Source organism: Dreissena polymorpha, chromosome 7 (assembly GCF_020536995.1).
Source record: "Dreissena polymorpha isolate Duluth1 chromosome 7, UMN_Dpol_1.0, whole genome shotgun sequence".
NCBI classification, from domain to species: Eukaryota; Metazoa; Mollusca; class Bivalvia; order Myida; family Dreissenidae; genus Dreissena; species Dreissena polymorpha.
Window position 1 is genome coordinate 84745850 of NC_068361.1, and position 108528 is coordinate 84854377.

Below are 108528 nucleotides of genomic sequence, written 5' to 3' on the forward strand. Positions count from 1 at the left end.
CTGTTATTATATATATTATTACGTTCATTTATATGTCCCTTTATATATTATAATGTACAATTATAATGTACATTACGTTACATCATTCTAACTTTATTTAGACACCAAAAAAAAATGCGCATCAGCATTCATGATCAGTAAGTTTGCCTTCACATTTTACTTTTTGTTCTCGATTTAGTTTATTAATAGGGACATGAAAGAACCGAACAAATTTCTTCAATAGGATTTTGTTTATAAAGTGATTCATTATAGTTTGCTTTTTCTAATATTATGTTTTTATCTTTTAATACTGTGTTACCAACAATTTACTTATGTTTTTTGTTCGGCTCTCCATTGTTCTAGGTTGGCAAAGTATGCTGATTTTTTTTTCATTTCCTTCGACCTGAATAGCTTTTGATCTTAAAATGTATCCATTGGCCTTTTTATCATATATTTGTTCTAGTTCTTATTGTTAAGCTTTTATTGTGTTTGATATATTTTCCAATGACTTTGCAGAATTACAATTTTTTAAATTTTGTTGTAGTGGTTTTATTTCTGAAATTAAGACTTATTCTTCCTTTTTACAGTTTTTTTTATTCTTTATTGAACAGTATCTTAATAATTCAAACCTTCTAACACCATTAATTTACAAGCACAGTTTAAATACAAACTAACAAAAATTAACAGTAATAATTCGCGTATTTTCCTAATGGTTGACAACAACAAAAAAATACAACTACAAGAATAAACGCTGGTCATTTACCATCACAATACAATAACGTACAAAGCATCTTATAAAAGAGATGAACAACTCAGACACAAGTTAATTTACCTGATGTGATCTGTGAGAGCTAAGTCCGATTTTACCATAAGAAAATTATTTCTAAATTTGAACATATAATAGCAGGTTTTAATATATAATCAGATAGGAATTTTGGTGAGGAAATATACATTTGAAAATCTAAACAATTTAAATGTATAGGTATTTCTGGCAAATATTTTGACCATTTTTATACAAACATTTTTCTTATAATACAAAGAACATTGGCATAATAACATAATATTATATATGTACAAAACAATTATATAATACATTCGATTACACTGCGCACCTAAGTTTAGTGTTAAGTGTATAGAACACTACAGTTTTTCTTTAATACATTTAATTCTTTTGTGCGAAGTTTAAAGTCTTTGTCCACTGAAAATAATTCAACACATGCTAAAATAATAATAAACATGCGTAAGTAAGTATGAAAGAAAACGACTTTATTTCAATAAAACTTGTAAGGTTTTTGAGAAATATATTACATTTTAATTATGTTTACGATCAAATATGCTTGGTGCAAATGCAGTACATGTGTATATGCTTTATGTACGCTAAGTCAATTGAATACATAGGAATTAAAAGCTACATAAACACGATTTCAAATCGCATTTCTTTTATTTTCGACCGATTGAAATGTTTACTCTTTATGGTCAGAATAATTTTTAGAATAATTATCCGCAAGGTTTCTGCCTTTTTTACGTTTGTTAACTAAGGCTTTAAATAAGACTTGTCCTGTCAGTAATAGTGGAAATGACTTTAAAGGTAAATCTTGTTACGATAATACATACATTCAAATACAACCAGAAAGTATTTTATTATTTATAGAAATACTATGGGAAGCAGTTCATCAATCGCAGACAAGACACAAACAGAACTCATGCTTTATTAAACTGTATTAAACAAATATATGTCAAACTGGCATTTTATGAACATATACTACCTTTGTTATCGTGATCTAAACGTAAATCGATCTCTCAATTTAATTTTATAATACCTCATTGCATCGTATATTGCATGTTGGACAATTATATGTTAATAACAGACATCACCTTTTTAATGTAATAAAAAGTAATAATACAATAAAATGTAAGGATTTAGTGAACACACATGGTCTCAATCATATCCCATTACTACGCTACGGTTTAACGTTCACAAGGACAGCCTTAGTCCAATTGCATCAATAGTTTTTCTTATCATCACTCCAATTTGCTTTATTTAAGGAAATAAAAAAACTTGACACACACAAACACTAACAAATAAAACTGGGGTCACTTCATGAGAACGATGAATGCTAAGCATAGCACTGGGGATTTGAGGTTTAGGGGCGCCCAAACGTGAACATTTTTCGCATGCAAATTTATTCGAAATCGTTCAAAATAATTTTTTTTCTCAAAACATCGCACATTCAAATATAATTGTAACTTAATATTATACGTTCTAAGATCAGATCTTAATAATCGGATATTGACCAAAGTCACATAACTGCATAACTATTAGGCACAGAATGATTCTCTTAACAAAATAAACAATTTCTCAAGAAAATAATACACACTTGTGTTGGTCAAAACAACATGTTGTAGCATTTAAGAAGTCAAAATTATGCGCAATGTCTCACCTTTTGGCGAAAACCGTCATTTTATTTAAACAGGTTATGAACGCTTGAAAAAATGCCAGGCCATGCTCACAAGTGCAGCTACAAGAAGCCAACCTGCAATATCTTCACCAAAGGTACTCTCGGCTTTTTTAGGAGCACGACGGGGCATCATCTGCCTCACAAACTTCAGAGCGATGTTCTCGATGAATGGGTTGTCTGCATTGTGACCATCCACGTAGCTCACCCAGCGGATGCTGTTGTGCTCGAAGATCCCGAAATGCTCTGCCACCTTGCGTTCGTGTTCCTCAAACTGTTCCATGGTTATTTGTCCCTGTAGGTCTAAGGTAGAAAATATTCCTTGTTCCGCCACTAAATCGTATTTGGTGATGGCAACAAAGACGTTGATATTGACTGAAATGTAAATACTGTTGCATTAGACAAAATGCATACGACATGATGTTTTACGTCATTTATATATAACATTCATTAAACCATTTATTACGAATTAAGACTTGAGTTATATTACTATTTTAGCTGACATTTGAATAGAAATGTGTGCGCACATGGATATTAACCTTTAATGTAACAGGCGATTATGAATGCCATTAAACAATATGAATAAAATTTATAAAATTTAATAAGCACATACATGTTTATTTAATATTTAACGTTTCTATACTCAAACCAAATAAATGACTACAGTTTGTTCCGAGATTTTTTTTAGATATTGAAGTGTTTCAATTAATTTGTTGTTTGTCGTAAAATAGTATTTTTGCAAAGATATTAAATTGATGCCACATACATGTTTTATAACTTTAGTTTTCTGTACATTTACTGTTAATTTGTATTGTTTGTAATATAGTTTCAAAATCGGCTAATTTTGTGTGAAAAGTGTATGGTGAATAAGAATAGTGTGATCGGCAAACAGTAGGTCAAAAACGACAAGCAGTTGCATTGTTTCTCCATCCTTGTATTGAATTTGAATCCTTTTGTTGTGACTTTTTATGTATTGCAGTAAGTCATGAAGGTAGTAGGAGAATAAAAAAGAAGTACTTTATTAGTTTGAATACATGGTTTGATGTTACGTACATATTTTAGACAATGCGTATGAATTTTAACTGGGCATTGTTGTTAAGTAGTATAGAATATCTCTGTTTTGGTGATAAGATCAACGTATTTATGGATGTCTACATAGACCACGAATTGTTATCACCACGCTTTTAAAAGCGTGGGGATATTGTATTGATATCCGCTGTCTGTCCGTCTGTCCTGGCCACTATCTCCTCCTACACTATTAGCACTAGAACCTTGAAACTTACACACATGGTAGCTATGAGCATATGTGCGACTGTGAGCGTTTTGGAATTTTGATCTGACCTTGGGTCAAAAGTTATGGGAAAATAAATGGGTAAAATGGGTAAAAACAACAACTCATTTTACTAACGACATGCGACGCACATGATAATAACTTTTGACCCAGGTGGTAGATCAAAATCCCAAATACATGTAGTGCACCGTCGCACATATGCTCATAGCTACCATGTGTGTAAGTTTCAAGGTTCAATTGCTAATAGTGTAGGGGGATTTAGTGGAGAATGGGGATTGGGGTGGGGCCCAAAATTTTGTTTTAACAAAACTTCTTTATTTATTCACCAATTGACTTCAAATTAATACTGAACATCTCTTACGAAAACGCGGTCTATCTCGACCATCCATGTCCACAGTAACCACCCCAAGGCCATTGATAAAGGTATGTTGGTTCCCGTCCTCTTTCAAATCTATCGACAGGTCCACGGGTATTATTTCCCCGTACTCCCAACTTTCTTTCGTTACGAAAATTTGTCGTACCCAATTTATTTTCTTTCCTAATTTTATTTCCTACCCTGGTTTTTTTCCGTACCCAACTTTTTTTTCGTATCCTTATATCCCCGTACCACCAATTTTTTTCGTACCCAAAATTTTTCATAACCAATTTTTGTTCGTACACAAATGTTTGTTCGTACCCAATTTTTTTTGTACCCAATTTTGTTTCGTATCCAACCTTTTTTTCGTGCCTAACTTTTTTTCGTACCCATCTTTTTTTTCGTACCCACTTTTTTTTCGTACCCATTTTTTTTTAACCCAAATTTGTTTGTACCCAACCTTTTTTTCGTACCCAATTTTTTTGCCAATTTTTTTTTACCCAAAATATACGTACCCAAATTGTTTTCGTACCCAAAATGTTCGTACCCACAAACACAATTGTGGTTATGTAGATAAACTTGTATTGATGCTTTTATATCCATCCTCTTCAAAAGTATCGTCACACCAGTACTGTCAGTACTTTGATTCTTATTTGTCATTGATTATCCCCACGCTCCAAATTGGAGCGGGGGATTATGTGGTTATCTCCGCCGTCTGTCCGTCCGTCAGTCCTAGCCACTATCTCCTCCTACACTAGAACCTTTAACCTTAAATACATGGTAACTATGAGCATATGTGCGACAGTGCCCTATTTGGAATTTTGATCTGACCCCTGGGTCAAAAGTTAAGGGGGTTGGGATTGGGCCAGTGATTTTCACTCATAATTTTAAGGTTGTTTTACATTAACTTCTTCATTTCTACACCGATTCACTTCTTATTGATACTGAACTTATTTTATGACAATACAGTCAATCTCAACTATGCATGGCCCAATTACCAACCCTTTGGCGCCCCCCCCCCCACACACATAGACCACGCCCACCCAAAATTTTGTTTAAACATATCTTCTTCATTTATTCACCGATTGAATTCAAAGTAATACTCAACATCTCTTATTACAACACGGTCTATCTCGACCATCCATGTCCACATTACCCACCCCGGGGCCCCACCAACATAGGCCTTGCCCACCCAAAATTGCCTTTTAATATAACATTTATGCGGCGTGGGGATACGCGTCAGCCTCTGCCGCGCCATTTTTCTAGTTTACTCTTCAAATTGTTAATGCTGTTTATGAGAACAGTTTGACCGAATTTATTATCTATTAATGATAGGTGTTAATGAAAGCCAGCTTGATTTTGTTCATTATGGAATTTTTATAGTAAGACATGATAGATTTTTCATTTAAGACGGGTGTGAACAGTTTACATAGAAAGGAAAATATCATAAAAAGTCGTAATTATTTTCGGGGCAAGCGCGAGCACCCTTGCCTTTGTATATTGGAAAGATGTAAACTTTGGACCAAGAGTCTATTATTACAAGGCGTAACAAAATATTTCCGGGGAGTTATAATTTGGGAGTTGACATTGTACGTGATCGCAATCTGTTCCGGGCAGGATGAAAGCAGACGATACTTTACTTACTATTTGGTGACATTTTCGACCCTGGCATATTTAAAATCAGGCATGTTTAATATTGGTCTCGTTTGCTAAATAGGACAACCATGTTTGTATTGGCAATTTTCTGAGCTGGACAGGCTGCGCATGCTAATCTAAGGTTTGCACATGTTACTTTATATTACTTATCATGCAATTGACTTACACGCCAGAAAGTTTACAGGTTAGAAAGCTTTGGTAGAAATCAGTCACCATTCACGTTAAATATGCATATTTGTACTACGTGTGAAAAGAAAATCATGCATAAATTAGAGTGGTAAACCCAATGCGAATGGTCATAAGAATATTATAGAAAAATATCTAGGCGAACCTTAAAATTACGTACATTTTGCCAACCCTGTTCTCCTATTATATGCTCCGAGAGCGTCTTTGAGACATTGTATCAGCTGAGTTGGAAGAGGCTGCGTGCAGCTTACGACGAACACGATCTTTGTTACCTTCCATTCCTCGTCACATGTCTTGTATGTTCTGCTCAGAAAACCAGGTGATCTTTTTTTCTGTTTATCCCGAAGATATTCAAGGGATGTGCCTTTAGGGATTAACCCTGGAAAAAAATATATGACGATGTACTCAATATTGTAATATACACTGTGCCAACAGGTTAATGCACTAAAAAGGACCTATACTAAAATATTTGATACCGCAAAAAATAGATGCGTAGATATTAGTGGATTTTGTTATGCTTTATAAAAGATGAGTCGAATTAAAAAGCGATTTCTAAATGCAGATTTGTTGAGTACGTTTCGAGATTACCGAAACGTCTTTAATGAATTCAGAGAACAAAGCAGAAGAAAAACTTTGATGATTTAATGAAATTTCAAAATTTGGTGAAAATAGTTTTTATGCAAGTGAAAGATTTATGCTTTGTTACACAACGCGTCATACTTAACATGGTATTATATTTCTCATTCAATTCACAACCTCCAATCACCAACTCCATTATTTCTCGCAATGCCAATGTATTTTCGTCAATGTTTCCAGCAGAATCTATGATGTTTGGTAACATATGTAGGCACGTTGAAAAACGCTTTCTTTTGTTTACCCTGTAGTTCAGTCTTCTGAATGCCACAGTTTTTAAACCTCAATACAGAAGAAAAAAACAACACATAAGTAGAGTCTTAACTACTAATTGAGAATAAATTGGTTAAAATATGAGTTTCATTGAATCTTCTGATCAAAGTATCTTCCAAAGTTAAAGCGTTGACAATTTACAGGTTAAGTATTATAATTGTGCATATTGTTCACTGTTCTTGTCTAAGACATCAGAAACAAATCATTGGATTTACAGTAATTTAACATTTTGAATCGAAGAGAACCAATGTTACCATTCGAATGTTGTTGTATTCGGTTTAGCTTTCTCGTCGTATGTCCCACATAGAGCTCTGATGATAGTGTTCACCAAGGCACTTTTTCCTACTCCTGGACATCCAATAAGAAATAGCACTTCCGGTTTATTTCTGTCCGTTTAAAAAAAGTGCAATAAGTTAAATAATTAACATATAAAATAGTGAAGCACCAGTAACGCCAAAAGGAAAAATTTGTATTGATAAGTATGTGATCGTTAAAGTGATAAAAGCATAATCAAAATTTAACAGAAAACAAATTCTAGCCTTTAAGAAACGAATAAAAACAGTTAATGACGTAGATAGATTGATACTTGATTGAATTGTTTACGCGTCAGGTTACAAATAAATATGGTAAACCCTAACTTTAACATTAACACTACAATCTGGCCTTAAATTATTTTACCCTTAAACGCTCTACCTTTTACATAGTTTCTGGAATTCACGAAGTAAATCGACGTTTTCTTCCTGAATGGTGGTCCAATCTGAATTAGTAAGCTCATTACTTAGTAAATATCTAGATACAGAACGAAAAATAAATGACCAGAGTTGCCAACAAAACAAAATACAAACCTGAGGTATATTATCCTTAATGATTATTGTCCGTATCGTTCTAATTGTATAATTGCGTTTTCCACAAGCATCTGTGAATATATATTTTCAACATTCATCCATATCTGTCTTTTTACTTTTTATCATCTGTTATTATTTTAAAAATTATAAATTCATTATGCAAATTTACATACGAACACAAATACAAAACAAATAATGATGTAATTTGACATCTGATGTTTGATTTATTTCGTTAAATTTTCACCAAACATATGTCCTTGAATATTCAAGAGGTACATTTAATTGCGAAATCTTGGGTATGACTGATTCGGGAGCAATGCTCCTAATGTACATAATTCACTACAAATTAATTAAATGGGATTTTATAACTATTAAATGAATGCTGCTGGTGATGGAACAATGCACGTTATCCTTAGTACAAACATTTATTTAAAATTCAATAAAAATAGATATGCACAAGTTATATATTCTAATTTCAACGTTTTCTAAAATGGCATTTATACTTTCCATATAAGTTATGATGCCGACGGATCCATTCAAATGTTTTTTTTTATTGCTCCTGTAACTACATTATGAAACGTAATTTTTAACGTTTGTCTCTTTAATTGCACGTAACATAACCTGTGTTATCGTTTTTTACGAAACTTGTTTGCAAACAATGCTATACAAGGATACATGTATACTTTCAAACTTAACTTCTAAAATAACAACAGTTAAATATGATTATACTTAACATAATTTATAGGCCGACATACGAACAACACATACTAGAAGGGCACTTTTAGTGTTCAATTATTGTATTAAGCATTCATCATCTCATACAACAAATACCTCTAACACGACGACACATTTAGTTATAGACAGGGTATGCAGGGGTAACTTGATACCACAGAGGTGTAAATGCTCTTATACAAATTCAATACTTGTGACGAAATACTGCAAAATGATTTAAGTCTAATTATTCTACACACAGCAAGCAGTGAAGCCAGAGCTCAAGATAAGGATTTGGTCTAAAGGGTATTTCACCCCCTGATTTTATTGTTAAAGCGTATTTTACTCCCTTGTTTCAGCCATAAAGAGTATTTAGGAATATTTAGGGGTATTTTCCATAGAAAACTGACTAAGTAAACGGCGTGTTTAATCTAGAAATATTATTATTTGTTATTTATATTATTAAATGCAAACAGAATGATTTTAAATGACGATATGAACAGACTTTCTTTTAAAATATTCCCGCAGGAGCCGCTGGTCGCTTAAAACGTCCCTTTTTTGATCCACAAACATAATGGGCGGCCATATTTATTACAAGATTATTTTGATTGACTTACTCACTCTCTTACACTGTGGTTTATTGCATGTATCGGCGAGGAACGAACGACAACTCAGCTAGGAGAATGTGACTTACTTTTGATTCAACGGTTAACTTACACTAAAAAGTCAACTTGATTATTGGTTAAACCGGTTACGCACTTTAATTAATTGAAAATACGTACCATGATTTGTATTGCGTTTTGTTTTACGTTCGTGCGTAATGTGCAAACGACGTTGTATAATACCTGAGGTATGATATTTCAGATAAGCATTAAAACAAAATATTTTGTGAAAGAGTTAATTTAATAACGTCGCTGGTTATTTGACGTCATCCACTTTCGATTTCAAAGTTAAAAAACTAAAAACCTAACCACTTATGAAAAATACTGAGGAAACGAAATTTATTGGTAGCACTCATTAAAAACAATCAAAATTGTATACAGTTCCGCGGCTTTTTAAATCTCAACATAAATAAAAGGTTGTGGTGACACAATTTAACTTTTATTAATTCAGGAACATACAAGCAAACACTCGGAAAACCACTTTTCTTTACTTTTACCAAAAGAGTTCAATGCACACAACACAATACTACAACCTTATATTGTAGTATGTATAGGTCGTATATGTTTAACTGCAATTACCTAAGTTCGTAGTGTTCTCCATCCAAACAAAATCCACAACAACGTTTGCTCAATACTATACTGTTTCAAAATACCTTCGACGAATCTATTTTTAGATATACGTCTGTACAGGTATAATCACACTATAAGTTTATTAGCTCATTTCATGTTTTAAATATTCGAACCGACGATCAAATTATGCCGTTGTGGATCTCACTACTTTAATAACATATTTTTTCAAACCTCAATACTGGGTATGACACAAAAATAGTTTGAATGTTAAGTAGTGAAAACCTGACACGTCTCATAGGCTGAATTATATGAGCATTATAAAGACTAATAGTTAGTATTTCTATGCATATGCATATTCTTTGTGAGATGCATAACGACGATCTATATATTTTTTACCACATGATGCGAAGTTTTGAAATCTTATCAACAAAAGGGAATAAATACATATATTTACTTTAATTCATCGCGCCGCAGAAAGTTGTAATAATGTTGCATATTTTAGTTTAAAATCAGTCATTCTTAAATGCGATTTAATCGAATTAATATTATTCGCTATTGCTTCTTAATTAGAAATACGATGCTATAACTCGAATGTTTGCATTACGATGATCTGGGGTAAATTAATACGATATGATGCTTAGTTCTAAAAATTTTTAAAAAATTAGGAATTAAGTTGACAGTTGATTAAGGGGTGTTGCTGCAGTTTTGCAGATTTTTTTCCACCAAATAGATTTTGTTCAAAATTTATATTCAAGTACTATATTCAATTACTATATGAAAAATGAAATAAAAATATAGGGTCACCGGCCGTGTTTTGATTTTATTCACCATTTTATAACATTTACTTTTTCATTTAAACTGGAAAATCTCTAATTGCTTCAAACCAATTAATAACCTATGAAATAGACAACATATATATATATATATATATATATATATATATATATATATATATATATATATATATATATATATATATATATATTATATAAGCTGAGAGATACATAAAATACAATTTAATTAAACAACACAATGCCAAAAAAAATGGAGAACATAAGTTACATTAAACAAAAATATTTTTTTAAATTTTTATGTTCCCCCCAAAACTTCAATGTTTTACTTTTTTTAACACAAAAATGTAATTAAAAAAATATGTCAAATAGAATTCTGCAAAACTGCTCAAATATGTTTCATCTACGTGTTGTCATCATAAAACACAAATAAAAAAGGGGGTAACCATACTTTTAACCGAATTTTTTTGTTTGAACTATTCCTACTGTCTACGTCAAATTTTATAAAAATACATCAATTAGGCAAAACCCAAGTACCGTACATAGATTGTAAGAAATATGCATAAACATTAGAAATTGTTTACAATCTTAACTGGGATAACAACAGCTTACCAAAAGACTTTATAAAAAACAATATTTAATCAAAAACTTAATACCATATAGTATCAAACTCGACCTTTATCTTTAATAACTTACATGTACTTGTTCACAGATTAAGGCTTGTTTTGAAGTTTGTGATTAAATGCTTTGAATTGATAAATTTAAACAACATGACTAAAAAGCTCAAGTACAAAACAAGAATGAAATTAAAGAAATAAAAAAAATAAATAAAAAAGTTAACCCCACCTTGGATCGAACCACTGACAATTGAATTATGAACCAACTCGGTCATTTCTGATGATACTGATAACAAAAATATTGAGTTGTGATAATAGCACCATCGGTGTTGCTATACATATATTCCCTGTTAAATAAACTGCCGCAACACCCCTGAAGTTATTTTCATCGTGAATCATAAAGTTGTCATTCTGATTCTGTGGTTCGACCATTTATCAATACCATTGCCTCTTGTATTGCATTTTTTTAAATAACGATGCTATGTGATTAATTATCTTTTTACGTGTGTGATGTTCGGAACGTCATTCAACCATTTAAAATCCCCGGATGCTTTGAATTAAAAGTTACAAGGCGGCTTACCCAGCTTTAATAATTTTGCGTTTCATTTCGCGGTGAATGAAGTGTCAGGAATTTCGTAGGTAATTAGTCACTTACCTTAAATAAAAGACTTACGGATTTTTATAAGAATATATCTTTTGCAAATGTCTGAAGAAGTTTTATAATTCCTAAATATTATACACACTTTGTGTTTGGGATGAATGTTGGGCTAAGTGTGAGATTGGGCATGCCTTTCAATCGGTTTAAAATGCTTTGCTTTGGTGACATTCTCAATACAGGCTATGTAGAAAATACATTATGCAATTTTTTTTTCTTCCTTGCAAATAAATGGTCCGGACGTTGTAAAAGAACGTCATCGTTTGCAGATAAAAACATAATGTGTTGTTTGTTAAACAGACGTACGTTCAAATGACTATATTGATGAATAAAGATTCACCCATTTTAAGTGGTGTGCATACAACTTCAATGCTTTAAGCAATCTTATACAGTCAAGTTACCAATAGCGGATCACTAGCGAAAATAAGTTGCGCTGAAGAAAAGCAATAATTTTTTTGCGACCTCTTTTATATCAGTTTAATAAAATATTACCTTTTCTTACTGTTTCAGCAAATTTTATGTTTTAAATGCCGACAATAAGTATTTGTGGCACGTTTTTGTTGACGAATTGATGCATTAACGGATCACTTGTAGCCATAACGGATCACGTGGTCAAAACAACTCGGGGGGGGGGGGCTATCTCAAACGTAAATTGAACAGTCAAAACATGAAATACGTTGTTTACAATCACAAATTTACATTGCCAGTTAGTTTTTATGCCCCCGGATCGAAAGATTGGGGGTATATTGTTTTTGGCCTGTCTGTCTGTCTGTCATTCATTCATTGTGTGTGTCCCAAAAACTTTAACCTTGGTTAAAGTTTGATAACTTTTGCTTTATTGAAGATAGCAACTTCATATTTGGCATGCATGTGTATCTCACGGAGCTGCACATTTTGATTAGTGAAAAGTCAAGGTCAAAGTCATCCTTCAAGGTCATAGTTCAAATATAATTGTATTTTTCTTTCCTAAAACTTAAACCTTCTTTAAAATTTGGTCTGAACTTTTTGAATATTGAAGATAGCAACTTGATATTTGGCATTCATGTGTATCTCATGGAGCTGCACGTTTTGAGTGGTAAAAGGTCAAGGTCATCCTTCAAGGTCAAATTTATGGCTTCAAAGCGGCGCAATAGGGGACATTGTGTTTCTGACAAAACACATCTCTTGTTTAATGTTTTTAATGCCTTTAATGATGTTTAAATTATATTCATTTGTGTTACATTTTTACGTGATCTTGAATCTTTACCTTGTGCATTGTGTTTTTATTTATTGTGTCAATATAAGAGTGTGTCATATTGAAATGCTAATAAAAATTGAGTATGCCGTATTTTATCTTGTATTTTACAATTTGCAAGATTTTGAAAATAGGCATATTCCACTAATCCCTCAAAACAAACAACTGGCACATTGTATCCACCAATTGTAGTTTCATTCCATCAATTATAATTGCAATGTTATGTGATTTTAAAAGGATTATCAATAGGTCGGCATTGATTTAACAGCAAATAAGTGGGTCTCCACAGGCTAGCTCATTTGAAGATACATATATTGTTTCAGTGTGAATTATATGTTGAAAATCTTAAATAGATCCACCAGAAATGAATAACTTACAAAACATTTATATTGCTTGAAACATTTTTTATCAATGTTGAACATGAAATACAAATAAAACATGAAGATAACACATGATTGATATCATTTATTGGAAGACTCAAAATAATTTGCATACATTTTAATATAATATATAGTAAAATCAATCGGATCACAGATAATTAAATATAAATCATCGTGTAAAACAGTAAACAATCAGTGTAGTTATAAACTATCAAAAACAGTATCAAACAAAACAAAACTAAAACAACTTAACTTAAATAACATCACATGATAAAACAAGAGATGTGTTCGTCAGAAACACAATGCCCCCTATTGCGCCTCTTTGAAAAAAAAATGTTGTTGTTGTTTTTACCTTTGACCTTGAAGGATGACCTTGACCTTGAACTTCCACCACTCAAAATGTGAAGCTTCATGAGAACGCCGCTTTGATTTTTTTTGACCTTTGACCTTGAAGGAAGACCTTGACCTTGAACTTCAACCACTCAAAATGTGCAACTTCATGAGATACACATGCATGTCAAATATCAAGTTGCTATCTTCAATATTGAAAAAGTTATGGCCAATGTTAAAGTTTTCGGACGGACAGATAAAACATTTAAATAATAATCAAATTTTAGTTGTCCTTGTTACAAATCGAATCAATAACATGAATCAACCATCATATTAAAGAGTGTTCAATCATTTAAACTATTACAAACACATATTTAATTACAAGCATAGTTCAAATGTAATAATTCAAAGAATATTCATATTAAGCCACATACAAAAGTACGGCAACATATCGAATATTCATACAAACTCGAAACATTTCATTACAAATTAAATTAAAGGCATTAATTGTTACATTTTAACTGATAATTCACAAACAAAACAATAAATACATACATACATAAATAAATTTACATTTAACACAAGTTTACCTTTGTATATTTAAAAAAGTACACCAAAACCTTAATGTCTCATGAGCAATGACTGAATTAAACATTCTTAAGTAAAGTCCACTCACAATGATAAACGAATGTGCCTATAACTGAATAATCAATTACAATTTATAATACAACATGACTTAATTATATATTCAATACATATACATTCTGTACAACTAGCTTCTCTTAAATGATTCAAAGATCAAATGATGATAAATTATCAGTTACATAAAAAAGGGTGAGAGGGATAAGAGAAATAAAATTATTTTCAAGTTAATTTCAAACAACGCTGTGTGTTCGTCTATTACAAAAACCAGTATGAAACATATTTCACAGATCTCGTGCACACGAGATACAACATTAACCAATCAGATACCTGGTGAGTTCATATCACCATTCTAAAATTAGAATCTCGCACAGCATAAACTTTTGTCATGAAAATTAAACATTTTAATCTCATTAAAATTAGCCCATTTTAAACATTGGAGGACAATTACATAATAACTTATTTCATGTATATATTTACATAGCCCTGCCACTTTAAATCATGATACAAAGCATGAAGCTATCACAAAATTGATAAACGCATGGAACTTCCCTCAACCATATCGGAAAGAACTTCACTAAGAGTTGCAAAAATGCTGCCAACATCATGAACAACTAAAACATATCTACAAGGTATAACAACACCACCTCCCTTCTCATGTGGGACAGGCCATGTATACAATACTGTTAATAATCAAGAATTATAACTTTGTAAAATATAATTTAAACCTCAGTACTTGTCAGCCATGTTCTAGGACAAATAACTCAGGAATGTTTGGTGATGAAAAGTGCCCTGCACGTCTAGAATTCATGGTGGCTGTAAATTTGAAATTCAATTTAATCTTTTAACATATGTGCACATGAGCCATTGATCAAATTTCAAGTTCAAAAGCTGATAATAAAGTTCTCTGTGTTGCCATCTAAACTATTCACAATGCATAACACTAATACACAGGTAAGTAGAAAAGCTTGAACTGTATAGAGAATAGCTATAACATTGTTTACAAGGATTAAGATTTGATGTTTAACAATAACAGTGAAAATAGCATGTATTTTAAATAACAAATTAATATAATAATTCTTATTATTTGCTTGTTTTTATTTACATTTCTTTACACACAATCCGGACAAATGAATGGTTCATCTATGTCTACAGGACCAGAGATACAGTCTGAATGAAGCCACCCATCACATTGGTCACACTGCACCCACATTTGTTCTGCACCTGACTGCATGTCTTCCTCCTCGGTTACTAAGCAGCCTCGACAATACTCGTTTGATTGGCTACTGTTTGCTTTTCCAATACTAGAATGTCCTGTTATGTTCTTTTTCTTTGGCTGTTTTCCCTTCGAGCTTATCTGTTCACGTTCCATTGACTGATTAGTTTTCTGGTTTTTTTGTGTGTAGAATTTAGCTTTTGCTTTCTTCTCTTTTTCAGCAAACACTTTTATTTTCTCCAGTTCTTTGAGTGCCAATGTTCGAATACTTTCTGGAGAAGTAAAATTGTCTGGCAGATAATTTATCAATGTTCTTCTTACAGATTTTATTGAAGGACGAGCTTTTGGAAAGACTAATGCTTCACTTAACAGGGGAGAAATCAGACCTGATGTGGAAGGAAGATTCACTGAACAGTTCTCAGCAGTTGACCCAGTTGTCCTCAGAAGTGCAGTGTCAGCAAGCAACACCAAACCAGAAATCTGTCTTGTATTGTCCACTTTTGTGCTAGATGGATATGCTTTGGCATTTATTTTGGCGTAAACATCATAGCATGGTGATTAACTCTGTATGTCATACCATTCCTCAAGTCGTCTTTTGTATTTGATACGCACTGGGGTAGACAGTGAGTCTTCAAACACTTGTAGAGCATTTCTAGCTTTTGATGTATCTGAAGTGTTTGCCTGTTGCACAGCATTTGTACTTTGATTTTCCTGTTGCACAACAACTGTACTTTGATGTGACTCATCAATTGTATTACTGAGGAATGTTTTTCCAGGCTTCAACAGATCACTCGTGATTTTGTTGCTATCCACAGGATAAATACCTGCTGACTTGAAGGCATTTATAACGGTGAGAGGTTTATTAAACATTAAAAAAGCTTCATTGAGCTTTTCCACAAAGTTCTCCTTCCCAATCGTCCTTCCAGGGACTTCTCTCGAAAACTGTCTAGTCACAAGGTTCCATTTTCCTTTAAGCGGACCAAAAACCCCTTTGTCTAAGGGCTGCATAAGATGAGTGGCATTCGGCACTATCCTATACAATTCTATTCCTTTGGATTTCGCATTTGTAAACACTGCTTGATCTACATGACTGCTTGCACTGTCAATCAGTAACGCCACCGGTCGCTCTGGCCCAGCAAACTTAGTGAAATGTTCAATAAAACAGGAGAATGTTTTAGCGTCCATCCAACCTTTTTTCGTGAAGGCAATATCACTACCCTCTGCTGACCCATTTAAAGGATTGAAGGAGCGAGGTTTGGGCTCTGGGAAGACAAAAATGGTGGAATCATTTTTCCACTGGCACTGCCACAGTACATGACTGTAAGTCGCTGCTTTCCAGCAGTGATATGTGGGACATGACAATTTCTTTCAGAAGGGCCAATCACTTTTGTAACGTTGCTCCCCATGTTGAAGCCAGTTCCATCCGCATTCCAAATGCAACCGGGCTTGTCAAGGCAATTCATACTTTTTAGGAAGTCTAAAAAGTTACTATACCATAGATCAGTCACATCTTTTGTTAATTTGGCCCGCTTTAACTCAAGTGATGTCTCCGTGCGGGTGTCTATTATGTGGGCATTCCTGTTATTGAATGCAGTGTACCATTGGCTAATTTTAATCTCGAATTAAAATGTTTAATGTATGACGCAAGTTTACTTATAGTTGTTACGTGACCTTTCTAAAAATAGATTTCTGAGCAAAGTTAACCTTTTTTATGGTTGGTTGATTTGCAAACTCGAGCGCACGGGTTTTTTAAGATAGTTTCATACTTGTTTTATGTAAGCGTTGAACACACAGCGTTACAAAATTCGAATTTTCCGAAATTGTTGACGATCGGAAGTTGTGTTAAATTGGAGGAACATTTCGAGACAGAAATCTTTTGTCAAGTAGAGATATCTGATATCCTCATTTACCTAATTGTACAGTATAAAATGGACTTAAAAATCGTTAAATCATTTAACTATCAAATAGATCGTGAAGTACGCATTGTGACTTTATTCATTGTGTAAATAATCGATTATGTTTTATAAATGTGTGTGTTTTTAAATAATGAACAATTGAGAAATGTATACGATGCGAATAAACATCGAACCACGAACATTTCATGGTGCGGATACGACGTCCGGTTAAACTACTTTGTGGTGTGATGGGAAAATAAACCCGAAACAAAAGACGTTAAAAAGCTCGTATTGGGAATAAAGATGAGTAATCGTTCAAAGAGGGACACAAAAACAATCATTTATAAGAAATTTAACACTTCTGGGATGGCGCACACGGGCGAACAAAGGTTAAAAATAGAAAAGTCGACCGAAGTAACCCAATTAGAGGCTACAGCAGCAGAAGTAAACAAACATGGCGTCCTCCAGTTGCTAGAGGACGATGACATAGATGAAGATGAGCTTTCTTCCATGAAGGAAGAATTAAAAACCTCAAGAAACGAGAAGAAAAACTACGCAATCAATAGGATTTCCATGAAACCAAAAAGCAATTGGAAAAACAGAAGGCGAAGATCGAATCCCTAAAGGGTAAAGTAGAAGTACTTTCTAACGATAAAACTTACATTAAAACTAAAAGTAGTACAAAGAGTGATCATGGACATACAATTATAATTGATGACTTGAGAAAAGATAAATTGCTCAGAAATAAAGTTAAAAAGCAAATATCAAAGCTGGGTTAAATAGATGAATCTGAATCAGATGGTGACATTGAGGAATCTATAAATAACTATTCAGAACAAGAGTCTGAGTATTCTGATGAAGATTCTAGCTCTTATTAAGACATATCTCATATTAGTTCAAAACGGTCAGTCAAGAAAGTTAAAAGTAAAAAGTCAGGCATTGCAATTACATGTAACGATAAAGTTAAACATTCTCAAAGATACCCACACACATATCTAAGATATGAATTTGTGAGCAAAAACATGACATTTGAAAGTTTAGATTTAAATTTATTTATAGCAGGAGAATTAGAAATTATATCTGACTCTAGTACCAAATCAACAGAACGAAATTGTAGATTGGAATTGCTCAAACGCATAATGTACCTAAGTATGACATATGGGTTTGAAGGGCTGAAATGCTATTATGCAGCAGTACTAAGAGAGATTGAACTTGGGAAGAAAACATGGAATGATGAATTTCAATATTTAGAAATTGCCATTTTAAACAAATTCCAAATGAAACAGTCAGGCAATATCAAAGCATCAATTTCACAAACATTCAAAAGCAAGAAATCAGATTCTCTTACTGCGAGTAAAGAAGAGTCAAATGTGTGGTTTTGTTCACTTTACAAGAGAAATAAATGTCAACACAAGAATGATCATACAACAGCGGTTAAAGGAAAGATGCGGTACGCCCTACACATTTGTACCATCATGTTGGAAAAAAGATGACAAGAAACTTCAACATCCAGAATGTTCACAAGAATGCCCCAGTCGACAGATGTGACTGAACATCATTTCAAACAAATTTGAAAAAGAAGATGTGCTTATAGACAAATTTCTTCCTGTATACTGTTTTAAATCAGAATCAGATCATTTAAACTCTAATTTAAGTAAACATATGTGTTCACATTCAAAATCATGTAAGCTTTGTTCAGGTACAAATAATTCACATAATGATGTACAGGAGATGTTAAGAATTCATGAACAAGTTAAAGCTTCGGCACAACATAATTTTGTTGGTTGTAAAATCCCAGTAAATAATAGAATCAATACAGAATTTATGAAGACAAATCTTTATGATTATAATGATAAGGCAGTATGTGAATTGTTAAAGTATGGGTTTCCTATTGGAGTAGTAGAATATAAGGATACATTAGAAACCATGCTTCCAGTGTGGAAATATTATGATCATAGAGGAGCTAATGAATATCCAGAAGCAATATTAAATTATTTGTTGAAAAAAAGAGTTACAATGCAGTGTTAGGTCCTTTTTAATCTAATCCTTTAACTAGTAAGTTAAAAATCTCCCCGTTAAACTCTGTGTCAAAAAAGGATGTCACAGATAGGAGAATTATTTTGGACTTATTTTTTAAAGTAAAAAGATTGTAGTACAATGTGATAACATGGCTGTGTGTATTGCTTTAAATTCAGGAAAAGCAAAGTGTCACTTGCCTTAAATAAAGGACCAACTAATTGTTTTTAATAAAAATTCAATACTGCTCCAGCAGCTGGAGTTTCACTTCTTTATATTGAGTTTTCCAAAGGGTTCTGCCTTAAATGACTTTATTAACAAGTCAGAATATCTAGGGGAATCTATTAATTTAGTGTTCCCAAAAATAGATGACATGTGTGAATTGATAAAAGCAAAGGGGAATGGTTGTTTGCTGTTTAAAAAGGACCTTAAAAGGGCTTTTAGACAGATAAGCATTTGTCCCGGTGATTATAATTTAGTGTCATTCATATACACAAAGCACATATTTTGTGATACTGTTTTATCCATGGGACTAAGGTCAGCAGCTTACATTTGTCAAAGGGTAACAAATGCTATAGCATATATATTACTTAAACTTGGTGTAATTGTTCTAAATTATTTAGATGATTTTGCTGGGGCTGAAAAGTACAATATGCTGATTTTGCTTATTTATGTTTAGAAATTATTTTACAAAAATGTGGTTTGGAAGAATCTACAGATAAATCTGTAAAACAAACTACAAGAATGATTTTCTAAAGTGTTATGTTCGATACTATTAAAATGACTATGTAAATATCACCTGATAGATTGATTGAAATAATGCTATTAGTGGAGAATTGGCTAGGAAATGAAATTGCTTCTTTGAAGGGGATTCAGCAATTTCTAGGCAAGCTGAACCTTGTTGGAGCTTGTGTTAAAGCTAGTCGTATATTTATCAACAGACTTTTGAACTGGCTTAGGGAGGTATATGCATTGAACTGTGAACATGATTGTCATGCAATACCAGATGAAGTGAAGTTGGATTTATATTGGTGGAAAACAGTTTTGCCATTATACAATGGTATTTCAGTAATTTCCGTTGAAGAATGGTCTTTTCCAGATGAAACCTTCTCATGTGATTCTTGTTTAAGTGGTTGTGGTGGGTTTTTACAATGACATTATTTTCATGCAACTTTCCCCACATTCATACAATAATTAGAATTACATATAAGTGCATTAGAGATGTTGACCATTGAAGTGTGTTTACATCTATGGCATATGGCATTTTAAAGTAAAAAGATTGTAGTACAATGTGATAACATGGCTGTGTGTATTGCTTTAAATTCAGGAAAAGCAAAGTGTAAATTTATGCAAAAATGTTTGAGAGAAATTATTTTTTGGCAGCTTTAAATGAATTTGAAATCAAGGCGGTACACATATATGGTGTTGATAACAGGATAGCGGATCATTTGTCTAGGTGGCATTTAAATGAAAGTCATAGAAAGACATTCGTAGACATTACAGAAGAAGTGACTTTGTATAATAGTTTTGTACAAGAAAAGGATTTTACATTTATTAATCATTGGTAGTATATCATGTTGTTTCAGATAGACAGATGTCTCAACTTGGTGAGGACTTGAGAGCATCAAATAGACGCGCCTATGCTGAGGGATCCAGGAAAAATTTGAGGATCCAGTGGGAATCATTTCTTTTGTTTTGCTGTCATTTTGGGTTAGTTTTTCTTACTCGCATCAACTCTTACTTTAAAATTATATGTACAGTTTCTTAGAAGATCCTTTAAATCAGTTGATTCTATTCGTAATTATGTAAGTGGAGTTCGTACCATGTATCAAATCCTTGGGTTTTCTTTAGATAAAGTAAATTAATTCATATTGAATCTAACCTTTAAAGGGATCTTTTCACGCTTTGGTAAATTGACAAAATTGAAAAAAGTTGTTTCAGATTCGCAAATTTTCGTTTTAGTTATGATATTTGTGAGGAAACAGTAATACTGAACATTTACCATGGTCTAATATAGCCATTATATGCATCTTTTGACGATTTTAAAACCTAAAAATTATAAAGCGTTGCAACGCGAAACGATTGAATAATTTGGAGAGTTCTGTTTTTGTCGTTAAATTTTGTGAAACTACGAAGGTTGCTTATATAAAGTATAAAATACGTTCAATGTGTGTACTCGGCGGAATAGCTCAGTAGGCTAGAGCGTTTTTACTTCAGGACTCTGGCAGGACTCCAGGGGTCACTGGTTCGAAACCTGCTCCGGGCAATGTTCTTTTCCTTTTTTTAATTTTATTCTTGATTTTTTACTGGAGCTTTTACGATCCAATGTTTACATTTATCAATATGAAGCATTTAATGAATAAGTTAAAAAATGCCAAAATCTGTGAAAAGGCCCCTTTAAAGGAGTTTCTAGAAAGCTATGTCATCAAGTTAAACAAGCTTTGCCCATATCTCCAGAACTTTTGATAAAAATGTATGCGGTACTAGATAATTCTGACATACATTCATCAGTTTTCTGGTGTTTATTTGTTTTTGCTTTTTTCTATTAGCTAGAAAATCTAATTTAGTTCCAACAACGCTACAAGACCTAAAAGATCCTAAATTCTTATTGAGGGTTGATGTTTTGATTGAACAGCATAAGCTACTGGTTAAAATGAAATGGACTAAAACTATACAATTTGGACAACGTATACTAAGCAGTCCATTAGTAAGAGTTAAAAGTTCACCATTAGGTCCAATGGCATCCTTTAAGGATATGATAAGTAAAATTCCTGCTGGACCTGGATCTCCTCTATTTGTAATGAAGTCAGGAAAACCAGTCACATATAACATGTACTTAAAAAGTTGCGTGAAATTCTATCAAAATGTGATGTAGATCCAAATTCTTATTCTACTCACTCTTTTAGAAGGGGCTTTGCTTCCTTTGCATTCAGATTAAATGTATCAACTGATAAAATTCAGCTTTTAGGTGACTGGTCTTCAGACGCTTATAAGAAATATTTGCATATGTCATATATTGAAGACAAAGTGGACATTGCTAATTTCATATCGTAACATATATAATAACGTGTTGATAGTGTATATATGTAAATAATTGTATTGTTTTTCACAGAAATCAGAATGGACTGATTCAATGTGCAGTGATGTAAAGGCAGTAGGTAAGAAATTGCAGGTTGTCATTGTTTGATTATTTATGATCATCTCTATATATTGTTTGTTATTGTTGCTTTAGTTAGCACACTTTTGCTTATTTCAGTATATTTCGCTATTAATTAATTGTGTTGCTTTTCTTGTATTGTTTGTTTTTGTGTGTTTGGCATTTTGTTGGCGTTTGCATGAATATTCTATGAATTATTGCATGTGATTTATAATTGTCTTAAATGAAATTGTATGTATGATCAATTTATCTATTTGATTAACATTACTTCTTGCTCGATTTGGTAATTCAATTATGATATTATTTGAATTAATTTCGCTGTGTTACAAGGCTAAATAAAATTTGTTTATCATTGGAATTGTTATTTATTGTATGTATTACTATATATATAATTTATCAACGATTAAAACTTAAGGAAAGAAATTGGCTAATTTTAATCTCGAATGAAAATGTTTAATGTATGACGCAAGTTTACTCTGTTTTATAGTTGTTACGTGACCTTTCTAAAAATAGATTTCTGAGCGAAGTTAACCTTTTTTATGATTGGTTGATTTGTAAACTCGAGCGCACGGGTTTTTTAAGATCGTTTCATACTTGTTTTATGTAAGCGTTGAACACACAGCGTTACAAAATTTGAATTTCCCAGTCCCACCCTCCCAATTAAAAGTAGTTTTGCGTAAATCATTATATAGAATAGGTCATTGTGAGATAGGAGAAATGATAATTTGTTATTGCTTACAAATTTGCTTTGTATATTTGTTTGTGTAGTGATTTGCATTTATGAAATTGTCTGTTTATTTACATATTTAATATTTGTTTTCAGCTTGAATTGCTATTAACATATTGTATAATGTTTAATGCAAGGAATGCTTGAATTATGCTTTGAATGCGTTTGCATGAATATTCTATGAATAATTATATGTGATTTATAATTGTCTTAAATGAAATTGTATGTATGATCAATTTATCTATTTAATTTACATTACTTCTTGTTCGATTTGGTAATTCAATTATGATATTATTTGAATTAATTTCGCTGTGTTACAAGGCCAAATAAAATTTGACTATCATTGGAATTGTTATTTATTGTATTTATTACTATATATATAATTTATGAACGATTAAAACTTAAGGAAAGAAATTGGTAACTGGGTCTTCCGTCATGGAATGGTGACTGCCTGTTTTCTTTCTTAACTACCCCTTGAAAAAAGTCAAGAAATTCACAAACGCGTAGCCCCATGCCTCTCTGTGCCATTTCACTAAGCCAAGATGCCATCCTTTCCTCTTCCATCTTTGTGAATATCGTTTGGGGACCTTTCACCTTATTAATGTCTACTTCTCCACTGTGACGCCTGTACAGAAAACCATATGACAAACCATATTATCTTGCTGCTTTTCTTAAAGACATTTTTACATACGCTTTCTAAAGGTACCCGCACATTGGCTGCCTTAACTGGTGTCATACACTTTCCTCTGTATTTTCGTGCGATTTTTCTGGCAGATGTTTGCGAAGGACTCTTGGGAAGGGCTGCCACTTCAAGAGTTTTTTGTTTTTTTGGACCCATTGTCTGCAAAATGATAAAAGTCATGTGAGGAAAAAATAAAATTCAGCAAAGAAAAAACATTTATCCTAATAATAATGTCAATTTAAAAGTGGATAGGGTTTAACTAAACTTTATAAATGTACAGTTTATACAATTTCATTTGCAGCATTACAAGAATGACAAATTGACTTTTACAAATTATTACATTGTGTGTTATGATTTTTTTATCTTAATGGTATGTTTATTCAAGTTATTGTTGAGTGCATTGAGATCTTGATGATCAGTACATCATAGATTGGGGTCATGTTGGTAAAGAAGTATGCAAAATATAAAAGCAATATGACAAGGTACATAGAAAATATTTGAGGTGGTACGCAAACTTTAACATTCCAACGCTCACGGGAACGACGACACAGGGGTGAGTAGGATAGCTCCACTATATATATTTCATATATAATAGTCGAGCTAAAAATTGATTTGTTTTAATTGTTATACAGTATACCTGTAGGTATCTAAACATGGCGGGCATTAATGCTTATCAAGAAATCAAATTCTTCGAAGGGGGGGGGGGGGGCATAAAAATGGTGATTTTGCATTTATTTTGTGGTCGGCTGTAATGTCCATTTAATTTTTATTTAAAACTGATTTATAATTAATGCCAATTATTATTTTAATTAATGTAAATTAAGAGATAGCTACAACATCTTATCTGATCTGACTACGTTTTGTTCAATATTATTTGTTTGTTTATATAAAATCATATAATGTTATAACTTTGCTTTATTTATTTTCAGAAATTATCCATCAGCAGTACCTGCAACTTCGCACTGGTGAATTGCAGAATGAGTGGTTTTGTACTGGCTGCCTGAAGCCACCTCTGAATTCCACAGCAGAGGGCGACCAACACCACCACTTGAAGACCCGGTCTCGCCGCTAAGAAGTCTACAACCTCCGACCAACACCCCTGGTAGACAAGTCTCTCTCTGACGATGACCTGAACGGCGAAATCCTACCCTTGGACCATCAGGCTTCATATAAAAAATATTTAATTAAATACTGAATAGAATTGCAAATTCATTAATATTTGTTTATTGTTTTGTTTTGTAATAAATCAGTACTACAATATTTTTTAAGACTTTGATTTAAAAAATAGCATTAAACTTAATTGAAGATCTTCTATTAAATAAGTTCAGTGATAGCTCATTCAAGCCCCTAAATTCTTTTATGTAGGCATAGCAATAATTAATCAATTCAAAATTAATCACCAGTTTGCATATATATGCCCCTGATGTTATTGTAAGCACGGAGTGTATCTAGAGTCTGTGCTGTTAGCAAATAATAATTGTCATAAACACCTCATTGTAGGTATACCTCTATAAATAGTTGCAATAATTCAACTCTCAGCTTAGGCTGAGAGTTGCAATGCGCTCTCTCTTGTCCATGGGTGCAAAATGCTATCAACAATGCAAGGGTTAAGGAACACTGAAACTGCAAGAACTTATTAAAGTTTACCTATCTAAACCACAAACTTATCTAAATGGTACAATTAAAGCAAGAAATTATTGATTTTATTGACTTAGGTTTTGTTTTGTACGCTGTATCCGCCATATTGGAAAATTGACCCAATATTGGTTAGGTCGCAGTACACCAATATTTTGCACTTCGGGTTATGTGATCCAGCCTATAAAGTCGATAACGATGTGGTATTCGATACAAAATACAATGTTTCAAATTTAAACATAAACATGTCAGCGAGAAAAGTGTGTTGAAACATGGTCGTGTTTTTATAGGGTGCATGCAAAGGATAACATCCGTAGATTGCCATTCAGGTAAATTTAACATGTTTATGAAGTTTATTCATTATTTTCCTCAATTTGTCTCGAAAGATGTCTGTTAAGTGAAGCGCACGGATTAGCTGCGCTGAACTGCACCCATGTTTATGAAGGGGTGCATATGGACTGCCAGAGCCGCCATAGCAAAAATTAGCAAAGGCTCTGGGAGTCTGTTTATATGGACTACCTCTATAAAGATCCGACTGTAGCTGGGATTTGGGATTATTGCAACTAATTTTCATCCTAATTATGCCTAAATGTATGACAACATATATATCACTGTTTAAATTGTATCTATAACATAACAGGTAGCATTCCCGTACAGCCTTTACACATAATATTAATGGCAGTGACACAATTTGATGACTATTCAAACGTTTGAGACATCCCCTTTTACTCATGTAAACACGACACGCTTGATCCGCTATTGCCCTAATTCGTCATTACCTTTACGGTGGTGCAAACTTTAGAAAACGAAACAAGACTAAAAAAGTCTTTTGCAGGCAGAAAGACTACTAAATGAACTTTAAATATATGCATGTACAATTAACTTACCAACAGATTTGTAAAAGAACGCTGCGCGAAATGTTCAACCTCGTTCTGGAAACGAGACGGAAGTAAACAAAGTCGAGGCTACATGTCAGCAAAACACGCCGACATTGTGGACGAAGGGGCGCTCCAACTCCGACTAAACTCCGGCGTTTTAAAGGAAATGCATTGAGTTTGCCTTTTGCAAAGTATAATTTAAAAATGTTAACAATTAATTGCGATACGCATTCTTGAACATGAAAGTGATCCGCTATTGGTAATGATCCGCTATTGGTAACTTGACTGTACTTTAACACATGGTAGTCATTACTTCACCAATCATTTCAAAATCAAGTGTAGCTCATTTAAATAGTTCCAGAAATTCATGACCAAGTAATCTTAGACTTGGCAGTTACTCACTGTTTGCTTAAATGCCACATACAAACATCGTTTCAAAGTTTGTATATAATGATTAAGTAATCATTGAAACAAGGCATCTGATGTAGACAAGCTTGTTAAAACGTTCTTATTGAACATCATTTGTTATACTAAAAAGCATGTTTATCGTTAAAAATATGTCAACCAGAGAGGCAACGATTATTCATTTTTAATAATGACCATATCGTAACAATCAGACATTATTGTGAAATAAATTCATTTTTTGATAGATAAAATGGTATAACAACATAAATTAATATGACATGAGCATACAAAGATAGTATATTAAATAATAAACCCACATTAAACATTTGCATAAATGCCATTTCTGTAAACTTATAAATGACGTGAAGTTTATACATTAGTTGAACGTGTTTAAGAACACAAATATAAGTCGAACAATTTTCAATTCATTATGCAAAATAGTTTTACATTTACTTCACAAACAAACGACAATATTTCGATTTGATAGCAATAAAAATCTAATAACAACATTAACTATTTTTTAGAAAGGAAACAAACAAATACTGAACAAACGAATAATGTCGGTTTTCTTATCATTAAAAATGCACGACCTATATATAAGATTATGAAAAACCTGCTATATTGCATATCAAATTCCCATTAGAAGTGCAAGGTTATTCCAACTTACAGTATGGTAATCCCGAGAATGTGATGTGATACGGTTAAACTTAAGTACTTCTGAAAAGTTTGCATCAGCTTGTTTTTCTAGGAGATGTCCATTTTGTTCACAGTAATAAAGTGTTTTCTTTGATTTTAAATATTATATTCAAGTTGTAATTGTAGTTTAGTTTCAATTGTTTCATTAACTATCCCAATAGGAAACGAGTGTCCAAGTACAAACACGTTGCTGACAAGTAAAACATCCAGTTGTGCGCATGAAAAACGAGGGCGTTTTTTATTCAATTATAAGGCTTTGTACCGGAGGGGGGAAAGATCGTAATGTTTTTTATTAGCGCTTGTTATCGTTATTTAAGAATTCACAAGGTGGAAAAAATAGTGAAGATTGCTCACACCCGACGTTAATCGTTACTTTAAGACGTTTTGTAATACTCTAAAATGTGTCAGTTTGTCAGGGTGTGATTAAATATCTCTGGTTTACTTCTATTTGAGTAACCCATAATAGACCTGAGTTAGGGCGTAGGTCTTATACCAACGGTGTCATGTTTATTGCAATAGACAAGCTGCCATAATGAGGTTGCTCACGCTTTGGCAGATGTGACAGCGGCGATTGTGCAAAATGTACAAAAATCTATATTATAAAATCTTAGCTAAATGCAATGAGTTCATTCCTTTAAATTATTTGAAACCAACAACATTGATCAAATAAACGTCCAAAAATCAGAAAAGCGCTTGAATAAGGTATTAAAAAACATATTATCCCGAAAGACCTCTGCTATATGACAATAGATGAACTAAGCTACTCCTACAACATCACGTCAGCAGTGCTTTTGAAGAAGTACGATGTTATCCATGGTGTTGACGTCGAAACGCTTATCAAGAAGAGACAGTCTCCTACTGACCAAAATGTTTACTATGTTACTAAGAAGATATGTTCGATGTCATCAAAAGGCTCACTTAGTTTCTGGTTATGAAACGGAAATGAAAAGTGAAACACACCATCATCACAAAAGATTCAGTTGAACTATTCAAGTCATACTGCCAAGTCTGCAAAAAGAAGAAAAACCGCCCACAAGCGAAAGGCATTTTGGTAAAACAAATCCTTACCAGAATATTCAAGTCCCGGTCAGGAAGATCTGAGAGGCATGCAGTCAACCTTACAGAAGGACAGTTCGAACGGATCATGGTTTCCAGTGCAACCTTACGAAATAAGTTGTTCTTAGACCACTTACTTTGAAATGAGCGGATTAATCGCTTAACAACAACAAGACATATTTTCTACTAGTTGGGGTCCATCAATTCTACAAAGCGTTAAATGATCCGAATTCACTGCCAAAGTAATACCAGAGCTAAACGATGTGTGGTCACAACTAATTATGGTGCGAGCCTTGTATGGGTTTTGCGTTCATCGCGGCATGATGAGAACAATTCATCTGCTGCTGGGTAAACTTGAGCCGACAGTCCAATGTCGAGTATTGTTGTCGCTCATCCCGCTTCAAGGACGGCTTGTATGTCACTTTTGGCTCTTTAAAAGACGAATGCCTTTATTATTCACTTATTTGCATCTTTATAAAAATGCGAGTTAGTCATTAGCATACGAGTACAGGTGGTCTGTAGACTACACACCGACAATTTCTAAAGCTGTAGAAAAGGATTTTTTTTACTGCTGCATAATAGTATAAATCACTCTTATTTTACCAATTTTATGTGCATATGTATGTTTTGTACAACGCCATAGACTTTATTCACGCCTCGGTATCGATTATCTCAAAACGAGGCTGATAACGCATGGTTGATTTACACGGTCCGTGCTCAGAAAAAAAATGGCGACGGCAAAACAAGGATTAAGTGATGTTGGTTGGACCCGAAATCTGAAACCAATTCCAAATATTTCTATGGGAGAAGTGCAGGAAATTATAAACAAACACTCAAAGGTTCCAAGCATCTAGATAGAGGATACAGGCATTTTTTCGGACACCATGTGCACGGTATCGAAGGTAAACACACATGTCAAAATCTCAACTAACCGTGACAGGTCATTGTGACATTGATAAATATAGATCGACCGACGATTTTCTGTTGGAGATTGTTTACACTATTTGAAAATCTGTAAGATTGTATTTTCTTGTTAACATTCTGTTTGACGTTTGATTAAAACAATTTAATGCATTTTTATTTCATGACTATAGTCCTTGGCCTCGGGCAAAAGATATTGACTTAGGTACTAACGACATGGACACTTGTTGAATATAATTTTTCACTGTTTTACTGTTTAAAGTGTTATGGACACACGAATGTGTGTTTATGTACGTTAAATATTTTATAATTTTATTTCAGTGAAAGTCCATCCTAGGGGATGCTTTGTTCGAGCCAAGTGCTGCAGATCTTTTGACAAGAAGGGTGCGGTTTGGAATGTACATGTAAGTTGTGATAAGAAAATTATTTAAATAATAAATAGATTTTTGTATTACCTTTGTGTGTGTGTTTTTTTTTTCAAATTGTTGATTTAGTGTAATGATAACATTATAACAATAAAGTCAGACGGATGACTGTGCTAGTGAACCCAGTATCGAGATCGGAAATCTCATTTTATACATAAAAATGTTTTATGTTTATACATAAATATGTTATATGTTTATTACAGTACACAACTGGAACTTAGTCCATTTCCTGTATATTCTTTAACACTATATGTGAAATATATCATGTAGATCTGCATAACAAATTTAAAAATATTAAAGAAAGAGAAAATAATTAAAAAAACAAAGGTCATTTGGTACAATTGCTGAACAGTTTTACATGTATACTGTCATTTCATTGGAGTCATTATTTTCTTTGTTCGCAGATATCCATGCTGAATTCCAAGGAGATCGAGTCACAGTCATGTGCATGCAGTGCTGGAAAGGGTTCGTGCGCCCATGTTGCAGCCTTAGTTTACCAGGTGGCCCACTACAAGACGCTTCACAAGACAACTGTGCCAGAACTGGTGTCGAAAACATCTTGCCCGCAGTCTTTTCACATTCCATCAAAAGTTGACGGCATCAAACCAAGACCTGTCAATGAGGTCTCATTTGTCAAGCCAAACCCTAAGAAGTCACTTCATGAACAATCAGAGTCCTGTATTTGCAGCACTCTGTATAATCCTGTGAACACCTCCTACCCTGACAATTCATTTGTGGATGGCATACAGACATTGTTACCACTATGTGATGACACTCTACAGATTTTTAAGATTTTGCCACAAACAAGTAATCCTCCACCAGTGAAAACAACTGCATATGGGACAGTGTATATTGGTAGTACATTGGCACATCAGTTACCGGAGCCAAAAGCAGATGGCAGCATATTTCGGATACCTGACGGGCCAGAGTTTCCAAAGCTTCCCGTGCATGATCGTTATGTACAACCAGTCTATGCCACAGTATTGACTGAGAATGAATCTCTGTTTATGGATAGCATGCAGGTATCAGAGAGTGAATCTGTTGAGATTGAGCGTGAGACACGATCACAAAGTCTCAATCCACTCTGGAACAGACTACGACAAAAGCGGTTGACTGCTTCAATCTTTAAGGATGTAGTGAGTCGACAGAAGGACTTCGAATCACTCGTGGAACGTCTAACAAGTGGTAGAAAAATACAGACAGCTGCCATGAAACATGGACTGGAACATGAATGTGAGGCAGCTCTTGAATACTCAACCCATAAACAAGTGAATGTAAGACCATGTGGATTCGTTATAAATCCAGCAGCTCCATTCATCGGTGCGTCTCCAGACAGAATTGTGTATGACCCTTCAGAGTCTGATCCTTTCGGCCTCCTAGAGATAAAGTGCCCGTTAAAGGAGTCATACAAGGAAGCACCATGTCTGAAAGGAAACTCTGATGGGACATTTAGTCTTCGGGAAAGTAACTCCTACTATATGCAGGTCATGGGACAAATGGCAGTTACTGGACTTCCATGGTGTGACTTGTGTGTCTGGACAGAAAACGACATGCATATCGAGAGAATTTATTTTAATGACAAATTGTGGTCCGATATGTTTTCCAAACTAAGTATATTTTACCATCAGCATCTGATAAAGAAATTTGTCTAGAGCAACATGAGCTCTATTCTCTCATAAATATGCTGAAAGAGGTTGCGTTGTTGTCATAGCTGTGCTATTTGCCTAGTAATCAAGTACTCATGCGTTTGATCACTAATCTCATAATGTTTTCATGATCTAATTCACTAAGTACTGGTTCTTCCCAGAAAAGTAGCTTTCTATGCAATAAAGTAATGGTTCTTCCCAGGAAAGGAGCTTTCAATGCAATAAAGTATTGGTTCTTCCCAGGAAAGGAGCTTTCAATGCATTTAAGTACTGGTTCTCCCCAGGAAAGGAGGTTTCAATGCAATAAAGTACTGGTTCTGCCCAGGAAAGGAGGTTTCAATGCAATAAAGTACTGGTTCTGCCCAGGAAATGAGCTTTAAATGCAATACAGTTAAAATGAATAAGTTTAAATTACCGGGTAGCTTATATACTGATATAATCATCTTTTGATAATGTTAATAAACATAGATATCCATATATGTTTGTTGAAGTATGATTGCAGTTGCATGACATGTATGAAGCAAATATTATTCTCTAGAGGTGAAAACCTTAAAGTTTGTTGCTTATTAATCAACTTATCAACAAACTTTTGTTGAATGACTTTCTAACAAAAAGGGAATTAAATAACAATTACTGTTTTCTGTCTTAAACTCTTTACTCATTCACAATAGTTCAGTTATTGTCAACAGAATAAAAGCATTATCAAAGTTATAGTTCAGTGCTGGTCAATGCATAAAAATACAAAACTAAATTGAAGGTATTTTTGTAACCATCACATTAACCCTTACAGCGCTGGAACTTAATTTAAAGGCCTTTGCAAACAGTTTGGATCCAGATGAGACGCCACAAAACGTGGCGTCTCATCAGGATCCAAACTGTTTGCTATTCTGATAGTATTCTTTGAAAAAAAATCGAAGAAAATGCTAATTTTAGAAATTCAGCAGGCGACATTTAAGCAGATGACAAATTTCCCAGCATGCAAAGGGTTAACAAAACAATTGTGGGTACAGTGAAGTGTTGAAATGGAAATACAAAACAAACGAAAACTTTGGGTCACTGTTTCATTAAAGATTGTTATACAAAGTTCAACTTTCTTATGATCTATTGTATTTTAAACTAAAGATTATTTTGAAAAGTGTGCTCCTTAATATCAACCATGAAAGATATACCATTCTCATGAAATAAATAATTAAAAATTAGTTATCATGTAAAAGTTTACACAAATGTCTGTCTACTATGTAAGAATGGTTGGCATCCATAAACTATTAAATGGATTAATTAAAAAAAAATGATGTACAACAATCTTAACATATGAGAATGAACAACAATCTCAACATAAGAGGCTGAAAGTCTTTCCACTACAGTTCTGAATCTCATTAGAATAATGGACCACGGAACAGTGTCAAGAGACAACACACAGTCCAGATTTGAAGAGCTGACCCAGCCAATGCAATTGGCAAAGGAGCATCAAAAATGTGATACTCTTTAATTCGTCGAATTGCTCTTTCGACATGAATCCTGACACGAGCTATTTCTTGGGTTTCCTCAACCTCCTCTTTGGTAAACTGATCACGCTTACTTAAAAATGGCGGTATGTTCAGTGTTGCACCCCGGGTGGAAACCAAATCACTAATCAGAAATCCTTTGTCCGCCATCACACTGTCTCCAGCTTCAAGCAGTGGTATAATTCCCGACTGTTTCGTAATTTCTTTGTCGGAAATTGAGCCAGCAAACAAAGACGATACAAAAGTCACACTTCCCATAGGGGAGATCCCTATCAGTCCTTTGAAGGTATTTGTCCCTTTATAAAAAGAGTAAAACTCTGAGTTCAGAGACATGGCTGATGGTGTTTGTATTTTTAGTTCAGTGCAGTCCAAGACAACTCTGGTTTTGGGATACATCGCTTTAAAACATTCCGGCATGTGCATGTCAATTTGGTCTCTTGATGGCCATATTGGTAAAGAACCAAGTTGAAAATACAAGAAATTGGCCCAAGTGATGATAATCCTGCTCACTGTTGACTGGGAAACACCAAAGCGAACACCAAGATCTTGTTGAAATAAACCTAACCGCAGTTTCACCAGGAACATAAAGAACTGGTCAATTAAAGGCATGGACTCCTTTCTTGATGTCATATCTGTGTTGATTGAGTTACTCTGTCCACTGCGTTGCCTTTGAATCTGCGTCCATCTTGTCATTTTTTCGGCTGAAGGCTGCAGTAGATGGAACACATGGATCAGAATGTTGTAAGACATGAAACCTGTGTAGAACTGTATCATTTTAGGGTCCGATGAAAACCGTTCCAAACCAAACCTCTCCATTGACAGCTGGCTTAACTTGTTCTCCAGGAACGCGATATGTTCCTCTGCCTTGGCCAACTTGCTTTCTTCCGACATTGGTTCAGGCTGGATGTAGTCATGGAACTCCATTGTGGGTGTCATAATTTCATCTGCTGATTGCAATGAGTGAAAATCATCTTGGTCAGTTTCTCTGAAAAAAATAAATAAATATAAACATTTTATTTTGACATTTTCATACCATTGTAAAGCTCTTAAACATTATTTATTCAAGAGTTATGATTAAGAATAAATTAAAATAATTGGCATTGTGTATTTATCACGAATAATTATATGCAACATGTACATCCAGAATATTATGTTATCAAAGGCTAAGATCATGTTTATCAGGAGATGAGAAAGTCTGTCAAAAGCTATACACAGCTCATGTTATTTACATATTATCTCATATGGACAAAGCACATGTTATTAACATGTTATCTCATACGGGCAATAAATAAATATTTATTTGATTTTTACAGTGCAAGGCTTAGCCTAAACTATTAATTATGCAGCTTTGATATTTATAATTAAAAATAAAAATGATAAATATATATCTTGTGTTCGTTACTATTATAATTGCTTACGGTGTGCCATCTTCTAACTTTCTTTTCTTCGAACGTGTCTGTTCAACAGTTCTGTTGTGGGGTGGCTTTCTAGACGGTGTATCTTTGGTCCAGTTGAACACTGAAGGTGTTGCTGTCTTCGTCAAGCACCTCATTCCTGTCAGGCTTCTAGTAAAATCAGCTGACAGGAAATGTGCTGAGCATACCTTTGTATGGGGTTTAACCTGAAAAAGAAATAATCATGAAACTAATTTCAAAATATATGGCCACCAAGTCTTCGATTATATTATTGTTTTACATATTTTACGTTTCAATACTCTGTTGTTGTTTTTAATTATTTAATCAGAGTTTCACCCTGTTTCTGCTTTTTATCATGACTATACATTTGACCGAATAACGAACACTTTTCTTTCATACAAAACGTGTAAAATAACGTTGCAAGCAAATTAAAAATTTATTCCAAACAATGCGTATCCGAAAAAAACCATCCGAAATTAGTGTAATGTAATTCAATTTTACCTTAAACAAAGGTCCTTCATCCCGTTTGATCTTTATCAACCATTCTTTTTTTCGATTTGGATTGTTTGGAATGCTATGAAATGACAATGATTTGTCATATCTTGAGTCATTGTTGCAGAATGGAACACAACAGTGATAAGCTGCCATTTTCCTTTGTTTGCGTTATGAGCCTCGTTTTGGAATCAAAATGGCCGACTCGTGATTATAGACTATTATATATAATTATATAAATAGGCGTTTCATCAAATAAGCAAGTTTCAAGTTTCAATTTCACAAAACAAAGCTTGACATATGTCGCAATGTTTTTTGCAGAAGAACTTAAATGAATTAAATTACCGAAATAATAATATATTATATAAATATACGTGTAAATGGGTACCTGTGAGGGAAATAAGCCAATGTGCCGTGGCTGCATACTGCGCCAAGATGTTAACGGACGACTTATGACCCAATGATTAGGGAAAAAGTGTAAAGCGCCTTTGAACGCACATCTCGAGTATGAAAAGGGCGCTATATAAATGGGGTATAGTCATGAGTTGTGTCCCTTGATAATGGCTGCACGTGTTTTTGTGCTCTGTTAAATTTTAGCAAATTTAGCGAAAATGCGGATAGATATCGGGCTGTACCGGATAAGAATAGGACTGTTCTCAATGCCGATTAACACTGGATTTAAACTGCGTGTTTTGTGTATTAAAAGGCAGTGCGTTAGTGTAGTTTTGCGGCTTGCAATTGCCCTCTCGTTATTAACACTACTGGGTGGGGATGTGGAGAAAAATCCAGGGCCGGCCACAAAGAACATCAGACAGCAAACGCTATCGTTTTCTCATGTACCAGCGTCTGAAACACCGCCGCCGCCGTCATCACAACGAACCGCAAGAACTAGATCAAACAAAACGGACAATGATTCTGAGGTAATGACTTTTTACGTGAAATGAAATTGGAATTGAAAAATGATCTCTCATCTATAAACAGTAAAATAAACGATATTAGTAACACTGTGAACATATTGAAAAACGAAAATGAGCAGTTACGACAAGAGAATATGAGTATGAAACAAGAGCTTTCAAATGTGTCATCCAAATTAGATCGTCTCGAGGGTCATTCACGCAGAAACAATTTACGTTTTCTCGGTGTAGAAGGGCGTGTGAGTGAGAGCTGGGAAGAAACTGAACAGAAGGTGCGACACTTTATTTCAAACACACTTGGGCTGACAGATATGCATGATGTTGAGATTGAAAGGGCTCATAGGGTTGGAAGTCAGCGATTAGACAACTGCCCAATAATTGCAAAATTTTCCAGATATAAGGATCGAGAGACGATTCTTAAAACGGCGCGTCAAACTCTAAATGCACAATCACAATTCTCAGTACGAGAGGACTTTACGGAAAGAGTCCAATTACACAGAAGACAATTATAGCATACACTAGTCACGGCCAGAAACGAGGGTAAATTTGCATCGCTACGCTTCGATAAACTTGTAATTGACGGAGACGTGTACAAGTTTAATGAAGTTACACAATCGGTCGAGCGTATAGACAAGTCACGGGCACATAGCGCGGATCGACACCAGCAAATCCCGCCACCGAATAATTCTCGCCGTATTCGTGGAGCGAGACAATATGGACAGTCACGCAATGCTGATCGCCAGCAATGTGGTCAACGTGAATCGGGACGTGTTGACAGCAATATATCACGTGACCATGGAACAGAGGGGAATAGCCAGCAAAGTGGTCAACATGAATCGGGACGTGTAGACAGCAATATATCACGTGACCATGGATCAGAGGGGGATAGCCAATCGGAGTAGGACTTTCTTTTGGAGGGCGATGCAACAGGTGTTGACTAGGAAGTGGGTCAAGGCCCAAAAATAAAAATAAATATTTGCACGTGGAATGTGTGCGGGTTAAAGAAGTTTGTAAATAATAGACTGATCCCGGAAAAACACGAGTTTAGAAAAACCCACTAATCACCCCGGTACAAACAACGCTGGTCCATTAAATCAACCAATGATAGCTTACTTTAAATAATAACGGTTGACACGGTGTGTGATTTTGAAAGGGTTATAAATGGGTCATGTTTATTTGTACCAGCAGATTAGTGGGTTTTTCCAAAAAGTTGCTTTTTTCCGGGATACATATATTGTTCTGTTTTAAATGTCTTATCAAATTTCGATATTCTAGGTTTACTAGAGACGTGGGGAGATATTAGCGGACAGTTAAATGATTTATTAGAAGAATATTGTTACTTTGATAATGTCAGAGTTAGGCAAAATAATGCTTTACGTAATAGTGGAGGTATTTCAGATTTTGTAAAAAGTCACTTAACAAAAGATGACTTAGTTACACGAATTTGTTCGGATTTTATTGATTGTGTTGTACTTCATTTGAAAGTGAGCTGTTTCAATTGTCCATCTGATATTATTTTGTATATTGCATATGTCTCGACAGAAGGGTCACCGATATACGAACACAGAGATGATGCAAACGGAATTACCTATATCGACGAAAAGCTCTTTTTGTTAAAAAATATATATCCCGATTGTATGTTATATCTTGCAGGTGATCTAAATGCTAGGACTAAAACTATGCTGGACTACATTCCTGAAGATAACATTGACTTTATTTTTAATTCAGAGGTAGACTACAATACAGATGATTTTGAGATGCCTAGAAATAATAAGGATAATATTTATAATTCATTCGGGCATACTTTACTAGAACTCTGCTGTGCTCATGGAATTCATATACTCAATGGGCGTGTTACTGGTGACCCTGATGGTGAGTTTACATGCATTACACATAATGGAGCTAGTTTAGTTGATTATCACATTATTTCAACTGATTTATTTCAATTTGTTACGAAGTTTAATATTCTATCCATTGATGAATCTGACCATTTCCCTATTTGCGCTACTATGATTTTTCATAGAAAAAATAGCAACAGGAATGTTATTTACCTTCTTCCCGTAGCATTCAAAGTAACACTACTGATGATAATATTACACTTGATAAATTTAAATGGAATGATACGCTTAGGGATAGATTTATTGAGACTTTTGTTAATATGTATAACACATGCAAAGACAACATTTTTCATCAAATTACGGTAGATATGAACCAGGCTCTTCAAACAATAGTATCACTTTATAAAACTGCTGCATAAATTTGAAAGTCCATAATAGAACCAAACAACTTAACGTTTATGAACGGCAAGATACACCATGGTGGGATAATGAATGTGATATTTTGAAATATTGTAAATATAAAGCTTTGAGAAAATTCCGTGTCACAAGCTCATGGGGGTATTTGCAAATTTACATAAACGAAAAAAGAAATTTTAAAGTAATGTGTAAAAACAAGAAGGACATTTTCCAACACAATATGAGAAATAGGCTATGCCAAGCATGTAGTAATCCAAATTTATTTTGGCAAACCATTAAAAGTGCAAATTATATAAAAGCTTCACATTGTAGTAATCAGCAACAAATCAAACAAAGTGATTAGTTAAATTATTTCGAGAAAATATGCTCTTGATTGGAACTTCTGAAGAAGCTGCATTACCTGAATATGATTTAGTTCTAAATAGTCCTATCACACAAGAAGAAATAATGAGAAGTATTAATAAATTAAAAATGGGAAGGGCGCAGGGGTTTGATGGTATAGGGGCAGAGTTTTATAAAAACACGGCTTATGTTATATGTCCAGTATTTTGCTCTCTTTTTAATCATATTCTTAATACAGGTGTATTTCCTGACATGTGGAGCGAAAGCATTATTGTTCCCTTACACAAATGCGGTTCTAAACTGGAACCGACAAATTATAGAGGTATTTCTTTAATAAATGTAATGTATAAATATTTGGAAATATTGTAAATTCACGATTGTGTACTTGGGCCGAAGAATTTGGCAAACTAGATGAGTCGCAATCAGGTTTTCGGAAAGGTTATTCTACAATTGATAACATATTCGTATTACAAAGCATGGTACAAAAATATAAAACTAAACCAGGAGGAAGGTTTTATGTATTATACGTTGATTTTCAAAGGGCGTATGATGGTATATTGCACCATAAACTATTTGACATAATGCAAAAAATAGGCTTAAAAGGAAAACTTTATAATGTCCTTGTCTCTATGTACTCTAATTAACGGAGTCGCGTGCGAGTCATAAATAACAATTTTACCACTGATTTTAAGTGTAACATTGGCACAAGGCAAGGGGACGTAACTAGCACGATCATTTTTAATTTATTCATAAATGAGTTATCCCTTTACCTGCGTGACCAGGGTCATCAAGGAATTTTCATTACGGAAAATATACCAAATATACAATGTATATTATTTTCCGATGATGTTGCGAGTTGCTCTGAAACGGCTATTGAACTACAGCGTCAATTAAGTAGTATTTCTGATTTTTGTCGAATAAGTGGCATGACTGTAAATGAAAAGAAAACCGAAATAATTGTATTTAGAAATGGTGGCCCATGGCGGTCATATGAAAATTGGTTCTATAATGGAAATCATGTAAATGTTACGTCAGTGTACAAGTACAAGGGTTTACTGTTTACTCCTAAATTAAGTTGGTCCAAGGCTAAAGCTATTTTGGCAATGCAGGCTAAAAAATCTATTAATGCCATAAAAAGTTAACAATGCTATTTTGGAAAATTTGACATTCAAGAGTATTTTTAACTTTTTGATTCAATGGTTAAGCCGATCCTTTTATACGGGGCTGAAATTTGGGGTCATACCCTTTCTGAAAATATAGAACAAGTTTGCAAAGATTTTATTGGTTTGAATAGGTCAACAAACAATTGCATGGCCCTAGGGGAGGTTGGTAGATTAGAATTATGTGTAGAATATCGTTTCAAGTGTGTTAAATACTGGTGTAAACTTATTCACATGCCATTGCATAGATATCCAAACAATTGTTATAATATGTTAAAAAGCCAGGATGAAATCGGAAGGACAAATTGGGCTACTTCTGTTAAAAATCTGTTATTTAATTATGGATTTGGTTATGTCTGGGTGTATCAGGATGTTGGCAATGTTGATGTCTTTTTACAACTGTTTAAAGATCGCCTGATTTGTTGTAACAAGCAAAAATGGTCAGGGAGTTTATTCGACTCGTCTAGATGTGAAACATATAGAATGTATAAATCATTGCTTGAACCAGAAAAATATCTTTCGCTTAAAATACCATTCTTCTATAGAAAAGCATTTGCAAAGTTCAGATGTTCCAACCACAAGTTTCTTATTGAAACTGTTCGACATCTTGGTATAGAGCATGGTCTTCGATATTGTATACATTGTCTAAATGTAGAAAACACACGTGTCATTGAAAACGAATTTCATGTATTTTTTTATTGTTCTAAATTTCACGAAGAACGTAACATTCAACTTTTTTTCTTGGTATACAGGAAACAGAGAAGAAATAGATTTTATTAATCTGATGAAAACAAATAATGATCTGACATTGAAGAAAATTGTTTTATTTATATATATGTTTATTCGAAAAGTTTAAACATAAAACTATTCACAACTCATGCATGTAAAATATGACGTGTCTGTATATTGTATTTTGGGCCGGTGGCCTTTATTTACAAAATAAATTGTCTTGTCTTGTCTTGTCTATAATAATAATAATAATAATAATAATAATAATACATTGTAAATGCGTGCTAGCTAGTATTATAAATTATTCATGAATGATCGAAAGTGAAAGACGTACATTCAATCAATAAAACAACAATGTCCAATTAAAAGCGAAAATGATTCAAAACGCGAATTACATTAGAGTGTTTTTAGCTAGGCTGTTTTCGGAGGTATTGTCATAGCCAGCTCGTCGTGTCCGTGTCCGTCGTCGTCCGCTCATTTTGTTAAGGTTTTAAACATTGCTTCTAAAATAAAAGTGATTCCACCTACAACATTGAAACTTCATATGTAGCTGCACCTTGATGAGTTCTACACACCACACCCATTTTTGGGTCACTAAGTCAAAGGTCAAGGTCACTGTGACCTCTAAAAAAATCTGACAAGCTTTCCAAGCCGAGCGTGGCACCCGTTATGCGATGCTCTTGTTTAATGTAATTCTCATTTTCTTTTACATTGAATGATTTTGTGTTACCTTGACTGACAATATTGATAAATATTAACATACAATAGAAAAACAAACCTGCGCATTATGCCAATTTAAAAGTATTTTCATGTTCATTGGAATAAAGAACCAGTTATTATAAGTGATGCTTAAATAGCATTTCATATCAAAATTTTTTATTGTTTTGTTTTTGTTTGTAAAAACGTCGGTCAACCGTAAGTGCTTGTTTTAGGATGTCGTTCGTACATTTCCGTAACATAGACTCTTTATACAACATGTACGTCATGTCGGAGTTTTACTTAACCGGTAGACGCTAAATGCGTTAACTGTTTTGAGGTCAATTTTATAATGATAAAATATTTTATTATATATTAACGGTCTAGTATCTTTACAGTGTATTGTTTCTGATATTCTGTTTTGGACAGAGTCTTTTATTGTTTACGATATTTTACAAATCTAATTGGAGCAAAAGTTCAGTATTTTGGTGTTAAATTTCTCAACCAAATGGATGCACAATTTTAGTACCAAGAGAAAACATCTTTATCATGTGTTTTTAATAACCAGAGTTGTGTCAGCCACTTTTGGTTTATGATACTTGGGTACGGATGATACTTTGTTGTTAGTTAGTCAAAGTATGGAACTATACTGTTTGTATAGGTCCTAAAAACAAGATAATAATAATAATAATAATAATAATAATAAAATCTTTATTTAAAGAAGATAGACTTGTTAAGAAATACATCAGATGAAATTACATAATATGCAATTTATATAATACATTTCTTATTTTCAACAAGGTCTTCTAACAAGAAACAATTTACAACAAATACTTCATATTTCATCTTGAGCAATAAGAACAAAACATAAAGAATCATATATGCATACACATATAATGATATATATTATAATTAAAAACAAAATGACAGACATAAAACTACAATAACCATTTATGCAAGAACAGTATTTAAACATTAAACTAATGTTATTTACTAAAACAACATGAAGCATGTTCAGTTTATTTCATAAAGTGTGGAAGAAAGATAAGCTTTTAATTTTTTCTTAAATGTAATTAAATTGTTTGTTTGACGTATAGATTGGGGTAACGAATTCCAAATTGTTTTGCTAGAAAATTCAAACGATTGTTTGAAATAGTTTGTTTTTGGTATTCGCACTAGCTTTAAATCCCCCTTTTCGCAAGATCGCAAGTTATAGTGAATATTTTGTGATGGTGTCAAAAGGTCACGTATGTATGTTGGGGTTTGATTGTGAAATGCTTTAAATACAATAACTGACGTGAAATAGTGATTACGCTGTTCGAAAGTCAACCGTTTTAGATCTTTAAATAGTGTTTTTGAATTTGTGCTGTACTTTTTATTTAAAATATGTGCACCACAACGCTTTTGTATTTTGACTATTCTATTAATTTCCGTTTTGGCCGCTGAACTCCAGGTAACGCATGCGTAGTCGGATATAGGTGAGATATAACCATTATAGAAGAGCTTACGCATTTCAAGGGTTAAATATGGTTTTATTTTTTGCAAAAGAAACATTCGTGATGACATTTTTGAACAAACGCTGTTAATGTGTAGTTTCCAAGATAGAGTATTGTCAATATAAAGGCCAAGAAGTTTTTGACAATTTACTGTTTTGATCACTGTATCTGAAATTTTAAGTTTTAGATCTGTCATGTTTTGAGCTTTCCGTTTTGACCCTAATACCATACAAGTAGTTTTTAGTGGATTAATAATCATGTTATTAGTTTGGCACCAATCATTTACAATTGAAAGATTTGTTTGTAGCTTATTTTGAAGTGTTTGAATATTTGTTCCCACAGTGTGCAATGTTGTATCATCAGCATACATTGCAGAATCACATGTAAGATCTAGCGAAAGATCATTAACGTAAATAAGAAATAGAAGAGGTCCTAAAATAGATCCTTGGGGAACACCAGCAATGATGCTTTTACAAGTAGAGGTAGTGTTTTCTGCTTTGATAAACTGAAATCGATTGCGGAGATATGAAGAAAATAGGTCGCATGAACTATCATTAAAATGATAAAGTTTTAATTTGTGTAAAAGAACCCTATGGTCCACAAGATCAAATGCTTTTTTAAAATCCAAGAAAATTGTACCTACCAGATTTCCATTATCAATTTGTTTAAGCCATGAATCAACTATATTAATCAATGCTGTTTGACAAGAATGATATTTGCGAAAACCCGACTGGGTTTTGTTTAATAGACCTGTAGATTCTAGATATATATGCAATTGTTTAGCTATATGCTTTTCAAATATTTTAGATATAGTAGGTAAAAGTGATATTGGTCTATAATTATTGGGATCTTCTACCGATCCACCCTTGTATAAAGGTATTACGTTTGCAATTTTAAGCATGTCGGGAAAGGTTCCATGTGATATACAGTTATTTATAAGAGCAGTGATTGGTTGTATAATGAAATCTTTGCAAAGTTTAATAATGCTGGGTCCTATACCATCAGCCCCAGCAGATTTGTTTGAATGAAGTTGATTAATTAAAGTACTAACTTCTGATGTGGTAATAAACTGAACAGAGAAATGCTTAGACTCTAGCTTAGCATCCAGATATGTTTTTAGTGAGTGGAAATCGTGTTCAGCAAATTTAGTCTTTTTAATAAGTTTCGAGATGTCAACAAAGTGATCATTAAGTGCATTAGCTACATTTGTTTTACCAGATATTATCCGATCATCCTTCCTTATTACATTTGGCAAAATAGAGGATTCTGTGTGTTCATTCGATGCTAATTTAATAGTTTTCCAGAGCGATTTCGCACTTGTTTTGTTTTGTACCGCATTCGAAAAATATTCTTTTTTAGCCATTTTGATTGCACTGTTACATTTATTACGCCACAACTTATATTGTGGCCAATTAGATTCACGTTTATATTTATCCCTTAAAGACCTTGCTTGTTTTACGTTTTCGTTGTACCAACCAGGTTGTTGTAATCTCTTCACTTTTTTATATTTGATAGGGGCATTCTTATTAATGACTGAGTTTAATATGTTATAAAATACTTCAAATGCCTCATTAGCATCCTCTATTGTTTCAACCATATCAAAATTAGCATTTGCTAAGTCATTTTGAAAATTGATTTCATTAAATTTGTTAAAACATCTGTACTTAATAATTTTATGATCATCTGTTTTAACAATTTTACCTTTGACGCTTAATGTAAAAACTACTGGGTAATGGTCACTTATGCCTATTTTTGGTATGATTATCTCAGAAATGTTGTCATATTTTGAATACAAATGGTCTAATATTGATGATGAACGTTCCGTAACCCTTGTTGGAAAAGACACGTGTTGTTTTAAATTAAAATCAGTGATAAGTTTTTCCCATTTCTTATTGTTAAATATGTTTTGGCTTAAACAATGAAAATTAAAATCCCCGGTTGAATACATATTACAATCTTCCATGTCTGCCTTATTTATCTGTAATTCAAATGAGTCAATCCAAGATTGAGGGCTATTTGGTGGGCGATAAACAAAGTTAATTAGATATGGTTTGTACTTTACAATGTTGATTTGTAGCCAAATAGATTCAATATCGTCACTTTCTAAATCATGTCTACGTACAAAAGAGATGCTATCTTTTATATAAACTATTATACCGCCTCCAGCAGAAATAGCCCTATCACGTCTTACAATGCTGTAACCGGAAATGGATATTGTATTAATCTCCGTTTTATCATTTAAAAATGTTTCACAAAAGCCTACTATATCTAAAGAACTATTTTCGTGTAAGTAAACACGAATTTCATCCAATTTAGGCAATAAATGTTGGATATTCAAATGCATAATATGCAAACCTTTATATGTAAATGGAATATAATAATCATTATTTATGTTACATTTTAAAGTAGTTTGTATGTGAGATTCCATAAGAACGTTACTATCCAGGGATGATATATCAGTGTCTAAATTATTTATTGTGCTACATTTAATATTATTCAATCTTAAGCAATGTGGTTTATGTTGATTTGTATCATCATTAGCAATAATTAAACTACACTTACATTTGTGCGAGTCACATTGGTTACATACCGACGAAAGAATGTCAAATTTATTTGTGCTATATAACGATGTAGTACGTCTGTCATCAGTAACCTATTGTCTTTTGGGTAGTCTGCAGTCACGTGTAACATGATTTTGACGTCCACAGTTCGTGCAGTGTCGACTGTTTTCATGATTGACGTGTCGACGAACGTACCGGAAGTCACGATTTTCATTATGACAATCCTGATATTCACTCCGGGTGTCCAGGTGTGCGTTCCTTAGATCATGCTGCCTGAAGAAGTTATGGTGCCCATTACGGAAGTCATGATGCCCTTTCCGGAAGTCATGATAACCGTTCCGGAAGTCACGATGCCCGTTCCTAAAGCCATGAAGCCCGTATTGGAAGTTTGGTTTAGCGCTCCGGTATTCACGATGCCCGTTTTTGAAGTCACCGTTAGAAGTTCGCCTCCGCTGATTTTGATCAAGTTGACGATGTTGTTGTTGTTGCTGCTGCATTCTTTTCTTAGTTATATGCACTACTTCATTGATTGCTGCCACAAGTGAACTTGATCCATAATTACTTGGGTGAATTCCATCAGGTCTGAATAGTCGATTCGCCAATTGTCCGTTTCCGTACACAAAACAATTATAACAATCGATCAGCTTTACCGGAAGTTCGCTTGATACATCTTCTAGCATTGAGTTGAAATCGCGTACATCAACATCACGTCGAGGACTTATTTTACAAATAAATATTTCACAATTTGTTTGATCTTGAATGCATTGCGAAGTCTGCAAGATTACATCTTTGATTATTAAAGGTAATCGCTTTGGTCTGAACATAGGTGCAATTTAACATCGGATTTCATATGCTCAAACGAGATAACATTGATGTAAACAATCACAAAAAATGAAATACTAACGCAAAATTATTCCACGTGTTACAGTGTTAGTTTTACTAGACAAATACCATTACAGTCAGTTATTATATGGTGTGTGCACGGTAACAATTTTTTTCATCCTTTTTTGTTTTAGGACATTAACTTTTATTTATTCAGAAAGTTGTTATACTTTTGATAAATTTTATTATAGAAAACGGTAAGCTTAGATGTGTGGTCCCGAAGATACAATTTCAACAGAATAATCGTTTAAAAATGTATTTTCTTTTTCACATGTGTATTATGCAGAAACCAACAAATGCCGGATCATGCTTTCACGAGGAACAGTTTACTTAAATTTGGTTTTGAATCCACAATAAATTATTTTGGTTTATAAAGATGCCAAGTCGTGCATAATAATGGTCGCTTTTCTGAATACGAAAAGGCGTTAAACAAGGCTGCCCACTGTCTTATTACAGAACAGAGCAGACCGTGCTCTGAAACAAGATCGCGTGACAGATAATACAAGAATGAAAACTAACGTTGATGAAAAATGAAAGCTACTTCATGCATTACAACAATCGTGGGATCCGAAGTTTTAGTTTGGAACCAACAATTCGACTGGTTCTGAGTATTGCTGAGATTTTAGTCTATAAAATACATTCTTAAACCACGTATAAAATAATGCAGACAAACACATCCATTCCTGGTATATGCTACAAGGTTTCTGTTGTGCATATTTTGAAATGCACGGTAGGTAAAATCCCAGCAAATCTATTACGCGTTTTATGATGTAAAGCCGATACGTTTTTGATGGTGCACATAGTGTATGTGTGTGGTGGGTGAACAAACAACAAATTTGAAACGATATTTCTGGTTTTCATAGTTTGATGTGTCTGGTGATTGAACAAACAACTTGTCCGATACGCTGTTTCTGGTGTTCTTAGTTTGATTTGACCACCCAACCACCACGGGTGAACAAACAACACATGCGATATGCTGTTTCCGGTTGTTATTGTTTGATGTATGTGATGTATAAACAAACAACACCCGATTCCCTCTTTCTGGTGATCTACAATACGATGATTATAGTTTACATATTTAGTTACTGGTATGTAGTCTGCGCTACGCGTAATTACGTGATCACTTATGTTATGGTATATGCGGGATGCAAGTGGTGAATAGCCATAAGTGTTTTTCCCATTTAAATAACGCAATATAGTCAGATGATAAAACATACGTGTAGACAGAACAAGCAACACTTTAACAAAAATATTTTACAACGATTAATACATGATGAAGCGAATTTAACATTTATTTCAGACAATTTATAATAAAAATGAAAACAATGATTTTTTATTTCATAAATCTTAACCACAATTTTGGACGTCTCCAAACGGTCGTGGGCATGCTAGTATGTTCAGTATTGTCATAAAGAAAGTAACACTGTTATATTGTACAACCAATGATTATATAGTATCGGAGATATAAATGATTATGATTGGACGTAATAAAAACAACCATGAATGGATGCGCTTATTAAAAAGCACAGAATGTCCACAAACAGTAAATGGACAATACAAAACACGGGGTATGATGAATAGAATATACTATATGTATTTCTGTGCCTTATTCTTTAACCATGTTCTACCGACAATAATTTTATGATAACATTATTGCTAAAAACGGGCATACACGATTTCAAGGTCAACTTAGTCAAGTAAAATTGAAATACGTCTTCTAGCTAATGTAATCCGTTACTATTGTGTTATTCTTAAAGCTGTAGCCCATTCTTTACTCTTAGTTAAGTGATGCAATAGATGAAATGTTCAATCGAGGAATCGTTCTCGAAACTGTATCAGACAAAATATCCGGTTAGTTTGAAATTCAGCAGTATACATGATTAAGTGAGATATGTATAGACGGTTATTCCAATTTTGACTAATATAAAAGAATGTTATTCGCTATTATTTTAGTCAGGCCAAACAAAATGAAATTCGAAATGTTATTTTTTATGCATAACAGACCTTCAGATTTGACAAGCACAATTAGATATATGGTTGCACAAATTTACTGTTCGTTGTTTAAATAACGTTAATGTTCAACTTGGTATCTGTTACTAATTTGGAAAAATAATTCTCCAATTTTTATCTGTCATATTAGTCTAGAATAAAACTTATCAATATAAAGAAGTGAAACTCCAGCTGCTGGAGCAGTATTGAATTTTCATTAAAAACAATTAGTTGGTCCTTTATTTAAGGCAAGTGACCGATTGCCCAAACAGTACAAAACAGCACGATACAGCACAATACAAACCAACATAAACACAAAATACGAATAAAGCTGGGGTCACCGCCTTGGAACGGTCAATGCAAAGCATTGGGGGTTTAAACCTGGTTATAGAGCGCTCAACCTCACACTTGGCCCAGCAATATTCATAATACATTTAAGTGTAAATAAAATTTAACGTCATAGCATTGTAACTCAAATTAAACAATAATAAAAGGGAATTAAAACGCATTCAATTTAATTACTATTTAATTACTCAATTGCATTGAAGATACAAGAGTAACAGAATAACAACTTTTTGACGAAGACCTATATCACAATATAGGAAGTCAAACTGGGTGCATACTTTTAACCAAAATCATTCTTGATAAATACCCAAAGGAAACTGTTCTATAATATATCTACACAAAAATAACATACCAACACACAGAATCACACTTCGCTTCCAAAAATAAAAATGTAAGATTTGTCCAAATTATAATCATAATTAATACGTCCCAACTATCCATTCATGATAAGTTCATAGATTCGTGCGTCACATACTAGACAAAAAGGGTAAACATGGCAATTCGGAAAACCTTTGCCAACAAGTTGAATACTGTGTGAGAACGGTAAATCTATGTCGCACGCTTCTGCAATCGGAATCGTCGTGCAAGGAATGATAATCGTTGAATTAAAATACATGCCACATTTCATCAGTGTGTTTGATCAATGACTGAAAGAGTGATAACCGAAATATTGTCGGAAGAACCGCTTATAAGCGTAAAAACAGTAACAATATTTCTGTCATCCATGTATGCATTATCCTGAAGAGGAAATATCATATAAAAGGCCATTGAAAGACCGTTTCTTCACCGTAATAGATTGCGCATGTTTTATTTCGATAAACTTTATGTGTCGTGCCGGAAACATTCTGAAAATCACCCAGTGCCAATGTAGAATTACATTTGTAGATCAAATACCCTTTGACAGAAGTTGGACATATTGATGTTTTTCTTTAGTTGTGTGACCATAGTGCACCCTATAGCTTGTCATTTCTCGGAATCGTATTTAATAGGTTGTATGTACTTATACAAGGCACTGTCACCTTGTTATTGAACGTCGCCTGTTTATAGTTTATTACAGCGTCTGGACAGAAATTGTCGTTTAGAAAGAAGTCGTCGGAAAATTGGCATTACTCCCAAACTTGAAGGAAGCCTGGTGATTGGTGATCTCCTGCAGAAATGAAATGACGGACGCACTTTTTTGTCATTGCTTTGAACTGTCCTAGCTCATACATATAATCTGCCTTCAACGTCGTAATAGACTATAATATAAAAACTTTTGTCATAAAAGATATAAAAAAAATATAATGAAAATATAATAGTCGGTGATGTGTTAAACAGACTGACATATGCAATGTTAAAAGATAGAATGAAATAATAAGGGATTCAGATGGTCATTCAATACGACTTTACTGCAATGTCTTATCTTCGCATACATTGTCGAATTGTCTTAAGGAGATTCGTATGTTGTACACGAAGAGCATGAATAAATACAAAAACACGGCAATGTAGACAATCCCCTTGAATTGAAAGGCAGCAGAGCTAAATCTGGAGTCCGATCCAATGTTGAAGACCTGGTAAGAGGACTGTTAGACAAGAAGAGAGGCTCGACAACAAATTACTGACAGGGGCAATTACTTAATGCAGATCGTTGTGTTCCTGGCGTCGCACATAGCGAGAGAGAAGGGCATATCAGCATGTATTGTGAGTATTCATTAATATTACTCGTTTGGTTTTTTCTCATCATTTTTGTATTACAGAATGTAATCTTTGTTGCCCCATCAGGTGTCCATTTTTTTTTGTTTTCGGTACAATATTCAAAATTCGAGTTTTAGAGATCCAATTCTCATGAGAGTAGATTTTGTTGAGTTTAGGTTTAGTCCTGATATTTTTCTAAATGTATGGAGAGTTTCCACTAGTGTTTCAAAGGACGTTGCTGATCCATCATTGATAAAAATTGCATCGTAAGCAAAAACGGTTTGCTTAATTTCTTGGTCATTGATTATTATTCCTTAAATCATTGTATTAGCATTGATATAATTCGATAGAATTTCAAAACATAAAATAAATAAGGACGACGATAGTGGACAACATTCCCGAACTCCTTTTATATTTTAAAACTTCTAGAAAGATTGTGATTGTTTATTATGATACTAGTTATATCTTTGTAAAATACTTTTATCTATTGATTTAGCTGTGGTCCGAAATTAAGATGTTCAAGACAATGTGAGATAAAAGAGTGATTCAAGCTGTTCGAATGCTTTTTCGAAGTCTGCAAAAAATAACTGGTATATTGTTTCTTTAAAGATATCCAATGACATCGAATACTTATCTATAATTTTCCATTGTTTACACACCGGTCTTACTGACCTGTGTACTAACGCGAAATGAATTGTGGGTAGCACTTCTTTTACGAGTGAAAAGGGAAAGCGAAAGTAGGTCAGGTAATCGTGCTTCTGATAATCGCTATCAGTCATAATAGAGATTCTAAATCACATTTAAACATAACTAAATAACATTTCTTTAAACAACATTCGTTTTAAACACACAATAAAAAAACGGTATTTCTTTCACTATTTACATTTTCATTATTACGCAGAACTACTTTGGCGGAAGCATAATTCCCCAAACCAGGGGAATGTGATGCGTCTTAGTTTAGAGGGGGATATACCGTAGTGACGTCACCATCTACGTATAGAATGATCATTTTCACCTATATTTGGGTTTTTATGAAACCTGTTTGGTCATAACTAACTATCTGATTTAATACGTTTTTTTCAAACGGTTAGCTATAGACTTAGTTGCAATTTTGTAATTGAGTTTTAATAAACTAATTGGTCGCCAATTTGAAATGTATTCCAAGTTTTTATAATTTTGGCATACGTGTTATTATTCCCTGTTTTTGTAGAGCAGTTAGTTCACCATTGTCAAAAGAATAATTTATTGATTTGGTATAGTATTCTTTTAATGTTGGCCAGAATATTTTATCAAATTGGACATGAAGTCCATCAGAGTCTGGGCTTTTATTATTCGCAATTTGTAATAATGCACATCAACATTCATAATCAGTAAGTTTGCCTTCACATTTTACTTTTTGTTCTTCATTAAGTTTATTAATATGTACATCAGAAAACCGAAAAAATGTCTTCAATAGGATTTTGTTTATAAAGCGATTTATAATAGTTTGCTTCTTCTTCTTCTAATATTATGTCTTTATCTTTTAATACTGTGTTACCAACAATGTACTTATGATTTTTGTTCGGCTCTCCATTTTTCTAGGTTGGCAAAGTATGCTGATTTTTTTTCATTTCTTTCGACCTAAATAGCTTTTGATCTTAAAATGTATCCATTAACCATTTTTTCCTATATTTGTTCTAGTTCTCGTTGTTATGCTTTTATTGTGTTTGTTATATTTTCAATAGACTCTGCAGAGTTACAATTTATTAAATTGTGTTGCAGTGTTGTGATTTCTGCAATAAAGACTTATTCTTCCTTTTTAGATTGTTTTATTCTTTATTGAACAGCAGTAAGTTACAAGCACAGTTTAAATACAAACGAACACAAATTAACAGTAATAATTCGCGTATCTTTCTAAGGGTTGACAGCAACTAAAATTACAACTCCAAATATAAACGCTGGTCATTTACCATTATAATACAATAACGTACCAAGCACCTTATAAGATAGATAAAAACCTCAGACACAAGTTAATAGACCTGATGTTATCTGTGAGAGCTAAGTCCGATTTTACCATAAGAAAATCATTTCTAAATTTGAATATTTAATAACAGGTTTTAATATATAATCAGATAGGAATTTTGGTGAGGAAATATAAAGTTGAAAGTCTAAACGATTTAAATGTTTGGATAGTTCTGGCAAATATTTTAAAATTTTTATACAAACATTTTTCTTATAGTACACAGAACATTGACATAATAACATAAAATTATATATGTACACAAACAATTAAATTTTACAACCAATTACACTGCGCACCTAAGTTTAGTGTTGAGTGTATAGAACACTACCGTTTTTCTTTAATACATTTCGTTTTATTGTGCGAAGTTTAAAGACTCTGTCCACTGTAAATAAGTCAACACATGCTAAAATAATAATAAACATGCGTAAGTTCGTATGAAAGAAAACGACTTTATTTCAATAAAACTTGTAAGGTTTTTGAGAAATATATTACATTTTAATTATGTTTATGATCAAATGTGCTTGGTGCAAATGCAATATATGCTTTATGTACGCTAAGTCAATTGAATACATAGGAATTGAAAGCTACATAAACACGATTTCAAATCGCATTTTAAAAAAAAATATTTTCGACCGATTGAAATGTTTACTCGTTATGGTCGGAATGATTTTCAGAATCATTATCAGCAAGGTTTTTGTCTTTTTTACGTTTGTTAACTTAGGCTTTAAATAAGACTGGTCCTGACAGTGATAGTGGAATATACTTTAAAGGTAAATCTTATTACGATAATACATACATTAACATACAACCAGAAAGTATTTTATTATTTATAGAAATACTATGGGAAGCAGTTCATCAATCGCAGACAAGATACAAACATAACTCATGCTTTATTAAACTGTATTAAACAAATATATGTCAAACTGGCATTATATGAACATATACTACATTTGTTAGTGTGATATAAATGTCAATCGATTTCTCAATTTAATTTTATAATATCTCGTTACACGTATATTGGATTGCTGGGCAATAACAGACATAACATTTGTCATGTAACAAAAAGGAATAATAAAAGTAAAATTATAGTTTTTAGTAAACAAACATTGTCTTAATCATATCCCATAACTACACTACGGTTTAAAGTTTACAAGGACAGCCTAAGTCCTATTGCATCAGTAGTCTGTCTTGTCATCACTATAATTTCTGTTATTTAAGGAAACTCAAAAAAACACACATGACAAACACGAACACCAACAAATAAAATTGGGGTCACTAAATAAGAACGTTCAATGCAAAGCATAGAATTGGGGATTTAAGGTTTAAGTGAATTTGAACATTTTCGCATGCAAATTTACTCAAACAAGTTCAAAGCAATTTTTTTTTCATGACATCTCAATTCACATATAACTGTTATTTAATATTTTACGTGAAAAGATCACAACTTAATAATCGGATGTTGACAAAGTCACATAACTTGATAACTATTAGGCACATAATTATTCTCTTAACAAAATGAACAGTTTCTAAAGAAAATAATAAAAACTTGTGTTGGTCAAAACAACATGTTGTAGCATTTAATAAGTTAAAATTATGCGCAGCTTCTCACCTTTTGACGAATACCCTCATTAAATTTAATCAGATAATGAACGCTTGACAACGTACCAGGTGATGCCACATATTGCAGCTGTAAAAAGCAAAGCTGCAACAATATCTTCCCCTAAGGTACTCGTATTCTCGGCTATTTCAGGAGCACGATTGTGCATCATCTGCCTCACTAACTTGAGAGCGATGTTCTCGATGAATGGGTTGTCTCCACTATGACCATCAACATAGCTCACCCAGCGGATGCGGTTGTGCTCGAAGACGCTGAAATGCCTTGCCACATTGCGTTCGTACTCCAGAAACTGTTCCATGGTAATTTGTTCCTGTGAGTTAAATGTAGAAAATCTTCCTTGTTCCGCCACTAAATCGTATTTGGTGATTGCAACAAAGACGTCGATATTGACTGAAATGTATAATACTATTGCATAAGACAGTAACTACTGCATAAAACATGATGTTTGAACTTTATTGACATACAACATGCATAAAACCATTTATTATGAATAAAGACTTGAGTTGTATTACTATTTTAGCGTACATTTGAATACAAATGTGTTCGAACATGGATATTAATATTTTTTTCTAAAAGGCGATTATTTATGTCATTAAACGATATGAATATAATCGTTTATACTATTTAATGAACACATACATGTTTATGTTATACTTACTTTTCTATATTCAAACCAAATATAAGGGAAATAAATGTCTGCCATTCAGAAAACATGTAATTGTTTATATTGTAAGAATGCCTCAGCAATTACAATTAAAAAAAACACAACAACATCACTTCTTAATATCAGTTCAATTTTTTTAAGACTATTGTACTCGCCAATTACCTACCTTTTATCACTTGTCTGGATTTTATTTAAACATATATGCCACTGAATATGGTGGCTTTGTCTGCCTGTTTGGTCGTTCTTAAACATTTCGCGGTTTGTCCAATATGATGTTTATTTATAAAAAGTGATATGGAAGTTTCAGTCTTTTTATTCCCTCCATATGTTGATTATCATGATTTTGTCCGCTCATTATGTTATTTACCTTCTTTTTCTACCATTTATGTCATATATAGAACAAATGTATTTGGTCATTGTACATAACATATTAATTGTTTATACAAAAAATCCGTTGTTTTATTGCATTTTGAATAGATTCCCTATACAATCAAAACCCGTATGTTGTTTTCCCTTTCATCACATACATAAACTACAAGGAACTCACTCTATGTTTATCATGAATATGATTGCACATAACAAATGTTTTGCAATCGGATGTTGCTTTGGGTTCAATACCAATTGTACTACACTACATAAATGAACATTTAGTAATTGAACGTTTTAAAAATCATAATTTCATTTTTAATTTTGCATTGCAAAATTTACTCCAATATTAGATGGTATTTAAAGTAAACTTATATAATTTGTAATGGTTTGAAATGATAGTCACATGCTTTAGACGAATTTTACGCTGAATGAATGAATGAATTGGAGTTCTGCACTTTTTATTTTTTATGTGTTCAGCAATTGCATAAAGAAACAGTCAAAGTCCTTTATACTAAGGAACAAAGATCTGGTGATATACGAAGTACAATAATTATATATTCTATAGAAACTTAACGTTTGAATCTTACTATAAAAATATGGTACATTTTTTTACAGAACTATACTGCTTCATTTATGAAGTGTTACTAAATTTTCCATAAACATTAAGCGACATTGAACATCTCAAGTTCGATTGTGAGCCGTTGCCTGTAGGACTGTAATTTTCATTTAATTTATTTTCTCGGCAATGAGTTAATTTATATGTACTTAACGCGATTTTTCAAATATATATATATATTTTTTATTTTTTAAATGCGTTTTTCTTCACAAGGATTTCAAATATGTTTAAAATCAAAAACGAATTAATGCCTTAACGCGCGTTATCTTTAGCCCTGCTGGGCACTCACGTAGACACGTTACTTCACGCATACGCACACAATATCTTTGTTTCTGTCACGCGAGATGATTATGAAAGACATGTCATAAGCGTAAATATCGGTATTTGTTATGAGAATGTTTTCAATCAAATGCTATTCAATGGACATAATTGAAAGCATAATTTCAATATCAGAGACATATCGTACTTATCTACAAAATCAAAACTGACCATTGTAAATAGTTTCGTCTTAGGGAAAGTTGTACTTAACATGTTTAGCTTTCATAACTTTTTTGGATGAAACCGATATGTGTTTCAGTGCAAAAGATTTTAATTTTTTTTTGTTCATACAGAGAAATCTTCCGCGTCAATTTTATTAGGATATTCAACACCATAGTTAGAAGAATATATAAGTAAAATTAAAAATATTTTCCTCTAAAATTCAAAATAAATTATTACAGAATATTTAAGGTTTTAATGTGTGTAGCAAAAAGATCTAAATATATGTGTTGAGCATCCCAAAGTAGGCAACAGTATTTTTTTAATTATAGAATACGACAATGTACACTATTTTGATGTTATTATTACAGTTCAATAATAAAATATTAACAATTTGTTGGTTATAAGAAATACAAACATACATTTAATGCAGTGCATAGTACAAGTTGTGGTTACAACTGCTAAACGTTTTGGCAACCTATAGATTTTTTAAAACAAATTCAGCCGTTCTTTCTGAATAAAAAATTTAGTCACACTGCAAACACAAATTATGTATGAATATATGCTTGTAAACATTGAAGAATCTGTACAAATCTGAGTGAATATATATTTTACATCACATTTTAAGGTATTTAGCAATACATCATTGTTAAAATGTATGGTAAGGTTTTAAAGTAATCTTACGTGAATAATATTATTTAAACTTCGTATAAAAAGTGTACATATTTAATAATTTTACATTAATGCAACCAAGAGATAAACTTCGATCGAATTTCCTTGCTTGACTAGGGAATGAATTTAATGCAGGCTGTGATGATAATAGTTTTAGATCAATCGATTTAGCCATTCGACCTGATCTACATGTCGAAATCGAGAGCGCGTTTTTATCAGTGTTGGGTGTGTAAGCAGCGTGACTGTTTGAAAATGAAATTGAAATGCAGTGCACGTGTTCAGCCGAAAGTCCTATTCGGAATAACGAATTTTGAAATTGCCTTAAATTGCAAGTATTCTGTTGATTTATTTTGATGTAGTTTCAATTAGTGGTTGTTCATTAGTGTTTGTGTGTGTGTGTGGGGGGGATGCGTGCGTGCGTGTGTTTCTTCGTGCTTGTAGGCATCCATAATCTTGCGACTAAACAAGCTCGTACCTTAAGCCATATTAATAGTAACGCTATAATTCAATGTATTAGTTAATATTTGGGCGTATAAAGTTGCATCTCGGGATCAGTTGAAGCCCATGTTCCGTTAAGCGTGGGCACACACTGACGTAATTAAATTCATCTCACAATTCTCCTTATCCTTGTTGAGGAAAAGAGGTAATTTATCTTAAGTGATGCGGATTGATAGATCATCTTCAGAATGATTCGACTTCAACAGGCAGCTTGTGGTTACCAGTCTGGAATTAAATAAGTTTAAGAGGCTTATTGGGAAAGTGTTCGGAAATGTTAAGTTTTGTTTCTTGAGAAAAAATGTGTACTATCCAATTTGTTTAATGGTCTCATGGAGTTATTTGGTAATTTGTGTACATTTGTTTTTGGTCTTAAAAATGTATTTATAACCTGTTTCGTCAAAATCTGTTTGATGTAGTCGAGCCATTTGTAAGTGTGAGAGCTATTTAGCATATACTTATACATTTTATGTGTAATTTGTGTGGTCGCCGTTTATAAAATTTAACCAATATTTGATCATGTACGTTTAATTTGTATGTGTAGTTTGTCTCTACTTAGTTCTGCGCAGATGTCCTTAAGTTTGCTATTTTCTGTAGAAAATAAATATGTATTTTCTCAAGATTGATGTTTCTTCGTATAAAATTATTTCAGTTGAATATGTTAGAATGGGTAGAATTTCGTTATCAAATAAAGATATTTGCAAGTCAAGTTTTAGATAAAGATTGTTTATTCTGTTGTAGAGTATATAGATGCTGTGTTGGACGGTTCTTCGACAAACTGTGACTTAAGTATGTTCCGAGATATTTTTTAATATTGAAGTATTTCAATAAATGTATTGTTTGTTTTGAAATCGTATTTTTGTAAAGATATTTTTTGCAAACAATAGGACAAATACGTCAATCAGTTGCATTGTTTCTCCATCCTGGTATTGAATTTGAATCCTTTTGTTGTTACTTTTTATGTATTGTAGTAAGTCATGAAGATAGTTGGAGAATAAAAAAGGAAAACATTATTTGTTTGAACACATGGTTTGAGGTTACGTACATATATTAGACAATGCGTATGCATGTTCACTGGACCTTGTTGTTTAGTAGTATAGAATAGCTCTGTTCTTGTGATAAGATCAATGTATTTATGGAAGTCTACGTAGACAACGAATTTTTTACTCTTCAAGTTGTTCATGCTGTTAATGAGAACTATTTGACCGAATATTTTGTTGACAGGTGTTAATGAAAGCTAGCTTGATTTTGTTCATTGTAGAAATTTGATAGTTATACATGATAGATATTTTATTCAAGACGGGTGTGAACAGTTTGCCAAGAAAGGAAAATATCATAAAAAGTCGTTATTATTTTCGGGGCTAGCGCGTGCACTCTTGCATTCTTATATTAGAAAGATGTAAACTTTGGACCAGGAGTCATTTATAATAAGGTGTACAACATTTTCTCGGGAGTAATAATTGGGGAGTTAACATTGTACGTCATCGCAATCTGTTCCGGGCATGGTGAAAGCAGACGATACTTTACTTACTATATGGTGACATGTTCAAACCTGGCATAGTTTAAAGTAGGCATTTAATATTGGTCTCGTTTGCTAAATAGGACAACCATGTGTGTATTGGCAAGTATCTGAGCTGGACAAGCTGTGCATGCTTATCTAAGGTTTACACAATTTAGAGAGATGTTATTTTATCTTACTTATCATGCAATTGACTTACACGCCAGCAAGTCAATAGGCAAAAAAGCTTTCATAGAAATCGGTCACCATGCATGTTAAATATGCATATTTGTACTACGTGTGAAAAGAAAATCATACAGAAATCAGAGTGGTTAACCCAATTCGAATGGTCTCATAAGATTAATATAGACGATTATATACGCAAACCATTTCAAACGTACATCTTGCCTGTCCTGTTCTCCTATCATATGCTGCTAGAACGGCTTGAAGACATTGTATCAGCTGAGTTGGAAGAGGCTGCGTGCAGCTTACGACGAACACGATCTTGGTTACTTTCCATTCCTCGTTACTTGTCGTGTATTTGCGGCTCAAAAATCCAGGTGGTCTATGTGTCTGCTTATCCAGAAGATATGCAAGGGATGTGCCTCTAGGGATAAACCCTGGAAAAAATCTTAGACGATGTACTTGATACTGTAATATACACTGTGCCTAATACCATAAATTAAATACCTATAATAATAGGTTTGATATCGCAATAGACTCTGCGTAATATAATTCGATTTTGTTATGCTTTATACAAGTTCAGTCGAATTAAAACGAGATTTCTAAATGCAGATTTGTTGAGTACTTTCGAGATTACCATAATGTCTATTATGAATTCAGAGAATAAAGCAGCAGAAAAACTTGATGATTTAATGAAATTTCAAAATTTGGTGAAAGCAGTTTTTATGCAAGTGGACGTAATATGCTATGTCGCACAACGCGTCATAGTTTACATGGAGTTATATTTCTCATTTAATTAACAACCTCCAATCACCAACTCCATTATTTCTTGCAATGCCAATGTATTTTCGTCAATGTTTCCAGCAGAATCAATGATGCTGGGCAAAATATGTAGGCACGTTGAAAACGCGTACTTTTGTACACCCTGTAGTTCATTCTCCTGAATGCCACAGTTTTTAAACCTAAATACAAAAAAAACAACATAAATGGAGTCTTAACTTCTTATTAAGAATAAAAATATGAGTTTCTTGAATCTTCTGATCGAAGTATCTTCCAAAATTAAAGCGTTGACAATTTACAGGCTAAGTTTGATAATTTTACACATATTGTTAATTGTTTGATTGTCTAAGACATCATACAAAATCATTGAGTTTACAGTAATTTAACATTTACAATCGGTGAGAACCAATATTACCGTTCGAATGTGCGTGTATTCGGTTTAGCTTTCTCGTAGTATGTTCCACATAGAGCTTTGTTGATAGTGTTCACCATTGCACTTTTTCCTACGCCTGGACCGCCAATAAGAAATACCACTTCCGGGTTATTTCTGTCCGGTTGAAAAATATGTGCAAGAAGTTAAATATTTTTTATATGAAATAACGAAGAACCAGTTACGTCAAAAGAAAACATTTCTATTGATAAGTATGTGGTCGTTAAAGTGATAAAAGCATAATCAAAATTTAACACAAAACATATTCTAGCCTTTATGAAACGAATAAAAACAGTTCATGACGTAGATAGATTGATACTTAATGGAATTGTTTGCACGTCAGGTTACAAATAAATATTTTAAAACCTAACTTTAACATTAACGCTACAATCTGGCCTTAAAATATTTTACCCTTAAACGCTCTACCTATTACAAAGTTCCCGGATTTCACGAAGTAAATTGACGTTTTCTTGCTGGACGATGGTCCGATCTTTAAAAGATGCAGAAACATCACTTAATGAACAGCATTGCAAACATAACAAAATACTTACATGAGGTTTATTATCCTAAATGTTTATTTTCCCTTTCGTTATAATTGTATAATTGCGTTTTCCCAAAGCATCTGTGAATATATATTTTCAACATTCATCCATATCTGTCTTTTTGCTTTTTTCATCTTTTATTATTTTAAAAATTATAAATTCACTATGCAAAATTGCATACGAACACAAAAACAAAACAAACAATGATGTAATTTGACATCTGATGTTTGATTTATTTCTTAAAATTTCACCAAGCATATGTCCTAGAATATTCAAGAGGTACATTTAATTGTGAAATCTAAGGTATGACTTATCCGCGAGCAATGCTCCTAATGTACTTCATTGACTACAAATTCATTAAATGAGATTTCGTACTGTGTCATTTTCATAACTATTAAACGAAAGCTGCTGGTGATGGAATAACGAACGTTATACTTGATTTTAACTCTTATAAAGAATTCAATAAAAATAAATATGCACAAGTAATATATTCATAATACAACGTATTATAAAATGCCATGTATACTTTCCATTATAGTTATGATGCCGACGGATCCATTCAAATGTTAAAAAAAATTAAAATAATTGCTCATGTACCTACACTTTGAAGGGTCATTTCTACTATGTGTCCCTTCAATTGCACTTAGCAAAGCCTTTGTTATCGTTTTTTACGAAACTTGTTTGCAAACAGCGCTTTGCAAGGATACATGTATACACATTTTAAACTAAACGTCTAAAATAACAACAGTAAAATGTGATTATACTTAATATAATTTCTAGGCCGACATGAGAACAACACATACTAGAGGGGCACTTAATTGTAATATGCATTCATCATCTCATACAACAACTACTTCTAACACGACGATACATTTAGTTATAAACAGGGTATGCAGGGGTAATTTGATAGCACATAGGTGTACATGCCTAATAATAGTTCAAAACTTGTGACGAATACTGCAATAATCCAATATGATTTAAGTCTAATAATTCTACACACAGAAAGCATTGAAACTAAACGGACCAGATAAATCAATACGTACCGATCAATATTGGGAATATTCAATATTGCTATAATAGTACAACGAGCTATAAACCTTTATCTGTTCTAAATGCTTATGATATTCAAGTGCCTGGAACCAACCACTTTTAGCCTTAAATAATATTTTATTTACACATGACGTTAAAACGGTGACAACTGTCGAAAGTAAAACAGAAATTCGACTCTCCAATTTGTTTTCGTTAAACAAAATTATTTACTTATAATGTAATCCTGTCGAAATTTGTATTACGTTCGTGCGTATTGTATGCAAAAGACTTTGTATAATACCCGAAGTTTGATATTTAAGATAAGCATTAAAACACAATAGTTTGTAAAAGAGTTACTTTACTAAGGTCGCTGGTTATTTGACGTTCATCCACTTTCGATTTCAAAGTTAAAAAACTAAAAACTTGACCACTTATGAAAAATACTGAGCAAACGAAATTAATTGGAAGCAATCATTAAAAACAATCCAAAGTAGTAAATCATATGTTCATTTATACAGTTGAATGTTTTTTTTTCTCAACATAAATGAAAGGTTGTAGTTACACAATTTAACTTTTATAAATTCAGGAACATGCAAGAAACAACTCGGTAAACCAATTTTCTTTACTTTTACCAAAGAGTTCCATGCACACAACACAATGCTACAACCTTATAATGTAATATGTATATGTGGTATATGTTTAACTTCACTTACCTAAGTTCGCAGTGTTCTCCATCCAAACAAAATCCACAACAAAATTTGCTCAATGCTATACTGTTTCAAAATACCTTTAACGTATCTATTTTTAGATATACGTATGTACAGGTATAATTTCACTACAGGTTTAAAGTAACAATCACGCTCAAAAATATCGAATATTTCGTTAAATAAAGCTAACCCATAAAAAAATCAATGTTCCTTTTAGCAAAATGCAAAATTTCAACGTTAGATGTTGTCTGGTAGAATTGATTTAACGAGATACAAAATGCTTGTTTTTATTTTTCTGTGGCCACAAATAATTCCATTTATATCTCCCGTGAAATATCTGAACATTTACGGGCGAACACGAGATTGGATACGGTAAGCATCGGAAGCATGACGTAGCTCTCATGAATAATCATTCTGTGAAATATAAATGAATTCTGGGTAACTGGAACTTAGCAAATGCGAAAATGGCCTGTATAAATTATGCAAATGAACGCAACCCGAATGAATCCGATCCTGACTCGAAAGCGAAAGTAGATTACATCGTGGAACGATATTTAGATATTTAGATGCTTAAAACTTGCCGAATGCTTGTAATATAACGTTTTTTTTACATCAATGTTACTTGTTTTTAGGGTCTTCCTATTGTAATTAACCATCGTATGGTACTACTTGTTATCGAATGATTTTATATAGCATAATACAGTAGCCGTATGTATTGGTGAGCGTGATAGTGACTTTAGTAGCTCATTTCATGTTTTAAATATTCGAACCGACGATAAAATTATGCCGTTGTTGTCAAACGGGTCACACTACTTTAAAATACACATTTGTTTCAAACCTCTATTCTGGGTATGACACAAAAATAGTTTGAAGGTTAAGTGGTGAAAACCTGAAACGTCTCACAGGCTGAATTATATGAGTAATAAAGACTGTTAGTTAGTATTTCTATGCATATGCATATTCTTTCAGAGATGCATAACGATGATCTATATATTTAACCACATGATGCGAAGTTTTGAAATCTTATCAACAAAAAGAGATTAATAAAATACATTGATTTACTTTAAGTCATTGCGCCGCAGAAAGTTGTTATAATGTTGCCTCTGTTAGTTTAAAGTAAGTCATGCTTAAATGCGATTTAATCGAATTAATATTTTTCGCTATTGCTTCTTAATTAGAAATACGATGCTATAACGCGAATGTTTGCATCACGATGATCTTGGGTTAGTACTATATGATGCTTAGTTCTAAAATTTTGTAAACATTAAGGGATTAAGTTGACAGTTGTATAACTTATTTGCATCGTGTATGATAAAGTTGTCATTCTGTTTCTTTGCTTAGATCATTTCACAATACAATTGCCTCTTGTCATACATGTGTTTGGGATAAATTTTGGGCTAAGTGTCATAGTTGTCATGCCTTTCAACTGGTTTTAAATGATTTTCTTTGGTAACATGTTCAATACAGGCTATATAGCAAATAAATTTTGCAAATTGTTTCCTTGCAAATAAATGATCCGGAGATTGTTAAAGAACGTGATTTGCAGATACAAACATAATGTACTGTTTGTTTAAGCAGACGTACTTCAAATGACTATATTGATGAATAAAGATTCACCATAAGTTCTCCCATTTTAAGTTGTGTCCATACAACTTTAATGTTTTAAACAATCTTATACTTTAATACACTGTGATCATAACTTCACCAAATATTCCAAAATCCAGTGTACCTCATTTAAATAGTTCCAGAAATTAATGACCAAGTAATCTTATACTTGGCTGTTAATCACCTTTTGATTAAATGCCACATACAAACATCGTTTCAAAGTTTGTATATGATGATTAAGTAATCATTAAACAAGTCATCTTATGTAGACAAGCTTTTTAAAACGTTCTTATTGAACATCATTTGTTATACTAAAAAACATGTATATCGTTAAAAATCTGTCAACCAGCAAGGCAACGATTATCCATTTTTAATAATGTCCATATCGTCACAACCAGACATTATTGTGAAATAAGTTCGTATTGTTGTATAGATAAAAATGGTATTACAACATAAATTATTATGACATTAGCATACAAAGATAGTATATTACATAATAATCACACATTAAACATTTTCATAAATGCCATTTCTGTAAACTTATAAATGACGTGAAGTTTATACCTTAGTTGAACGTGTTTAAGAACACAAATATAAGTCGAACAATTTACAATTCATTATGCCAAATCGTGTTACATTTACTTCAAAAACGAACGACAATATTTCGATTTGATAGCAATAAAAATCTAATAACTACATATAACTATTTTTTTAGAAAGGAAACAAACAAGTACTGAACAAACGAATAATGTAGGTTTTCTCATCATTAAAATACACGACCTATATATAAGACTATGAACAACCTGCTATATTGCATTTCAAATTCGCATTAGAAGTGCAAGGTTATTCCATATTTTTTTTATAACGTCTTTATGCCGGGCTAAGCCTTTATTTGACGGCCAGCATTCCGCTGAAACATGACTGGCATGTATGTTCCCCCACCTGGATCGAACCCGGGACCTCTGGATTTCAACGCAAGCGTCTTATCCACTGAGCTAGGGAGGCACATAAAGTTCTTGCAGTATGGTAATCCTGAGAACGTGATGTGATACTGTTAAATTAAAGTACTTCTAAAATGTTTGCATCACCTTGTTTTCCTAGGAGATGTCCATTTTGTTCACAGTAATAAAGTTTTATCTTTTGATATTAAATATTATATTCATGTTGTAATTGTATTTTAGTTGCAATCGTTTCATAAACAATGCCAATAGGAAACGAGTGTCCAAGTACAAACACGTTGCTGACAAATAAAACATCCAGTTGTGCGCATGGAAAACGTGGGTGTTTTTTATTCAATTATATGGCTTTGTACTGGAGGGGGGAAAGATCTTTATGTTTTTTATTAGCGCTTGTTATCGTAATTTAAGAATTCACAAGGTGAAAAAAAAGTGAAGATTGCTCACACCCGACGTTAATCGTTACTTAAAGACGTTTTGCAATTCTCTAAAATGTGTCAGTTTGTCAGGGTGTGATTAAATATCTCTGGTTTACTTCTAATTGAGTAACCCCTAATAGACCTGAGTTAGGGGCGTAGGTCTTATACCAACGGTGTCATGTTTATTGCAATAGACAAGCTGCCATAATGATGTTGCCCACGCTTTGGCCGATGTGGCAGCGGCGAATGTGCAAAATGTACAAAAATCTATATTATAAAGCGTTAGCTAAATGCAATTAGTTCATTGCTTTTAAATTATTTGAAACCAACAACATTGATCAAATAAACGTCGAAAAATCAGAAAAGCGCTTGAATACGGTATTAAGAAACATATTATCTCGAAAGACCTTTGCTATATGACAATAGATGAACTAAGCTACTCCTACAACATCACGTCATCAGTGCTTTTGAACAAGTACGATGTTATCCATGGTGTTGACGTCGGAACGCTTATCAAGAAGAAACAGTCTCCTACTGACCAAAATGTTTACTATGTTACTAAGACGATATGCTCGATGTCATCAAAAAGGCTCAGATAGTTTCCGATCATGAAACGGAAATGAAACGTGAAACACACCCTCATCACAAAAGATTCAGTTGAACTATTCGTGTCATACTGCCAAGTCTGCAAAGAGAAGAAAAACCGCCCACAGGCGCAAGGCATTGTGGTCAAACAAATCCTGAATATTCAAGTCCCGGTCAGGTAGATCTGAAAGGCATGCTGTCTTCCTTACATGGACAGTTCAAATGGATCATGGTTTACCCGTGCAACCTTACGAAATAAGTTGTTCTTCGACCACTTTCTTTGAAATAAACGATGAAGTCCCTTACCAACTATTAGACATTTTATAATAATTAGGGCGCCATCAATTCTACAAAGCCATAAATGATCCGAATTCACAGCCAAAATAATACCAGAGCTAAACGATTTGTGGTCACAACTAATTATGGTGCGAGCCTTGTATGGATTTTGCGTTCATCGCGGCATGATGAGAACAAATCGTCTGCTGCTGGGTAAACTTGAGCCCGACAGTCAAATCTCGAGTATTGTTGTCGCTCATCCCGCTTCAAGAATGTCTTGTATGTTACTTTTGGCTCGTTAAAAGAAGAGGCATGCCTTTATGATTAACTTAATTGCATCTTTAAAAAATTCGTGTTAGTAATTAGCATAAGTGTAAAGGTGGTCTGAAGACTAAACACCGACAATTTCACAAAACAAAGCTATACATATGCCGCAATATGTTTTTGCAGAAGAACTTAAATGAATTAAATTACAGAAATAATAATAGATTATATAAATATATCTGTAAATTGTAAATGCGTGCTAGTATGATAAATTCTTCATGAATGATCGAAAGTGAAAGATATACATTCAATCAACAAAACAACAATGCTCAATAAAAAGCGAAAATGATTCAAAACACGAATTGCATGAGAGTGTTAAAATGTAATTCTCATTTTTTTTACATTGAATGATTTTGCGTTACCTTGACTGGCAATATTGAATATTAACATACAATAGAAAAACAAACCTGCGCATTATGCCAATTAAAAAGAATTTTCATGATCATTGGAATCTCTTTACTAGTTAATATGTGTGATGCTTGAATAGCATTTCATATCAGAAATTTTTATTGTTTTATTTTTGTTTGTAAAAACGTCGGTCAAAAGTGAGGGCTTGTTTTTATGATGTTGTTCGTACATTACCGTTTACACGTCATGACGGAGTTTGAATTAATGGTAGCCGCTCAATACGTTAAATGTTTGGGGGGGGGGTCAATTTTATAATTATAAAATACTTTATTTTTATGAATTAAACGGGCTAGTATCTCTGCAGTGTATAGTTTCTGATAATCTGCTTTTGACAATGTATTTTATTGTTTACGATATTTAACAAATCTAATGGGAGTAAGTTAAGTATTTTGGCTTTAAATTTCTCAACCAAATGGCTGCACAATGGTACTACCAAGAGACAACTTATTGATATCATTAATTGTGTTAAATAACCAGAGTTTTGTCAGCCACCTGTGGTTAATGATACTATGTTGTAAGTTAGTCAGGACAATAACTGATTAAATCATGGAACTATACTGTTTCTATGAGTCCTTGATAAAAACGAGAAAAAAAAAACGCTTTGGTCTGAACAAAGGAGCAATTAAATACGGAATTCACGGAATTCATATGCTCCAATGAGAGTAGACGCAAACAATCACAACAAAACAATGAAATTACTCACGCAGATTTATTTATTGTGTTACAGTGTTAGTTTTACCAGACAAGTACCATTATAGTCAATTATTATATGGTATGTGCATGACAACGATTTTGTTATTTTGTTCATCCATATTTGTTTCAGTACATTTATTTTTATTTATTCAGAAATTTGTTACATTTTTTATAATTTTTTTTTCAGAAAAAGAGTCGGTTAGATGGGTGGTCGCAAAGATGTTTTTTTTTGGTAACTACATAATACCGACAACGAACATACTGGTAAGCGTAGTTCGATTATGACCGTCTGCACATATCTATTTGCATTTCAACCCTTTACGATGGACAACCACTTTTGATTTAGATTTTTCTGAATGTGGGGTTACAACAGTCACATTTATTATGTAGCTTTAACCATTCCAATACATTGTTCCTTGTATCAGAAACAACAACTGAAGTTGGTAAAATGTCAATCTGGATTTCATCGTTGTAATGTAAAGTTTTGAAATATAAGGTGTTATAAATGTGAAAAAAGATCGCTTGATAGATAATAAATGAAAAAACTATTGGGCTATGTCATTTAACGAATAATATTCACGTTGGTCATGGACAAATACAAACAAATGACACCACTTTACCAACTTAATTAATTAATTTAATTGTGTTTATTTTTGTTGAAATGCTTCTTCATGCAGAACAATTAACAATCGATCGATCGGGAGTTTTAGTTAGGAACCAACAATTTTACTGGTCGGAGTATAGCTGAGACTAATTTAAGTCTCTAAAATACACTGCAACAACCACATATAATATTATGTAGACAAACACAGAAACTGGCAAGGTTATATGAATAATAGGAAAAGCTGAACGTTAAAAACATGCAAATCGTTTTTAAGTATTGTTATTGCTAATGAATTTTATTTATTATGGATAAAGTTTAAACAACATTGTAAAAATAAAGTAAAAATACACGTTCATAAACATGTATTAACTAATTTGAAAGACTTACTCAATAAGTCAATACATTATGCCTTTTAACTGACTAACACTATAAGATGTTTTTTCGTATGTTATCATTGTATTTGTAAGTATTTTGGGTCTCTACATGGTTCGGTTCCTATGTCTGTACGTTACAACGATATGTCCGTTCAATTGTGAAGTTGTATGATGTCGTCTATTAAATTGCGCTCGCATGCTTGTTTAAAACATTTATCAATTCAAATCATACTGGCGCTAAGTTATTAGTTATTCATACTCTTTTCTGAACATAGGTTAACTTACCTTTATATTGTTTTACAATAAATGTCAACATCATTGCTTTTTTTGTTAAAAAATAATTTTCGTACAAAGTCGTTCAGTTTCTATTTGTATTTGATATAATTGCATTTGATCGAAGATTTCAAGCAGTGTTTGGGGTTCAAACTATTTATTTACGAATATTTATGTGTACATCCGCAAAATCATACTATACTTGTTAACCCGGTTTAACTTATTTTGGTACACGGATACACTACATGTGCTTACAGTTTAAGTCTATATATAAATTGTAACATATGTAAATATGTACTTGACTCATACGGGTGATATCATATTATATCAAGTTATATTTAGGTAAGTTCTTATTTTAAATTTTATTCTTATAATGATGAAATATTTTATCTTTATTATGAAGTACAAAAAACAAGTACCAAATTTTAATTGTTTTGTCCATAGTCTTAAACTAAAAATCCAGATTGAGAAAGAAATAGCCCTCAGTAATGACAGATTACAAATCTTTGAACAAAAATGGAATCGGATTAAATTCTTATAATGTTTGTCCACTTATATACATTTCACTCTTATGTTAGTTTATCTTTCTGAAATATATATATATATATATATATAGATATTTCAATCTTATAAGATCATTGTGAATGTACAACAAAACACACAAGTCCAGTATGCTTTCTTCCGACTCTATACAACTCATCATTTTTCATAACTATTCTTCTGTTGTTCTTTCCTTTTCTCTTTGAAAAAAATATATACATATTAGCATATCTTGTATAACATGTCTGAATTTATTGCTTTGTACAATCACTATACTATGTTGTATGATCATATACATGTACACATTGTATGTATAATATTGAATAAAAAAAAAAAAAAGTTCTTATTCCATTTTTCAAAAATCAATAATAAATTCACATATCTTTCCCAGTTAAAGAAGCATATCCACAACGTTTTGTTTTGTATTTAATGAGAAATGGACCGGTTAAAGCATTTGAATTTAATAACATGTGCTGGAATATACTAACTCGTGATTAACAGTAGAAAGTATTAACCAACTTGCACATCTTTATGCATTTACTTTAATATTATCATAAGAACGATACTGTAATAGGAAAAGAGCTGATGGACAAATTGCCTTCTTTCAATGTTCCTTCGTCAATGTGTCTCTTTAAATTTTAAATGTTTAAACTTATTTTAGACAAGTCGTAATATTATTTTTCGAAACTATTATTAGAATCAATTGCGCATTTCTTTTAACTCCTAGTATTTGTGATAAAAAACACGGAATATATTTAAAAGTAAAGTTTTATTTTAGTATATTATCATTTATATGTTTTTAAATTAATGAACCATTTTAACGATAACATGAGTGCAAATATTTGTAAGATAATACGTTTATTGGTAACCGAAACGCTAAACTTAACTGAACGATTAAGTTTGTGTTCTTGCAGGCATAAATTCATTTTTGTAACAAAAATAAATATTGTGTTCTCTCTTTAAAAAATCGAATTAGATTGTAATTATTTTATTTTACTTGTATTCCAAAATTCAATTATTTTGATACGTAATTTGTCATCAACTACCTACATTAAACTAATATGATCATTTACAATAGTTGTTTTTTAATTTAATATAATACTTTGGTAACTTCGATTTTCATCATCTTTATCCTTAGAGAAAAGATAAACCGATTGCTCTCAACCACAATGCACGAGAAATATCTTTATCGGGTTTTGAAATATACGGAAAATATCAATGATGGGTTGAAGGCCCGAGATCCTACGTCAACACGAACGGTGTGTGAACACGTGGAGTCCGGTAGCGACTACCCGTCGCGCTTCCTGTCCACTTCCGCCAACCGTGAGGCCGCTAAGTTGTTTGCTTCCAAGGGCTGGCACCAACCGAAGCGAATCGCTCATATTGATTGTGAGTGTCTGCGACGAGAGAACCCGCGCGTACAGTTCATCGATCTTCGCGACTCGTCCGTCCTTCAGCGCTACATCGGCCCCGATAAGCCCGTAGTAAGAAGATGCGCCCAGAAGTACGCCGAGGTTTTAATCGAGGGTTACGTTCCTCCTTCTTGTGTGAGAATTGAACTCGTTCAGTAAGCATGTCGCAATTAAATATTTGAGCATTGTACTCGTTCAGTATGAATGTCGCAATTGAATATTTGAGCATTGTACTCGTTCAGTAAGCATTTCGCAATTGTTCATTCTTCTTGTGTTAGCATTGTACTCATTTAGTAAGCGTGTCGCAATAGAATATTTGCTGATCACGTTTATGATTGAATTTATTGAAGCTTTAATGCGAATACCAACCAATGCCGAATTCATGCATTCTTTGCATTGATAAATGCTTATTTAATATTGTGTGTGTCTGAAATACGAATATGAAAGTTTTTATCCATGAATATTGTTTTTTTTTTAAATGTATTTGTTTATAAAGTATTTTTAGAATAGTGTTTGTGTAAAGCTATATTGTGATATTCAATAAACTATTAGATTGTATTGTTAATAGTTATACCTGATAAATAAACATTTCAATAACAAACAAAATGTTTTCAGAAAAAAAGTATTTCAAATTCAAATACTAAGCCGCTATCGTCCAAAGTTGTCAGTATATGCTTGACGTTGCTTTTTTTTTTCGTATGACATGCAGTCAGAGACTCTCCATTAAATAATGAAAAGTAAGTTGGTTCCTTTTTTCCTATTCCACTATTATTTATTCGAATAAGGAATAAGAATAGTTAAGTATTCATTATTGATGCCTAACATATTTCATAGAAGCATTTTAAGAAAAATAATACATACCATTAGCGAAGTAAAAACACAAAAAATCAAACACTTTTAATCTTATGAATCGCAATGCATTTCCATGTTTTTTTCTCGCGCTTGAATAGTATTTCTTGTTTAAACCGAACTGGCATTTTCTACTTCAAATACTAACTTCACATCAACCAAACCTAAACCCTATAAATTCATTTTACATAAATCTGATATAAAAATGCAAAGTAGTACATTTCAACATATTGTTTTTTTACTACTCCAGTTCCTTTTTTGCGGCTGAATAGGAAAAGGAACAACTTTCTTATTCCTTAGTTTAGGCGTACGATATGCTCAGGAACGTCTTCACACCAGCGTTTCCCGTTCCTTGTATCACAAATGATGTCATTAGCGTCCATCACTTTTGTGGATAACAACTGAATCACAATTTCACTGAACTGCACATTGTAAATACATGTCAATTCTTTTTAAATAATACATAATAGTATACTCGCTGAAAGGGACCTTTTCATGTTTTGGTTAAGGTACAAAATTAAAAATATGTTTCAGATTCGCAAATGTTCGATTTAGATATTTGTGAGAAAACATTAATAGTATTAGTTTTAGTCTTATTTGGCACTGATACACAAATCATGGTAAGATACCAACAAATATATACATACTAACATATAAGGATAAATGACTAGTCAAGTAATACATGGCATAATATAACAAATATTAGTTCAAATAAATAAATATTACCATGAAATGCTAACCATTACCAGGGATAACACAAAAAAGTGAAAATGATTTCACTTATTTCCACTGTGGTCCCTGATATTGGCAGCCTGTCACAGAAAGTCATGTTACTTGTTTCAATGGTAATTAACGTGTAAGCACAAACATACTAGTTCAGTTAGGAATGCTTAATGAGATCACACTATATATATCACATGATATGAGTATCAGATTTAATGTTGCATCACATATTTGTCAGTCATACTTTAATCCAACTACTTTAAAGACATTACATATTAAAAAAAAATACAATGATTTAAGATCAAAATGCAGTAAAGTAAAAAATGGTCAATGTTAAACTAAAAGTTGAATAAAACAGGTTCAATTAAAGCTAACATAAAATGACTGTGATAACATCAACTGACCAGTAAGTGGGTTTTGATGGCTTGCTTAAACGAGTGGACAGATTCGATATCCCTAAGTGATTGTGGGAGACTATTCCACAGAACAATACCATTGTAAGCTAAAGATTTCTTACCAAACAACTTCCAACTTTTGGCAAAGAAAATCTCCCAGTGTCACACAAACTATATTTTCTATCAAGTGAACCGGTCACAGGGAGTGCAGACATTCTAGACCTGGAACATCGGTTATGGGCCGAATTCAGGGGTACAACATGCTTTTTAAGATACTCAGGACAGGTGTCTGACTTTATCTTACATGACATAGAGTTAACTGATCTACTCTCTTAGAAACAGGTAACCAGTTTAGTGACTTAAATTGTTCAATATCAACATGAGACCTGCTATGCATATTTAGTACAAATCTGATCAATTTATTTTGGAAAGTCTGAAGCCTAGTTTTCCAATATTGGGTCAAACTAGGGTATCAAAATGAACATAGTCGAAATGACATTTTACCAGGGACATGATCAAAGTTTTCCTAGTGTGAAGATCCAAATATTTGTTCTTTCTATATAAGTACTTAAACCGGGCATTAGGCTTTGTAACCACAGACCTTGTAATATTATTGCATGAAAGATGTTGATCTAAAACTGCACCAAGATACTAAACTTAACTTGTGGTTTGTGTGAGGTTGAGCTCTTTAAAACCGGTTTAAACCCCCAATGCTTAGCATTGACCGTTCCAAGGCGTTGACCCCAGCTTTATTCTTTTATGTGTTTATGTTGTTTTGTATTGTGCTGTTTTGTGCTGTTTTGTACTGTTTTGGCAATTGGTCACTAGCCTAAATAAAGGACCAACTAATTGTTTATAATGAGAATTCAATACTGCTCCAGCAGCTTGAGTTTCACTTCTTTATATTGAATATTTGTACCATTACATGAAATTTTTAAAGTACTTTGTGACCTTAACTTAGTCTTTGAACCAAAGAGTATGGATTCAGTCTTACCAAGAAGAAGTGATAGCTTGTTATCTATAAGCCATTTACTTACACTCTCCATTTCAGAAGATAAAATAAGTTAAATGTCGGCTATATGGTTACCATGAACAAGGATCACTGAGTCATCAGCATATAAGTAAATTTTGTTTTTTGATCACTGCCGACACGTCGTTAACGTAGATCAAAAATAGCAGGGGGCCTTAAAATGAACCATGGGGAACGCCACATTCGACAGAAGCCATATTGGAATGAATACCTGATACATCAACTACCTGATGTCGATCAGAGGGATAAGACTGGAACCAAAGGACAACATCTGAACTGAGACCAATGGCTTTTAATTTCATTATCAAAATACTGGGATTTACGTTTTCGAAAGCCTTCTGCAGATTAAGGAGAACCATTCCAACCATATAACCTTTATCCATTTGAAATTGACGAAATCTTAAAGATGGATGAGACAAGTATCTATTAAAAACCCGCATTGACCATGTTCTAAAATATCTATTATATGCATCTTTGGACAATTAAAACCTGAAAATTATAAAGCGTTGCAACGCGAAACGATTGAAAGATTGAAGAGTTCTGTTGTTGTCGTTATAATTTGTGAAACTACTAGGATTGCTTATATAAAGTATACAATACATTCTTTGTTGTTTGACCTTTGACCTTGAAGGATGACCTTGACCTCCTTTCAACAATCAAAATGTGCAGCTCCATGAGATACACATGCATGCAAAATATCAAGTTGCTATCTTCAATATTGCAAAAGTTATGGCCAATTCACCATACCGGGGGCATAAAAATGAGTGAAAATCTCTGACCCGGCCCCACCCCAACCCCCATAACTTTTGACCCAGGGGTCAGATCATAATTCCAAATAGTGCAGGGTCGCACATATGCTCATAGGTACCATGTGTGCAAGTTTCAAGGTTCTAGTGCTTACAGTGTAGGATGAGATAGTGGCCAGGACGGACGGACAGACGGACGGACTGACGGACGGACTGACTGACGGACAGACGGCGTAGATAACCACAATATCCCTACGCTTTTCATGTATTTTTGTACTGCAAAATGTAAGCTTAATATACGAACACTACTGTATTACTATAACATATTTGGGTATTATTCTCAAGCATCTACATATGTTTATATAAACTAGTATGAAACGATATTTAAACCAATTTCACATGTAGACCTTATCTATGTCAACAACAATATACGAAATTAGCTTCATAATAACTTGACGTCGTAAGTACACATATTAAATCAAAGTATTATATCGATAGTAATATATTGCAATGAAACATAATATAACATGATATAATCACCAACATTTTGTAATTAAAGGTGTAAGCACTATACGCTTATTTGGTCCACTTGGGCTATGTTTATGTCCCATTCTGTTAATATATATGCCATCTTACATTTTTTTCCTACCCTTTTAAATATAATACTCACTCTTTTTTGCCCCGTTTATTCGATGTATATGTACATGCAGAAATGCCCAACGTGTTTTAATTGATTGACATCGGTTTGTTTTATTGTATATTTCTTTTATTGAATATATTGTATCCGACATATTTTCACTAAACAGGACACCTTGCTGTTTCCCTCCCCTCCTGCCCTCAGAGATAGTTAACCTTTACATTAATATAGTTGATATATTTAACGAAGAACTTAACCTTTGGTCAAAGTCTTCTTATGTGAATCGAATGAGAACGTGAATTTTACATAACTGTTAAACATAGTGTTCGTAATTTTTAAAATCGTGTTTTTGTGGGTTTTTTTTCTTTCGTTTTTAACAGTCGTTTATATCATGGGGATCAGTAAATCAACTCACACTTTTTATTGGCTATCTGGTTTTACCAGTATTAAGTGTACGTACTTATGCCACTAAATGACAACTGTCCTACGTGAACAAGGGTTAATGGTTAAATAGAAGAGGAAATATTTCATGACCAATCACGACAATAAATGGGTCTCAATGCAAGTGATTTAACCTTCGATCCTCAGATGTTGACTTACTGAAAATACGGAAACGTGTTTCGTCTTAATCACGGTGAAGAAGCATATCGGTCACCTTTCTGTCAAAATGCTGCCTATCTGTTCATTCTTCGCTGCCTCTCTGTCATAAACAAGAAAAATGGATGCTCGGAATTCACAAAACAGGTAAGAAAATCTAAAATTAATGCCCGCAAACACATTTGTACATAAAAAGAGGTGGTCCATGAGTTGAAGCATATATCCAGCTACAGGTTCACAGTACCAAGAACGTTGCATGTTGCTCGAACACGAAAAAAACAAGACATCACATTTTTATATGTGTTTTGTTGTGTAATTTATAATGTTGTTATATTTAGAACACGTTTCCATGCACAATGTCATGTTTCTTTTAATGTGTGTGAAGAAAAATAAATTTTGTGTAAATAAACGAATTTTGCTAACTACTGTTAGTAAGGGAATCGACTCTTTCACGATTGTTTACATCGCTCTATGACAACGTGTAGTGAACACTCGCATCGTTAATTTTAAAGGATCACTAGCATTCACGTAAGTTTTAACCTTTACTGTACTTTCATTCATTTAAAGTTACCATTATAGATGTTTCAATATCGTAAAAATGGTATTCCTTCTTTTGAAATAGTCAATTAATTGTTGACAGATCCACTCGAGTTTTCTGGTGTATTGCGACTGTACACGATTCAAGCAATATTGTTGTGAAAACCGTGGTTTTCTATCGCAATTTATATATAGTTGTATAGAATTTATTGAAACAATGTTCAAACTTTTGAAAAACCTGCAAGTTAAGAGAAAGTACGATATAAACAATTAAAACTATTTGAAATGGCAAATGACACTTGCAGTGAACGTCATATTGCTCATTTTAAATAATTATCGTCGATAGGTTGCAATTGCATAAATAGTATGGATGCAGCGCTAGACTTACATACGGGTGGTTGGAGATCAATTTTCGTAATAGTCACCTTTTTTGTTATAATACGTGCAAATATATGAACGTTACTTAGTAAAAATATTGCAACTAATTAACAATATTTTAATTAGTGTGTTAAAAAGAAAAACCTAATATGATTTTTCTTTTCCTTGCAGAATGCCTCTCAAAACGTGTGTTTTATGCGAAAAAAACGCTCAAAATACATGAGCGCCGTCTTGTAAATAAACGTGTTCCAAATATTTTAAAAAGAATTTCCTTCTAGATACAACGAAAGATCAATTTATGTGTGGCAAATGTAGTCGGCCAGCGTATTACACTGCATCACAACAACCTTCTTGTGCACAAAAACCTTCTTGTGCCTCTACCAGCTCATCGTCGCCGCAATCAATCCTCCTTCAATCAAATTGAATATGCAAACAACATGAAAAAGCCATGCATATTGTTTCATTTGCAAAAAACCTGGACAACAATTTATTTTTGTTCGTACTTATACAGGGACGGAAACTTTCATTCAACATAATATTCTCATTACAGCGAAAAGTAGGTGTTGTCCCGGTTATATTGGAAGAAAAATGTTTACAAAATTTCAAGGTGTAGCTCGTTACCATGACAACCAACGACAATACGTTGCTGTTTCACATCATGCTGTGTGTTTTCAATACTCATGTACATTTTAATAATTTTCATGATGACGTATAATGTATATTTATTTACATTTGCAATTGATTTTATATATCATAACACATATTCACATGTATTTATGATGTTGCCATAGCAACCATAATACAGCGATATTAACTATAAAACTGTTCTTTTCCTTTACTTAATATTCTGCCCTTTACGATAAAAGTTAATTCATTTAATTATGTTACAGGGCATTTTCACCCCTTCGTGAACCTAGCCCTTTCTGTGTAAATTCATAAACCCGAATTACTTGAATAAGAAGAAATTCAATGAATACACTATTAAGAAATAATATTTTATTGAGTAAATGTAATTCTAAATAATGCGCGTTAATGACGTATGCTAACTGTATGTTATCAAGTGATGTAAATAATAAGGACTATGAAAGGTGTAGTTTGAAAAATAAAAATTGCACAAACAATAAACCTTTTGTTTCTTACCATCATGAAATAGAAATGTCTCAACACGCTGTTGTCATTAAGCAATCTGCAATTGTAATTTAACAACGTGAATGGACTGACGGACGTTGAATCAGATGTTTTAGGTAACAGATGATTACAGGTTGTAAAACGTGCTTTCGTCATTGTCTTGAGTTCATAATATATTGTAAAAGTGTTATGTTATATGATAAACATTGATAAATAATATATGTCAATATTGTTTTGTTATTTTTAGAAATTCTGTGTTCTGCAGTTCTATGCGAAAATTAAATTAAACGGTTAATGGAATGATCATGCGCTTTATTTAGTTGAGATGGTCCCACGTTGTCTGCATAGTTTAATAGTAATATCAGTTATGTGAATAATAGTCTATTGTTAATTAATTACGAATCGTTTTCGCACCGAACCAAAAGTAAAACATATAGAATACGAGAGGCAGACATAACAATATTCATACTTGATTTAAAATTGGTAAACCTTATTGAATCAAGTTTTTTTCATCGTTTGGGTTAGAAGACTTTTTTAATTGTGTTGTGAACTCAAATTATGAATTGCAAGTGTTAAAGAAAGTGAAACTTTGTACCGTTTGCAGACAATATGGTAAGCAGCACAGAAAAGCCGTGTGCGGCAAGTGAGCATTTCTCAAACAGTACTCTGACCCAATGTAAAAAACAGAAACTACAAACAAACATAAACTTTTAGGAATTAACATAAGGTCAACGCCGTGTAACTGTTATCGCGAAGTTTTATCTTTAACTTTGCATTGTATTTGATCCAATTCTTTAACGTTTGCTGCTAATGATAAGGTTTTAGGATAATCACTCTTGTTGAATTCGTTTTGGATTCATTGATTGGAAAACAACTTCGTTTCCCACTTACATCAGAAGAGAATGTCTGTTTTTATTTAAAAGTTACGTGTTTTCATTTAATAAAAAGTATGCGTGTGTAAAATATTCAAATTACGCTTACACTAATCTTTAACTCTAATACGGTAACATCTATACGAACAAAACATGCAATTTTTCTTCAATGCATTGCTATTATGCTTCGCAAAAAATAACAAGTATCATAACAAGCTTTGGACACAATACAAAAGACTTAAACAACGTTTTTGAATTATTTTAGTTCTGACAGCAACAACAAAGCTATTTTAATGTTAATTTTTATTGAATTAGAAAAAAACTTATTGCTCATAATTGCGGAGTCTTTGCCAAGGTAACAGGCTTTTATTGTGACACTCGAATACGATTGGAAATTTTGCATCTCCTCTTCGAATGCTTTCCTCAGCGACGGTGTGTTCTCGGGCGTATGCAATTGCATCTTCTGGTGTGATCCACAGTATTCCTGTGCATGGCCTGTACTGATATGTTCCGGCGTCATTGGTTATGCACTTTGGTGTGCACATCAATCCGCATCCGTGACTTGCTGTTACCATGGTTATGGAAGGTCCGACCTCCGGAGCCCGTATTGCAATTATTGCATGGGTGGAAGGTAAAGGTTTGCTGGTGTCCACTACCCCGAAGTCGGTGTATTCTCCAAGATAATTGAGGCCTTGTGCGGACACTTTAATATGGGTCCATATTTTAGACGTTGGACGGCATTTCGTACTCGGCGTCTGGGCAGTGTTGTTGGTTCCAACTACGCCGTATGTCATTTGAACTGGAACAAAGAGCCAGTCAGAGGCCGCTGAGATCGAAGTATAATAGCTAGTGTTTTGCTTATATAAGTCTAGCGTATCTGATACAAGTGCTGGCAACAGTGACATCGGACTTGCGACTGGAAAGGCATTTCCTGAGTAAACGTCTTGCGTGGCATTATGAACAATGTTCCCTGAAAAGACACCCCTGGCAATATTTCTCCTCAAAACAATTGATGTCCGATTATCATTTTCTGTTAAAAGAAACTTTTCTCCTACATTAAGTGGTAGCTTTACAATTCGTTGATTTGAATCTGTTCCGCCAAATATTTTAGGCGTGTCAGCTTGCTTCGGTATCGCCCTCTTTTTACGACTAGCCAATGCCATTCTTGCAAGACCAACCTGCGTCCTAGGGTCATCACCAGGTCCGACGAATTTTTGACCGATTACCAGATTTGCGACCTCCTGTGTTGATTGAAGACCGCGATCAGTTTGAAAAACCGTACGTTCAACAGACACGCACACATCGTGGACCGGGTCGCATGTTAAATAAGGAGAACCACAATCAGGACACGTGGGAGCACGTTCGTATCTATACCAGTTTTGCGTCCAAAAGCTTTGATAACCATCAATGTTGACGTATCCTGGTAATCCGTCCATTGGTCTTTCGGGGGCATGTTGACCAGTGACTTCTGGATAATTTAAGCTTGGGTTAACTGCACAGTTAAAGAATTGGTGGTTGCGAAACATTTCCCAAATGTAGTCTACAAAAGCGTGGTGGAGGAAAAATACGGGATCGTGGGCGGCGGTATGAAGACCGGACATCTGTCCACCGACCCAAAGGTGAATACCACCGTGGATTATATCTAGGTTGAACACTAACGGAGCAGGAGCGATGATGTCGCGAGCCCGACAACGCGTCATAATCATTCGGATATGCTCTTTGTTAAACAGCATTCCTTGGCCACTGATATTTCTTGTTAAGGGACCAATAGGGGTTACCCAGTTTGCGAATGGTCCCGAGATTACCTGTTTGTCACCGTTTCCAAAGAACGCCGGTGAGAACAAGATTGTGTTTACTGGATTCTCCATATCGTTGTCGAGAATGGAATCCCAATATGGGAGTGAAACTTGCCCGTCAATTCTTCGTAGTGCCTCCTCAAACCTGTAATTGTCCAATCCCAAATGTATCAACATCGTAAAAGTAACAAATACATTATGTGTGAGAAAGTACATTTCAGGAAAATGATAATATCGCATGTTAATGGTTTCAGTTACGTACATTGCTAGATAGACTCTGTGCCACCCAAGAAAGTTTGGACCGCCGTGGGCGGAAGTCGTTACGATGCCCCGATGAAGCTGGGCGAACGTGTCATACTCTCCATTCTGCAACATCAAATCAACACACCATTAAACAGGTCAATATGGTCGTGTATTAAACACTAAACGAGGTAATTTATTGCATTGATGAAAATCACCATTAGTGAATGATTTGAGCGAGCATTATAAATCATATGGCAGCATTATGTTAACCCTCTAAGTTTACAGGCTACCGATCACAACATCAAGTGTTTTGCGATAAAGAAATGCTTTGTTTAGTGACCTTTCATGATAAAAACGTAGCTTAGCCGTGAAGCGAGCTCAGCATTACTGACAGAGTCGCAAATAACAGGTTAAGTAATACCCTTAACCGAATTAGCAGAATGAGACGCGACAAGATGCTGCTGGTCACAGACTTTGCTCTCCATTAAAAACCAATAGTGCTGAAAGGATTCATTATATTACAAAACATGAGATCCGGATGTGTGTCTCATTTAATGCTCCAGTGTTGCTGATTCGGTTTCTAGATGATGCAGAACAAACAAATAATCGATTGCTATTAAGCACTCTGAGTGTGTAATGTGTGAATGCCAACGGCTTGCTAAATTAATATTGTTCACTTACATGTTAACTTCCGCCGTTATGCATTTTGTAAAAAGCTTGATTACATAGTTTATATCTATATAAAACTTATAATATATAACAAGAAATATAAAATAGTTTCAATTATTTATAATTGCTAGTTTATGCCAAGCATTTACACGATTTATTCAACTTTATGTTATTGGTGCGACTTGCACGACTACTATGTAACACATTTCATATATTTTCGGCAGATTACACTTGCCTTGAATCCTTTGGAAGTCTATTGATTTGGGCAAAGCTCTGAAAATGCCGAATTCTTTTTACGCAATTTTTATGTTAGAAAAATTACAATATTACACTAACAACCATACCGTTTTCATCGTTTGCAATGCTGTATGAAATGCATTTCTTTCTCCGTCAGATAACCGTCTATATTCCCGTCGAATTCGAAATCCTGTCGGTGGAAATCTATCTTGTGAATAACTGTTCTCGCTTGGATCTGTGTACTGACGCTTGCTTCTTGAGTGCTCGTCACCTTCTGGTCTTATCATCTAATGTAACATTTTAGGAACGTTTTAGGAAAGGTGCAGACATAATATTATAGTATTTGTTACTTCCAAATTCATTAAAAGAGATGTAGATTCATGATTGCTAAACTTTAATATTGCATCGTTCTTACACCCTTCATGTATTTTCTTTTATACCAGAATACATTTGTTATTATAATCTGATAGTGATGAGTTTAATATGCTAAAATGTTTATGAAATGACTAATTACTTTGCTATTCATGAATTTACCAGCGAAATCTATTCGTTGTAAATCAACTTAATCACCATATAATTATCTCACAGTGATTTTAACATTTAATTTTTAACTTGTCAATTTTAAAAGCTAAACTAATTATACATGTAAAGTAAATTATTCTCAATACAGACGTACGGATGCAAGAAGGCTGTTAACGAAGTCTATGTCAGTCTTTGTGATATTGTAGTCTTCCCATCGCACCATGTCCTTTTTCCACACGAACTGCCGGATACAGTGCAGATGAACATCCTCTGGTGTCCCCAATGTGGGCATATCAATTCCCGCGTAGTCGATTGCTTCTTGTTCGGCAGTGGACTGACTGGCATCTTCCATTTGTTTGAGGTCGACGGATAATGAGGCCGTTCGATGAGTAGTGTTTGCTAAAGATGAAAGCCTGTTGACGCAGTCAACGAGCTCTGGTGGAAAGAAATTTTCAATCGGGGCAGCATTTGCGACCACCAGTACACACAAGGCTATCGCGATTTTCTGAAAATAAAGCATTTAAAACCTGATAACAATAAATTAAACATACCCATGAAGTTGTGCACGATTCGTGTTCGAATAAATGCTTGGTTAATGAAACATCGAATATAAACGCGGATTTCAATATAAAACATACAGCCGCTTGATACAAACAACTAAAGGATTTTATTCTAATAACTCAAATACTTTTATATGAATATTCTTGAATAAACTTGGGGATTAAGTACATGCGGAGTATTGTTATTGTTTCATGAAAATAGTCTTTTGCGAAAATAAGCTTTTCTCTTAAAGAGCATACAAATTCCACGTATAAAGTATCCACATATAAAATATGATAATTCTGATTAAACTTGCAAATAAGATCAATGAATAAAATAATATAGTATTATATAAGGTGTTTACCATCCTTAATTCAATCTACAAAACGTGTTTGGCATTTTGCACGATTAGCAATTTATTTATTTCAAAATCAATCTTGATGAAGAACATAAACTTAAGTAAATTCATTTATTAATAATTAATAACTATGAGTGAGACGCACTAGTGTTCTAAATTTTTAATTGTGATGAATATGGGCCCTGATAAAACAATATGTAAGCAATGCGTCTAACACTAAGAACAATAAAATAAGAGGATGTGCACCGCGCGTGCTAATGTGTATGTGTAACCTATCACGCTTACCATACCACTTTAAACCGACATACTGCCTTGATTACGTAAATTATCTTTAACGAACTTTTGCCTCAGTCACAAATAATCCGGTTGCCGGACGATGTGACCGAACTCCAGGCATCGGGAAGACTGGACACGTCGAGCTGTCCGCTGTTCGATGAGTGACAAAGTTAAAAACCTCAGTCACAAACAGACACCGATCACCGTCCGATCAGCGGCCGACGTCTCTTTCCGCTCATCGGGCTGGCGACCGGCCGATGATCGCACGGAAACCGGGCAAATTTGTAGCATCGGGCGGCGTCCGGATTAATTTTAAGTCTCACTTATAATTTTACCCGACGTCGGGCCTGGGAAGGAATCGAGTTGAGATCGAAACAAGATCGGACGATTAACGCACGGGTATCGCCCGGCGATCGCCCGACATCGGATTCATTGAACGTGTACCGGCAAAAGTAAAGGTATTTCCCAGAGGCATATACATCGACCGGCGACCGTCTGATTGCCGAAGGGCCTCCGCACGATGCCCGACGGACGCCGGACGGATGCTCGTTATGATAGACGTACAATGAATCCGATGTCGGGCGCACGCCGGGCGATTACCGTTCGTTGATCGTCCGATCTTTTTTCAATCTCAACTCGATTCCTTCCCGGGCCCGATGTCGTTTAAAACAAACTGTGATATAAAAAATTGATCCGGACGCCGTCCGATGCTACAAAATGACCCGATGTGCGTGCGATCATCGGCCGGCGCCAGCCCGATGAGCGGAAAAAAACGTCGGCCGCTAATCGGACGGTGATCGGTGTCTATTTGTGACTGAGGTTTTAAACTTTGTCACTCATCGAACGGCGGACGGCTCCGACATGTCCAGTCTTCCCGATGCCTGGAGATCGGTCACATCGGCCGGCGACCGGATTATTTGTGACTGAGGCATTATCAACGTGCAGTAGCATGTGGCAAAGAACATAGCCTATCATGTACAGACGACACATTTAGGTGTGCTGGATTTTGCAGTTCATTTAAAATTGTGCACGTGAACATGCAGCCCCTCATTAAAGTAAAAACAACATATTTCCAAACACAAAGTACATGTATCAGCATTTATATCAGAATTTATTTAAACAAGACTTTAAAAGTGTGTAAATGTTATGGTGGATATTTTTTTAATTGTTTCAAATATTTAAGATGTAAATAACTGGATTTATTATCGTAAATCTAAGCAAGTTAATACGATCTATTTCCCTTTTTCAAAACGGATGAAACGCCGATGAATAATGACGTCGTATTCAAAGTCAAAAGAAGAAGTTCCAAAACATAAACGAATGTACAGTTTTATTGAATTGAAAATAAGTTTATTTTACTGTACAGCAGAAAACGTCTTTATGTGCACATGGCGGGTACACTGTTGGAAAAACACCATTAATATGTATGTATTCATTCATGTGACAGAAGGAAGCAATTTTGGTTTTGCGACAAATAATTGTTTGTATAAATTTCATTAATGAATTAATTGATTAAAATAAGTGTTTTTTTTAGTTAACAGTTTTTTTTATAAAGGCTTATGTGTATAGCAAGCGTGTTTTCGTGTATTTCTTTAATACAAACGTTAATGGTTTACGATCAGTAACATGCATGACGATTTTTTCTTCATTGATCATTTTAATTAAATGTTCATACATACTATTTTTGTCCCCACATTTTCCTGATAATTATTCTACTTGCAAACTGTACTAAAGATAACTTACTTGCAACAATGCCATGATATTAGCGGAGATATTTGTTTCAAGACGATTTCACGTTATGGTCTAAGTTTGAACGAATGAACCACATTATATATACGAAAAAGCTACCTTCTTGACCTTTACAGTGAACCATACAAATACATTATAATCGCTACAAAGGTAATTAATCAAAACACGCCTCGTACTGTTGTTTACGACGTTATAGCTTTTCGTTGAAATGCGACGTTTAGTTTAATACAATTAAGCGACGAAAGGCGAATACATACAGGATATTTGTTTGTTTTCGGGGAAATACCGTGTTTTGTTTATCTCACTTCAGTGAAAAAAAATTCCACAAACGCTTTTGCGAAATGCAGTATCATACAGATATCGTAGTTTTGTTTTTGAATGTAGGCTCCTGTCCGGTATACACGATTATTCTAAGTAATAACAATTTCATGAGGATTGAGGATTGCCTGAAACTGGTACACATGGGGGAAATAGTTAAATTGGTTGAACAATACCGCACGAATAAACAATGGAAAACAGATCGATTTCATCCGTGTGTAAGGTTAATTAAAGTAAATCTACAAAGACATGCTAATTTTGTACTATTGTGTAGATGGTTCAAGTAAGTGTTGTTTGTTAAGAACGTGTCTAGATGTAACTATATCCGGGTCCTACTAGAATGGACATATGGCGAAGCTTCGTTGATTAAAAATTATCATAGGAGCCAACGTATTGGACATGAATCTATATAACGATCAATACAGAATGTACTAATGGCATATACGTTTCAACGACATTTTTATCACTATAGAGATTGACACGAAGTAATAATTGTTCGGTGCAAGCTTGATTGCCTTGATTGATAAGTGTTGTTTGGTATTATTTAAAAGTAAATGTCATTTAACTTACATTCAATCATGTATTGAATATTTATTATTATCAGAAAGAGACATGAGATCGAAAAAACCAGTTGTTTGATAAGGAAAGTGTTGCAATTTCGAGGTTCCCTCAAGCAACTGTAAGAGGAAATTTATTGTGATAAAATTTATGAAGATGTATCATAGACATTCCTTATATCTGTATTGCTTATTTCTATATTGTTCGTCTTAATGTGCAACTTAAATGTGTTAAATTACATTTAATATCTCCTGCTACAAGCTCTAAAATTGAACCCATGGCAGAGATGTATAGCAATAGCACCAAACGATAACTCTGCTGTTTAATTATTTTTCTCCATGTAAAATTGTCAATTAATGGACAACTCTGATTTGTTTTATCAAATAAAAAATACTGTTTATTACTATTATTATTCGGCAAACCATAACATGTAACAGTTGATTATTGTTATCATTATAATAAGTATGTACACCAAATAAACTTTGTATTTGTGTGTGATTGTTTCCCGGCATTGATGAGTTTCCGGGTCCATTAATCCGGTTTAATCCCCCAATCCCGCAATGATTTGCATTGGTCGTTCCGACCCGGTGACACCAGTCTAAATCATGATTTTATGTTAAAGGTCGTTTGGCCAACTGGTAATTTTTAAAGTTTAGAGACTAGCTGAAAAGGATTTCTCCATTGGTAATGCTTCTTGTGGTTTTAATATTTCTAAATAGTAAATGTTTGCTTGCATAATGCATAATTAAAGTACATGCACATTTATACAATCAACTAAGGTTCAACAGGCGGTATCCGCGATGCCTCGTACCAAGATGTGTCATAAATACGCTTGCTTTTTATACATAATAACTCATTCAACATTGACTGAGTTGGGTGTGAAAAAGGGGAATTGGCCATAAGCATATAATAAAACGATTTGTTATGAAATCAATATCAGAATGCTTGAAATTGATGATGCCATTTACAAATATCATGGACAATATTCTTGAACATGAGTCTTCTATATGAAACAAGTGTATAAGTGTTCAAGTTTACTTCCCAATTTGTGTGTTTCAAATTTGACAGCTGCTTTCAATGATGAAAACATCGCTTCAAAGCTAGAAGCCATTTTAGAAGTTATTTAGTCTGCTATTATTATTTTCCAAAGCATTTCACGCCTTCCTTTGATAGCTTTTTTGAAGTTTAAAAAAGTCTTATTTTATTTGCACCATTCAATGAGTCTTCTAAGTTATACTTGCGAATACAAATTTTACAAAATATAATTGAGAGTTATTCCACGTTTGAATGTTGGTGTATGTAACTCAAAATATTTCTCTGGCTTCTGTGTACTAAAAATGTGTTCATATATCTTTAAACATCATTTATTTGTGGTATTTAAAAATAAATGCTAGTATCAGTCTCGATAAGTTATGCAAAAATAGTTCTGTTATTTGGCTTAAAATTACACCGTATATCTCTTTCTTCTGTGATTATGTAAATTGAGGTAATCGTTTGCAATATGTGGCTTAATGGAACACTTGGTGCATCTGATTATTATCAGTATTATTTACAACCAGATCCTTTAAATGATTGAACAGTTCCTTTAAAGTTTATTGTATAACTGTTTTAAGTGTTTTTCAACAATATTTAGGTTGTTGTTTTTTTTGCATATATTTGTCTAAGTGTTGTTTCTCTGCTGTGTAGCGATATTTATCTTTTCTACAAATGTGAGTGTAGCGGATGTGCATGGAATAAAATTGTGTCTATTTTCCTTTGTTGTATCTTTATCAAATTATGTTTGCGTTATCGAATGTTTATTTTGCTGTGATACATATATCATCCAATCATTAAGGTTTATGAAATACCTTCATGACGATGCGATCTTATTTTGAAAGTTTTACAAGTATACGTTTTGAAATTGAGTAGCGACATGTTTATATAATTTATATCATATTGTCATGTGCTTAATTGTGATCGTGTAATATATATAATAGGTCTATATTTTGTTCAGTTAGATATCAAAATCAAATACTATATCCCCACAAAACATCATTTTGGTTTTAGTTCATTCGGTGTTTACATTGTCTATATTAAATGAACCGAGAATTATATCCTTGTTAATACATCTAGTTTATAACCATGAATGAAATTGCTATCGCGTCGTGCCTTAGTAAAAAATAATTCGTTACGCTTTGACCACGTGATATCGCCTGTATCTTACTAAAATTAACGACCGTTCGGTATTAAGTGATTCATAGATTTACAAAGCAATAACAACATACGACCTTATATGTAAATCTTGTCTTCACTCATACCTTTAGAAAGACGTAATCTCATCATGCGAACGATAAAAAAAGCTTGGGGGATCATGTTTTATAAAATGGGCGGAGCTTAGCCAAACAGCGTGGTCGGCATGAATTTGCAAGGGCACATAAACAGGTTTCGTGATACTCTACGCTACAAACATAATTAACAGGATGAAACTCGGAAAGATTCCGCCGTTGCTCTTAAACGATCGTGCGTTAATAATGCGTTTGTTTGGAAGACCTGCTGAAATAACAGTGATGTGTAGTCTATAAAATACTCATATTAACTAATCTAAGGAGAATTGTTATATGTGAGCAATGCAAAACGACATATATGTTATTGGTTGCTATTAGTTACTGTGGGTATTAAAGTGTGAACGCCAACACCAACGGTTTAATATTGCTAGTGTTGACTTTAATTGCCGGGTAAGTGGAATGTGCTGGTACCACGCTAAGATGAACAACATATCATGCTAACGTGGACTGTCATTATGTGGTTGTCTCTTTATTCGATAGTCATCTTACGTTCTAATATAACACATTTGTATCGTATTCTGTACACCAGACTTTTCTAACTTTTCAAATCTTTTCAAACTTGAATATCTTTATTAGGAATTAAGATTTTGATTTAAAATTTTAAATGTTCTTTTTTCTACATTCTTAGCAAGCTCATAAAAAATCATTCATCCATGACGATTTTACGCTTTAGCAACACCAGGAAAACATAAAATCAATTTAAAAAATGTATGGCTTATATGAATATTCAGATGCGCAACCGCGCATTTTGGCAAATTGCATGCTAACTACCCCATTTGATAACGCGTCCGATCGTCACGTAAAAATGCTTTTATCGTTAGCTTGCACCGAATGTAGTCAAACGACCACATCTACAACATTTAATGAAAATCTTTACTTATTAAAGATATAGTCAACTTTGAAAAGTGTTGGGTTAGAAAAGTATCCTATACACTTGCAGGTAACCTGCAGTTTGACAACATTTTAAATCAAAATCTTAATAATTTACTGAAATATTCATGTTTGAAAAGTGTTTCGTTAGAAAAGTGTCCAGGTGTATATACACTCTGCCTTGGAACCAGCCGAAACCTAATGGATGGCGTGATTGAACAGAATGCCAAAATGAAAGAAGATTGGACTTTCTACTGGTTAGAATCAGAGTTATTAATTACATTAAACGTCATTCCGTTTACAATTACGCTATAGTCCATGAAAGGATTTGTGTTCTCCGTCGGGCATCCGTCTGTTTTCACGTCGAATATGGAAATATGGAGACCCCTTCTTTGTGTCTACATCTTATAGAAAATAATTAGGTAACTTAAAATGACATGTTATATTAATTATTTCATCTATGTAAATATATTAAAGACAGGAGATGATGATAAATGCATATGAAACTGCGATTTACCGCCTCTCTGTCCCATAATTATACAAACAAGGCGTGAAGTTAGAGGCTGAAACGAAGTCCGGTAGATCCAAAAGGTGAAATAAAGACATTGTGAGATGAAAGGGGTACACATATAACAAAATAAGCATTTTTTTTTACACGGTACACACTTTTTTTTTAAAGCTTACCCACCCTACAATTTTTAAAAGATTATGATCTTATACTGTAAATTAAAAGTTCAAGCACATATTTTTAATGAAGCAAAAAATTAAACAATTTTATGAATGTATAAAATGAATCAATCATATAGCTCGAGCTATAATTATGCGTTAACACTTTTACGAGTAATGCACTTTAATAAAAATGATAAAATACAAAGAACATATGATATTCTTTACAATTAAACACGCAGGATATTGTTTGGTTTGAAGTTGCCGCCAATCTTTTTTGGTAATGTGTAACGTTTCATTGCTGTGAATGTGGTTTAGCAATAAAATAGGATATCATGAAATGCCCTTAACATTGACTCACTTTTAATGATCCTATTCATTATTTATTTTATGTTATCCATTTAAAACGTTGTGAATACGTCTTTAAAAGAACTGTTCTATTTAATAGTATTTCATTCTAACATCGAATTGTAAGAATACTGTTGAACAATCCGAGTTTGTAAATGTACACTGATTGTGTTCATTTTCATGAAACATTAAGTGTTAAACGGCATCAACTATCTGATTTCAAACGCTTCAGATTTTAAGCACTTGCCAACATAACAGAACGAAGCGGATCCTCCGGTTTAGTAGACAAAAACACACACAAAACTAACGAGAAAACAACAACAATATCAACAACACGCTTGCGAAGTTCTATGAACAATGATATATTATATTGATTTGTAATTTCATTGGTCTAAAGCGCAATCCTTTATTCAAGCAATGTTTCGCAATAAATGACCGTATGTGTTAATACCTACACTTAGAACTAAGACGATTGCGTAATATTGCTATTGCGTTAACATGCACAATGGTAATATTTTCCATGAAACGCGAAACAGAGCTTGTTACAAACAAACCCTTGTCATGTGTCATATTTTAACTCTAAAATTGTCAATGAATGATGTTTACGACGGCATGAATGCAAATAAGTAGTAATTGTCCCGTCATTGTATACATCGATGAAATGAAGAACTATATTATTAAATTTTTAGGTAATCGGTCATTACGACTTAAAGCTATGTCTACATGTTCGTTCTCTTTTTTGCCTTTAACATTCCGATGCAATGTAGCTTTGGAGCTCAGGAGATGTGCAGTTCATTCTCGAGACCTGAATAAACGACTTAATCCCGATATGGTGTATTGTTGATACTTTTTTTACCACATCCGCGTGCTAAGACGTTATCACATACATTAAACAGTTTGTGTTTTTTCCCCCAAAATCACTGCTTGTCTGCCACACAGTTTAACTGTATTGTATCTGTCATATTTACAATTAAATTGATGATTATTGTACAGGGTTAATTATTATCTAAACGTCCTAGAATTCGGACATGTAAACCGCAGACTGAATGTTTATTATCGTCACAACCTGGTGAACTACAAACAGTCATATAAAGTCATTCATCGTATATAGCGTGCTGTCTGTCGTCTGTGAATCGAATAGTTAACACAAACTCATGCGTGGTGTGTCATTCAACGCATTTTTAAAGGATTGAACATAATTTTTTATAATAGTTTCACCTACATTTTCTTTAAAAACATGATTTCTCGAAGTAAGTACAAGTATTGAAAAGTATCCTCTATCAGTGATGCACTGTAATGGCATTTTGGATAATGATCTGTATATCACACGACTAAATACGAGTTAAACATTCGCCCAGAACTATGGATAATTATTTTATAAATGAGCCGTACTGCATTATAATTTGAAGATTTTTATCATTTACATGATCGAATGAAAACCGTTTTAATCTTGAACAGTGAAAGTTATATGACTTAGCCCTTTTATTTAAAGGGAAATTTTCACGATTAGGAACTTGATAAATATTTATCTTCAAGGAATTTGTAGAATATATCCTTATAATATTAAGTTTTGCTGTTTTGGTCGCACAGTTAAGCCTTCGAAATATTTTTATTATTATTTAAAATAAACACATTTATACCCGTAGCCAGGGGGTGCGTTGGGTGCGTTCGCACCCAATGTTTTTTGACAAGTGAAAAAAATGTGTACTATAAGTTGCACCCAACTTTATTCGACGCAAAAACGGTTATCTTTTCCCTGAATCCAGTGAGTCTTCGTATTTAAGCGTACCATAACGTTGAATTCAATAGGCTACCGACAGGTCAGCACATAATTAATTTTCTCTATGAAGTTATTTCGAAGATAGACCGTGATTTTTATTTACAATTTTTAACCGCAGAATTGCTGAAATCAATAGAAGTTTTGACAGCAACATGTGAGAAGATCTATGCTGTTATAATGAATTTTAACCGTTTTAACATTTGATCATGTGGACGTTAATGTTTAATGTTCATTAATTGTGACGGATCTTGAGCATAATGGGCAAATACGTCCTTTTTTCAATGTCCTGGTATACACTGTTTAGGAATTTGAGACCAAAAGGCCAGTAGTTTGTGGTTATAGGGTCTTTATGACGCCTTAAGTTTTATATGTTTCTGAAATTCGTTTGGAAAACAGATAACGATTTTGTTAAAAATAGTTGTCAAAAGTAAAAGTAATCAGTTTAACCATTTTGTTTCTGTTTAGTATTCATGGTGCAGAATAAGCCTGGTTTGCAGGTTTTTACTCACGGGCTGGACAGAATGTAATCACACCGTTCAGAACTATATTTTTACAAATATGTCACGTTATTGAAATACATTTGCAAAAATCTTTAGTGCATAAGACAGTTTTTCTTGCAGTTTGGACCGATCCTTGAGAATACGTCTGAAATCGGTGACAAAAATTCAATTTGCGTGAAGGATATTTGTGCAGTATAAATGAAATGTTTGAAAAAAAGAACACATGCTTATTATATAAAGTAATTCTGATGTATTTCACATTGACATACGCAGCTTAAAAATATACCTTTTTATGCACTAGTTGAAATTCTTAAGAAAAATTGTTTTACAAAGTTATTTGGAAAAAAGCAGCACTTACCGGTGTGTTGACTTCCATTAACAAAGTCACGTGATCCTGCACCCTGGTATTGATGAAAATTAGGGATGACCCAGTTTTGTTAAACATTGTTTGTTGTACAATATACTATTAGCACGTTTAGAGCAATGCTATGCCTCTGGTACTATCCATAGTAGCAGACAAACAATTGTTTTGAAAAAAGTCAAATATTTCCTTTTAATTTGCTTGACTTATGAATGGTAAAATACACTTATTTTACCAAGATTCCAAGTTAACTAAGTATGTTCGCGCAAACTAGTGTCGGATTAAACGCCGTATAATATAATGTATTTCCGTGACTGGTCGATAAAGATGATAAATGAAAAAAGTTAATGGGAAATACATGTATGTTATATCATATACATGTCGATCAGTCACTGAGTATAGTCAATGAAAGGGAAATTTCATATAAAATGCTCTATAACTTCAGTCTCTGAATACAGATATAAAGTCATCAGAATGCAGTGTTTTACGTTTTATTTTCAAAATGTTTCTAGATGAGGATCTTGGTGTCAAAATAACCAATAGATGGAAAACTGTAAAACCTTTGGAGGCTCCAGCATAAAACAAAGGTTAAGACAGACATCATCAGAGATCTGCTGTTTTACTTAAGACTGTACCCTTAACGCTGTCTGAAGAGCCGACATGCAACGCTGTGTTTAAAAGTTTCCTAGCGCCCGCGCAACCTTTTGCCTTTCCTTAGCCCGAGTCTGAAAAGCCTAACGTTGAGCCTATTATTACTGTTAAGTGAAAAATGCTCAAACAATCACTGGTTAAGTACTAGCGCTTTCACAAATCTTCAATATCAGTTGATGGCAACTATCAGCATATGCCTATATATTTAATGCAGATTGTATTAAAAACTTTACAAGCGTTGAGCAAGTCTTAAATGTTGTTATTTAGGAGCCAATTTCTTTGTACAGCTTTTCTCTAAATAGCATCATGTAATTGAGGGTTGGAGAATAATATCCTTATACTTTCTTATTTATGGGAGCACCCTAGCAAACATGGATACCAAGTAACGCTGGTGGAGTCCACGAATACGGCCTTTAAAACGTCAAGGTAACAATAAATGTAAGGTTTAAGGCGTCCGCTTATACATGTGTATACGTTATTTTCATCCATGAAAATATAATTCAGAAGATGTTTATAATCAACGTTAATATATTTGGCCAGTCAAAGCATGTAGAAATTAAATAATTTAATAATGTGGTCCATACAATAATTGCTGATACATTCCAAGAAACTCTATCGAATGACAAACAAATATCGAAATAAACTTTCAAATGATCTTTACGAACAACAAATGTCCATGTTAAATATATATAAATATATATAAATATAAATAAATAAATAAATATATATATATATATATATATATATATATATATATATATATATATATATATATATATATATATATATGCATGGCGCTCGCGATGTTATCGGTATCAATGAAATTGTAAAAATATTTATATAATTAAACTCTGTAAGGTATTAATATTGTTTTTTTATACAGTCATCTGAAAATCTTGCATTTTGAGGGTGTACTTAAATTCTTCAGGTGTGTTCATATGTATAACAAATACAAATTATTGTTTGACATCTGGAAAAAAACATTACAGAATAACTGTTTGTATGTATGACAAGGCACAAAAGTGCGGTCGTTTAGCGCCTCTACCATGGTTACTGCCTTGCCTTGTGACATTGAAACTATATTGGAAATATCGTCGAACCTATTGTAATGATTTCCACAGACCATTGCGGAAAAATTCAAAGTTGAACTGAAGTAACGCAGTAGGAACTGTGATTTCTCTTGTTCGACAACGCGTCAGAATACTTCGGATATTCGCTTTGGTGAAAAGCGTACTTCCGCCTGCAATATTCCTTGTCAGCGCACCTATAGGAGTTACCCAGTTTGCAAATGGCCCCGTGGTAACCTGCCCGTCACTGTTTCTAAGGAATTCTGATGAGAACACAATTTTGGTTCTTGGATGGACCATATCGATGTCAAGGGTGGTATCCCAGCATGGGATTGAAACTTTCCCGTTAATTCTTCGTATTGCCTCCTCGAACCGGTAACAATCAAAGTTGCACATTTAAAATGCATGGCCATATAAGTTATACAAACTTAATAACAATAACAATCGAATTACAATTTTGGCATTGCATGATATCGAATTTTCTGTGTTTCTTACTAAGCTAGATATACTCTCTGCCACCCGACAAAATTGGGACCTTTGTGTGCTGACGAGGTTACAATACCCCGATGAAGGTTTGCGAACGTGTTGTACTGGCCATTCTGTAGCAGACGAGTAAAAAGGTTAATAAACTGTAGTGAACTGTCATCGAATGGATTGTTTACTTTGAACCAGAAATACTTCTCACATTATATCCTTGGGTTAAACCTATGGTTTTAAAGCTACACCACAATAAACGAATGCATTTTTAGAAGGCTTCTTGGATGGAGTAGAGCTTACCCATGACGCGTGCTCGCAGAGTCGCACACTACAGGTGTTGGTATATAGAACGAAACAAAACCGAACGAAAAGGATAAGCGAAAAGATGCTAACGGTTCCAGAATGTGGTCTCGAATGATTACCGATCAGGCAGAAAGGATGCAACAATATAACATAAAGAGCTGATATGGTATCGCTTTGTTGTCGATAACACAACAAATATTGGTTGTGTTAAAGATGAAGAACTACATAATTATTAGTCATCATTTACTATGTGTACGCAAACATCTAAGTTTGATTTATGGTGATTTTGTTGACTTCCATTGCACAAGAACAATTGGATTTCTTAAGTCTCACATATAAATTGGATATGTTTTGTCATTTCAGATTGGGCATTCGAGAAGGAGTAAAGAGCTGATCAAATTTTGAGTTGTTTTTTTTTAAATCGGACACACCATTATACTTTGTTTATGAGCAATGGTTGTTTTCATCCGCCATTCTGTTTATTCAAAGCAAGTATCAATTTTCCAGTAACATAATTCAAAGACATCAAACAACTTATTAAACATTAAAACAATTTAAAGCATAAAGGCCATTGAAACAATACATGTTAATTATTGGGAGTGCAAACAGATATGAAAGCATGCCATACCTGACATATCACCCACCAATTATTACTTACATATTTATGTACACAATTAGCCACATAGAAAATACATTACAGAGGGAAATACAACAAACACACTAATTATAAATGTTCATCGCATTGGAACGGTCAACACATGATCGAATATCGTGCCGAATCCCACACTAAGACCAGAACTAATCATAAACACACACCTGTAAACAGACACCCAATTAGAATTTAAATAAAAACAACAAAAGCGCAAAAAATGAATATAAATATATTTCATTGCAATGGAATAAATCGATGGTTTACTGTACATCACAACACAATAAAAAAAGTAATATGATATTTAGTAAATACAAGTAATAACACATATCTTCTTCTTTACAAGATTTGAAAACCAAGAATTATAAAGTACTAACAAATTATCGTTATGCATGTCAGATAGAAGCGGTAATGCATTGTTTATAAGTATGATAACATAGCTTGGATGTATGTGGAAATAGTAATATACATTCGGCAATTGATTTTATGGTTTTTATACCTACTAGTTTATTTAAGATAAAAATTAAAATTAACGTGTTTTATTGAACTTGCAATTCTTGTTTTTTTTACGTATGCAATATGTAATATTTACATATTACAATATACAAAGCCCCTTCCCCATTTATTCTTCGGGTGCATATTTTAGCGCGATTGTAATGACGGCCATTTGTTTATGTAAACACTATCTTGATAAGAAGTAGTACCATGTTACTACCATTAATAGTCATACCGTTTTCATTGTTTGCAAAACTGTATGAAATGCATTTCTTTTTCCGTCGGATAACCGTCAATATTCCCGTCGAGTTCGGCGACCTGTCGGTGGAGTAACGAACTGACGCTTGCTTCTTGAGTGTTCCACACCTGTCGGCGTCATCATCTAATTGGAGATATTTAAGCAAATTAATATAAATGTATTTTTGTGGCTACATATATTAGACATAAATGTGATATGGATTCATGCATACGGAGCTTCATGTTATTATATTCAACCGTAATTATAAAATATAATATAAGTTATCAATTATTCAAAAACTTCTTATGTCTTTTCTGAAAATGATAACTGTTTAGTTAATATTTTGTGGACTAAACAAAAGATAAACAATTTCTGTATTGTATATATGTTGGAACATCAGTGTCACATCGGTTGCAAAATACTGCCTTTTAAATTATCTTAGTTTAATTTTAAGTTTTTTTAGTAATCGATGTTAATGATCAAATATAAAAAATAAACAAATTCCATGTACTAGTAATCAGAATTCTGCATGTGGCATTAGCCATTTACTCTGTTGTTAATTATATGCCAATGCATTTGAATTTCTGAGTATTATTTAAGGATTTTATAGATACAAAATTAATCATGATTCATATAAATTAAATTCTGACTTCAAATCAAATATGGCTATAAATCATGCTGTTGTAGAATGAAACGATTGAGTTAACAAAACAATTTAAATGCCGTCAGAAACGTGTTAGCGTACGGATTCAAGAAGGCCGTTCATGAGGTCTTTGTCCGTCTTCGTGATGTTGTAGTTTTCCCATTAAACCATGTCCTTTTTTGCACATAAACTGCTTAATACAATACATGTGTACATCCTCGGGCCCCTCAAATATGGGCACTTCGGTGCCAGCGTAGTCGATCGCTATATCTACGACAATGGGTCGTCCAGCATTTTCTCGTTGTTTGATTCTACAACGGACATCGAAGCCTTTTAAATAGTGGTGTTTGTTAACGATGACAGACTGTTGACACAGTCAGCGAGCTCTGGTGCCAAGAAAGTTTCGAGCGGGCAAGAATGTGCAATTGCAAATACACACACTAACGCAGTGATTTGCTGCAAAAACGAGATTGACTATTGATAACGATTTATTAACCACCGCCAATAAGCTTTCTATGTACTTGTTTCTGATTCTAATATAAGAATAGGGAAGATCGAATAACTGCTATGTAACAATTATGATATGAAAACTGCAGATATGATGATAAAATGTGATTCGGTCTGAATCAAATTACTTATGGTTTTAATTTCAATACATCAAATATCTTTCTTTGTTATGTTGATAAATAAACTTGAGGATCAAGCTGATAAACGTTACATTATTATGGTTTTATGGAAATGCCTTTATTGTAAAATATAGCATATTGCACTATCTAGCAACGCTTTAGCTTAATATAATCTTATTTGCGTTCGACTATCAAACACACCATTATATTTTTGTAGTTTTTAACAAATAATAACGTATTTCACTATAATAAAGCCTTTTTTTCGACTTATATACAGATGATAAATAAATTGAATTTAAATATTAAATGCGAATAAGAATATGATTTAAAAATACAAATTATGCAACGACCGTATTAGAGTTTTTCTCGACAAACGAACATGTTTAAATGATAAATAAACTGAATTTCATGATGAAACAAATGTCTGGATGAAAACCATAAACATAGCACAGTTATAGAAAACGTTATTCAATAGTTTAAATGAGTGTAAAAGAATGTGTGTTTTTACTAACAAGTACAGATGATAAATAAATTAGATTTTAATATTAAATGGGACAAAACGCTTCAATGTTCGTCTAACATTTATAGATGATTAATCAAATGAATTAAATTATTGAATTGTAAAGAAATGTCGGATGATGAACACCATAGACAAACAAAAACAGTCATTACTACGTTATACACGAAGAATTGGTAAGACAAAACCTTTTGATAAAATGGAATCAATCAATTAATATTGGAACAAATATATCCCACATTAGTAAAGTTGGAACATGTGTAAAGGTTCTACATATAAACATGTTCAGTTGTCTCTCTAATTATGGATTATAGTACCCATTCATTCAACAAATTTTAATATACTTGTTTTAAATGAGTACGCTTTTCGCAATTAATTTAAGGCTTGGCTCGCCTTCAATATCTCTTTCAAGACTGCTTACGCGTAATCACTGAGATCTTTCTATAGTGTTATGTCTACCTGTTTAAATGCCTAATGTGAGAGACGATAATCGAAGTTTTGAAAGACAAATTTGCAATTGTTAAGAAAATATTCAAGAAAATTTTCGAATTCAAACGTGCATTTCAATAATATGTAAGTCATTTAGAGGTACTATTATTTAATGAGTTGTACCAAGATTGTTAAAACACGTCTACCACAGTGGACTTTCAAGCGATATGGAAGGTCTCGAGATTTGACAGAAGAGGGATTGTACAAAACGTATGGTAAACCTAAAGAATTCAATAGTTTGTTCACATTTAAAGCCGAATTACTTGTATAATGGTTAATTCTTTTGACTCGTTCTACAATTTTGCAATTATTCTGTTTTTTTATTTGATGAGTTTACACCACAACTACAATATACGAACGTGCGTGTTTATGTAAAGTGGAAACAGTCCAAAGTGATATCTTTTACAAGCATACACATTTAAAATGCCATCACATTTAGTGTACAAAACAACGTGCTATGACGACGTTAATAAGCCTCCAATTTATGAGAAACAAAACTAGATATCCATACATTTGAGTAATAAATATCAAGACAGCTTGTACAATACTTTTTATAGTATGTTTTTGTCTAATTGTAATAATTGAAAAAAAAAACAAAACAAACACGATACTACCGATTGAAGTTTCTTTCGTTGAAGCAAAAATTCGATGTGATATAGGGTTGTACCTCGTCATCATTATCAGTGCTGATCGTAATTATGTTACTTGTTCATGAGCAAGTACACGTTTTATTTATTATTGCTTTCTTGAGGAACTTTTGTTTGTTCGACATTTGTAAAATTAGGAATACTCACACTCCATAAATATTATCAGAAGAGAAAATCGTGATTATCCGATAATCTTTTTATGAAAATTGTATTATCGATTAACGATATAATCCAAAACTATAAATAATCAATTTAAACATATATAAAAGCAATAGATGAGGCCATCGCGTTTAGTAGGCCAATGCAATGCGTTTGAGGTTTGTAAATGATACTGAACGTATATAAGATACGAATGTCAACAAACTAGAATTAAAAGTATATCAATCAATGAATATATATGTGTACACGTATTTGAATTGAAATGAACAGTAAATATTACGATTTCAACGATCTGAGGTGCAGAACGGTTTTCGTTTTGTTTGTTTACCCGATAGTGCGATACCGTCCCGAACGAACAACAGCTCATGTTTGCTCTTAGTTACGAAAAGACCCAATACTATATAGCGCCCGCTGACTAGATGCGCGCGCATCTTTACCGGGCACTATTCAAAATAACGGACATGTGTAGTTTATATACGCAAAGAAGAAACAAATTAATCTGAGGTATAATATATAACTCTATAGATTTTACCATTATAACTTGTTCTCCAAATTATCTGGATTAATCATGTAGGTAAGGGTTACACAAAAATCCTTATTTAACGATAAGCACATTTCAGTATATTGGCTTAATTAGGCACAACCACATGAAGATATGTGTCATCACGTCTGTGAAACGTTTTTCTATATTTCAAGTAAAGGAAATATACGACTTGACCATTTAAATGATTGATTGATAAACCATCTGATACCATATATGCTGTCCAAGAAGTTTCGTTTTTAAATTGGATAAAGAGGAGATACCTTATTACGTCAAACAATCACGAATTAATTTCTTATATTTTGAGTTAGTTTTATTCACTGTATCTATTTTGGAGCTAGTAAAGGAAAAAATAATGAAGCAGTTGATATATTGTAATTATATAATAATAAATAATAATATATAATTTATTTTAATATATGCTGGTAACGAAATCAATATAAAAATATTACTGGAAATATACATGATTTAAGTGAAGGAATATGCATTTTTAAATACAAGGCTCAACGATATACACTTGGGGACTTTTCTAACGCATCACTTTTTAAATTTGAATATCTATGTTATTACTTAAGATTTTAATATAAAATTGTAAATGCTATCAGTTGACCACATTCTAAGCAAAATCACAATATAATCATTCAACCGTGACGATTGGGCGTTTTAGCACGTGGGGTATGTATAGTTTCGTCTTTCTGCACGTGTAAATGGTGAAACGCAATAATTGTAATATTTATTTCAAGTTCATCATTTAAGGTGTTATGTAATACTTAAAAGAACGCGGGGCATCAGTTCCATTCAACAGTATTTTTCTGAGTTTCTGTAAATCAAAACATAAATATATTTATCGAGTTTACATAAATAATCCATATGTGGTAAAGTTTTAGATTATGAACAACCACTAGCACATCTGAAAGGATATAATTTAATAAAAATGTGTATGCTTGTAAATATGTTAAAGAAGCATAGACGTGTACTTATAACTGCTACTGTAAATGAATATTAACATAATATAATAATAGTAATGATAGTAATAATAATATTAATAATAATATTGATAATAATAATAACAATAGTAATAATAATAATAATAATAATAATAATAATAATAATAATAATAATAATAATAATAATAAAATCCTTTCAGATCTAGAAGGATTTTAAGTTTGTACCTTTTTATTATTTAATGCATATCCGCGTTATTTTCATCACGTAAACTTTATTAACGATGGGTAAGTAATTCATGTCAATCTCTTAAACATAGGAAAGAGCTGTTTGTCATTTGGAAGTCAAGTCCCAAAATGTGCTTAATAGGTCAATTCCCAAACGGGGGGGGGGGGGGGAGGGTTAACACCTTTTTAGTAAAAAATTAGTTGTCAGAGATAAGCCGGCGTCGGGAAAATAAAATAATCGCGATTTTAGTTATATTTAACTGTACACGTGAGTCAAGAGTGTAAATTATAAGAAAAATAAGTGTACATCTTATTTATGTAAGTAGACATAAGATTTGTTGACGATTTTCCATCTATATATTTTTATCACGACGTCTACGATCTTGAAACAAAAATCCGAGGGAAGCACATACACCGTAGAGCCGAAAGGGCAAGTTCATTTGAAAGAAATATTAATACAAAGTAACGGGTTGAAAATATCCGCTACTCCTTCCCTTCACGAAAAACAGGAAAACAACGCCATCTTAGAAGTAAGTTCCGACTAACCTCACTTAAACCCACTAAGCTTCAGGCACACACCCTTGAATTGATTTTGTTATATATGGTTTATAATAAAGAAAAAGAATATATTTAAAAAATACGACTTTACCTTATATAAAATAAAATAATATTCGGTGTGTAATTTCGGCATAAATATTGCAGAGCAATGCTGCAAACCAGTTATGTCTATGCGCGTAAGTTGAATGTACGACTTCTTATCATGGCGAATGCAAACTCTCTGTAAGCGGTGTGATAATTTAGACATTTTTTTCGGTGATAAGTCATGACGTGAGCATTATATGTGAACGAGTAAAGTGCATTGGAGTTTGGATGCAGCCAAAGGGTGACACCATGGGGTAAATTGTATTCTACGTAGCTGTAAACAATGTTTTTATTTTGCGGTTCGATTTCGATTGAGTTATGTGTGTAATGAAGCCCCCTATTAGCATGCATCAATACGTTTTCGCAAGGTAATTTTAGGTCGTAATTGCATTACATTAGTAATTAACCCTTGTTATTCTGCGTCTAAATCATTCTTTATCGTGGCTTATACGGTTAAATATTCAGTGAAAAAGTAATTGGCATTACTCGTTTGAGTCTTTTGTGTTGTTGGTAGCCTTAATGGTTAAACAAGCATTATAGTACTATGAAACCTTAACAATCTGCGTCGAATCAACACATCAATGGTACTTATATGCTCTTTATTGCATCGAATAACTAATGAACGTCTATTGATCTGCGACGATACAATCTTCGCAGGTACTTGAACTGGTTTAATTACGTAAAAGAACTAATTACCCAAAATAATAATATGTCAAAAGACAAATTTGCAATAGATTATACGGTATAATTTGGGTTTTGCTAAGTGATTAATAATTAATCTACGCTGAATTAACATTCCTCTATGCTTATATAATAATCTTAATTGCCTTATAAAAATAATGGAACCATATCAATTAGGTTCATCAACTGCTTTTATTGTGACATACAACTAATCAACCCTCTAATCTGTGAAGTGACAACCTTCAATGGGTTTAAGTTCAGTTTTGAATCCCTTCTAAGGAAGCATTCATGAAACCAAAGTAGTGCATATAAAAATACAAAACATTGGCTGACAATTTTTAACATAATGTAAAATAAAATGCACTCAACGTATATCCGATCCTGGTCAAATTTTACTGTAGATACCAGTGGGAGAACGATCAAATGGTGCAAAACCCGCAAAGAAACTGTATTTTATTTTTTAAAGAAAAACGCTGGGTTGCAGTTCAGCCTCCTAAACAAATCAGAAAAGCAAGGAAAGCGCACTACGACCTCATGCGCAATGCCAAACATTACGTTAAAGTCTAATATTTCTGAAGTTGTGCATGTAAAAATATTTCTTATTGCGGACTCGCATAAAAGTTAAAGTTTGGTGTTGACAATGGCCAAAGTAGTCTCGTGAGCGGGAAGATTTCAACCCAAAACACGTAAAACAAGCAATGTTAATATAATACAGCGACTGGTTTGAAATATGTTTCCCTACTTTGTCAGAAGATACAGACATGGGTAGTTAGAAAAAAATGCTTGGTTTGTTTCTAGACATTTTGATTATTTTCGATTGGTTTACAGTGGTTTAAGTTTGATACCGACCGCGAAAGGGCGAGACAGTAAAAACGTATTTTGACCGTATATATATATATATATATATATATATACTCATACGTCCATATTTGCGAATCAATTTTAATATCAGTATATATATATATATATATATATATATATATATATATATATATATATATATATATATATATATATTTATACTGCACAGCAACACACAATCGAGTACCTTATGCAGTTACCAGGTTGGTCACTCAACGCAAAATACTAATATTAAAATTGATTCGCAAATATGGACGCATGAGTGCTTATAATAATGTGAATCGTTCGTATACGTGTGTTTAATTATTGTTTAATTGGAAACGATATTCAAATGATTAATGCAGTTAAATTTAGTAAATTGACAAATAACTCAATAGATAAATATAATTCTTACGACCAAACCCACAACTGAAAATATTAAGTGTATTACATGAATACAATTTCAGGAAATGCAAAATGCCACGTGCACGGAAGGTTTGGTAATATTAGGACGCTCTACAGACGGACTGATGGTGAAACTATGGACCAACTGGAGGCCGTGGTGAATAAATCGTCTGAAACCAACATCACCGTGCGATACCCGGAATGGGCCTGGAGGAATTGGAAGCAGTTTATTGGAGAACATTTTAAGGCAGTACATGGAATAAGGTAGTAGCATGCATACTTATACCATTAATTTAACATCTAGTTCGGAGTTTAATTTTAAGTCATTTTAGCGTCTTTTTTTTATCAAACTATACACTGTATGGAACACAAAGAAACAAATGTGTGTATTCGTTTGCAAGCATAACCAGTGCTTCAAGTTCTCTGTAGATGGGCCAGGAATCGTTACACTAAGGGCATCACGTGATGCTATACATAGGACTGCGTGCAGCTTAAAGGATCCCGCGTTCCGCTTCAGTGATGCTACTCGGCCAGATGCTGTTGTGCCCGCGACCGGCTTGAGAACAGCAAGATAGGCCTATTTATATAAGTCTGTCCGTCCGTACGTTCGACGCGCGTACTAGGAGTCCATATGCACAGGATCATCGCCGTTTCCGAGGGCACAAAGGCTGTCATCAAGTACACCACCAGCAAGTTTACGAGTTGTCTGGTGCATTCAAACAAACGGCCCTTTTTAGGGTCACCCAATTTGCTTACAGAAGAGTTATCTAATTAATATAGGGTTTTAAAGAAAAAAGTGGATGCAATTCTTAAGGACACTCGAAAAAAACACACAGTGAAAGACGACTTTATTTGCAAAAACTTGAGAAATTTTGTACATGTGACACGGTTCTAGAGTGGAATAGTGTTATTTTCAACTGTATTCGAAGCTATTGAACTGGTAGTGGAATGTTGGTTGAAATGGAATTTAGAAAAATCTAATACTAAATCATCATGTAGAATTATCATTGGCATCATTTCTGTGGAACACTGCAATATCCAAAATAATCGTGTTTCATAGTTATGGTGCTTTTGACATAGTTCACCAACCATCAAGACAGAAATGATTCATGTACATAGATAAATTAAATAATTGAATTTATGCAGAATGATTGTTTTTACAAATAATTATTTATTATAACGAATTTATTTTATATAGATTGCAATGAAAGCCCGAAGGAAAGTCTAAAGCTTAGTAAGACACTCCAGCCTGTTTCCTGGGTAGATTTTTTTTTGTTCAGAGTATAGCAGGCTCATGCGGCCTCGGCTTTATTTTGCCTTGGCCTTTAATCTGGGGCAATTTTGCTCCATGTTTATTAGCTCCAAATCAACAAGGCTTACTCGGCACTTTCTTTACTTATTCATAGTATTTGAAGATTTTAAGAACTCTCACTCAGTGCGAGTGGGGATCAATCAGGGACCTTCTTATAGCTAGATGGACACACTATCCAATATGCCAGCAACTTTTTTTATTATCAATAAATATAATAATTGATGATTCTGACCATCTAACTACATTACCTATTTACAAAAACAATGTGAAACTAATTTTTGCTACTGTCATCTGCACAAAACATGATGCATCTGCATGTGCATGCAACTAAATCATTAAAAGAAATGTCACTTAATTACAGTAACTATGATGCATGTTAATCTTTTGACTTTAACAGATCTTGAAAAAAAGATTAACATCAAATTAAGATTGTTTTAGTAAATTACAGGCTTTCAATTCTATTACGACACCACACATGCATGTGATTATAAAATTATACAACTATAGGTGACATTATTATTTAGAAATTCCAATACATCACCATTTCATCTTAGATTAAAGGCACATAATCTAGTGATTTTTTACTATTACATATTTTTTATTTTATGTTATGATGCTCTGATCTTGTTTCTGAATTCACCATCAATTGTGTTAAACATTTGAAGAGAGATGTTGTCTGATAAATAATGAATATATAATAACTACAAAGTGAACAAATTTTAGTTGAATACTGTTACCAACACAGATTTGCCAAAGAGCAATTCAGATCGTGAATTAAATTAAATAAAGATAAGAGAAAACCCTGCCTCTGGGATCCCAGTTAAAACTTATTTGTTATATCTGCAAATTTGCCCTTGGCGATATAGATTTGAGACTAATTACCATCAAGTCATATAAAAATGAGCAGGATGTAGCTTGCTGCTATTCATCTCTTGATGTTTCAAATGAATTTTACGGGTAATGTTCATGCAACAAAACAGAAGTGGAAGATACTTTTCTTTCTTAGCATAACACATGATTCATACAAATGATATCATATAGTACGTGTAATGAAAAAGCATATGAGCACAATTTATATCTCATATTAGTGGTGACATTATATCTCATTTTAGTGGTGCAAATGTCATTAAAGAGTAACTTTTTGAAAAAAAATGTATAAAAGGGTAGGATTAATTGTTAAAAACGTTATTAAAAGATGATTTCATTTTCACTTAAGCATTTAATTTCAATAAAAAGAGCATTTAATGCATATTGCATGCAACAGGATTGGCATTGTATTTTTTCTGCATTTAATGTGCATTTAATACACTTAAAATGCAGACAAGGTACACTTTTAACAGAAACAAATGTATTTGTTCTGCATTTATTTATATATATATATATATATATATATATATATATATATATATATATATATATATATTATAATCACAAATACACTTTACCAGTAACTCGCAGTCTGTTCATGTTTTATTCTGTTTTTGCTCATCATTATCTAGGGTTTGGAGATGGAGCCTTAAAAACATGAATCTAGTAAGAAAGGTCTTAAATTATATATTACTCTCTAAGGCACTACAAATGCAAGAAAATACGTATCTAAAGTGTACAGGGTTAACGTGCATTTTAGTGTGTTTAAGTATACTTTCAAATGCATTAATACAATCTTTTGCAAAAAATGCAGAAAAAGTCAGAAAACATATCCAAGTGTTGTTATAAAAAAAGTTCTGTATGTGCATCAAAAACAGTGTCAAATGCATACCAGTAGTAGCAGTAAGCCTTATAAGGTCGACTTGTTGTAGAAATACGGTAAAACATTTCAAAAAGTAAAACATACATTACTTAAAAAATATAGATCCCCATACAGTTCAATACAATGTTCAATGAACTACACTATGCAAAGTTATAATAAGACATCAATCTTGGAATAATCTTTTAAATAATGTATAATATGATGTTTTAATTTATAAGTGAAATAGACACTTGTATATAAAAACTGATTTTACATCAAAACTGAATGTTCAATTTGAGTTTTTATTAAAATACTCAAAAAATGAAACAATAATAGAATATGCAATTATTATAAATAAACAATTTAGAGAAAAGTGCTTTTTGTACTAAACAAATCAAATGAATATAACAATTATACATTCTGAATATGAAATGAAGTTTTTTATGAGAAAATCACCAAAGTTTAATATATTAATTCAAATGCACATAAATAATATTTCACAAACACAAAATTACTTCAAATATTTTCACATATAACTGAAAAAACTACACAGTTTATGATTGTTATTGATTCTTTGTAAATTTATAATCTGTTTTAATACTTATAATATTAATATTAAAGCTTTCTCAGTAAAATAATAAACCCAGATTTCTAAAGTGCTTCGAGACAAGCAAGGAATCTTGCTGTGATATTTACTTAGTTAAATTGATATTAATTTCGCTCCAATAAAAAAAAATCAAATCAAAACACATATATATTAGTTAAACTTAAATGGATTGATCGATAAAAAATATTATAATATGTATATATACTTGTAGTACTTGTAATAAAATATGTATGTTTCTATTACCTCATTTAGGATTTCAGACACAGTAGACTGAGAAGCTTAAAACAGTATCTAATTTTAACAGTGAATATTGGGAAAATCAGCCTTTGAAATATTTCTTGTGTTTGTCAATGTCATATTAGGTATAAAATGTATATTACGTTGGAAGTTTTCTTTATAACATTTGCTTGGTCAGCCTTAATTTTGAAAATCCAGTGGTCTTTTTACACTGTAGTTTTCTCACTGACTGGGTTTGTCCTAAGAATGAGCCACAAAACGTATCATTGGGGATGTAAGTTGTCAAGTTGAGGCTTATCAGTCTTTCATTATCTAGCATACCTGTAAAAAGTGAACTTGTAGCTAATAATCAAGTTCAGGCAGTTATCACTCATGCATGTAGGGGTATACACAATTACAATTGTATGCATTTATACTTATTTAGTACTGCACATCAATCATTTTCCAAAATGATGTAGCATCATTATATTATATAGTTCTTAAATACTAAAATATTCAATGTCGCTGATGTGTAATTGATGTGGTGTTCACCTAATAACCAGGAGGTCACTGGTTTGATCCCAAGTTTGAGAGCATTCTAAAGGACTCCCAGAGACACCAAAGTAATGGTTTTAGGCCCAGGAAACAAACTAAGGAGCATTTCAAATACATGTACGTTATTAGTACTTTAAATGCAAACTAAAAAAAAATATGACTAAATACTAAAACCCTTATTAATACATATTATTATGAATCAAGCAAATGTTGACAATCATTACAAATAATGA

The 108528-nt window shown here is 33.1% G+C and overlaps 5 protein-coding genes and 1 long non-coding RNA gene across 10 annotated transcripts; 3 read left to right on the top strand and 3 right to left on the bottom strand.

Annotated features, from left to right (window-relative positions):
* Nucleotides 1–1672: 1672 nt before the first annotated feature.
* On the bottom strand, nucleotides 1673–62526 carry LOC127837579 (uncharacterized). 5 transcript variants are annotated; one of them, XR_008029342.1, is made up of 7 exons: nucleotides 62165–62498; nucleotides 60307–60370; nucleotides 59866–59997; nucleotides 59475–59632; nucleotides 58889–59107; nucleotides 53027–54086; nucleotides 1673–1745 (listed from the first exon to the last, which is right to left on the bottom strand). XR_008029342.1 is itself a non-coding variant. In XM_052364825.1 (6 exons), exons 1-6 carry the CDS (start codon nucleotides 62184–62186, stop codon nucleotides 2455–2457), a joined length of 951 nt encoding a protein of 316 aa, XP_052220785.1. In that variant the 5' UTR covers nucleotides 62187–62526; the 3' UTR covers nucleotides 1673–2454. The 5 variants fall into 5 exon arrangements, 4 of the variants coding, with proteins under 4 accessions (XP_052220785.1, XP_052220784.1, XP_052220787.1 ...); XM_052364825.1 differs by lacking the exons at nucleotides 53027–54086; nucleotides 58889–59107 and adding an exon at nucleotides 6084–6302 and having other exon boundaries at nucleotides 1673–2810; nucleotides 62165–62526; XM_052364824.1 differs by lacking the exon at nucleotides 1673–1745 and having other exon boundaries at nucleotides 52954–54086.
* On the top strand, nucleotides 9144–22589 carry LOC127837625 (uncharacterized). Its single transcript, XR_008029378.1, has 3 exons — nucleotides 9144–9235; nucleotides 20980–21103; nucleotides 22506–22589. It is a non-coding gene; the product is annotated as an uncharacterized LOC127837625 (long non-coding RNA).
* Nucleotides 29647–31661, top strand: LOC127837574 (uncharacterized). The gene is made up of 3 exons (XM_052364816.1): nucleotides 29647–29755; nucleotides 29872–29954; nucleotides 30380–31661. The coding sequence occupies exon 3, from the start codon at nucleotides 30386–30388 to the stop codon at nucleotides 31625–31627; it is 1242 nt and encodes a 413-aa protein (XP_052220776.1). The 5' UTR covers nucleotides 29647–29755; nucleotides 29872–29954; nucleotides 30380–30385; the 3' UTR covers nucleotides 31628–31661.
* LOC127837571 (uncharacterized) lies at nucleotides 32272–35246 on the bottom strand. Its single transcript, XM_052364781.1, has 3 exons — nucleotides 35043–35246; nucleotides 34545–34747; nucleotides 32272–34111 (listed from the first exon to the last, which is right to left on the bottom strand). Exons 1-3 carry the CDS (start codon nucleotides 35187–35189, stop codon nucleotides 32998–33000), a joined length of 1464 nt encoding a protein of 487 aa, XP_052220741.1. The 5' UTR covers nucleotides 35190–35246; the 3' UTR covers nucleotides 32272–32997.
* Nucleotides 62527–70384: 7858 nt separating the features above from the next.
* Nucleotides 70385–70786, top strand: LOC127839888 (uncharacterized). Its single transcript, XM_052368280.1, has one exon. The coding sequence runs from the start codon at nucleotides 70385–70387 to the stop codon at nucleotides 70784–70786; it is 402 nt and encodes a 133-aa protein (XP_052224240.1).
* Nucleotides 70787–77963: 7177 nt separating this feature from the next.
* On the bottom strand, nucleotides 77964–82338 carry LOC127839889 (uncharacterized). Its single transcript, XM_052368281.1, has 4 exons — nucleotides 82141–82338; nucleotides 80578–80681; nucleotides 78906–80460; nucleotides 77964–77987 (listed from the first exon to the last, which is right to left on the bottom strand). Exons 1-4 carry the CDS (start codon nucleotides 82336–82338, stop codon nucleotides 77964–77966), a joined length of 1881 nt encoding a protein of 626 aa, XP_052224241.1.
* Between the last annotated feature and the right edge of the window lie 26190 nt (nucleotides 82339–108528).

What these genes read in the sequence shown, in the direction of transcription:
- LOC127837574 (XM_052364816.1), top strand. Translation starts at nt 30,386, where the DNA reads ATGCTGAATTCCAAGGAGATCGAGTCACAGTCATGTGCATGCAGTGCT.
- LOC127837571 (XM_052364781.1), bottom strand. Translation starts at nt 35,189, where the DNA reads ATGGCAGCTTATCACTGTTGTGTTCCATTCTGCAACAATGACTCAAGA. An exon ending in ATGAAGGACCTTTGTTTAAG is followed by an intron (nt 34,748 to 35,042) that starts GTAAAATTGAAT and finishes TTTCTTTTTCAG; the next exon opens with GTTAAACCCCATACAAAGGT. An exon ending in AAGTTAGAAGATGGCACACC is followed by an intron (nt 34,112 to 34,544) that starts GTAAGCAATTAT and finishes TATTTTTTTCAG; the next exon opens with AGAAACTGACCAAGATGATT.
- LOC127837579 (XM_052364824.1), bottom strand. Translation starts at nt 62,186, where the DNA reads ATGGAGAACACTGCGAACTTAG. An exon ending in AATACACGCACATTCGAACG is followed by an intron (nt 59,633 to 59,865) that starts GTAATATTGGTT and finishes TTTTGTATTTAG; the next exon opens with GTTTAAAAACTGTGGCATTC. An exon ending in GAGAACAGGACAGGCAAGAT is followed by an intron (nt 54,087 to 58,888) that starts GTACGTTTGAAA and finishes TATACATTTCAG; the next exon opens with TCAATATCGACGTCTTTGTT.
- LOC127839888 (XM_052368280.1), top strand. Translation starts at nt 70,385, where the DNA reads ATGCACGAGAAATATCTTTATCGGGTTTTGAAATATACGGAAAATATC.
- LOC127839889 (XM_052368281.1), bottom strand. Translation starts at nt 82,338, where the DNA reads ATGGAAGATGCCAGTCAGTCCACTGCCGAACAAGAAGCAATCGACTAC. An exon ending in TTAACAGCCTTCTTGCATCC is followed by an intron (nt 80,682 to 82,140) that starts GTACGTCTGTAT and finishes TTGATGTTGCAG; the next exon opens with AATGGAGAGTATGACACGTT. An exon ending in GAGATGCAAAATTTCCAATC is followed by an intron (nt 77,988 to 78,905) that starts GTATTCGAGTGT and finishes TAAACTATGCAG; the next exon opens with ACAACGTGGGACCATCTCAA.